The sequence below is a fragment of the Salarias fasciatus genome, chromosome 14 (assembly GCF_902148845.1).
Source record: "Salarias fasciatus chromosome 14, fSalaFa1.1, whole genome shotgun sequence".
NCBI classification, from domain to species: domain Eukaryota; kingdom Metazoa; phylum Chordata; class Actinopteri; order Blenniiformes; family Blenniidae; genus Salarias; species Salarias fasciatus.
The window spans coordinates 13,608,920-13,717,844 of NC_043758.1; the positions used below are offsets into that span (position 1 = coordinate 13,608,920).

Consider the following 108,925-nt stretch of genomic DNA (forward strand, 5'->3'; position numbering starts at 1 on the left):
AGGTTTTTTTTTTTCCTTTTTTATTTAACTGTCATTCAACCAGAAAAGTCCCATTGAGATTAAGAACCTCTTTTTCAAGGGAATCCTGGGATTTCTCCAATTCCAGGTTGTACATCATCTTCAGCGGTCTTCAGTCTTTTACACATGTTTTGGTTTGGTCCCGGACTAAACAGTTTCTGGCAATCGTATTTAAAACATTTTCAAATAGTGTAAGATTACCCATGAAACGTTGTGGTCTTATTGCAGTATTCAGAATGGTTTCACAGGACATGAACATCAATCACTGAGAAAAAAGGATATGATAGCTTTTGCATCTCCTTCAGACTGGTGACTTGACGCTGCTTAAATGGAAGGAAGAACTTCCACCAATGGGTCGAAGACCCTTTGAAGAAAAACCCTTACACTACAAAAGGGTGTGCTTAGAAATGTTATGTTACATGGCAACCTTTTTTAACTTATAAAGAATTAACATTCTGTGACCCTAAGTTGCTTGGACCTGCTTCGTTGCAGCTCTATTGCTTTTTTGTGTTGTCTGTCTGACTATTTGCCTGTTCTCTCATGTGAATGACCCAAGATTTCTCGCTCTTTCTTTTAATAAAATCAAGTTTATTTATATGTACTTTCTGTAACTCTTTTAAAATGTTAGATCAATAAATGGTAAAGTAACACTGTTGCAGTGATTAGACTCCGTTGGAGCAAACATAGGGGGCTACAATATATGTATCTAATATGTTTGGAAGCATTCAATTTTGTATGTTTTTCAAAAGTTCATTTAAGAAAAAAACTTTGGATAAAATGTAGTCAATCAATATCCAGTTGATATGTTCATATTTATCAAGTGTATCATTTGTTTGTGTATATGTGTGAAATTTCCATGTTCAAAACACATTTCTCAAACAACATATATTTAAAAAATACACTATTGACAACAAATGTACATATAAAGCAAGCTTTCTCTGTTAAAAGATGTTCATGTCAAAAGGCTTGAATGATTATTTTAAACTGTGAGCGTATTAAACAGCAGAGCCAGCATGAGTACAGACGTGCTGTTTGTACGCAAACAGCTCCAGGAGAAGTATTGGGAGCAGAACAAGGGGCTCAATGTCACGACAGCTGACCTGTCCAAAGTGTTCGATACTGCGAATAGGAAGGGACTTTGTCGGTTCCCAACAGATCCTCGACATGATTACCCTGCCAAATGACGACCAGCATGATCAGGACAGACTGAGAGGCCGCTTTCCAGAGCTAGTCTCCATCACTAACGGAGTGACTGTCGTCACCATCTTCATCAGCGTGACACCCAAGCAGGCCCGTGAACAACCTTGATGATGAAGATGGTCCTGACATGAGGTGCAGTCTAGATGCCATCCAGTTAGTTCAACCACAGTATGAACTCTGCACTGGCCTCCATGACAGAAGAACACCAAAGAAATGTCACAAAGACTGCTGGTGTAAGTTGCAGGAGACATGGCTGTGTGGGCTCGGTGGGAAAAGAAGACAAACTGGAATCCTTCCAATATAGGAAATCTTCACTTGCAGATGAACTAAAGCAGTCTATTTTTTTTTCAAGTATTATTGGTCTTTGTATCTTTTTCTTCAGAATTAACATCCTGAATTAGTGTTTTGTGTATCTTTGTTCTACATTTGCATTCATTCAGTTTGTTTTGTCTTGTTAACGTTTGTTTCTCTATTTCTAGTCAAACGATCAGCTTTGTTATCTTATGTTTCAGTGTCACATTACATATACTTTGGCATGAGACTATTACTCCTGACTCATTTAGTGCCATCGTTTTGTGTTGTGCATGATTCTTTATTAGCACAGCTGAAATACTATGAAATATAAATATGTTGCCAGTAGTTAAGCACACCAGTCATGGGACGAATGTGAGTCAATGGGCCCCTTGAGCCTGTTCATCCTCTCAGAGGACACGCAGTGTTGCCCTCATGTCTGTGTGGTTGTTGTGCATCTCAATGGTAATTTTATGAAACAGTGTTTTTTCTGTTTCTCTGTGCTCGTATTCCATTACTGTATCGTCATTTATGCTGTAGTTTATATATCAAGTATGATAGTTTTAACTTCTCTTTGCCATTATTTTGCATCGTGATCGTGATGCCGTCTTTTTCTTCTTCCTAGAGCAGGTTTTCTGGACTTTTGTTTGTGAACATTCATGCTGTATTCATTTGACTTTTATCATTTATCATTTTTATATTGTGGGTCTTTGCATCATGGTGCCTTTATATATTTGTTTATTTTTGTCTGCGGTAGTGTCATATGTCTTTGGGTACATTTTACATCCCTGTAAGGTCATTTTTAATGGCTATATTACAACTACATGAAGTCCTCTGTGCATCTTTTTAATGTTTTGCTTTCTTTGTAGTGATTTTGCACTTATAAAAAAAAAAACCAAAGTGTTGCTTTGTGCTGATCTTATGTTACTGTTGTCACTCATCTTGCATCACTTTGCTTAACTTTGTGCCAACATGTGACCACATTTATGTCTCTCTTCTTCCCAGTATTATGTCTGTTTGTGCTCATTTTGAGCCATTCACTTCAAAATCATTGTAAGTTTTGTAAGTTATGTTATTTTTGCCTCTGCAGCTTCATAAATTGTCTCTCTTCGTTGTAATTTTTACATATTTTTGTCTATTTATGATTAACTCCTTGTTGACAGTTATGGCCATTTGAATCTCTGTTTGAAAATTACATCTTTACTATTCTTTGTGTAGGTTTTGCTTTTTTGGCTCAGTTGTATTACTTTGTGAATATTTTGTATATTTATTGAGCAATTTATTGTGAGACTGCTTTTTAGGGTCATTTTTAATTTTTCTGAGGACATTTAACATTACTTTTTGTAGCATTTTCTCTCTTTATAGTTACTCTGCCTCCCTTTGTTGTGGATTTGTGTAACTCTGTAGTTGATGGCATCTCACCATGGCAGTTCTGCCTGTTTTGTGTGGCAGTACAGTTGATCACTGGGAGCCCACTAGAGAAGTGACCGCTTGTCCTGTGATGGTCTGGTGAGCGGTCCAGAACGTACCCTGCCCTCAGCTGTAGTTTGCTGGGTTGTTGCCATTTAGATGTTTATTTATTTATTTTAAATAAGGTTCAATTTTTGCATATTTTAGAGGTACTTTGATGCCTCTTTGTTGTGTTTTTGTATCTCTTCAATGTTTTTGGGGATCCCTGATCCTTTGGGGCCTTTGGGGTCCCACTCAGTCATTTCTCTGTTAAAACACACAGATTCAATCAGTGTGACTGATCGATGCCTTTGGCGATAAATCCGGTGTAAATGGTTGAATATGAGTGAGCGCGTGAAGTGTGGCGCACCCTGCGGACAGACGTGAAGCGATGGACCAATGAGAGTGAGGGGGATTTCCCCACCCTTCCTCTACGCCACAGCGAGGCTGCCCTCCCTCCACCACCGGCATTCCCAGTATGCACCGCGGACAGAGCAGCAGAAAATAGTCCGCTAACGAAAGCCTGAGAAAAGGGAACCAGAGAATATATATATAAAAAAAGAATAGCGGCAGCTCACCAGCGAAATCCAGCAGTTTAACAGTACTCCGCGCCGCCGACAACCGCGAACATGGCTGACAACGAGAAACTGGACAACCAGCGGCTGAAGAATTTCAAGAATAAAGGCAGAGATTTGGAGGTAAAACTTGGTGTCGAGGATCTCCTCTTTTCCTCGCCGCCGCCGCTACGCTCGCGGCCAGCTTCGCGTCCCTGCTTCTCCTGTGACGTCGTTTCTAATTTTCACCGACGGGGTCTCTGTTCCCGGGGCCCCCCGGCCGGGGCCTCCCGCTCACCGCCCGGTGCGAGGAGGCCGGGCTCGTCGGGGCGGTTTCCCGGTGGTTCGTTGCATCGTGGTAGGAAAGCTGATCAAGGTTCACCTCCTCCCGCTGGAGGTGCTCTGTGCTAGCCCGCTGCTAGCAAGGCCCCGCCGGGAACCTGCTAGCTTAGCCGAAGCGTTTCACCCACCACATCGGTTTAGCTCGGCGTGTCGGCAGGTGAAAATACCCCGTAACAAACCCCAGTCAACACTATTTTGTTTTTTTTGTGTTTTATTTAGGATGCCGTAACGTCATTACCAGGCGAACCCCGCGGCCGATGAGCGGTATTTTGGTACCGCGGAGAGCTAACCTGTATGCTAACAGGCTAACTAGCGTTGAGCTCGGTGCTGGTGGCTGCAGTTCCACCCATCCCCCGTCTTTACTATCAAAAACAATGGCGGAAACCGTTTACCCTCCTAGCTGACCAGTCACCTGGCTGGTTAATCGAGAGCCGGGGGGTGAATTTTGAATGTATTTGCTTGACTAACCCGCACGCACGCACGCTTTTCGCAGCGCAAGTGATAAACGCGGTAACATGAGTGATAGATGAAAGCTACACGCTAACGTGGGATCCACGAGTCACCAGGTGATCCGCACTCGGCGTGTCACTCTCGCATTCATGCTGATCTCAGGCGGGCTCTCTGCAGAAACATCTGAACAGGATTTAGTCATACATCCGGTTTGATAAGTCGCAAACAAGGCCTCCGCACACCGGCGAGCTCCTTCTACTAACCTGTTAATAACTTAAACTAGTTAGTGTGAGCATGGAGGGGGTCTGTCATGATGCACACACACTGCATACATGGGATCCATCTAACCTATATGGTTAATAATTCAGCAGAACAGTGTAAGTAACCAACAGCTAATGTAAGTACAATGTGCACTGCAGTTCTCCAACTACAAGTTAATCTTATTGAACTCATGCATAAAGAAGCTAAAATGTCCTCTACAGATGAGCGGGCTTAACCAGCAAAGAAACTGTGGGGGAAATAAATGTAATCATCAGTGTGAACACCTCACATTTTCATTAAGAATCAATGTATTTATGGCATGTAAATAATATATTTAACTCATACAGTTTTGCACAACCCTAAACTAGCCTTTTATGTATTAAATGTTATTTACGTTTTATTGAACATTTTTCAGAGGTACAATCATTTTCTGAGCTGTCTTCCTCTTTATTTCCTCATTAACAGCAACACAGATGGGGTCAACACATTTTACTAACAGGCACCTAACTTGAAAAGCCAAGCCCAAGGGAAAGACAAGAAAATACAAAATCTAGTACTTGTTGACCAGAAATGGGCACGTGTCTGTTCTGAGAACGACAAATCTTTCACCTTCAGTGGCATGAGACAAATTGCATTTGATCAATTTGGCTTCAATAGAATAGAAAATTGCTCGTTCATCGCCTTTGGGGAGGTTAAGACTTTTAGGCAGGTCACATAAGAATCTCATCAATTAAAATCCACAGATATCCATTCTTACATTGTAACACGGGCATGCAAATTACAAGAATGAACTAACGTCACATAATAGCACATAATACTATCAGTAATATTTAAGATAACTCTGAAGACAAGTGTCACTTTAAGCACAGGTGAGATTATCTGAAAGGCTTGTGATCGACCATTTGTTGTTTCCATTTGTAGTTTGCACTGGTGTTAAGCTGGGCTGCATTATACTGTAATAATTCCTTGTTTCTTGCTCTGTCGGTTAATGGTGTGACCAAGAGATCACCAACATTTTAAAAAATCACACAGCGTTAAATTAACACTCTTTAGATGATCCAGAGCAAACCAGAACCTTTTTCATGGTAGAACTGTTGGACTGGATCATGTCAAGTTTGTGTAATTAAAAGGCCATGAACATATATTTTTTGAAATTGATATATGACTCAGCTTTTCTGCACTGTCGCCCTGGCAGCTGCTACTTGCTGAAAGTGTTGCTATCTAACAATTTAATGAGAAGAAATTACAAAAAAAAAGAATTGTATGCATGAACAACCATGAGCTGTTGTTTTGCAGTAACTTACAGAGTCATATCAGGCCAGCGTCGTATTTAGTGTTTTTATGCCGTCACATTCAGCATTGAGGCTGCTGACTTTGTTTTGACTATGGTGGACCGCCATGGTCACATGATCAAGATCGGAGGTCCACTTTGAGATTGTTTGAATATACATATATGTATATAAAGATGTATATTTTTTTCATTTATTTATTTTCTTACCCAGTCTGTTTAAATGTAGGCCAGGGTGAAAGGTTCATGTTGTGCAACAGTAATGCGTTATCTCTCCCACAGACTATGAGAAGACAGAGGACTGAGGTGGTGGTGGAACTCAGAAAGGTAACCATGTGGCGTTTTTAATGTTCTGTCCACTACAGATCTACATCATTCTGGTCTGTTACTACAAACATGTCTTTGAATGTGGAGTTTTCTTTCTGCAGGTGCGTGTGTGAACTAATATTTTTCTCCTCCTGTAACAGAACAAAAGAGATGAGCACCTGCTGAAGAGGCGAAACGTGCCCCACGAGGACATCTGCGAGGACTCTGATGTGGACGGAGATTTCAGATCGGTATGGTTGTCTCCTGACTAATGACTTGACATATTTTTAGATCTTGCACGTAAAAGGGTATTGTAGATTTTCTGTAAAAGGATTGGGACTGACAGCCTGACAGAAATGCTTTGCTGTGACTGGTGGGTTGTGCATGAAATTCATCTCACTGGTCAAACACTCCAGAGGTCCCAGACCTGCTGACACTAGAGTTCAAGTGATGGCGCCTCATAAACTCTCTGCTTTCTCTGCTGGTGGTGTTACAAAGGGACGGGAAGATGCATGCAGTCTGGTTTGCTGTGTTTTGGTTTGTGTCCAGATTCATTAATGGAGTAGGTAGAGTGCATTAAAATCAAAATTTCTCCCAAAAGACAGGGGTCTGCAACCCACAGACCCCTGTCATCAAATGCGTCTGGGATGGCAAAGACATGAGTTTTCTTGTTTTGTAATTATTATTATTTTATTTTTTTATAATTGATTTCCTTCACTCAGTATATGCTAAACTTTCAGGGGAAGTGTCCCTCTGACTGGATGTTAATAGTTTCTTTTGGAAACGTGCGAAAAAATAGAAATATAATGAAAAATAACAATATTAATACTTCAGTAAAAGCTTAAATGCCAAACAAATCAATTTATTGATATGAAAGAGTGATAGAAGACTCATTCTTGAAGCTGCAACATTTTTTTTTCTTTTAAAACAAGGGTGTTGTTATGTCTTCAGTTCATCCACTTGTTGTTGCAGCTTCATACTGCCCTGCCATGATGTGAACTTTACCAGTTCCTATGTAATGTCAACGGAAGACGTATCATTTCTACTTTCTAGCACTGAATCTAAAATTAGTGGCGTTTCACTTCGTTAATAAATTGTTTTGCCTCGAAGGTGTCAGAAGTTGGTAATAGTCAACTACAGTTTCCTGAATCAATACGATGCAGTTTGAATGTTTGTCACGATAAACATTAAGTTTCCTTGAGAAACTAAATAACGTCAAAGGGGGAAGTGTTCAAATCGGTGCTGCAGGAGCTCAAATAAGATTTGCTTTATTGATCCAGCACCAGGTCAATTTGCATGTCACAGCTGCACTGTTATGCACAGGATCATAAATGAACAAATTAAATGAAAAAGATCATGAAATGTAGTTTAGTGCATTTGTTAGATCCTCTGTATGTTTTAACCTACACCAACACGATCCATATAAATCCAGCATTATGTCGAGCTCAGCTCAGTGACTGTATTAATGAAGTCTGACAGCTGCGGGAATGAAGAATCTGCCGTAGCGCTCCCCGGTTAAGACTCATTTATGCTCTTAACTACTTAGGCAGCAGATATATGTGCATCACCAACTTTGCACGTCCATGATTGTCCATCGCATTGTAATGAGCATTTGGCAATTAATCCCTCAGAAGAAGTTGATCTGAATTAACATACTTGCCAAATAGCAGGAGGAAGAGTTCTTTTTCAGAGGGAGGAAGAGGAAAGTCAATAAGCATTGGCAGAGGAGGCAGTATTGATGTTCATATTGAGGAGGATTGTGATCGGAGGCAGCTGTTGTGGTTGTCTTTGAAGCTGTTAAACACCTTGATTGTTGTCGCACAGTCACTCTTTGAACGCCCCGGCGCTCGTTTCTGCCGTTGGTTTCGATTCTCAACACGGCCCCCCCACGTCTCGTCTCCTGGTGGTTTGCCACGCTTGGTCCGTGTCTGCAAGCTTCCAGGAGACGGACGGAAATACGCACGTTGTGAACGTGCGACTCCGTGCATTTGTATCGGCATAACTACTGTAAGCTTTCCAGGAGGGTCAGACTGTGGTCCCAGAACAAGTAGCTAAAAGCTAGTAACAAAACAGCAGACAGTGAGTTTGTTTACGGGGATCTGATGTCAGAACTCGTGGGCTTTTTTCTTTCTTTTTTTCCAGTGTGGCTACTTGAGAAGGTACCACAGAAACTTTATTTCCTTTTTTCATGGTGCTGGCACACGCCACGTGGGTTTTGAAGCGAGCGACGTCACAGGAAGGAGATCAATCACCATTTCCACCATCACTAAGAAGTCTGTGGGTTTGGTAGCGTTGCTGCATTAAAACGGCCACTCAGCAGTTCAGTAAATTCAATCACTGTAACAAGCCGGTGTTGTTGAGAGGGCCGACTCGAAATGAGCTGCTTAGCAATATATCAACAATGACATGCTGCTCTGAGTCACTGCAAGACGTTAGAGGGGCTTTTGTGGAGAGTGTGCTGGCTAGTGTACTTTAAATACTTAGTAAACCAGCGACCGCTGTGCTGGTCTGAAATAACACATCAATTCTGTTGCCTGGAGGATATTCTTTTTTTTTTTCCTGCTTTTCGACCTTTTTTTGTGGTTACTCCTTTCAAAATGAATAATTCCAGCCTTGTGAGCGTGTTAGAGTTGACGGGCCTGTTTCTTATATATGATGCCCGCACTTTCTCTCAGCTTTGCTCGTCGTCCGTCTTGCCACCAGTGTTTTGTTTATTGTCTTATTTAAATATTGCTGGGATACAGTTGTCTCTTTAATCACTCTCCACCGAAGAAAGCAAATGCACCAACATTAATCTGCTTGAATTGCGTTTTGAATTTTTTTATTTTGAGTTTTGACTTCAGTTCGCTGTGTCCCGCTTTTCCTGCCAGAGTCCACGGGCAATCGGCAGGAGAAACTGCTGGCTTAGCAGAGGCACGGGCGAGCTTTATTTAATAAGGCCCACGCTGGTGGTCAGTTGATTGAAAGTGATATTCAGGGTCCCTGTCGGGGGGCCGGCCCACGCTGGACTGTGAACTCTCTGTGGAGGGCGTCAGGAGAGGCTGCCAGTTGGCAAATCGTCACGTTCAGCGTCGGCCGACTGGTCCAACCTGCTGACCGTTATGCCCCCGTGTCGGGGTCAGGCTACAGATCCGTTGTCCCGGTTGCATGTTTGAGTCTTCATGCACGCTGAGAACGTCTAGTTGTGATGGACGGACCTCAAATTAACAGCACAAACACAAACTCAAGATGTGTATAATATGGTGTTGGTTTTTTTTTGTTTGTTTTTTTTTTGGAGTATTTTCAATATTAAACTTATTTGAATGGACCAGTGAAATGATAGCATATCAACCCATATCAACCGTTTTCTTTATACATAGGAACTGTACTTTTAAAACTACAATTTTTAATTAATTTATTTATTTTGTTTTGTGGGCCTGATTGAACTGTCTTGTGGCTGTTTGTTTCAAACTTTCAGTTTTGTTTGAGCTTTTTTTGAAACAATGTGTAGTAAAATAATCCTGCATGCTCTCATAAAACTCTGTTTTCTTTTCCAGCAAAAAACCTGCCTTGCAGCAATAGTAAAAGTAAGTCGACTCTTTTGATTTAACACGTCATTTCTCTCTCTCTCTCTCTCTCGCTCTCTCCCGCTCTCTCCCTTTGATAGTAGGTTTGAAGTTCCTTGATTGACTTAATGATTTATCTAAATGGACTCACGTCCACTCAGCCAGAGTCCACATTGTTTTGTAATGTGATGAGACAATTGACTTTGCTCCTCTTCAAGTATTTCTTCAGAGAAATTCTAGAATGGCCTCAATCCGTTTCAAGCAGGAGTTTCCCCCTGAAAATTTTGAAAACGTCTTCAGAATCGTTCCGAATGGTTCGCGATGCTTCTGAAAATGCCGCCGCTGAAGCTGCTGTTGTGCTCAGTATTTCTGAGTAGAAATAAAACATTTGGACAAACTCGACTCACACGAAAGCTCAGATGTCCTCAGAGCTGCGTGGATGAGTTACTGAGATGGTCAAAAATAGTCAAAGTGTTGCCACTGCTTATGCTAACATGTCGCGTAGCGCACAGCTATGTTTAGGTCTCAGCTCTCGAGCTTTGTCAAATTAAACGCTGGGCTTCTACACGTTTCTGACAGCCTCCAATTATGTTGAAACTGAATTGTGCATCATGTTTTATTGGATTATTGCAGTTCTTACTTAAGAAGATAATAGTTTTACACTTCAAAACATGAAAACTGATAGGTTACTGGTGATTTTTTTTCTTGTTTGTGCATGAATGTGACTCTGTTGTTGCTTTGCAGAACGCCACCAGTGATAACCAGGGTGTCCAGCTGAGCGCTGTCCAGGCTGCCAGGTAAGAAACCACACAGACAGGGCTCAACCACTAAATAGATCCATTTATATAACACATTGTCCTTTAAAACTTCACAACAAAGCCCATTATCTAAAATTTAACTTGCATAAAATATGCAGTTACCTATTTAAAGCCTGTTTGTGTATATGTGGTTTGCTGGGGTGTTATTATTAACAGTGGCAGCTTGAATTATAATCACGGTGCACATGTGGTGCACAGGTTTAAATGTGAGCCGCCGATCCCGGAGACCGTACGACCAATAGTCATCAGAGGCTTTCTGCTTTAAATTGATGGCCTCTTGTGAAATACAGTTTCACTGTTGCAATTTCGGGGGCTGATTGTTTCTCCAGCTTTGTTCGACAGCCTTGATTTAGGAGTCAGTCAGCCCCGTCTAATTAATGGAGGCTGTAAATGGCACTGCGGCTCGGCGCTGCAGCGCTCGCGTCAGGTGCTGCGCGATGCGGCTGAACACACCACACTTTGTTCGGCCGTGCTGTGGAGCTTTGTTGCTTTATCCTCACCTGACGTGCGCATGCCATGACAGTCACCGGGACTGAGACGGGCTCGCGGTGTAGATGGTTCAGATTCTTCTGATGCTTCTCTGCATGTATGTAATTCTTGCTATGGGTGGAAGTTGAGTGAGTGATGGTGTTTTCTTTTCTTTTTTTTAAAGGAAATTGTTGTCCAGTGACCGTAATCCTCCCATAGATGACCTGATCGAGTCTGGGATCCTTCCTATACTGGTCCACTGCCTGGACAGAGATGACAAGTAAGCAGACTGTATTTCTCTTTGTGGTGGTGAATCCTGCTTTTTTGTAAGCATTTTAATTATAGCGCCGGTTATCCTTTTCTTTTTTCTTTTTCTTTTTTTTTTTCATCCTTGTAAGTTTATGTACACTTCAAAGTTATGCTAATGATCTAGCGGGGTTTGAGCCCAGCCCACAACATCCGAATCGCGTTGGAAGTTATGTAAATGCGCTCCAGTTTTCACCTTCCAGGAATGGCAGCACATAAATGACTCATCAGTGTGCTCTCGGTGCTGAACACCCCTGCCTGATCAAACTCTCCTCTCTGCCTCCGCCCGCCTCTCGCCGCCCCGCAGCCCGTCTCTCCAGTTCGAAGCGGCCTGGGCTCTCACCAACATAGCGTCGGGGACCTCGGAGCAAACCCAAGCTGTGGTCCAGTCCCGTAAGTCTCACACCATCTGAAGGCCGATTTCATTACTTCACCTCGTTTCTCAGCTTGATTTCAGTGTTTGTTTTTCTATTTCTTTATGATTAATCCGGTTTTTGTTCTCAAGAGGAACCGTTTCATGTTACAGCATAAACACTTCACCGTTTTTATGAGTCCATAAAAATCACACATTTATAAGGCTCTGATTGTTTTTGTTCACATTTTTTACGGCCTTAATGTTCATTTTTTTACTACGTAGTAAACCATATATATTTTCACATTTCACTTTTGTGGTCACTGACATAAGTTTCTGCACATTTTCACACACAAGAAAAAAATCGAGACTTGCTCTGTAGATTAGATTAGTTTTTATGCTGGATGCCCTTTTCTGCTACCATCAGGATTTAAAGCGGGCGCCACACACTGCAGGTTGAGGCTTAACCCAAGATTTTTTTTTAGTTTTTGCATAGCTGTTCTCAACTTTTTTCTTTGTGGTTTGATTCGTTACCAATATTCAGTGTTTGATTGATCACAATAAAACTGCAGCACTTAAAAAAAACATTACACAGCTGGAACGCTCCAAACAAATGAACTTATTAATCTTTAAGAGGTATAACACGATAACGTGGGGTTAACTGTGTAGGGTTAACCACACAATCTGGATATTTTAAATGTCTGATTAAGACGAGTCGTTCACGTCCATCTTCCTCTTTGTGTTTGTTGTGTAGATGCTGTGCCGCTCTTCTTGAGGCTGCTTCAATCTCCACACCAGAATGTGTGTGAACAGGCCGTCTGGGCGCTGGGGAACATCATTGGTGAGTAGGGCTGCACGATACTGGAAAAAACTGACATTGCGATTTTTTGGGGGCTTGCGATATATTGCGATATATATTGCGATATTAAAAATGGAAGAATTTTCACCAGATGACCTGAATAGCTCTATTTGGGGAGATGGCCACTTGAGAGAAATATGTGGTGTTTCATACCGCTTGTCGAGCATGCGGATCATTTTTTTAAATCCCTCTTTAACGATCGACGGAGTTCAATGGCACCATGTCTTTCGCTAGGTAAAAAGTTATTGCATCCGTGATTTGTCGATGCTGTTTGGAGTTCCTATCATACGGTGTTATGCCGGCAAAGGCTTCTGTAATTGTTTTTTGAGAAGATGAAGTTTCACCTGGGGTCTTTGGTTTTGCACTGGAAGTACAGGAGCTTGTGATGGCGTTTCAAATGGTCCAACAGATTTGACGTATTACCTCGTGTTAAGGCAACCACGACAAGGCACTGTCGGCAGAGAACGTTTTTTTGTTCCGTATCGTCTTTTTTTATAGCCGAAATACATCCAAATTTCACATGTTGGCCTTTTTTTGGGGACTAAATCCTCCGTCACTTCCTCCTGCATTTCACCTGTGTTCAGAGTGTAACCTGAAACCCCCCCCCCCCCGCTGTGGAGGAGGGAGGGGGGCGGTGAGTACCGAGCAGGAGGGAGGGAGTGGGGGTGCGGAGCATGGAGCACCTTGCTGCTTTTACGAAGCAAAACAAAAGTTTAAAATAATAATAAAAAAAATAAAATATTGCACATCCTGCGATGTGACTATTGCACATGCACACATTGCGATGGCGATGTTCAAACGATATATTGTGCAGGCCTATTGGTGAGTTCACAGTAGCAGCTGTAAAAAGAAAAAAAAAAAAGAGTTTTGATAAATGAAAAAGTTTTAAACATTTTTTAAATCTGTGATGACATTCTGATTTAAAAGAAAAAAAATACTGCTTTCATGAAGTATTTTAATATTTTATTCACTATATTCCTCCCCTTCATGACAAACAAGCTAAAATTATGATGTTTAAACCAAGTTTCACGATCCTCTGAGGTTAACGATGCATTCTGATTTTCTGAAATGCACCTGCATTCCGGTTTGAGCCGCGTGTTTTCTAAGTACCACCAGCAATCACACTGACATTCGCACTGCGTTGTTGTGCACCTGAGAACACTTACGCCCACAGCACAGTTCAAAACGGAGCAAGCACATGCAACTGAAGCCTTTGATACAGCTTCATAGAGCAGTTTGCGCGAGCTGCTTGTTGCTGCTGCTGCTGCTGCTTTTGTTTTGGGCGCACAGATGACGAGGACGCTCCCGTCTGCCTCCGTACCTCATCTGTCATGCAAGGAGGCAGATGCGCTCCTTGAGATCTGCAGCAGTACGGAGATTTCTGAGGAGACGGGCGATGCGGAAGGCTGCCTTTTTATATTTGAAAAAGTGACAGTTACTCAGTAACGTTGTCAGTATATCTTCCACAGCAGTGAACAACATGGTTTTAGCACAGCTGTCTTTCACACTCGATGGCTACAGCAGCCGTGTTTGCCTGTGCCGCGTAAAAAGGTGCAGACTCCCTTAAATGCTGCAGGCTGTTGGCTCAATTGTACATGAATCCAAAAAAAAAAAAAAAAAAAAACCTTTTTGAAAACGCGACTAAAAACGAATTCACTCTCCGTCCATTGACAACGTGCTCGCCTTCCTCCAGGTGACGGCCCTCAGTGCAGAGACTACGTGATCGGCTTGGGAGTGGTGAAGCCCCTGCTGTCTTTCATCAGTCCCTCCATTCCCATCACCTTCCTCCGGAACGTCACCTGGGTCATGGTCAACCTGTGCCGCCACAAGGATCCTCCGCCCCCCATGGAGACAATCCAGGAGGTCAGTATACACACAGAGAGAGGGGAGTTTAGGAAAGGTGTGTTTGGAGCCAGAACTTCAGATCTGCCTTCATATCAGATCCTGTAGAATCCGTCTGATTAAAATGCAGACCGCTGGATTTCAGATTTGTCTCTTGCCAATTTGTGCAGAGTGAAACAAGTATTGATATTGATCATTTTGCAGACATGTGATAAGATGGCTAATGACAAAGCTACTAATCTTGATTCCACATCAGTTTTACCTTGAGAAATGTTGTTTTCTTCTGCATCTTGCTGTGAAATGCTTCATGATGTTTATCTTTTATCTTGTCTTTGCAGTATTTGCAAAAAGCAGTTTTTCTCCGATTCCTGCTATAACAAACTTTTTGATGGATATGTTCTGCTCCCTCAGATCCTTCCAGCTCTCTGCGTGCTGATCCACCACACTGATGTCAGTGTAAGTACCCAGACTGAGCAGACTGTGTCGCCTTCGTCCTGCTGATCTGTGATCAACACTGTAAATCTCTTGATGAGTGTTCCTGCTAAAACTTCTGTCGACATGAGCAGGAAGCAGAATTTGTTCGTGAGAATTTATTTGTCTTTGTGGTTTTGCTGCCTCCAGATTTTGGTAGACACCGTTTGGGCTCTGTCCTACTTGACGGACGCTGGAAACGAGCAGATCCAAATGGTCATCGACTCAGGCATCGTCCCACATCTGGTACCTCTGCTCAGCCACCAGGAGGTCAAAGTCCAGGTATGGATTTGGTCTCGTCTTAAGAACAAGCTGCAAGTTGCCCACCGGGTTATGGGAGGACAGACTCACCTTTGGTCTTCTGGTTTATTAGTGATAGTTTAGGAATCAAAGCAAAATTGATCTCTGTTACTGTAAATTCACATGGATTACCTTACAGTAAATTATATTCAACACTTGAATGCTGAATTTTGTGTATTTTCACATTTAAAGGTGCGGTTTTGTAATGGCTGAGTGACGACAGTAAATAAAAATTGTTGATGTTATGACCAGAAAGGTTGATGGTTCAAATCCCGTCCTGGCAGAGATCTCCACCATGAGTTTCACAGCGCTCAGAGTTAAGAATGCATTTAATATGAAATCAGTCCGATTAAACATGCGCCTCACGGAAAAAGATGCATTAATCAAAGCCTTTGTAAGTGTATGTATACATGCACCCACTATAATAATAGCATTGCATCATAGCTTGTTTTTCTGACTTGAGCTTCCCTTATTTTCTTTGCTCTCAACATGTTTTCTATGTAACTACTGCTAATTTCTCTCGGCCCCCATTAAAAACATCCGGTTTCACCGCAGAAAGCAACAGTAAGAAGCATCAGCACATTGAAATTACAGTTTATACATCTGTATTAATATAAGCACTGCTGTCCCTTTAGATCTCTGATGTATTCTGGTAGTGGAGAAATTAGCAGACGACAAAGAGCATTGGAAGGGTTTTCAGTTTAAAAACAGTTCCTCAGTGACTGGCTTTGCCTCCTTGCAGACTGCTGCCCTGAGGGCCGTGGGAAACATAGTGACCGGCACAGATGAGCAGACCCAGGTGGTTCTCAACTGTGAAGCCCTCAACCACTTCCCCGCTCTGCTCACTCACCCCAAGGAGAAAATCAACAAGGTAACGTCCTCCCCCTCCTCCTCGACACACACCCCTTTCGCTGAGTCGGCTGTCTGGAAGTGATGAAGCCGGAGACCGGGTGCAGGTGTGAGTGCTGCGTGAAAGACAGTAGGTGGGACAGGTAGCTTCACAAGGCGGAGAATCCTGAAGAGGAAGAAGATGAAGACGTCTGCGGTGGATTAGTGTAGTCAGTGTCGGGGGTGGGGGTGGGGACACGGTGTTAGTCTGCGTGTGTGTGTGTGTGTGTGAGACTGTGTGAGATCCTCTGGGTTGGTGGAAAAGGGGCGCTGAAGACCAAGTGTCTCTGCTGATATCGGAGTGCATCTGAGTCCAGTCACTTTACAAAGAGGCCTCCTTGTTGTGGCTGGATGATGATTAGAGCCTCAGAGTCGCCCCGTCCCCGCCCGCAGCACGCCGCCTCCACCAGGGGTCAGACCTCGGAGCGGACCTCTGAATTCTGATCCAGCTCAGACACTAGACTGCTTTGAAATAAGCTGGGAGGAAAAAAAACAAACTGAAAATCTCACCTAAAACGATCCTCCTGTTCACCTGTAGGAGGCAGTGTGGTTCCTGTCCAACATCACAGCAGGCAACCAGCAACAGGTGCAGGCCGTCATCGATGCCAAGCTCGTGCCCATGATCATTCACCTGCTCGATAAGGTCTGTGTCCACATCGTGTGCAGCATCAGCGAATGCTTGTGAAGAGAAACTGTTGTTTACTCTGGAACTGGGTGTTTCAGGGTGACTTTGGCACTCAGAAGGAAGCAGCCTGGGCCATCAGTAACCTGACAATAAGTGGAAGGAAAGACCAGGTGAGAGACTCCTTTCTTTCTGCGTGACTGCAGGCTCGGCCTTTCCTCTCTTTTCCTCATCAAACACTTGGCAAATGTCTGTAGACAGGAGCTGATACCATGCTTTGTGAAATCAGTAAATGTTCCTGACTGATAAAATTCTTATATTCAACTTTATGAGGCACTTAGTGAACAATAGTGGATAAAAGAAACAATGTGATGCACCTTAAAAGTCTAATTTGCGCTCATTTCCTGAGGACTCTGTGTGCTGCTTCCAGGTGGCGCATCTCATCGAGAAGCACGTGATTCCTCCTTTCTGCAACCTGCTCACAGTGAAGGACGCTCAAGTCGTGCAGGTTGTTCTCGACGGCCTCAGCAATATCCTGAAGATGGCCGACGACAAGGCCGAAACTATCGCTAACCTCATTGAGGAATGTGGCGGTAAGTTCCACGTCTCGCCTCGGGATTCCGACGCTCTCGGATACTGTAAAACCTCCAACCGGCGGCCAAGTCTGAATTGATTGAGTTTATTTTTGATTGCAGTCAACACTTCCTCCTCTTTGTCCCCACAGGTTTGGAAAAGGTGGAGCAACTGCAAAATCATGAAAATGAAGATATCTACAAATTGGCATACGAAATTATTGATCAGTTTTTCTCATCTGATGACGTAAGTTACACTCTTTGCCACGTTTACCTACCGTGATGATCACGTAATCAAATGTGGAGTATTTTCATTGTTTTAGATGTCTTAAATGTAAAGGTATTGACATGTGACACTGACGTGTGAATGGACGGAGCTGAGGAAGAACAGTTCTGATCGACCGGCCCGTCCGCCGCTCCTCGTTAATGACCCGTTGTGTCGTCTTTTTCTCAGATTGATGAAGACACCAACCTGGGGGGGACTTACGGCTTTAACTCCGCCAACGTGCCAGCCGAGGGATTCCAGTTCTAGACGGCATCCGGGGGTATTCTGGAGTTTTGTTCACGATGCAGCACTCTGTTCAACATAAAAAAAAATTAGGAGAGAAAGAGCGAGAGAGAGCGAGTGTGAGAAATTTGATCCATTGTGCTTGGCTCGTGGGATCCATGGCTGCATCTTATCTGAGAGAAAAATATGTGGACTTCATTTGGCATTCCAGGGGAACCAGCCCAAATGAAGTTTGAGATGGCGAGTGGGTGCGAGTGAGAATGAGTGGCTACATGTTGCAAAAAAAAACAGCAAAACATCTACATCGAATGCGTTGAGAGACATGCCGACATAACTTCTGCGTTATCGGAGCTGTCGTCTTCGGAAAACTACTTCAAATGACAACACACACAAAAAAAAAAGAAACTTTGATGTCTGCCCAGGGACAACCAAGGACATCCAAAAACAAGAAATCAAGAGTTCTTGACACATTACAACTCAACAAAATGCAGAAACGAGTGCAACTATGATTATAAACTGAGATGAACCACGAACCATCACAATTCTGCGGTCCTCCGACCCGACGGGGCGCCGTCTTCGACGCGCCCCTCCCCCAATCGGCCCACGCTATCAGACATGTGAGTGAATGGACCCATTGTGTATGAATGTCTGGACTCAATGCTGAGGAGCCAGGTTCATCTCCTCCAACGAGACGCTCCCCCCCTCCGACGGGGGCACCATCCTCTCCTCCCTGGTGGGCGGGGCCAGGAGTCCGACTGCGCGTGCCGCATGTGCGAGAGAGAATGGGGACGGATGAGTTGTGTGTTTGCTTGGCTGCGTGCGTGACTGGGAGTGTGCGAGACTGGGTGAGAACGCATGCCGGGACGGGATAAAAGATACAAATACAACATCTGAAGAGAAACAAAAATGTGCGAATGTGCAACGGCGAGAGGTGCAACAGCGAGGCTAGCAAAGGTTTCAGGAAAAGAAATTCTGCCTTTGAAAGAGGCCAATTCCTCAAATCTCTGAAAGGAAGAATTTTGGATATGAGAAGAAGAAGAAGAAAAAAGAATCATCGTCACATGGATAATTTTTTGTTTTGAATTGTTAAGTTAGTATTAATTGACACTGGACATTGTTAATGATAGGCGTGGAGCAGCGGTGCGTTGTATGAAGATGCATTTGGTGGCTTTTGGGATTTTCTTTTTGCCTCCAGTGTGTTCCTTTTTTGTATGGTTTTTTTTTTCTTTTTTAATTTTCAGCTTTTAGTTTCACTGCTTCTGTAAAGGTGACTGATGATCGTACTCCATCTACACACCTCCACCCTAACCTTCACACCACACACACACGGGCTTGATGCTGTGAAATTATGACACCATCACTATAATCAACCAAATGACCCGCTCCCTTTGTAACTCCTCCTCATTATTTTATTTTTTTGTTTGTTCCTTCAGCAAAAATCACTGCTTTGCAGTATTGTTGCCATAGCTTTGATTATCACCAAGGGAGAGGAGAATGATGGCCATTTCACGTAGGATTGTGAATCATAACCTTTGCATGTACTAAACTATAGCACAGTTATTTTTAGGGTATTTTAGTTTCCTTAGACTGTGGATACAGTGTAATTTTTATTTTGAGTAAAACTGTGCTTAAATGTTACATGTTCCCCCTTCCCTTACTCCTCAGTAGTATCTGATTTGCTAAATAATCTGTATGGTTTTGCACATGTGCTGCAAAGTGAGGCCTGAAGTCTTTCTGGTGGGCGTGTCGGCGGGTTTCATAGGTTTCGACCGGCCGGCAGCCTCGACGATATGCATCACTCAACCACGAACTTTGTTGTCTTTCTAGAGTAATCCAATGATGCTTTTTAGTGATACTTGAGAAAATAACGACTTTATTTCAGGAACAACGGCAGTAAATGAATCTGCTAATGTATCTCAGCCAGACTACAGGGGCGGGGGTTCAACCTCCCTTTTCTCTCAAGGTAAAAGCACGTCCCACATGTCGGACTGGAGTTGTTTAAATGGGTTTTTCTGAAATAATTAATGAACCCACGAACAAGTTTGCTGTAACTTTTAGTATCTTGCAGAACCCCCGGTCTCACACCCCCCCATGCGAGCAGCTTAGGTGTACAAGCTTACCCTCTTTCATTTTTTGTGTTGACTTCAAACACTGTAGTAATGATTACACATTGTGCTCATAAACCTTCTGTTGAACATAGGGGTATATATATTATAATTTTTTTTTTCTTTTTGGTTTTTTTTTCTTTTCGTTTTTTTTTTTTTTTTTTTTTTTTGCAGCATTCCTTGTTAGCAAATGTGGTTTCTAATCTAAATTTATGACCTGGAAGGAAAGAAAATGGTTTGCCCCTCCAAAAAAAAAATTTTTTTGAGGGGTCGGGGGATAGGTTAAAGTATAGGTTGACTTCAAGAAAATAAATAGTGAAACCCAAATCGAGAGACTGTGTGTACGTGTGTGCTCTGTTGTGTGGAAAGGTGTTGCCATTAATGACTGTTCTAAAAGCATTTTGTTTTGGTCTGAGCCTGTTTTCAAACAGGGAAGCTGAAGAATGATTGGCCACGCAGACCGTTTACACGCATGCGCATTAGGGAACAGATGTGACGCATTCACATACCGTCGGACAAATGGGCTACCGTGGAAGTTTTGAAAATGAGTAAGAAAAATTTGGGTTTTGTTGAGTTGACATCCTTGGTAGACAAAGTTATCGATACAGAAGAAAAGCTGGGGTTTGTTTTCTTTGATATAGATATAGAATAATCACAACATTTTAGCACAACTATAGAGTAAAATGAGACGGAGACCGGTGAGAAATGAATACGTTTACAGAGGCGCACAAAAATAGAATACATGCAGAGATTAAGAAGACTGAAATGACTAGAGAAATGCAATATAAAAAAATAACGATGTACAAACCCATGTTTTTCTGGGGCCTGGAGACAGGAGAGGGAGTTTACAGAGTGTCCGTGAAGGCAGCACGGCAGTGGACAGGAAACGGGAGCCGCTTCAGTCTGAGGACTTTTCCTGCGAGCGGACGGTGAGTCTCTGTAGCGTATTTCTCACTGAAAACATTTTCACATCGTTCATTTTTTTTTGTGTGGCTAACATTTAGAGTCATAAAAGAAACGGCAGTGTGGAAAAAAGGTTGTGAAATAATTTTTTTTTTTGCTTTGGCCGGAGCTCGCGGGGAGTGCCAGGTGCGCTGACGAGTTAAAAAAAGAAAACTTAATGTGGAAAAAGTGAAGTAAACTTCAAACTTTTGTCCACTCTGTGTTCATCGTTATACCACGTGGGAGGAAAAGTTAGTGAGACCTAATGTTTTAATGCTGAAAGTTATCTGCAGTTTAGCTCAACGTGGTTAATACAGATAATGCATTTAAATAAAGTGTGTGTGTGTGTGATGTACACCTGGTGGACACCTGCCACCTGTTTGAATCTGGGCGCCAGTGGAGCTGCAGTTTGATCGGGATCAGGGGTCTGTTTGTGTGTTGGGACTGGGTGGGAGCTGAGCTGGCACAGGGCCTCCTATTGTCACTGTGGTGCTGCCTGTAACTGGAGGAGAGGACACACACACACACACACCCCATAACTGATCCTGTAACAGGAGCCGAGCTGCTTTTTGGTTGTTTTTCAGTAGGTCTGCATCAAACACACACGTCTCAATTATGCAGTCTTAGTCCAGTTTTAAGTTCTGTATTAAGGTATAAAGCATTCATTCATTCAATAATTGTTAAAACATGAAAACAATCACTAGCAGAAACACCTCTCACACAGACAGTAAATACAGTCAAATGGTGCATTTAATGAATTTATTCTTCCTCATACTTAGAGGTTGTAAGACTGAATGAGATTCTACAAGATGTTTATGGTTCTGGAAGTGTGAGCGTGTGTTGAATTGAGGTCTACGGATTCTGGACTGGAGAGTTTAAAAGCAGCCAAATCCCAACAATGCAGTTCATCCTGGGAGCAGACAGGCGTGGCAGCAGGAGACAACACCAACAATGCGTGACCAGGGCACGGACATTCTCTGGACGGGTGACAGTAAAAGGCCCCGGTGTCTCTCCACCGTACCAACACTAGCCGATCCACGTCTTGACCCCCAATCCAGGAATAAAACTTGAACTTTGAACCGAAGCCTATCTTTCATGATTGAATCTGGTGTAAGTTAAATTAATTAGAAAACGAGCTTTACTGTGACAGCCTCAGTGTTGAAGCTTGACGTGTTTTTTTTTAGCTGAACAGGTGTGGCTCGTCGCTTTCCGTCCGTCCGTCCGTCCGTCAGTCAGTCCCGGCCTCCGCCATGGACAGCCTGGAGGAGGACCTGACCTGCTCGGTGTGCTACTCCCTGTTCGCCGACCCGCGAGTGCTGCCCTGTTCTCACAGCTTCTGTAAGGCCTGCCTGGACAGCCTGCTGCAGGCGTCGAGCAACTACTCCATCTGGCGTCCGCTGCGCCTGCCGCTCAAGTGCCCCAACTGCCGCAGCGTGGTGGAGCTGCCCCCGGCAGGCGTGGACGCTCTGCCCACCAACGTGTCTCTGCGGGCCATCGTGGAGAAAGTAAGATCTGCGTGATCTGCGGTCGGTCCGACGACCTCCAACGGTTCTCATTTGCTTGCTGTGTGCGCCGCCGTCCCAGTACCAGAGCGACAGCGAGCCGCGGCCGCCGTCCTGCGAGGAGCACCACAGGCAGCCCCTCAACATGTATTGCATCCAGGACCGGCAGCTGATCTGCGGCCTGTGTCTGACCGTCGGGCGGCACCAGGGCCACCCCATCGACGACCCGCACGCCGCCTTCGTCAGAGAGAAACAGACGCCGTCCCGGCTGCTGGCCACGCTCTCCGAGAGATGGGCGCAGGTACAGATGAGTCAGGGAAGCACAAAACGCAGCATCTGTGTTACTTTCTGAATGCGCTGTGGCTGCTGAATGCAGACAGCAGCAAACGGCTCTCTGAGATGGAAGCTAAGACTAATATTTGTAGCGACTTGTGAAAGAAACTGCTCGAGCTGTTCGTAACTTCGCCGTCCCCCCCCCTGTGTGTGTGAGGTGTGTGAGCTGGCCGAGCAGCTGGAGCAGGACAAAGCCCGCTGCGAGGCTCTGCTGAGGCAGGACCGGCAGGACGTGCTCCAGTTCTTTCAGACCGTGGAGGCGCTGCTGGCCAGGAAGAGGCAGGCCTACCTGGGCGCTCTGGAGAAAGCCGGCGCCGAGGTGCTGCAGGCCTACGACCCCCTCATCCACCACGTCAAGGAGCTGCAGGTGTGTGGACGGTTTTTCTTCTACATGGACAAAAAACTGTGCCTTCGAGATTTTTCCCTCCCTGAGGACGGACAGTTTGTGGTCACTTTCAAGTGTGCCGGCTGGTCTGCGGTGGATGTATTGACGTGGTTTCCGCGTCACCCTGACGGTGAGGTTTAGCGCTTGGAGGCTGAATACGATCTGCAGAGGTCAGCAAGAGACGGAAAAAACAATTACCAGTGCAATTTCAGAAAGTCAGAATGGAAAACTTCGTTTTTCCTAATAATTTATTTACAATGTCAAGCTTGTTTTATATTTTAGACATAATCTGAAATATTTAATCTGAGGAGTAGAGCTGTAAAAAAAATTTCTTTATTTCATTCATAACAAAGTGTCAGCATATTTTGGACATTTTTTTTTTTTTTTTTTTTTTATAATTTCCTTTTTTTTTTTACTCTTCAACCTTTTAACTTGAAGTGAAACTCCTGACGCAGACTGAGCACAAAAACATGACCTGAAAGATTGCAGCTGCTGACAGGAGACGAGGTTTTTAGATTAAGTGTGATTAAAAAAAAAAACATTAAATAAAGCCTTGTGATGGACTGGTGAAAATAATTTAAATTAAACAAATTTGAGAAAAGTTGCAATTGTACTTTTTTTTTTTTTTTATCTGAGTGCAGACATAACACTTATCAATATGGAGATGCGGGTTTTTCTGATTGAAGTCGTTTTAAAATCCATATTAATTTCCCTTCAATAATCATTCTTTATGTATCAATTGGGCTTTTCCCCTTACATTCAGTTTTTTCTTCTTACTTATTTTGTCTCACCTAATCAATAGTCTGAACTGGTGATGGCCTCCATCAGAAGGTGCTACAGGAGTGAAGTTTGAGCGTGTCCTCTTGGCGGATAAAGGATGTGTTTGTTTTGTGCGAGCAGGAGCAGCAGCTGGACCTGGTGTCTCTGGGATCGTCCGTGGAGGAGGAGGATTCTCCGCTGGTCTTCCTGGAGCAGGTGCACTCCTTCAGAGAGCGAGTGGAGCAGTTCATTAAGCAGCCTCTGCCCTCGGCGGTCAACCTCTCGGTGGCGCCGCGCGCCGCCGACCACCTCCTGCAGTACTGGCCCGCCGTGACCATCGGGAGCCTGGAGGAGGCCCCGGTGCCCAAAGTGTGCTGCTGCGCCAGATGTGGCAGCGTGGAGCTGGAGGCGGACGCCGGGAGGCGGCGGGACGACCGAGACGTGCGGCACCTGCGGCCCAGCACCCCCGTGGCGGCAGCGGTGCTGCTGCTGCTGCTGCTGCTGCTGGCGGCGGCGGCGCTGTGGAACAACCCGGTGGGAGGGGCGTATCAGCTCAGTCAGGTGATCTGCAGCCTGAGCGGCGGCCTCACGGCGGCCGTCCGGGACACGGCAGGGTGGGCGTACACAGCCGCTCAGGGGTGGAGCTCCCTGCTCTGGTCAGCGGGGGGCAGAGCCTCCCAGCAGCTGGCCGCTTTATTCAGGCTCTGAAGTCTGGTCAACACGAGCCGGACTGCAAATAAAAGCCCCGAACGTTTCATTCAGTAGATCAGAAATTTGCACTTTACACTTTTCTGCAGCAAAAAGTTAGTAAAACATGGACAAGAAGCAGAAGCTGTTAGGTCAAAATCACAAAAATATCCAAAAGCTTCTATAATCATAGTTGTTGGCAAAGAAGTTTATTTTCAATTTTGAAGTGATTATAACACTATACAGAAGCATCTGAAGACATAATGTAAAAGTTCAAAATTCATCTTCCCTCATAATTTAACTGAAATTGTGAAACTTCCATTGTCTTTATGTTCAAATTAGTTTTTCTGCTTCTCTGTAAAAATATCCTGTTTTGTTGCTGTTGTACTGCTCTACTAATTAGTATTTATTAGTTTTAACACTCAGCGTGGGCCTTGTTTCATGTGGTTGGATGTAATGGGAGCTTTTCTTGTGTCAGAGCTCAGGAGCTGGAAGTTTGAAGATCTGAAGCCTCCGCAGGTCTTTTCAGCGACATCATCATCTCCCTCAGTGCCTTCAGCCTTGACTTTATTCACCTTTTTGATCCTCCAGTGGAGACCGTTACTGCTGTGTCCCTAAAACCGTTTCCAAGGACATTCAACAAAACCCGCACCGATATGTGGACCTGTTGTAGTGGTTGTGTGTGTCTTTACTTTTTTTTACAAGTTTTTTAAGAATGTAATAAAAGTTTTTTTTAACCCTTTACCAGCATGTGTTAACTCCTGCAGTTCTTCCCCTTTCTGTGTGTAGTTTATACAGCATTTCAGTGACCATAGGTGTGCGTGGCAGTGAGCTGTCGCTCGCTACAGTCTGCGGTGTGAAATCAAAACTGTCTCATGACTTCTGAGAACATGACGGGCGAGGAGCCGCCAGGCGCCTCGCGTCTGCTGCCGCTGTTACATTTGTTGGTGCTCAGCACTTTGCTCACTCTGATATCTTGATGTGTTACATGCAATCAGAAGTAACGAGCCTGAACAATCTTGTCACTGGAAAATGTTTATTGGTTAGATTAAAAAAAAAAAACAAAAAAAGGAATAGCAGCATTTCAGAGAAAGACAGTAAAATATTTACAGGGTTTCATGTTCAAGCAGTGATGGCGTCGTGCTCTTTGAAGACGATGGTCTTGGGGTTGATTCCCACGCTCTTGGTGGTGTTGTGCGTCTTGTAGATGCCGATGAGCCGGTCGGCGATCTCGAACATGTTGTTCCTCAGAGAGATGATGATGAACTGAGCGTTCTTTGTTTGCTCCTGCAGAAGATGAAGGATAAGGAGGAGAGTGAGGCGTGTGAAGAGGGTTCGACTCCCAGGTGTGCTGTCAAGCTAACCTTCAGAGCAAAACAGACTAAACGCTTTGCTTTAAGTTGGATCCTTAAAACCGCTCATCTTCTTTAGGTAAATTGGACGCAGGCGTTCTTCATTCGACGCCGTGGGGACAACGGCAGCTCTACTCACGTAGATGTAACAGGCCACGATGGAGACGTTCTTGAAGTCGAGGGCGGCGTCGATCTCGTCCATGAAGTAGAGCGGCGTGGGTTTATAGTGGTGCAGAGCGAACACCAGGGCCAGGGAGCTCAGCGTCTTCTCCCCGCCCGACAGGTTGAAGATCTTCTTCCAGCTCTTCTTGGGCGGCCGGACGCTACAGACGGATTAAGAGTTACGACGAGCCGGACGGTGTTTCTTGGCCCCCCGTCACGCTGACGGCATACGGCCCTACCTGAACATGATGCCCTCGGAGAAGGGGTCCAGGCTGTCCACCAGCTCCAGCTCCGCATCGCCGCCCAGCGTGAGCATCTGGTAGTTCTCCTTCAGCTTGTTGGTGATCATGTTGAAGCCGGTCATGAACTCGTTGAGGCGCTGCTTGCGGAGGTCCTCGTAGCCGCGCTTGAAGTTGTCCCTCTCCGTGGTGATCTCGTCCAGCTGGGCCACGCGCTGCAGGTACAGCTCCTCCTGCGAGCGCGCCACATTTCATCACACGATCAATCAGTCAATCTACCCAGTTACATTTTGTCAGGAAGCAAAGCAGTTGTGATAATGACAATGTTTGCAGATCTGTGCCGTTTTACGTGTGGACTGACCTTCTTCTTGTACTCGGCGATGGCTCCCAGGTTGGGCTTCATCTGCGAGCAGCGAGTCTCTAAGGTCATCATCTGGTTGACGAGGACGTTGGGGTCGGAGATCTTTTCCAGTTCGTCGGGAGTCAGGATGGGGAGCGGCTCCGCTTGCTTGTCCTCGATGGTGTGAAGGGACAGTTTGGTGGCCTGTGCACACATTTACAGGAAACAAGACATCAAACTTAGCCATTGAGCAAAACATACAAGTTTAAATAAACAAAATAAATTCCTTTGAGGATAAATAATCTGATTTATACATCAAAATCTGATCATAAGTGGAATGGCTGGTTTCTCCCAGCGTGTCCTCGTCGCCCACCTCCTTCTGCCAGTGTTTGATCTTGTTGTTGTGTTCGCTGATGGTGCTCTCGATCTGCTCAACGCGGAGCCGGACGCTGAGGGACTGCTCCTGCAGGGCGTGCTCCTCCTGCTGCAGCGCCTTGATCTCCTTCAGCACCTCCTCGTGCTGCTCCTGCACCTCGGGCAGGGCGGCCTGCAGCGGGGTTGGCCAGCGCACCATTAAATACTTCAACTAAAACTATATTTGGACAATTTATTTGAATTCCAGACTCAGGATTTATATCTTTTTTTTATATATCAGGTGAGATGAAGTGAGGGAGAAAGCGCTGACCTCCGCCTCGTGGCAGGACTTCATGACCTCCCCGGCTTCGTCCTCCAGCTTCTTCAGCTGTTCGGTGAGCTCCACCATGGCCTTCTCGTTCTCCTCCATCTCCGCCTGCACTCGGGCCACGCTCTCCTCACACTTCTTCAGGTTTCTGCAGAGAAAACCACAACACACACGCTCGCCGTCAGAGCGACGCCTTCTGACTAATGCGTGATCGGTGGAGATCAAGTCAGCATCGGCGACGGAGCATCTGCTCGCCCCGGGGGAACCCGGCCGTAACGCGAGGCGCCTTCGGAGCGCCGTCTGCCGGCCCGGGATGCGTTCAGGAGCGCCGCGGTGCGCAGGACACTGCAGCGCTCTCGGTCGGGGTTGATGTGCAATACTCTAAAGCAGCAGTCTGCAACTTCTCACACTGACGGTGGTTAAAGTGCTCCACTCAAAAGCGAGAAAGTTGTGGGTTCAAAGACAGGCTGGGGATTTCTGCGCAGAGCTTGTGTGTGTGTGTGTGTGTGTGTGTGTGTGGGTTTTCTCCCACAGTCCAAAAACAGGTATTTGAGGATAATCGGTGACTCTGAATTGCCTGCTGATGTGATGGCGAGGTGTGTTGTCGTGTGCATCATGTGACCACAGGTCAGCTCGGAGCTGCTTCAGAAGATGGAGGAGTTCATTTTTTTTTCGGATTAATCAGCAGTTGGAGACTAAACTTATATTTAGTTGAAGTGTAACACTTATCCCTTTGGAGCCTCCACAGAAAAGCTGAGGTGTTGCTGGAGACACGGGCTGTGTGTTGTAGCACATACACACAAGGTCAGGCTCCGGTGTGTACACTGACAACACAAGCAGCCTATTTCCTTATTTACCCACAATGAAACAATGTTTCACTGCTTTCTGTTTGGAAAATCAAACCATTTATACATTTTAATCTTTCAGTATTTTTGTTTTAGATTATATGACTCTCCTGGAAATAGTGTTTTTCTTAACTTAATGGATAAAAAAAAAATAATCAAATGAACGACCTTGAGTAGCTTTAGAGCTGGAGAATGTGTATCTATATGTCAGCTTGTTCCATGTATTCATGAAATAAACGAGACAAATTACAGCTTCAGTTACAATAGTTGCGATGCCTTTCTAGATACTTCAGTGGAAACTTTGCTTTACTAAAAAAGATATACGACTTTAACCAATCAGAGTGAGGGATTAATAGCAGATATGAAAGACTATCTTGTATACAGACATCTTGTAACCGTGATGTTTTTGTACATTTATTTGTTCAGGGAAAAACTTGCATGTGATTCCTATAAAAAGAAAAAAATGCAGGAATATTGTGAGACTTGTGTCCAGCATGAAAATAAATCTGTCCGCTCCTGTTGTTGGAGGGTTCTATGAGGGTGAGGCTGTGATTTAAAGGAGCTCATAAATACTACTTGTTTAACAAGCCTAACAGCGGTCCCAGAGCTGCGGCGCTCAGGCCGTCACTCACACCGATGTGGCACGACTCGGGTCACTCAGCATGAAATACCGAAGCAGGACGGGACCTTTGAGATCAGGCATGTCGACGCGCAGATCCCCAGTCTCGCGCATTTTGCAGCTCATGCTCGACTCTGACCGTCTTCGGACGTGAGACATTTCTTTGCCCCGCGGTGTCTCCGGCTGACGGCGTCACTGTGCCGTTAATTAGATGAGCGGTTCTTAAAGCCGAACCGTCAACACGGCGTGCAGCCAGCGGCTCCGTTTGGTGACAGCGGCTTGCTGAGCTGTGCAGCCGACTTGATGAATCCTAATGCAACAGACGCAGCTGTCACAGCTTAGTGTAACTGAAAGCCACCATCCTGAAGGTTCATTAAACATGGAAATGAGGGGTCATCGACCTTGAAAAACACTGAGGGACTGAACAGCTCAGCAGTCGTTCTGGAGTTAAACATGAATCACTTCCTCACCGATCGGCCGTCTTTATGGCCACTTGAGCCTTGGTGATGGTGGAGGAGCAGTTGTCCAGCTCCTTGTTGACCTTGTCCAGCTTGTCCTGCTGAGCCTTCAGCTTGTGACTGTTTATGTCCACGATCAGGTTGTGGAGCCTCTTCACCTCGTTCTCCACTTTCCCGGCCTTACTGGAAGCAGCCTCGAAGTCTGGGAGATGAGCAGAAAGACATCTCAATATTTATTAATGTATAACTCAAGAGATCAAAGATTTAAAGAAAAAAATAACAGCAATTTACACAATTATCACATAACTGAGAACAAGTCAGAACAACATGAATTAAAAAAAACAATCATTTTTCTATTGTACCTTTTTTGAAAGCCTCCAGGCTCTTCTCCATCTGTTTCTGTTTGGCCTTGTCTGGGGCAGCTGCCAGCACGTTGGCTTCAAGTTCCTTCATCTGAACTTTCAAGTGAGTCTCCTGGTCAGCCATACTCTGACAAAACAAAAACAAAACGGGATCTCACAGCGCACAGAGCTCCTGGCCAGCAGGAAGAGCCACATTTCAGGTGAAGCTCTCAACTGAAAGGCCGGTGACACAGGAAAGCCGTGCGTGAGAAGAACGTACAGTCATGCTCTTGGTGTATTTTTCCAAGGTGTTCTTCATGTCTCGGAGCTGAGGGCGCAGGCGCTGGACGCTCTCCTCCAGCTGCAGCTTTTTCTCTTGGCAGTCCTGCAGCTTCGACACTTTTTCGTTCAGCTTGCTCTCCATCTGGTCGAGCTGAAAGAAACAAAAAAAAAAAAAACACGCTGAACCAATCATGTTTAATATCGTAACGGTTTGCTGTGATGACGGTCTGATAGCAGGGTGTACATTCAGCAAGCTGCTCAGAGCCACTTCCTACAGAATGACCACAGATCAAAAATTCATCTTTATGAATTCCACGTCACCCACATGGAGAAGAGGAAAGCATGTCTTCTTTATTCAGGTGAGGACTGGCTGTCTATGTGCGTTGGCTTTGAGTGTGTTAATGTAATGCACAAGCACTAATGTTCCTGAAAAATATGTCTGGAACAAAACTAAAACAAGTATAATATTATGTTCCAGTTGCATCTGTGCATTTCGTTGAAATATCATGTTTACAGGGCGTTTGGCTATTTTCTGAGATTATATGAAATGATAAAGGACCTGGTGAGTCTGCAGTGGATTTGTAGCACATGGAACATTATTTAAAAGGCGTTCTTTCCAATACAATGACTGCTGTTGCTGTGTTTATGACTAAGGCTTCCTACCGACCGTAATATTTTATGTTTATTACATGCTACACTGCAATATGACTCATACATTCGGGCATGCAAAGCTTATCTATATTTTTTTTCTGCGTTCCTATTTATGAAAAGTGTCATTTGAATAATGTTTAAAGTTTGAGGTTAGTTCAGGCTACGTGTTGTGTGTGATGAACGCACCTCGGCCTGGGAGAACTCGGTACCGATTGATGAGCCCATTCGGCCCTTCATTACTTTTCCTCCTCCGGTCATGGTTCCTGCAGAACAGATACATTGTGGAGATTTTTTAAAAGATGTCTTAACAGACATCGAAAGAAATATTCCCCACAGAGAGGACAGTCTGTTCGGAGGATCGCAGCGGGCGCTTTACTCACCGGCCATCTCGATGATCTGCCCCTTCAGGGTGACCACTCTCCAGCGCCGGTCCTTCTGAAACGCCATCCTGGTGGCCTGCTCCATGTCTTGAGCCACCAGCGTGTCCCTGAGGGCGAAGTAGAAAGCGGGTCGCACGCTTTCGTCCTGCACTCGCACCATGTCAAAGAGGCGGGGGCTGTTCTCTGGAGTGCGGATAGGAGCCATGTTTTTCTCCCACACTTTCATCTGCAAAGCAGTAGGGAAAAAAAAAAAAAAAAAAAAGATGAGCAAGATTTTGGAGAATAAGAGACACAATAAAGATGACTAAAGATGTTTAAATATATTTGTCATTTCACCTTGTCAAGACCAATGAAGGTGGCCACGCCGATGTTCTGCTCTTTGAGGAATGTGACACATCTTTGAGCCGTGTCGATCGTATCCACCACGATGTTGTCCAGAGCGCCACAGCTGGAGGAAATGGCCACGTCAAACTTCTCATCGATGGCTCCGAGGTCTCCCTGCAAGCACAACCCATTGATAATGACAGAATGCTCCAATTTCTGCCTGTCATCAGCTAAAGAAAATGTCCGATTTAAAAAAAAAAAAAAAAAAAAAAATACAACAGCTTTGGAAGTCTGTTAATCTTAGCAGCAGTGAGAGTAGAGCTCAGGTACAGACGCAGAGATGAAAGCGTCAAATTGAAATGCTGCCGTCACCCCTGCTGTGCTATAACAGCTGCTTACCAATCGTCCAAAGATGCCAGGAATTTTGCCGCTCCTTTTCTGCTGCATGAGCGCATCCAGGACTTTCCCCCGACTGCGGTTGGAGGACATGGAGCTCTTGGCTTCGTCCACCTTCTGCCTCAAGTTCCTCACCACATCTCTGGTGTCATTATCCATTTTCACCAGCTGCTCCAGCTCCACCTCGTCCTGCAGGAGACAGAGAGGCAAGTTGAAGCCAGAGATGCCCGACCAGCAGAATGTGGAGCAGTTTGAATTGGATTGACAATACGCTGACGTCTGGTCTTACCTTTTTCAGCTCCTTCTCTTTTTGGGGTATTTTGACCTCCAGGTCTTTGATGGCGGCGCGGCGGTCTCGCAGCGTGTCCGTGGTCGTCTGAAGAGTCTGCTTGGCCGTGTTCAGCGCCGTCAGGGCTGTGTTGTGACGGCTGAGGTAGATGTCCAGCTCCGACTGGGCGAGGTCCATACGAGAGCGGGTCTCATTCACAGACTTGCTGAGCTCTAACAGCTCCTTCTCTTTTTTCTGGAGGGAAAAATGAACAAACGTGAGGTGGATAAAGTAGAAGACAGAGTTTTTCTGCCCAGTTTCCTCCCCTCTGCACGACCAAGATGTCTCCAGAGCACATCTAAACTTCAATCCAATGTGCATAAAAAATAAAAAAAAATAACACCGAGATGCAAACACACACCTCTTTGTCTTGCTGCAAGCCACTGGTTTCTTCCTTCAGACTCTCCATCACTTCTTTAAGCTTCTCTTCTTCTTTCACCTTCACCTTCTCCAGCTCCTCTTTGCGAGCCGTTGCCTCAGAGATGGCCTTTTCACTGTTGGCTGGTACCCGCCGCACTTCCTCCAGCTAGAAATAAAAACATACCACACAGGAGAATGTGTGAAAAGGGATGAAACTGGATTCTCGGCAACGGTGGCTACATGAAATTAAGAACTACTTCAGACACAATTCATTATCAAACTCCGGGGGGGTTAGATTAAAAGATCAGTGACAATGCTATGAAACAACATGTGTCAGCTTTTAGACTAAGATCCATCAATCCCGTCGGTGACAATTACTAAAAAAGCTGCACTGGAGGCTGAAGCAGACCAAAGCACACAATTATAATTAACTAGAAACATGCAACAATCTGTTTCTGGGCACGGCTGAAGCAAGGCGAGGAGTGCTCCGTGTGTGTATATAATCTATGTTTTGTAGGGTTAACTGTGGGTGAAATGTGAATGTGGCTGCTGGGAGTGTTACACAAGCCAGGCCATAGTTGACTAGCACACAGCAGAACACTGCTCCCCAGAGGTCTCCCTGCCTCTGCCCAGATCCCCCCGGCCAAGATGTTTCCAGAGCCCGGCCATTGTGGTGTTTGAGAACAGAGAGGTAAATTAAAAAGATATTCCTGCAGTTAGGAGAGTGTTTAAAAAAAAAAAAAAAAAAACGTTTCCCAATAACTGACTGCAGAAACTGGTCAGACAGGAGGGTCATCAGTATAAAAGAGGCACGTTTAACCGTCCAGTTGTGTTACTTCACAGCCCCCTAGTGGATAATTTAGGACAAAGACAACTTCTAGACATGAAACTGACTTCACAGTTTTGCAGAGGATAAAATCTTTTAACATTTTTTTCTGAAAAATTTCTCGTCTCAGTTCATCAGGAAACAAATACAGGAACTTAATTTTATCGACCATAAAAATATTGGAAAAATATTTAAAACAAAGTCTCTACAAATTGTGATGCAGCTTGACGATTCGGTCATAAATTACAGAATGTCTGATTCAGATATGAATAATCACAAAACACACTCGGCCTAAATTTAGCTTTCTGTAGTTACTCTATAAAAAAATATTGGGCCTGGGAAATGATTCGTTTTCTGACAGACTTCAATAAAATTTATATCATTTTTACAAAATAAAAAATATACTGCATGTATTGGTTGGTTTTTTTAATTTCTAGAAATTCCTGTCTTTTGAATCAAGGCTCACTAAAGCAAATCAACAGTGCAAAACCACAGACAGACGAACCACAATCACTGTATATAAAATAACTGAATCCACCTTTAACATATAAAACAATAAAATGGTGGACACACTGAACAAGTGACTCCAGTCACACGTAATTTAATATTAAATATCTATGTAAGAGACATCACTTCTTGGGTTTTCTGTAAAGCCATGACAAGAGTCTTTCTCTTCCTGAGCTTTTTTTTTTTTTTTTTTTTTTTTTAAGAGCAGCCCTTGTGTTTTCCATAAGCAAAAGAAATGCAACTTTAATGCCCATGCTTCTTTGTTGGCCGCGAGACAAAATAAACATGAGCTAATGCCTCTGGTGAATTAATGCATCCTTGTATTCGTAAACAGACAAAAAGTGTAAATTTATTTTGTGAAGGCGCACTGTTGTGTTGTACCAACACGTCATGTGGCCGTGAGGCCACAGACTTTCTGACGGCGCCTGCAGTGATACTCTCAGAGTGACACAATCAAACTATTTGCGGAATATCGGACCGCGCGCAACGGTGGACAACACACCTTCTCTTTGTCCTTCTCCAGCTGCTTCTGCTGCTTCTTGTTCTTGCTCTTGCAGTGTTTAATCTTCTCACGCACTTCTACATCCTGCAGGTCCAGCTGGGTGAACTTCTCCTTCTGGGTCTCAATGTACTTGTTGATTTTGTTTTCTTTCCTGGTGGACGAATGGCAAATTTACCGGGCACATTCAAGTCAGGAATACAATATTTATTCAAAAAAACAAAAAACAAACAAAAAAAAAAACACTGGTTAAATCAAGCTAAATACATTAAAGATTAAAAATAAGGCAAATCTTAAAAAAACCATTATGAACAAAAGATAAAGAATATTACAAAGACAGGACACTTTTAACTAAAGCTAGAGAAGCTTACTGTCATATTTAAAGAGAAGACAACGATGAAGAAGCAATGGACAAAGTGGTTAAACTATGAGATTTGTAACAACGCCAAGTTATCAGGCTATGTTAACTCGTCAGAGTAAATATTAGTTATTGTCCTTTAAGTAAAGTTTAATTGAGATAACAAGGGTTTCAAAGTTAGTAAGTTACATTGGATAACAGTGGGGAAGAACTGAGGGGAAAAAAGTAAAGAAATAATAATAATAAAAAAAAAAAAACAAATTGTCTTACTTTTCCACATTTTTGAGCTCTTGGTTTTTTTTCTCCATCTCCTGTGATATCTTTGCATTTTTCTCAGACAGTTCTTTGTTGTCCTCCAAGATCTTTTGCTTTTCTTGCTCTCTGTCCACCACACGCTTCTGCAGGTCGTGACTAATGGTGGAAATAATGGAAGGAAACAAATCAGAAATTAACTGGACGAATCACACAATAACACTTAAAAACGAAATTAAGAAAAAGCACTGAGATCTGACACTGCATGTCATGCAGCTCTCGAGAAGTTCCGAAAATAGACTTTTTTTTTTCCTCCCAGGCCGCTACAGTCTTTGTTTTTATTGTTTAATTTTTGACGTGCTGAACAGATGACACTGTACTTACACATAATACTGGCAGAGCTGGCTCTTGTGTTTGAAGATGTCGTTCTCCAGGGTAAGAAACTCCACAGCTTTGTTCTTTTCACCCTCCAAAGCATTTTTTTCCTTTTCCACGAGCTTCACTCTGTTTAGCTAGGGCAATTAAAATATCACAGAACTCAATATCAATGGCTACATTAAAAAAATGGCATTATTTGAAAAATATATATATATCAGAAAGGAGAGCTTTTTCGTGAAAGTAAAAGTGTCGTTTACCTTCTCCCCCCTTTGCTCATTGAGGAGCTCAATTCGACGAGACAGGGTGTGTATGGGTTCCTTGAGGCGACAGGAGCCAATGATGTCCTCGAGGTACTCCAGCATGCCCTCATCGTGTTCGGTCTGACCTTTAGGCTTCATCATGGCGATCTGCTCCACCTCGCCCTGAGTTCGGCCCAGAACAACATGTTAGCGGCAAACACAGGCGTGCGGCTCATTAACCGAGAACTAAACATACAGTAGCAAATACTGCGGCTGTTACACTTAAAAATAAATCTCTACAAACCGGAACAATTTTTCTTAAGTTCTTCATACTTTTCAATGTAGATAAAACTATAAATGACAAAAAGTGTATTAACAATTAAATTAAAATAAAATATACACATGTAGATGCAATGTGTTTGATTCAATCTAGAAATGAAAAGCATGTCTCATGATACTCAAAATATTAATGCTTGAAGTTTTGCAGCCTCTTAAACTTCCTTCAAATGATGTCTCTCTAATCCACTGGTTTTAAAACATATACTGTATCAACAGTGCAAAGTATGACTTTATGTCACAACACTGCAGTTACATTACACAAGTACACTCCATGGTCCTTCAGCCAAATTATGCAGTGTAATTATTTCTGTTTGAACATGTATTCATTTTTAAATACTTTAAATAAACTAACTAACAATAATGTCACACAAGCAATGTTTAGGTGAATAAAAAACGTTAATGTGAAAAAAAAACAAAAAAAAAAAAACAGTAACTGATGACTGAATTCACTTTAAACTCTGTGACAGCAAAAAAGGAGTGCCCATGTGTTTCTTCTGCACTTGAAAGAAAGGAGAAGGCCGCAGAGAATGGAAGGGGGGAAATAATCCCTCGTCATCCACTCCTTTGACCAGTGCACAAAATAGACAGCTTCCCCTTTGCCAGAGGCCTGGAAAAGTGACCTTGGAGAACAAGCTCAAGCCTCTTCCCATAGCCATGCAGCCATGTCACAGGCAGAGGCATCCACACACACAGTGAAAATGGACATGCTCATACATGAGTCAAGATATGAAGGAAAAGACAAACTGCAAAATCTAACTGCATGTAACCCCCCCACCCCAAAAAAAAAAAAAAAAAAAAAAAAAAAAAAATCTAACTTAGGGTAAAGATCCAATCAGATATGTTGCTCCACACTGACATGAGGTATCACAACCATATGCTTTGAGTTAATCAGTAATAATGGAACATGTGTAATACAATCAGAATTGAGAGGGGTAACTGGTGAACTGGTCTGAACTCAAAGCTAAATAAAGACACGATCTGTGGGAAAATAGAAGAAGAAATAAAAAGCTGAAATATATATTCCAGAATGGGCATCATCACAATGGAGGCAAAAAAAAAATAATAAAAAAAATAATAATTAAAACTGCTGAACCAATAAAAAGCCATGGTAATGGAGGGTGTTTGATCCTGTCACACTGAAGCAGCACTGCTAATATTGGGGTTGGGGTCTGTTCTCACACGCCAATATTTACGTGCTGCTAAAGCGTGGCAGGCACATAGGAAAGGAGGGGGAAGTGAAAGTCCAACCTGTCCCCACTGGTGGGCCTGTCTCATCAAAGATCCTCCCACTGCAAAATCTGAGTGGGCTGTTCGACTGCATGAAGTTCCAAGTGTGGATTAAAAAAAAGAATCCACCCCTCCAAAAAAAAAAAAAAAAATGTCTGAAAATTGTCCTTAAAATTCTAAAGCAGCAAATAATGGTTCGCACCTTTTCCACATTGTTTCAAACCATGATGCGCTGCTATAGCAGTCTAAGGGTTGGCAGAGGGCACATCCTCTCCTTTCCAGTTCCAGTGCAACAGGTTATTCCCACAGACAGGCATGACTCGAAGCTTTTCATGAAATATTTGACTGAGAAATGAGCAAAAAGGGCAGGAAATCTCTAACAGAATGGGGTGGTCATAGCAAGGAGAAGGGAAAAAAAGAGAGAGGTGGGAAAGGAAATTACATTATGAAAATTACAATTACCTGTAAGATCAGGAATCTGTTGTGGTCTAGGTCAATGCCATGGCTTCGGAGTAAAGCTCCCACTTCTTTGAACGTAGCTTTCTTGCCATTGATATGGTAAGCGGAGGAATTGTCTTTGTTGGCAGTCCTGGAAACGTAGAACTTGCTGTTGAGGATGACTTCGTAGTCATCTCCTTCCTGGCTCAGAGAGGGGGAGGGGCAGAAGACAGCGCAGCTCAGCTCAGCTCAGAGGAGAGGCTCAAACAGCCCCACAAATCAAACTATCACACTTTAGGTACTGACAAATCAGTTCAGGTGGTTAGAAAGAAAAGAGATAAACAAAAGAAAAAACAAAACACAAACCACAATTAAGAAGATTGGCTAAAAAATAAATTACAGATCTACACCAGGCTCAGTGCCTTGTTAAAAACCTGATACACACTACATTTATTTTTTTCTACATTGGTAGAATTTAGGTAATGTGTCAAATATGATTTGAATTTATCCTAAAGGTGCTAATGAAAGCAAATCAAATGACTTTCGCTCTGTACACCAGTCATTTCTATTTTATTTTATTTTATTTTCCACAAATGACATACTGTGTAGCTGACAAATGTTTGAGTTTCAGCATTGTTTTTAACAACCTGATTTTAAATAACTTATGAATTGTGTGACTTAACAACTAGGCTTTGACTTGTTTTACAGCAGACAGTAAAAAACTTATTCACACCCCCTGCAGTCGATGAAATAAATAAACATGAACCATTTTTAAAATAAAGCTGAAACAGTTTTCAAAGTAAGTAAGGTGAAATTCAATCGATTGTAATTGTCATCTACAATTATAAAAAAGTTTTTACTATACAGGCTAATAAGTTAAGGCTCATCACCAAATCCACATTTAAAAATGTTAAAAAACTGAAGAATCACATTGAGCTCAGGATGAATAGACTATGGCAAGTGTGGGTGTCAGTAGTAAGTTTCATGACTGATTTCAGTTTGCATTTAGTCACTGAAGCAATAATATGTCCAGATTTGTTTTAATTATTTTCTAAAATTCAAATTTGTCTTTCCACCAAAAACAAACAAAAAAATTCAAGATATCTCTTGTTCATTTGGACTGTATACACATTATTGGAGCATGAATGTAAAGTATGTCTGTGTGAAGAAAAAGACAGATATATATACCTTATCAATAATCTTTTGAAAGTGCACCTCCACAGTACAGCTTTGCACATCTTTGTGCTTATCAGAGCTGTGAATCAGCACCGAGAGCTTTTTCGATCTGATCTTTTGAGCTCTGTATCCAAAAACAAAGAGCATTGAATCTATCACATTGGACTTCCCACTTCCATTTGGACCAATGATGCAGGAAAAGCGCTGGGAGAAAGGCAAAACAAGAGAAAAATGTATAAGTGAATCTCGTAAAAATAAGCAGCACCCATGTACAAGTACTTCAATAATGTATAAGATTTTTTTTAAATGTGTTTCACAGCAAAGGAGGCTGGGAAAGAGGTAAAAAGATGAAGTAAAAAAAAAAGTCCCAAGCACACCACTGGATTACACTTAACACACACTCACTACATCAAAACAGGAATAATGTGACTTTTTAATTCATTAAAAAATCTAAAAATATAGCATCAATAATAAATTGTCCTGAATGCATCAGGGACATATGCATACAGTTACATAACATAAAAAAAGACAAGAAAAAAAATATGATTGAGATGTATTCCAAATGATGATCTTATTACAGCATATAAACCAAGTATTTCCCCAGCAGGGATTTAGATTTGTAAGCAGGTTTGGTCGTACCTTGTGAAAAGGCCCCAGAATCTGCTCGCCTGCGTACGACTTGAAGTTGCGATTAACTAAATGCGTTATCATGAGGCGAGGAGCGCCCGGTTCATTGGTCATTGCTGGGGGCGGGGGTGGAGGGATGCTACCGAGAATCTCCTCCAAACTTCGATTATCAGCCGCCTCGGCAACTTCCCCCTGAGACGGATCTGTGGCACACAAAAAAAAGTACAACTTTCTTTTTTTCTTCTTCTTCTTTTTTTTTTTTTTATTCCTCTGTGCGAGTCGTTTCAGGTGGGGGACAGTGGTGCATGGGGGAGGGGTGGAGGAGCCCAAAAAAACAAACAAAACACAAGCAGCAAGTTACAACAGCAGTCAAACCACGACTCCCAAGAAAGTTGACAGGCGTTATTTTCCTTTGTCCTGAAAACAAGAGCCAAACTTTAACAGAGAAAGAAGAAAGAGAGCATGGCCGCTCATGAACAACATTATTATCCAAACGCGCTGATACGCCAAAGTAGATGCGCCACATTCATTTCGACGATCAGTAATAACTAAAGTGCACATTTCGATCACCAACTGCACATTTCTACTCATTCTCCACTGTAGCACAACCACAAACGGAGATTAGCGCGTTTAGCTTGAATAATACAGAGCGTAAAAAGCGGTGATATTGCCATCACACCAAGACACAACGACCTGTCCAAAATCTATTGTGCTCACATAAGCATAAACAAGCAACGGACTCGATGTTTGTGAATTAAACTCATAGATCCACAAACACAATGAAGCATTTCAGCACAATATAAACGCTCCAAACATCCCCCACTGCCCGGGTCCACCTTAAGCTTCGCGTTAAAATTATTCAATATCAAGTTATAAGAAACACGTTGTAATCAATAACACAAAACAATTCGGAATCAGAAATAAATTACCTCGTTTCCTAGGAAAAACCCGTGGAAGAAGTAGATCCGACATCCAAAAATCATCTCAGAAATCATTTTATTGATGACTGGCACTTTAGAAAAAAATATATCAACCATTCTACCTACGCCTTAGGATTTAAGGGCGAGAGAAGAAAAAAAAGCTACTCAGCTGTGCCAATTGGCCACTACCAATACAGCAATACGCAAAGCTATTGAGACGAGAACTTATTTAGATTCACAGACACCAAAACAGCCTTTGTTACTTGCCAGTTGTCGGCGGTGCCTCCTCTTGGCTGTTGGAGTTGGTTTCTTGAGGGGGTACATCCAGCTCGTCTCCGGAGTCATCCCGAGGCTGCGACCCCTTCCCTCTTGGCTTGGCGGAGGCTGTTGAGCTCTTCGCAGTTTTAGGTGGCATGATTTGAAATCTGAGGGGGTCATTGGTGAAAAAAAAAAGAAAAAAAATGGAATATCCATGAGTGGTTTTAATGCCTGTCAATCTCTCAACTCCACTTTTGGTCGGTCACACGCAGCTACTCTGTCAGGCTTTAATCATTACCACAGTCAGATCCACTGCCGCCCATCTAATTGTTTATCGCTATTATTTCACTTCAACTATATAGCAACATGTAAGAGTGTGCAATCGAAACATCGTGATTTCCGAATAAAAAGTTGCCAATATGCACGATAACTGTAAATAACCAGGTGTTGTTTTTAAATTACGTCCAAAAAAATAAATTAAAAAAATAAAATAAAATAAAAATGAATGGATTCGTCCATTGACTGAATGGTTTCAGTAACTATTCTGATTGAAAGGCTTTTTTCTACAAATAGTGGGACGGGTAATAACGAATGTAATAAGTTAAGTCGACTGGAAAAGGCAAAACAGTTAATATGCAAATAGTTTGAAGTCTCCCCATAGCGTGTGGGCTAGCCCATGTTACATGAACAGTGTTTGAATAAACGCAGGCTACAGTCGGTGGTAAAGACGCAGCGTCCCGCATCGACCGAGCTCTCTCAAACTGACACTAATATTAACTTTCATCTCAACTTCTGTGTTGGGGGCGGTGGTGTAGACGTAACTCGGTAACTAGTGAACACGTTCAGTGATCCGATTAAACTTAACTTTATAATTACACGCGTTTGCCAGGAGAGCAACCTGAGAACGGGGGGCTTAGTGACTGGATAACAGCACAGAACGCTGACTTTTCTGCCACATGTACACCGAGCTAATGTTACCGTTAGGTTAGCTGATGTGGCTAACTATCAGATGCCAAATCACACAGCTCTGCTAAAGCTAACGTAATGGCTAACTTCGCCTTGTGATGTGGACCAGCGACGTACCGCAACTTCGACTCGACTCGGAAATAACGCCGATGTTAAACGAGAGATGTTTGACTTTGTGTGGTTAAAATTAATAAAGATAAATTTAAGTGTAACGACCGGTGCAATGGTGGTTAAGAAAGTTGAGTCGGTTTACTGTACGGCGATATTCCTGTAAAATGTAAACTTTTCAAAACTGGTTCGCATTCATTGCATTCCGTTGCCCTCCTCATTTTTTTAGGGATATGTAACGTTAAAAGTTTAGTTAAGACGAATTCTCCCCTGAAAACCAACGTTATACCCTCAGCAAATAGACGGAACCCCGTCATTACTCTGTGTTAAAATGTTTCTAATGTACCTTCCGCGGTTTGCAAACGGGCTGTTAAAAGTCTTCCTTTTCTGACCCGAGTCGCGACTGCGTTAAAAGAAGAATTCTTCGATCCAAAACCAGGCGACTATATTCCATAAAACGTTATTCCCGTGTCATTCCGAGTCGCTGTCCTGCTCGAAAACTCGATCTTGTAAATGGCGCCTAAACTGTGCCGTCGAACCAAATTCGTTACAAACTGACGCAAGGCACCATGGACCGTTCAAAGGGCAGGAGGAAAAAAAAAACAGCAAATTCAAAAAAGGGGACGAAGCCAACTCCGCCTCACTTGATTCAAACGATATTCACAGGACAAAAACCAGCGTGCGAGACATTAAAAAATGCAACAAGATTCATACTTTACTGTGTCGTATTTATTTGAAAGTTTTATTCTCGGATTCAAAGTCTTATGTTGGTTCTACATGTTCAAACGGTTGCTTGGTTACGGAAGACTGTAGTCACGCCCCGAGAATTTATCCATACCGACAAAATACACAGATGAGTCGTTGTTAACAGTGTTGCATACGTTTTACAACAAGTCTAATCACGTAGATTTGTTTATTTTCATTTTATATTTGTAAATATTTCGAAACGTTCGTCGTCAAGGTAGCGAGATTTGCAACTTCTCGCGAGAGCTCAGCTTCCAACAGCCCGATGACCCAGTTTAGCGGCTACCGAAAGTTAGCATGTACATCTTTGTAGAGTTGTATTTCTCTTTAGTGGTCTATGAGGGGTTTCCAGCACCGCGCCGACTGACTACTGAAGCGAGTGCCTCGCGTGCATTCCTTGCCGTCCCACAGCAGAGTCGGAAACGGCAAGGCGACATCCGTTTAGTATATTAAAGAAGAAGTTAGCATTGAAATCACAGGCAGGTCTCGGGACAACTGAGGATCGGCGTTAGCAACAGCATCAGGTACCGTAGCAACAGAACGCTCGTGCTCTCAACCGTTACTGCTCACAGAGCGGGTCAACAGCTGACTGGTATGTGTGATACTTTTATGGGATTTCCTTTTCTGTGGTGCTTATCCAAATATGCTGTCGTGTGAAATGTGTCAGTAGTTATTCGCCATCGGTTTCTAACAGTTGTTTGTTTGTGAATCAACAGTGTGAACCATGAGACTGAAAACATCGCTGCTGAAGGAACCCAAACATATCCTCCACATGATGTCATTCTCTCTTTCTCGATGCATTTGTTTTGATAATGATAAAATATAAGTTTTTAATAATCCTCTGCATTAATGCCGTTTTTTGTTAGAAATCAATTTCATCGTGTTGTGTGTTGTGTTATTTGGTGTGATATGAGCAGTATTAAATAGAATGTTTTAATTTTCTCAGGCAATATTATTTTTTTACAGATTGAGTAGCATCTCACAGAATAATTTGATTATTTGCCTTAACAGCTGATCACATAAGGAACTTGTAAGTTGTGTTGGCTGGACCACAGCAGATGAGTTGTACTCGTGCAGTGAGGATCATCAGGTCCTCAGGTGGAACCTGCTGACCAGTGAGACCAGTCTGGTTGTCAAATTTCCTGAGGACATTTATCCTGTTGACCTACACTGGTTTCCCAAAGCTGTTGGTGGCAAGAAACAGATGCAGCCTGAGATCTTTGTCCTCACCAGCACTGATGGTAAGTAGCTTATGTATCATTTTGAAGTCTTTGAGATATAAAGTTATGATGTAGTTTTTGATTGATGGTGAGTAAAATGACTATTTTTAGTGAAATATTTCACATTTAAAAATGATTTCAACAAAATGTATTGTAATAGCTGAACTAAATACACATAATAAGGGAACCAATTTAGTATTTTTGTTTTATATTTGTAATTCTAGCACAGCTTTGCAACCCACATCTGTGTCTTTTATTCTGCCTACATTAGATCCCAACACTCAGAATATGGATGTACTGTTATGGCAGGCAGCGTGTGGTCACAATACTAATGGCAGTGTAGGGTTGCATAAACACACCCACAAACTGAAGCAGCAATTTTCTCTGGCAGACCAGAAAGTGGTAAAGACTGCTTTACAATTCACTTTTTGTAACTTTTTTTCAGCATTTTCTATCGTTCCTTTCAAGCATTCTATATTATGTTTCAACTTAATCACTTGAAAGACAATAATGGAAACCCTGTCATGACTCATTACAGTTTTATTCTTTTGATTTGTGGTGTGTACTGAATAATGTCAAATTCATAACTGGGTTTTCTACAAGATAAATAATTTTTTTCTCTGGATTATTATAATGTAGTTGAAAATAAAGCAGTCCAACAGTGTTTTATTAGCTTGGGGGATTTTATATTGACGTTGTGGCTTTTTTTCTGCCCTCATTTGATTACTCAGCCTTTCTTTTGATCACAAATGTTTGAAGTGTTTGCTTTGTTAATGCAATTTGTGCCTTTCCAGAGTAATATATTCTAAAGAAAAGAAACTGTAATATTTTATAATGCCAGTTTCTGTTAAAGTTTAGAAATTAGATATAGAATATTTAGTTAATAAGTATAATTAATTACTTTAACATCCTTACTACTTTCCCACAACAAAGAAGCACAATTGAGGGTTAAATTTTTTTTGCGTGTTTGTGTCAGAAAGCCAAATTATCAATTTACTTTTAAAAGTTTTCTCATACAAAGTTTAGCCACACAGACTAAGGCTGTTAATTTCAGTGTATAAGCAATAAAAACATCAATGACAAAGCTTACTGCTTATTTATCACATTACTTCAGTAGAGAACATGCCAGTTATACCGAGTACCTGTGGGATCAGCAACGTCCACTTTCGCAGGGATGTCCAAATTTAGAGATGGGAGAGGAGAACAGCAGCTTGCTGATTTGCAGTTTTAGTCCACCAGAAATTACATAGAATTCTCAGAATTTTTAATACATGTCACCACAAAGTATATTTCAAGCCTGCTTCTTTAACAACGGACTTTTTGCCCAATCTCCCTTTCGTGTTGAAAAAATAGAAACTTGCACTAATTCCACCAAAAGTAACCCTTTAGTTTCTTCCTCTCCATTCATGCTTTTATATTGTAGTTTGAATCATTTGACTTTTTTGTATATTCATTTTCAGGGATAGGCATTATTTTATCATCACCTGTTGTTAGTATGTCATAAAGTGTTTTTGTTTGACCCAAAGTCACAGTGTTTTGTATTCAAGAGTTGATCCACTTAGAAAACAACTTCTGTATTACCCGGTCCGAAACTGTGAAATTGCAGTGAAGTAAGAGTGTTTGATTTTTTTTTTTTTTTTTAAATCTCTGTCATTCCAGGGAAGTTTCATCTGGTGTCCAAGATGGGACGAATTGAGAAGAGTGTTGAAGCACACAAAGGAGCGGTGCTGGCTGGGAAATGGACTTATGATGGTACTGCTCTCATCACAGGTGAGGTTGACAGAAGGACAGTTTCATTGCCATTTCACAAAAATGTAGTTTTAGTGATGATGGAAATTTGTCGCGTTTGTTTGAATGTTTTATTTTGTCATTATTCAGCTGGAGAAGATGGGCAGATCAAAATATGGTCCAAAAGTGGGATGCTGCGCTCAACACTGGTCAGCCAAGGTAAAGTGAAAAATATGTGGTTTACCTAAATAAGGAGAAAATACATTTGTATATCAGGTGTATGTGTGTAATGAAAAATGTGTAAAAGAAAGCAATTGTTATTGTGAAACATAAGAGAATGAAAAGCCTTTTACTCATAGTTTTTTGGTATGCCAGGTATGACTTCAAAGTGTGCAAGCAAGTCAGCAACACACAACTAATAAACAGATTATCAACATTTCATTGTACTGCTTTAAAATCTTAAAGGCACTATGTGGAGACTTAAAAAAAACAAAACTGCATTTTATCATATTTCTGAATTTACAGAGCTGCTGTTACATTTACCAAGAAGCCGACATGTGTCCCCCGAGATAGAAATCTTGATTCATTTGATTTGATGGAGTTAGAAAGAGCCCAGCTGAGTTTTATACAAGCTCTTGCAATGCAGGAGTCATTTGAATTCAGTCACTGATCAACAAGTTTGGGGAATTTAATGAACACAACTCACCAGCTTCTCTCTCTGACTTGTGTAAGCTGTGGCTCCCGTTTGGCACCAGAATATACAGCGCTGATGTCAATTAGCTTCCTAATTCTTCTCCTTGTATTTTCCCAGAATGCAAATAAATGATCTGGATTTCAGATTGATTCATGCTGCCGTTCCTAATGTCACAATTTATACGGATAGAGTGTCTGCACTGTAAAAGTGTTGTTTATTCATAGCAATATACATTGTTTGTACTTCTGTCTACAGACACAAACACTTCCAATGGACAATGAAGTATTGCTTTTCTATCTTTAGTGTGCATGTACACTCAGCCTGTTAGGATGCAACTCTGCTCAGTACAACCAAAAACACAGTCGATCTTCTAGTCTTGTTTTTTTTTCTTCTTTTTCTTTTTTGAATTAAAAGCTCCATAAAGTTTCAAAGCTTTATAGGAGTGAAGTTTTATTAAAAGCTGTGTAAAAGACTTCTAATGATACATGTCTCTATCCAGCGTTCCCATTACAGATCGCTTACTTATTAATTGATTCATTGTGTAGTTTTACTTCTTAGATGTTTCTCCTCGGTTGTGAGACAGGGAAAAGACGGAGGGGGTTAAAAACTGGCTTCCGAGGAAACGGATGGTATACCCCTGCTGAATGACGGGTGCTGTGGAAAACCTGGCAGGCGAACAGCGATTCAGCCTGAGTGTGTAGTAACGTTTTTTCCTTAGCTCAGTGTTTGGCGAATGAATCGCTGCGTGGTGGTCGGCTCAACAGACCTATATATTTGCAGTACACCTGGTTTTAGCAGCAATGCCGCGGATACACACCACGCTCCACATGGCAGCCAGATCACTGCAGGTGTTGCTTCTCTGCAGGACGTACGACTACACACACACACACACACACATGCTACAGAAGCAGACTGTTCTTTTAAGGTACCGTGACCCATTTTTAGAGGGAGCTCTAGGAAGAGGTTGGAACTCAGAGCAAGCAGGAGGAAAGAGGAACTCGTCTCAGCCCCTCTCACTGCCTCCGTCAGATTTAGATCATGTGATCGGCTGGCATTTGTGAGAAACCGCATGCACCTGGAGTGGGGTTAAATGTCAGGCCCCCTCCCCTCCACACACGCGCAGCCACAACTCAACACACACATTTGTGCTTATCCTGTAGAAGTTAGACTGATTTTCTCAGCTGGTTTTCCTGTAGGCACAGTGCTGCTACATAGGCTGAATGAGGTGAGATCTCTCAGGGAATTTGATACCCTGCCAGAGGACACATTAGCTCCGTTATATTCTGTAGCCGTTGTTCACAGCAGGCTGAAGTTTGCTAGGGAGCGAGACACATTCTTTCATGAGTAAGATTCCAATCACTATATCAAAAAAAAAAAAAAAATCCTAATTTTCCACAGCAATTTGCACATATTTGTTTTTTTTATTTCTAGGGTCCCCAGTTTATTCTGTGGCCTGGGGTCCCAACTCAGACAGGATCCTCTACACCTCCGGAAGACAGCTGATCATCAAACCTCTGCAGCCCAGTGCCAAAGTTGTACAGGTATCCATCTGCTTTTAAGATTAAACCAATAAAATAAGTCTGGGAACAAAATGTGTTATGTCAACAAAGTCTTTCTTTGATACACGTCTCCCAAAATAAAATCAAAACACAACAAAACAACCATAGGTCAAATGTTTCACTTTTTTTTTTTTTTTTTACAAATCATGTGACCCTTAAGATAATTACGTGTCTCTTGCTGGCTATCGCTGTGCATATTAATTTGGATATTTATTCGAGATAAAGTTTTATAGAACCCCAAATTATGGGTTTTGCATGTGGTTCTTATTATCATCATACTTCCTTTTTTCCATCAGTAAAGAGTTGAAGGAGGTGACATGTTCAATCCTGTGACCACTAGTATTGGCAGGAAAAGCGTCCAGGCAGACCCTCAGATTAACCACCGACTTCAGATGGTTTCATGTGCTGCATCACTCTGACTTCACTGCACGATGTCTGTTTCGCTTGAGGTTGTAATTTAGCTTTATGGCTTTGAAGACAGAGCCTTTCCTGCTGTGTGACATCTGTCAGAACCAACACTTCAAATACTCTTCAAATGTGGACGTTGGAGCCGAACAGCTTCAGAATCGGAAACTTCACACGCAGTTTTTAAACCTCTATAGTCACTGCTTCAAGTCAAGTGTCACTTTGAGTATAATTCAGTAAAATTATGTGTTGATTCACAACAGTATTATGGCATTGTTCAGTTACTTTCACTTTTTAAATATAAAATTTGTTCCGTTAAACGATGACCGTGATTGTCTTTTGCCTGCTCTCCTCTGGGCTTGCCAGAGTGAATAGTGATCTGCATGTGTAACTTGGCACAAAATGTATGCTGGATGCCCTTCCCGAGCCAACCCTCAGTGGGGTTTGAACCCCCAACTTTCTGTCACTGGCTCACAGCACTAAACCCAAGGCCCCTGCTACCACCTTGAAATTCGCTTCATCAGACATTTGTGCTGAAATTTTTCCACAATTAGTCGATTTTTGAGCCGCGGTCACAAATGTGTTCTGTGGAGCCTCTGTGAACTTGGTATCAAATTCACTGAATGTTTTCTTTGTATGTCACAATTATATGAACACGACAAAGAGACAACCTAAGAAAATAAGGTCTCCAGCCGCGAAATACAAGGTTTCATCTGCCTACTGGATTTCCTAATGAATTTCAATGCGCTTTCATGACAAAATCATTTGTTCTCCAGTTGCATTTTGTACACCAATGAGTGTTTCTAGTTATCTATGCTCCGTTTGTCCAGCTTGGGGTCAGTTCGTTTCGGTAATTCATTTACACATTTGTTATTTGCAGACAGTGTGAGGCTGAGTCTGTGCCATCTGCCGTCTGTTTTTATTGTTTATCATGGCTCTCATTGTTTTTCTATGCTTTCGACTCTAAAAATCAAAGAGTGTATTACTTTTTCTTCTGTTAAGCAACACTGAAAGTTATATCTTGATTATGATCTGATTGCGTTGTTAAATTGTTTGTGTTGCTCTCTTGTTGTTTTCTTTGGATGCTCTAGTGGAAGGCTCACGATGGGGTGGTTTTAAAAGTGGACTGGAACTCAGTCAATGACCTCATCCTTTCAGGTGGAGAGGACTGCAAATATAAGGTTTGTGGCTTTGTTTTTTGCAAACTTGTTGAAGTCAGAAAATGTTGCGTTGTGCTTTCATCTGCGCTCTTCTCCACCAGGTATGGGACAGCTTTGGCCGCCTGCTTCACTCCTCCTCGTCTCACGACTACCCCGTCACCTCTTTGTCCTGGTCTCCTGATGGAGAGGTGTTTGCCATGGGCTCCTTCAACACCCTGCGGCTCTGTGACAAGACAGGAGTAAGTGACACCCTGATATTATCTATCACTTCCTTATTTTTAAACTGAGGGTCTCCTCTACCATCATATCAACTCAAACATTGTGACCTCCACAATTAGCTACATGCATAAAGTCAGATTCACTGCTTGATTCATCGTCTTTCTGTCTTCTGTGCCACTTTATCCAACTCTTGATTCACAGGGGAATAGATCCCAATTGACAGTGGGCATCCTGGTAATCAGTCCAATCAGTGAGAACCACACACAGGGATAACAGACAAACTCCACACAGAAAAGCCCCCAAGACTGAAACCAGGGCTCACCACCACACCAACACACAGCCCTTAATCCAACTGTCATTACATGGAAAGAACACACCTCAGTGACTGAGGAATCAAATTGTTGAGGTGATTTTTTTAGTGGCTGTGCCAAAGATATAGGAAGCTTTTTGACATCGGTGAGCACCACTTCACTGAAACATATCACTTCCTGGTGTAAAGGCGGTACACAAGTTTGCACTGTTGCCTGAATGAGAATGGTTCAAACCTGCTGACTGACACTGACAAGGCCTTTTCTGCATGGAGTTTTCATGTTCTCTCTCTCTCTCTCTCTCTCTCTCTCTCTCTCTCTCTCTCTCTCTCTCTCTCTCTCTCTCTCTCTCTTTCTTCTCTCTCTCTCTCTCTCTCTCTCTCTCTCTCTCTCTCGTTCTCCCACCTGCAATCCAAAGACATGCTCGCTCGATGGGCAATGGCCTTGATGCTAACTTGTCTCAAGATGCAGATGTGTTTGTAGGTGATTGTATGCCTCGTTGTAGACTGGTGACTTATCCAGGATGGCCCCATCTGTTGGTGACTACAGGTTTCAGAGTGGCGTGATCCCCTTTGGAATAAAGCAGACAGAAAATAAAGCTCAAATATGTCCATTTAGATGAATAGATTCCAAATATTTACTGTGTTTTAAGTAGATGAAATAAAATATACATTTTAAGACCCGAGCATTGTTTGTCTCATATTAAGACAGTTGAGTAGAAACTTTTGCCCTTTTAGAGACAGAAACTAGAAACTAGACATTAGTCTGTCCCTGAAATACTGAAGTAGCACTTCAGAAAATCAACCTGACCTCAGTTATAAGCAGCTGTTGCTGACAGCCCTGGCAGGAGCAGTGCGACTGCAGAGCACTGAGGCCCAGCACTTTCCACATTCTGCGAGCTCCTGTTTTGTGTAATGTCTTTGTTATGTGTACCTACCAATATAACCTCTATATTTTGGAATCATTCAAGTACCTTAATCCATACTTAATAACATCCAATGTGCTACACTTCTTCTTTTTTTTTTTTTTTTCAGTGCAGCTTGGTTTATATGCTGTGGCTCATCTCTGTGAATCACATTAAGCCACATGCCTCGTGTTTTTGTTACCTGGTGCTGATGGTTACAGCAGTAATGAGAGGGGAAATGAGAGAATGATGAACTGAATGATGGTAATTGTTGTTTTATTACTGCTGAGTGTTTGGCAAGAAATAATTTTACTAGTTCCCTCGCGGGACCTTCGGGACTCATTTGAGTTTACGTAGAAATGTCAGTGTTTGCCCTAATCAAAACAAACATGCTGGGCCGGGTTTTTTTTTTTCTTGTGTCCTGATCACCAGACATTTCATGCTCCATTTTGATTCAATTAGGATCAAATGTCTTTTTTGCTGGTGCAGTACAACAAATGGGCTGAGAAGAGGTCACAGCCAACACATATCCACAGAGGGGTAAGGTGTGTGTTTTATATGTGTGTTTCAAAAGGGTGTTGTTGCAATTTGCAAGTAGAAATTTGTCCCTTATTATTTTGTGTATTTGTAAGCACAGATTTAAGGAGTTTTTAGAGAATGGCCTGTTGACCGCTGTAAAGATTATGAAATCGTTCACATGAACCCAGCCTGTATCAATTTTCTTCGAGTAAACAAAAATGCAAAATATTGTGCGATTAAAGCTGCAACAGTCAGAACTGAGCACAACTTGCGCCTTTATTTTTTGGAATGACCCGATTCACCTTACGTCCTCCCATTATGGGTTTGTTTATGTGGTCGCTTTGTTCCATTGTTTCATCGTTGCACCACTTGCTTTGCTGTGGCGTGTCTTGGTTAAGGCAGCGTGATGATGATGATAATTATGATGATTATGGTTCTGCCCTGCTGCGATGGGAGGAAGGGTATGCTCGCCTTCTCCTCCCTAAGCCCCTCTGAGACAGTGTGTACTGTAGCGTGGTGTGGGAGGCTTGCTCAAGAGGTGGAGGGGAGAAGGAGAAACAGAGAAAACGAGAGTTCAGAAAGTGAAAATCTTCCTCAAAGGTCACTCCATCTGAGTTGCTTTCAGACGCAGTCATTATGTTCATTTAGGGAGGGGGTCACTTTGAGCACATGTCCACACTTGTTCCCTTCAATATATATTTTTTAAAAAAGATAATTGGGCATGTTAATTTGCAAACACACACAGAAATCATTTAGAAAGTGCTTCACCTGTGCCGGGGCTGTGGTTTGTTTGTGGTGCAGTAAGGGTTAAGCAGTGTGAAGAGTCTTTTCAGTTACTAGCGTGACTAATGGGAAGGAGTTTCATTCTGTATCTGCTACAATGAAACCTTGCACTTTAACATATTGCTGCTGGCTCAGCAGGATCAGTCCCGCGTGTTTAACCCCTTCACCCCCAGTCCAACTGGGCTCTCTTCTCATCCTAAACTTTCAACTCCCTCCTACCCTTTTTCTTCCTTCCCTCCACGCTTTATCATTATGTCATTTTATCGCACACATTTGGAAATCGTCCATCTACACAAAATTAATGGTAAAACTACTCTAGGAGTTTTGGCAATTGACACTGCTCGCAAAGTTTTTTACTGTTTTTTTTTTCTCTATCAATCGGCAACATTTAGCTTTTTAATTAACTGCATTACTGAATTTTGATACATCATCGAGTGTGATAGTTACACTTCTGTTGAGTTTGCCGTTTTGTGTGTGCAGCACGTTTTCTTTTTTACACGAGGTTTAACCTCACACACAAGACACAAAGAGGTTCACTGTCCCTTTTACAAGATTTGGGAGACACAATAAGTCAGTGTCTGTCTGTGTGCCTACCATAGTACGTGCATGTGCCCACATGCCTCAGAGAGAGAGTGTGTGTGTGTGTGTGTGTGTGTGTGTGTGTGTGTCTGTGTGCGTGTGCGCAGCCATTGCCGTGCAAATGTGCCTGCGAGACAGCAGTCTATTTACGAGGCGCTGCAGCTGGTGTCTAGCGTCTGGACCCTGTCACGATCCCTGACACTGTCACTGGCTAACAAGTAGGACTCATTGTGCCAGGCAAGCACCCTCTCGCTTCTTTCTCCCCGCCCACTCTCCCCCTTCTCTCCTGTACACTTTTTTTTTCCTTTCTCCACTGGATAGCCATGCCCCCATACATAACTATAATAGCTGCTTAGTTTTGTCACTCAAGTCCCTGCATATTATATTGCTATGCTTTTTTTTTTACTTTCATATTTTTCAAAAAACACACGTATCCTAATGTATTTTTAGTATTTATTTTATTTATATTTATGCAATATATCTTTTGAGCATCGCTATCACAATGTACGTGTGTGCGCGGGTCCTTGCCATGTTGGAAGCAAATGAATTCAACGTTCCTGACAAGAGCAGCTGACAAACACACAGCTATCCAGCAATCGCAGTCGTTCTTGATCAGCTGACCGACTGAAAAATGAGCTACGAACAGGTTAATTGTCAAGAAGATGGTAGGAGTTTGAGTTACCACTTCCAAATAAAGTATTCAACTATAGTAGAAACACGAAATGTCAAAATCTTGAAATTACTGACTCCCATTTGGTGATGATCAAATTAAATCTTCAAGCCTACTTCGACGTCGTCAGGATTATATTTTCCAAAATATTGTGGTTTAATTGCATGATTTAATATAATTTTTACAGTGGTAAAGACAGAATTATTAAAGTTTCAGCAGTATTTTCATCAAAGAAACCTTGGAAAGATTGCCACAGGTCTTGAACTCCCTGTTTCAACCAATTTGTAAAGTTATCAAGTTGTTTCAACTTGATGAAATTGCTCAGATGCCTCCTGGAGACACTGCTATCAAGAAACTTGATGAATCATCTTTGTGAAAGTTGTTGTGAATCCTTGAATGAGCACCACACAGGACATCTAAAGACTTCAAGCCCTGTGCTGCATCAGCCTGAAGTGTTTTTTTTTTTTTTTTTTTTTATCTGTATCACACAGTAAGGGCCCTATGACACCGAAAGAAACACATAGAAATGCAGACATTAATGTTTCCACGGATTTTTACATCAGTATGCCACTGTCTTTTTGAAATAGCATTATGTGACAAGAGGAAACTCCACAGTCTTTCTTCGGGTCAATCACAGGGAGAGATGAACTGGGGAAGACAGGCTGGAGACTTTGTAAAACATGGTGATTGGACTCTCAGGACGTTGCCATTTTTTCGCCTTTTGTACTTCTGGCGAAATGTTTCAGAATGGTGATGTAACCTGAAGATTATTCATTCATTTTTGAAAGAAATGTTTTTCCACTTGTTCAAAACTAGGTGCAAGGTAAAGTTGTTAAGCCTTTCAGTCTCCAACGCAATCACACATCCGCCAGCACAAAGGAACGCTTAAAAAAAAAAAAGAAAGAAACGGTGTGTTTGAAACTGACCAGCAACAAGAGCTGACCTAAATCTAACCGAAAGCCTTTTGGAGAGAGCGGAAATCTGTCTCATCAGGATGGATGTCCACAATGAGAGATTATCATGAACTGCAGGCAGAGAGGTGATTAAAGTTTTAGATGATTTTTAGGTGCTTAGAAGCTTCAAATGTCTTCAACCACAGTGACAGCTTCCAGTACACTGAGATGGGTACCTTTTTGTTTCAATAATTGATGGAAATTTGTTTTGTTGTTCAGTGACACGCCTACATTTTATTAAGTATTGTATTTTGACAAGTTTGTGTATATCTGAGGAGAAATTGTAACTTCTGTCATCATCAAGAGACATTAGCGGAGGAAAACAAGCTTTTTTACTTTATATGTCCACTTGGCGGAGATTAGGCCACATAATATTTTTCATATTGCCTTTGACATAGAAGCATGTTTGCTTTTTAATGAAGGCGATCTCCTATGTGGAGAATAAATTAGAATCCCTCCCTATCTTTCTTTCGTCTGCTGCTGGGTTCTTTGGACTACCTTGTGCTTATCAGCGCTCCCCCTCTTGGCTCTCTTCCCCGTGTGCCTTCCCCAAGGCCCTCTTTGCTTCCTTTTTTTCTCAGTGAGTCCAGGAGTCCCTTTAGGGCCTTGCTCAGCATTGCCACTTTTGGATCGGGTCCATGTTTAGCTGGAATCACCGTCGCTCTCGTCTGCCTCTGCTACTTTCTCATCCATTCCCTCTTTAACTGCAGGCTCAGTCTCTATAGGATCTTTGTCTGACATCCTTAAAGCTGCCAGCCATTATTTTTCTCTCAGAGAGTGTATTGCTCTTCACTGTCCGTTGGTCCTCCACTCTTATTGCTGTCTTTATTCTTTCTTTGGCATTAGACCTTCATCCACTGTGACACATTACCGTCTTCCTAAATGCCAGACTGAGAGTTTCCTCATCTTATTATTTTGTATTGGAGCTGTGGTCCTCTTTCTGGCTGCTAACGAACTTGGAAATTACCAGTGGAGAAAAGAATTCAAAGGCTGAACGTTCTGATCGCAAAGCATGAAATAGCCATAGAAACCGCTGTGCATTTATTGGAGCGCAAGCCGCTTTTATCCGTTTTCGTCACATGAGAGAAGGGGTTGCTCGGTACAGAATCATTTACACAGCAGAGGTGGCAGAGACAGGCACCCACACAGAGGACAGGGGGTCGACAAACACATGATACAACTTTTGGCACAGGTCTGACAAAGAAAGAGCATGTGCACATTCAAAAAGACGGTGACTGAGTGTTTAAAAAAAGACAAGTAAGTTTGAGAATGTGAGTGTGTCAGAGAGAGAGCGAGAGAGAGAGAGAGAGAGAGCGAGGGAGCATTGTCAAACAAAGAGAGTCCTGAGTCAGCAGCAGAGCAGTTTTCTCCCCAGGCAACTGGGTAGGGCTGTTTCACTCTAACTCTCTTTCTTTCTCCCTCCCTCACTCCCTCCCTCTGCTTGCTTTACCCCTACTGCCCTCCCTCCCCTTACAAATCTGTGCTTTTGCATGCTATTTCTTGCTCCCCACACTCTTCCTCTCTGTTCTCCTGCTGTAGTAAGAACAGAAAGCTCCCTCCGAACATTGTGAACTGGCGAAAAAGAGAGCAGCTCTGAAAAAGGGCAGCTGGATCTGTCCCACTCTTCTTGCACCATTTATTGTTGTTTTCACCGGAGTCATTTCACCTCGTCCATTTTAATGCATTTTTGACCTGGTTGCCCATCCCGATGAAAGACATTGTGCCAAAAGCGCAAGGCTGTTAGACTTGCATGTGGACTTAATCGTCATCCCAAGGAGCTCATTAGTTGCCCCAGCAGATTGAGAGAATAAATGTTTCTCCTTTGTGTTCGGGCTCCTTTGTGCGGATCGGGCTTTGGTTTTTTTGTGTTGCTGAACTCATTCTGGCACACTCTCTGGAACAGTGTATACTGAGGTCCATCTTGCAGATGATTGACCCCAATCTTTCTGTGTGTGTGTGCCCGCGTGCACGTGTGTGTGTGCGCGCGCGCGTGTGTGTGTGTGAAGTGGGTGAGAGTAGAAGGCACTTGTTGACATGGTATTACTTTTACACCTCTCTAGAGTTCGGCTAAAGGCTTGCCTTGTTGGAAACCAAAAAGGAGGGGAGTATGAAAAAGAGCTGAGAAAAGAGAGCAGTTGGAGGGATGGGGGTGGGGTAGTGTGGAACTGTCCAATATATCCCTTAAAGTTGGCCTAGGCAGTGAGGCTTGGAGGATTGGTCTCCATAAAAGATGGTGGTTTCTCTTTCCCTCAAGTCTTGCACTCTCTCTCTCTCTCTCTCGCTCTCTTTTTCTTTTTCTTTTTTTTTTTTCTTTATTTCTCAGCTTCTTCCCTTCCCTTCCCTCCCCTCCCTCCCCCCACAGCTGGAGTACGAGTATGACAGTGAGACAGTGCCCTGCCAGCCCCTCTGGCAGAGTCATCATTCTTCGCAGCACTAAATCACTACCTCCACAAGCTAGACAAACATGTCACACTCCGAGAGAGAAAGAAGAAGAAAGAGCGCAAAGAGGGATAAGCTCGTCGAAGGAGCGGAGGGTGATTCTTGGTGACGAAGGCAGGGAGCAAATAAAGGGCCCGGGTTGTTCACACAAATAAGAGAACGCCGAGCATGTGTGGAACTGGGGTATCACTCTGAGCTTTACTGCCAGCCCAGAGTTCATTACGGGCTGTTATTGAGAACTTGGGCTGGGCTGGAGGCAGCGGACCTCGGTCCAAAAGAGGATGATTTGAAAGGGTTTCATTTTGGCAGAAACCCAGGTTTCCTCCTCCTTTCTGCTGGCTTGCACTGAGATCAGAATGGTTCTATGCTTTGACACGGACTAACTTATTGACTGGATCCGTTATTTGTTGGAGTTTCTTATCTAGGTTTACCTCCACAGGAATCTGATGTTCTTGTTACTTTATAGCTAATTTTGTGTTTGAACTGTTCTGGAGAAACATCTCTGTGCTCATGTGTATTCCTTATATAGGAAATTATTCAAAGTAGCCAAACTGTGGGGATGACATTTTAATGGACTTATTGTTATTACCATGGTGCATCAAGTTGGAATTGATTTTTGATGTGTATGACTCACATATTGCCTTTTAAATGTGGATGCGGTGTTTTTCTTAATGTCAGTAGTAATCGAAATTACATTACAAAAAAATAAACAGTTTTGAATAAGATTTCAATCAAAGCTTTCAGTAAATAAAAGTTAATCCTTAAATTAGTCATAACTACACTTCAGCAACTTCTTTTTCTGCACATGAATTGCTCCGTTTTACATTATTAATATCTAATTCACGTATCCTGCTGAATGCTTAGTTAATATTTGATGCAGCTTCTGCAGAAGGATATATACATACACAGTACCTAATACAGTTTGTTTAAAATACCCCGATCTTAGACTGCTGAGAGTGCAAAGGTTTGCAAGTCCATCAAAGACATAGTGTTGATTTTTGAAACAAAAATGCTCTTTAAATTTAAATGATAATTTAATGTAGTTTTAAAGCCTCTTTAAATGTTTTATGTTTTTGTTTTTCTTTATTTGTTGATGTGAAACATGACCCATCTTAAGACCTCGATGGATGTAAATCACAGGTTTACGGTCTTTTGTAGCCCAAGTTCTTATCAACAGTTTATTCAGAAGCACGTGAATTGGATTTCAGGCTCGACGAAACAGTTTCTGTGGGGACTAGAATAGTTGTTTCCTCTCTTTTGATGCTTTTTCCAAATCCTTCATCGCTTCAGATGAATGAAGTAATCCAGTATACTCGTGACTCGCAATCAGTCCTGTTGTAGTTTTACGTGCTATGCTATTTGTAGCATGCCAAAATACATTGAAGTCCCAAATTACCTGTGTAAGTGTGTGTATGTGTGGGTGTGTGTGCACGTTTGCAAGTGCATATGTGCATAGTTGGTGCTAATAGAATTCTGCTGTCCAGCTCACAGCTGTGTCCTGCTGATGAGTCCCAGGAGGCCCCAGCATGTGTCTATGGTTACTATGTTGAGGCTCCAGTATGAAACCATGTGTAGATCATTACTCTCTCTCTCTCTCTCTCTCTCTCTCTCTCTCTCTCCCCCTCTCTCTCCATTTCCCCGTGCGCTGCCAAAGCTTCAACTTATACCACTCCGGTCTCATCTCAAGCCCAGCCTCTGTATCACTGTGGCTGTGCCAAATGAGTATTTCAATGCAGAGATTTGTAGAGCCTTTTACACCAGCCTGTGTTTACAGATGGGATTATACAATAGCTGTATAGCAGAGTCAGGAAATCTAAATGGGGTTATAATGCAAGGCACCGCACAGTATATTTTGGCAAATGTGCCGAGCGTATGTTGATACTGTGTTCTATTACAAGCTGTAGCTGTGCAATTCTAATAAGAAGTGTGATTGATTTTTCTTAAATTATACAATGTTCGGTGGAAAAAGAAAGCGAAAATGAAAGCACAACTTTGAGCAAAAGAAAACTCTGCATAATAGGCTCCAGTTATGAATTAGACTTATTAACTAATGTGTGGTTTCACATGAAAGAAATTTGCTTTTAAAATATGGATTTGTGAGATAATGAAGTACAGATTGAAATAGCTTCGAGTTACACGGACAGTTGATGCTGCATTTAGATTGTGACTTCACAGTCAAACCTGAGGATCCATTTTCAGGTTCTCCTGTTCACAATGACAGCATTTTCTCAAGGGAAGGGCCGATGATGACTTAGTTTTTTTTCTTTTTAAATTCATTTTTGAAATGAACCGAGCCAGTTCTCACACATTGGGACCTGGACGTAGTCCCAGCTTGTCCTTATCCTAACAGTAAACCCCCCCTCCACCCCCAGAAGGGTCACTGCAAACAGACATTTACAAGGTCTCCTAATCTGCTCAGAGATTGATGAGCTCTCATCCAAAACGACCTTCTTGATTCCTCTCTTAGTGAACGGCTTTATTTTTCATTTCACTTTTGAATGTTTTTCCATGTTTCACACTTTGCGACTAAAGAGTTAATTCTGTTATTGTTGTCACACACGTGGACACACGCTCTGTGTTTGTTTGTAGGTAGAGCCGTGTGCATACATGTGCAGTGTCCATTACACTAAGATGTGTTGTGTTTTATGCAGGGAGTTCCTCTCTGTACCTGCAGTGCCAGGTCCTGTCCTGAACATAGACGCACAGGCTAACTAAAGCCAGCTGGCTTTACCGAGAGTCTGCCATCTGTTCTGATTTATGTAAGACTGTTAACCCTGGACTAGGTCGGCTCCCACTCGCTCACTAGCACAGTGTTAAACTGACGGAGGAGATAGTCCTCTTTTCAGCTGTGCGCAAACTGTACAGAAAGTTCTTGGAACAACTTGGGGTTTTGTGGTAATATCTCTTATGTATTGAAGAGGTAAATCATTAATTTTACCACTGATGGCAAGATTTAAATGTCACATTTAGAAATGTTTATCAAACTGTCTCTTTCTACTGCAGTTGTCTTTTGTTCATTGGTCCAGCTTCATGCTTTTCCATGTTTTTGTTCAGTTAGGGAAGTTTATTCCACATTCCTGGTCGCTGTCATGTTACCATTAAAAGTAGAATCATGTTGCTCCAAAACTAGTGTTTCAGATGACGCACAGCACATCATAGTTTCTCCAGATTGTAGTTTCATGTAACAGTATGTAGCAGCTTTACTGCTTTATTAAAGATATCTTTACCAATAATCATTTCAGTGTAAGAAATCTTACGAACAGTATACAATACATTACGTGTTTAAATTAAAAGTAAAAATTGATGACACTCCATAAAATACTAGTATTAGTACAGTCACAGGTTTAGTTGGATCCATTAACACTAATGTCTGCTATAAAATGTTTGGAGATGTTTATCTTAGTGTGTTCAGAGTGTCCAGAAAAGCACAGAAAGTCTGGAAACCTCATGCCCCCCCCCCCCCTTCTGATTAGCATGTTGTTGACTTGCATTAGGACTGGGGGAGAGCAGAGCGCGGTCATGGCAGACATATTTAATGCTTGTGAAGTAATGGGGCTGAATCAGCAGATAGCTCCACTGGGAGCCATTAGTCCAGACATGTGTCATTAACCCTTTCCCTGGACCAAGCTCCACCCCCTCCCACCCCCACTCTCACTCCCCATAGCCATGGAGACCAGGGCAGTTTTTCAGGTCATACAGATAAGATAGAGAAGGATAAGAGGTAAATCAGTGTAACAAATTTTTTTTTTCATTATCTCAGTTTAAGCTGGGTTTTTTTTACCTTTGTCATGTTCATGATTTACCCTGTGCGCCGTGTGCTTTTTAGTTGTCTTCAGTTTCCACTTATTTCCTCCACCATGCAAGTGTTACCTTGTCCAGATCCAACTAATCAAGAATATTTAATATCACTGAAATGATGGACTACTAGTAGTCTTAAATTTCTCTATAAAATACTCCTATTTTGGCAACACATCTAAATACTCAATTTTCACATGCAATTGTGAATCCCTTTTGTTACTTTGGTATTATCATATGGTGTCTTTTTTCGAAACATTGTCCCTATTTGAAAACATTGTAAATTTGCTTAATTTTAAGCAAAATTAACTGCTTCCACCACTATTTTTTCAACCATACAGGATAGAGGTATTTGACCCTGAACAAGTACAGTAGATCATCATCACTTTGTGAGGCATTAAGAAAAAGAAGTAATAGAATAAAATAAGTGGAAAAAAAAAGTAAAGGCTAGCATTCAGAAAGGAGTATTTACAGGAAAACAGGCAGAGGATAACAAGTTTGTATTTTAATTTGAGCATTTCTTGAGTACAATTGCTTTTGCCGTCAAACTGTTTTTTTACCTTAACTTTTGCAGGCGTCCCCATGTTGGCTGCAGCGGTAGGGTAACAATAGAGAGAAGGGGCAGGCTTACAACACCTGCCAGTCTTAATGGTAAACATATGTCGAGAAATGTAGAGCGAGTGGGGAGAAGGAGGAGTGGAGGAGGAGTGTGAGCACACTCCTTAGAGAGGCTGCACGTCGGTAGATTAACTGACTGCTTTTTCTTTCAGTGTGTGCATACGTATGTGTGGGCTACTGTCCGTTTTATTTTTTGGGGCCCAAAGGTTGCCTGCTGTCTTCATTAAGGTCTGCCAACTTGAAGAGTTAAACCAATGTGGCATGTCTGATAGACAGCACTGTTCCAGTGTGGTCGTTAAACTAAACACACTAGATGTGTAGGTGCTTTGTTGGTGTGCAAAATTATCATCACAAGTGCTAAGACTGCTGTTTTTGTTGTTCTTTCATGCATCTAAGTCATATAAATACACATATAAGTCGCACTGTTAGGTGAGTACATGTGTGGGCATGTGTTTTTGCATGCACTGCAGTGTATACTGAATCGTACATGTACAGTCATGCATTGCTGTGACATGCATTTGGTGTGTTTGTTTAAGCTCATTCGAAGTCTGAGGGGGTATCCACACACCCCCCCCCCCCCCCCCCCCAGACATCAACTCAGAGCTACACGTCATGTCTGCCACCTTCTCACTGACCACAAAGCTGCCCATTATGGACAGGCAGGATGCAATGGCCACAGTGGACTCCAGCTTGATGAAGGCTGAGTCTCGCCTCCCACATGTAAATCTACATTTAGGTCTTTTTTTTTTTTTAATGTGTGTATCTCATACACGCATGTGTATGTCTTTATATTTTTTCTTCTAAGTCTATAGTGACTCTAATATTAAATCTCTTTCCAGCCCTTCCAGCCTTGTTCGGTACTATTCTCAAGTATCCAGCAGAGTTCCACCCCTTTGGGCTGCAGTAAAACCAGTTGCCAAATCCACTGCCACTGACTGATTCACCTCCCCCTGCTGCTCTCCCTTTCTCTGTCTTTCCCATCTCTCCTCTTCTTGTAATAATCAGTTCTCACCCCCTCCTCTCTTTATTACTACTCTCCCAGCCTTTTAAAATCTGACAACACCAGCGTGGCTTTATGTTGTGAAACTGAAGAGAAGTAATGTACTCAGAATGTTGACATGCCTCTTCTTACAATCTTAAACAGATGAATCTAAACTTAGTAAGATAATCACAACATCGAGCAAATTGCCTCTTTTTGTGAATATACTGCACTTTGACTGTTTGCCTACATTATTATGAAACACGCTATTTTCTCTGCTCTTGCTTTAGTGTTACCACAGCTTGAAACTACAGAAAAAGTGGGTAAACTATGAGAAAACCCTAGCTTAAACTTTGTGAGATCAGTTCTGTAAGAAAGAATCAATGAAGTGGGGTTGTAAAAGGCTTTTCTTTATTTCATATTTAATTTAGGGTGAACCTATCTTCATTCATTGTTTTCCTTTCTAGTTTGTGGGCATAGTGCTCAGTTTCAAGTTTTTTTTATTCCCTTATTACCTTGTAGTGCTATGCTCACACTTTGCTCGCCCCAAAGCACCAAGTTCTGTTGACGGGACAGCCTCTGCAGCGGTTAGATTTCAATACCTGTAATCCTGTGGGTATTGAGCATTAATGCTTGGAATTTGATGCCTGCCTCATTATCATAGTAGCTACAGATATATTTGAATCAGATAGACACATAAAGACGTCTATGTGAGGTTCACATCAACTTGTGCAAACTTGGTCCAAAGCAACAATTCAGAGAAGTCTGAACCTTGAGGCAATGCATGTTAATGTCATCATACGACGGCTTGATCTGGTGTTTATGTACTCCATATTTTCATGTTATATTTAATTGAGTATAGAAAGGAGCACATTAGTTCACTCATTAGAACCCCGATGCAGTTGTTTTCTTTACATACTGTGTGTGAATTTCATGTCTGAAATATTTAAAAAACAAAACACAAAACAAGTTGACAAAGAAAAGAGGGAAATGCAGAAAACTTTGCAAACTGCCAAGTTTTTCCTGGATCAGTGCGTTCATCACATGAGAGCAAGAGCAACCCCCACCCCCACCCACCCCAGGGTGTCCCCTAATCAGACGCCGGCTGACAGATCTGACAACTCAGAGGATTTTCACCTCTTTGACCCACATGTACATTCAGATATGTACAGTTACAGAAGGGAAATGTTCATTTTCCCCTAAACGCTTACAGTTCTCCTAGTTTTTTAATGTTTCTTTTTCTTTGTCAAGGCTAGACTGCATTTGCACTTTATTCATTTGGTCAACACTTTCCCCACAACACACTCAGCAATATACAAGTTGATGTACTGAAGTACCCCACCCCCCACCCCCCGGCCTTTCTTTTTTTTTCTTTTTCTACACACAAACACCTCCTTGCTTGCTGTTGGGCCAGTTGGCTCACAGACGAGTCAAATGGCTCAATGTGTTAAAAGCATTAGGTAAGCATGGATCCAGCAGTGCTCCTCAGGCCGATATCATATGTCCTCCTTCATTACAGTCTGGTGTGTACATTCAGCTGCATCTCTGACCCTACATCTATCCATCCCACCCCAACCCCTTCTTTTTTACCCCTGGGGTGCTTTAACACAGCCTGGGCCATCTCAAGATATTAATACAGTAATACATGAGCTTGCTCATTGTAAACCGGCCCAGGTTATGCAAGCGCACAACAATCGATTTCTAAAAAGAGAAGCAAGACTCTATATAAACCATATGGTAATAGAAATAGCTATTACCTGATGCAATTTGTACACAAGGAACATTTAAACTACAGAAATCAAAAGGACAGGCACCAGGAGGAAAGCTTGAATTGAAATATTAATAAACTATGCTTCGTCCAGATGGGAAAGGTCTTTTTTCCACTGCTATTTTGGGTCCTGATATGACATTAACTGCTGAGAGGCTGCTGACCGAAACCAGCTGAGCAGTGTGTGTATGAGGCAGACAGAAGCAGAAGAGGGGAAGAGATCAAAGCAGTGGGCCTGTAACCTGCAGCCTGCCGACGGTTGCCTCCAGTCCTGTGCGAAAAATCAGGAAAATAACGACGAGCCTCACATCCCGCAGCCGCACGCGTATGAAGCAAGCGAGCGCACTGAGGCTTTTGCTCCAAGGTTCACCGCAGCACTTGGCCTCCTCCACCACACTTGTCTGTCCATCACAGGCAAGCAGGCATAGCTAGGTTAACGTTAGCACTTTCCCCCCTTTTTTTATAAGCAGTTCACTGTGTGAATGCCTGTATTTGTGTGAAAGAGAAACTCCCAACTCGAGACACATCAGTCAGCCACTTGCACCAAAGACGGGTGGGAGGTCAGGCTGGGCTCCAGAGGAGAAGAAAGGTTAAAGATATTAGGTTTGCACAGTGTGTAAATGCAGATAAAGAAAATTGTTCTGGTAGGACAGTCCGGAAGATGATTAGATAAAGGAAAATGTTATCGAAGCAGAAGAATAAAAGCTATAAAGATTGAAGATGATAAAGGTGTTCTCTGTTCTGACAATTGTCATCAAGCTGAAATGGTGTGGTTGACAAGTTGTTGTTGTACTTTATACGTTAGTCTTTTTTGTGCTTTGTCCTGTTTATGCTCCATGCGCCATCTTTTTTTCTTTTCTGATCTTCTCTCATGCAAAGAATGAAAAAGTAAAAAAAAATGCTGTAGTGAAGCTGCTCATGCACTCGACACACAATACATTTTCACCCCCATCCCCTCTAACAGTTGTGATAGATGAGTACAGCAGGGCGTATGTAAATGCTCCACACTGTTCCTCCTCAGTCTGATGATTGACTATCTGTTGATGTCTGTATTCGAGTACACCAGTCTATAGTTTTCAGGGGAGGCTAAGAAATGTGATTCTCCAATTGTTAGAGAATTGAAACGACCCCAGGGTGCCTCTCATCCTCCCCTGGAGCTTTGATACCAAGGAGTTTGACTACCATGATGCCGTACGCCAGGGAAATAAACAAAGATGCCCGACAAGCCTACAGCCCTGCCTCCTGTGAGGGATTCATTTCCCCTGGGTTCAGGATGGCCTCAGGGCGCCCCTTCCACCTCCAGAAAATATCCTCATTCAAGGTCAAACAAGGTTTTTTTTTTCTTCCTGAGCTGCTCGCTGGTGCTCCAGAACCTCTTTGAAGATGACCAAAGGTCCTCTCCTTGGCCTACCCCATACTTCTCCCATGCCACAGATAATTCTTTTTCCAAATACTACAGCCGTGGCCATTTCAGGCAAGCCGTTCCTCTCAATGCCCCCCATTCCAGGGTGCCCAGTCATTGGCAACATGAACGTTGAAGTCCCCGTTGGTGGTGCCCTTTCCAGGACCCCGCCCAGTTGCTTCAAGAAGGCCAAATACTCTGAGCTGCTGTCAGTGCATAAGCACAAACAACAGAGTTTTGTCTCTCTTGTCCACTGGGACAAACTCCAGTTGTGTGTCTGCCAGTTGGACTCTTGTGCGTATCCCTACACCAGGCCGGTCGCTCTCACCCTGTGCAGTGTCTGAATAGGAAGGAGACCATCCCTTATCAAGTCGTTTGGTTCCAGAGCCAAAGCTGTGTGTGGATGTGAGCACCTGTAGCCTGGAAGTTACATTTTAACGATCGTGAAGATTCTGGGCAGTGACCAATCAGAAGACTAGATCAGCTCATGGAGTGGAGAAGTAGGAGACTGAACACGTCTGAGTGAAGCGGTACCTTTTTTATATAAATGCAACACCACAGACAACAACAAACATAAGTGAAAAAACAAAAAAAACAATGAAGCCTTAACCAATGAAGTGATCTTCGTACAACAAATCAGTGTCGACAGCGGACACCAACGCTGTTTTCTTGATTGTTGATCACCCAGCCGGGGATCAATGAGGTTCCCGTCAGAGACGGAGCAACACAGTTCTTGAGTCCACCTTGAAACGTCCAGAGGAAAGTCCAAGGGTTTAGGAGGGGAAATGAAATGATAGAAAGGTGGCCCAGAGATAGGTTGCAGAAAGGACAAGGAGATCAAGCTGCAGGGTAGAAGCCGTCCTACCAACCCAACCTGAGCAGATTGGGTTCCACTTAGACTTGCTTCTCAGGTGCAGCTTTCAGCTCGGGCCTAGCGGCTCGCCATCGACCTGGCCTGCGTCAAAACAGGTCCAATCAATATTGTGCACATTGAATCAAGACTAGTCATAAATACAAAAATATAATTCCATGTTGTACAACACATCGTCTTATTAAAACTGGATTTGAATAAATACAGACTAAGATCTTCAGTGCATAGTATCACAGACAAGACACCAACAGCTCCAGCGATTGGCTGGGGCTGCAGGAACAACACCAGCATCATAAGCTGGTGTTAAAGTGCATAATTTCATTTCATGATTACCAGACTAGTAATCAATTGTCCGATAAATAAATAACATGTTTCACATCTTGATTGACATAGACATATTCGGAATACAATGATGAAAAGGAATGAATGGAGGATAAGTGCTAAACGCTAACGCGACTCCACCAACTCCTCAGATTGATCGCGCACAGCTGGGCTTCCACAACACTAGCAACCGGCGGCTTCCGGTAAACTGGCTCCTACACGCCCAACACTTCAATGATGTTTAGTTGCGAGAGATGGGTTAGATTCAGTTTGGTGTCTAGCAATGCTCCAACCTACCGGAAGCGTCCCTGTCCGTCGTGCGCCCCTCTCATTCTTCCGGGTGCCAGCTGGCCACCGGTGTTTATAGATCGTGATTGGACGCACGGCGTCACGTGACCGCGTGACGTAATGACGCGCGGAGAACGAGGAGGATTTTGAATAATTATTTAGGGAAATTAATAAGGGATATTCTGAGGCAAAAACCCATTTCCCACCTGGGTTACACACCACTACATCATTCTGGTACTCCCTCAACCTTCTGCACCGGCTCAGACTCCTTCCCCCCCAGTGAGGTAACATTCTTCATCCCAAGAGCCAGATTCTGCTGGACGATCCCATGATGCTACGTGGCTCTTGAGCAAATTTCTAGTTGTTTTTTTTTTTTTTTTTTTTTTGGTATGATTCATAGATACATTTGTGGCCATTGCTTGCTTTTGTCATACCAGAGTTGTCTTTTTTGCTTAGTTCCCAAGCTCACTTACAGGTACCAGTTACCATTTAGTGTTCTAAATGAATTTCTTGTTGTACATATTGTTAATTTTGCCTTCCAACTGTTTTGTGCCTTTTTCTCCAGTGGTCCTATGCATTGGAAAAACCCAACACAGGCAGTGTGTTCAACTTGGCCTGGTCTGCAGACGGCACCCAGCTGGCCGGGGCCTGCGGAAATGGACATGTCGTCTTCGCCCATGTAGTTGAACAACATTGGGAATGGAAGAACTATGTGATCACCCTTACAAAGAGGAGGACCATGCAGGTAGAACGAGTTCTTCTCTGCAGTTTCATCATTAATAGATTTTGTTTTCATTTTTTTGCAGACTAATCCTGTTGCCTAATTTCAGTTTACTAAATTCAACAGTCTGACACATCAGTGGCAGAAAAATATATAAACTTGACATTTTACCCAAACACAGTTCTGTGGAGTTGCAAATAAATGATTAAAAACGGCAGAGTGAGTTTGTCAGGACAGTTTTATGTTTGAAATGCTCAAGCTGTCTGTAAACATTTGTGAAACAAAGATCACTCGAAAGAAGCCCATCTGTGAGGAAAGATAACGTACAGACAAAATCAGTTATATTGACACAACCATAAAGAGTAAAGGAGTGAGTGAATGTGCTATGTAAAGAAGCAAATGCTTGGCTACTTGTGGCCATATATTATAGTAGGACCCTCCCACTGTGCCAGTGTGCAGCCCTGCAATGACAATGACCAGCCTGTCTAGCTGCCTCCCTCGCTCCACCATTCTCTACTGTTTAAACTCGCACTAACCACAAGGTAGCGTTTACATGCGGTTAACACACCCAAGTGTACAAATACACATGCACACACACACACACACACACACACACACACACACACACACACACTCACTGACAGACTTGTATACTTTCGGGCACGCACGCACACCAAGAGAAACAAGGTCATACACATGTGTGCCAACACATGTGTGCACTCATTTGCCATAGACATCTCGACCAAGGGAAGTTTGTGTAAACCAAACAAAGTCGGGTCATCAGCCATTTATTTTCAGTCTCGCAGGCACTTTTTCTGCCTCGCTCCTCCCCCTCGCCTTCACGCAGTCCCTTTTAAAACTGCACATCTGCCAGTGGTTTGTGAATCAGCCAGCTAAATTTACCACCTTGTGGTCGAATGTTTTTTATTCCTGGTTGTGTTGCATGTAAATTTGGCCTGATGGAGCGAGCTGAGGAGGAAGATTTGTAAAGCTGTAAAAATAACCCCACCTTTCACCTGGTGCTGGGAAAAGACCTTTTCATTCATTCAGTCACAGCGAGGGCTAAAGGGAAGTATTTATCTATGCAGGTGAAAAAAACGAGTGCCCGCCACTGCATGAACACATTTAAACACATTAAAAACGGCTTTAGCTGACCACAGCTGATCTATGCACGCTTGGACCTGCTGTGTGTTTCGCGTGCATTAAAGATATTCGCCTGTAACTGTGCTCAGCCCCTTTTTAATGAATCAAGTCTCTGCTCTTTTATTGTTTCTATATTAGTTGCAATTACTTTTCTGTAAGGTAGAATTATCTGAACTTTGATTGATTCCAATAATGTCATGTCTGTTTTCATGTATTCCTTTACTTTCCTCGCAGGTGAGGAATGTGATGGATGACGCCGTGGATGTGTTGGAGTTTAGAGATCGAGTCATCAAAGCCTCTCTGGCACATGGTCACCTCGTGGTTGCCACTTCCCTCCAATGCTATGTCTACAAGTCAGTATTCGCGCGCCTTTGTTTGTCTCTCATCATCCCTCAGACACACTGTATTTATTTTTTCTATTTGATTTTCAGAGGCTTTGTAGAAGTCTTTTCACCAGCTTTTACACTCTCTGACCAAACCTGGAGGATTTAAAAAAAAATTAAATTCAGAAACTCCAAAACATATCAGAATCTGTGTATGGAGTTACCTTGATGAGAAGTGTATCGTATCAGATTTTATCCTGAGAGTGCTTCTCATTAAACTGGCACTTAAACTCGTAGACAGCCTGAGAAAATGGTTCTGATGTTTGTGGAAAAATCAAACACTGGGAAGGGCGAAGTCCACATTCTGTCAACATCATCTGTCATGTATGCACAATATGTCATAAACATGACTTAATTGACTTCATGGTAACAATAGCTGCACCCACAACATCGACTGTCCATGTAATGAATCTATAAGAAGTCGCTGTTTTGGCACTTTTCATCCTAAATTATTTTTCTCCATCTTTATTTTGTTGTGTTTCAAATATCATTTCCATATATTTGTTGTAACACAGAGGTCTGCTTACTGTAGCTCTGAAGCCACATGTGGCTCTTCAGCCTCCGTGTAGTGTAAATAAGTAGTTTTTAATTTTTTTTGGTCTGTTTCACAGCTGAAAATCTTTCTAAGAAACCCTTATCTTGCAGTTTCAAGTGATACATGAATAAAAAATGGGCAGACCCCTTTTCTAGCTTTTCAGTCATATTTGCACATTTTTCTGTCTTCTGCACTTGTGCCAAATTTGGCCTTTTTTTTTTTTTCTTTGATAAATCTCTGTTTTCTGTCTCATGCTGCCGTGAGTGACTCTACGGCTTTTTTTTTCTTTTTTTGTGCCAGCTCCAGAAACTGGAATACTCCCCTCATCTTTGACCTGAAGGAGGGAACAGTCAGCCTCATCCTGCAAGCAGAGAAGTGAGTCTTTCTATTCCAGGAGCAGTGCAACAAGAGAGCGAACAGGCTGCTGGATCGTCTATCAGCTCCTCTAATGCTTCATTACTCTGCACTAGCCACTCATCAAGCAGCAGCCAACACAGCACTCACACACACACATACACACACACACACACACACACACACACACACACACACACACACACACACACACACGAGCTGTGTTCTAGCTTAGCCAGCCCTGTCATATAATAAGGCTGAGAGTGAAACCACTGGGGGAAATTAGATTAATATGGAGTAGCTCTTGTGCAATACTCCACTGCAGTGTTCTTAACACTTAGCTTAGAGCTAAATAGATTACTGGTCATTTTGTAATCACAGCTGAGTTCGATGACTCTTGCCGAGTAAATTAGCACTGTGTTGATGTTCAATAAATGATGACATTATCTGCTTGTTCCAGTTAATTAAATGTTATAGTTTTGTTTTTCTTTTTTTTTTTAAATTAACATTTCATTTATTTTCTTTTCATCGTTGTTCTGCATTTATCCCCATTCAATCATATCTTTAAAAAAATCTCTGAATGCACACTCATCCATGCTGGCCACTGTCTCCCACTCTCAGGCATTTTCTCCTCGTGGACGGAGCAGGGTTGTATATATTCTCTTACGAAGGTCGACCGATATCGTCCCCAAACTTTCCGGGAATGAGAGCTGACATCCTGAATGCCCAGGGCGTCTCACTCAGTAACGACACCGTTGCCATCCGAGACAAGAGCGACGAAAAAGGTAGGGGGGGCTTCTCTGTCCACCATAATCTGATGATTCAAATGGATTGTGTTTTTAACAAACTCCGTTTTTACATCAGTCATCTTGCTCTTTGACGCCTTGACTGGAAAAGTCCTTGGTGATGGAAAGCACTTGACTCACAAGGTGGGTACGGTAGTCCTTTCACATCGTTTTAACCACGTGTTTTAAGTTCTCAAGCTCTTTGTATGCAGTGGATGGCGGGGGGGGGGGGCTGTCCTGTCGAGTGGGATGCTGTATATGCTGAAGAATATGACAGTCCTCTGCATTTCAGACAATATTTGATGTTTTGTAGTATAATTTAATGCATGAGCAACTGAAAGAGCCAGGGGAAAATGACATGGAAGTTAATCCAAATGTTTACATTACCGTATTAATTGTTGAGAATAAAGTCCCTTATGAGAGTGAAACTATTTTTCTGGAATATATGTGACGTGGTGTCTCTCAACAGCCAGTGACAGTCAGTGCTGTCAAAACACTTAGCTGAAGGGTTGATGGTGTATAAGGTCATTAGCATAACTCTAGTTCCCTTGACAAATAGCCAGTATGGTGGCTTCTGTGTTTTTGGATTTTTTTCTTAAATGACAATCATAATAAAGAAATCCAGGAGTCAAACAAATAGGGAGAGAACAGGAGAAGAAGCAGCAGCAGTTGGTTTTGTCCGCCTGTGTGCGTCAGCTCCAAGATACTGCGCCAAATTCAACCAGCTCTGGTCGAAAACTCACACAGCTTCACGCACACACACACACACCCTCTCTGTGTCTCTAATATGCGCATACACTTGACAGACAATAGTTCCATCAGAAACAGACCCCTCTCTCTTGTGTGTGTGTGTGTGTGTGTGTGTGTGTGTGTGTGTGTGTAGCTGGACGTGGTGGAGATCGCTCTGGATCAGAGTGGCCCGTCTGCTGACAGGAAAATCGCTCTGATAGACAAGAACCGTGACCTCTACTTGACCTCTGTGCGTCATCTTGGGCGAGAACCCAAAATTTGCAAAATTGGTGAGACGAATTGGGGGGTGGGGGGGGCTCTCTTGGCCAAGTGCATTACTGGGCTTTGTTTTTAGAAACAAGTCTGACTGAGATGAGATGAATGAAATGCTTGTGTGTGCACTCTGCCCTGTAGGCAGCATGGTCCACAGCATGGCGTGGAACGACGCCGCTAACGTCCTGTGTGGAATCCAAGACACCCAGCTCACAGTGTGGTACTACCCGAGTGTCGTCTTCACCGACAAGGAACTGCTGCCAAAAACGCTGTTCCTGAAGGACGGCAGGTAAACACATGCACATCGCTCCGCTTTCACTGCAGCTTATTATCGAAGCAAGTACCGGTCACCAGGACGGAGAGAAAACATTCAGGATCTTCATCTGAAAGGTTGCATGAAAAGATGTAAAATAAGAGCAATGAAAGAAAAAAAAAGATTTTTTTGCACCTTCCAGCTTATTCCACAAGGTACAACACTTAGTTACTGGCAGGAACATGCGCTTGAAGCGCAATGCTTCCTGCCCAAACGTCTGCAGCTGCAGCCAACACGGGAGGTGCTTCGGCAGTGTGCCTGCACTGTCCACTAGACGGTCTGAAGCCTCTTCGTCATGTCTGCTACACTAATCTGCGCTCTTGGTTGTACTGCTTTGTTTTATATTGTCCTCCTTATACTTTAGTGCGTGTCCCGTAGCAGTTTACATGTTTTTTTTTTTTAAAGAAGCATTTATCAAATTGTAAGACAAGGGGTTTTTTTTAACGTCGATGGTAGGAGACAGACTGGATTTGGCAAAGTGAAAGTTAAAAGTTGTTCTAAGTTGAGGTAGATCTGAAAATTGGTTTATGAGTTTACCTGCCACTACATTGTCCTTGCATTCAAACTATAATTTTAGCTCAAATGTTGTGAAAACCAAAAATAAGAAAAATCAGTAAGATCGCTATTTAATGCATTTTTTACCTGAACTTTGATTATCCCAATATTTTTTAATCTCATCATTTTTTCATTATTCAGTCGTAAGTATAAAAATTACTGATAAAACAATTAACTTTTAAATGATATCCATTTTTTCGATGCCCTCATGCTTGGCAGTCAATAGTTTGCTTTGTTCATGTCAGTAAACACACATTTATGCCCACCGACCAAAGCAAAGCAGATTCTCTGTTGACTGTGACTCTGATATGTGTGTGTGTGTGTGTGTGTGTGTGTGTGTGTGTGTGTGTGTGTGTTTGTTGCAAAGCGAGTTCAGCCGTGCCCCCCACATTTTAAGCTACGTTGGCACCAAGGTGACGTTACGCCAAGGAGACGGCTCCCTGGTTTACAGCAGCGTTCTGCCGTACCCCGCTCTCCTGCACGAATACAGCAGCTCTGCACGCTGGGAAGACGCACTCCGCCTCTGCCGCTTCGCGAAAGTAAGCTGCCATCGAGTCTCTGTTGAAGTATGATAACTCTGTCATTGAAGAAATGTTGACCTTCACCTCAGCTTTAATTACAGCGACATCTTTTTTTTTTTTTTTTTTTTTTTATCTGTCTCCACCTCGTCATGTTTTTTGTAAGCGCGTTTCTTTTAAATACCTGAATACAATCCCATTGTGCTCTTTTGAGCACTTTTACATTGCATTTGTGTGTAGTTAACCTCAGGAAAGTGTGAAATATCCTGCAGTCTGTTGCACCAGTACAGTTCAGGCTCCTGTGGCGTGTGTCACATGCATGCATCGATGTTATGTATGAAAGGAAGGGAGGCTGGGGGTGAAATGAGAAGGTAGTAGACAGTTTTATGGGACCAGACCAGCAGGCTTTAATTAGCCGTCAATTAGCCTGGTGACACCACTTACCGGATTAACCCCCCACCCCCCCAGACCCCACTCATAAATGCACATTGTTCTGTTTGCGAACCTTCTGCACTCACGCACACCCGACGCAGTGTGAGACCCAGCCTTCGCTTGGGCAACGATACAGTAACCGCAGCGCTGGAGAAATGGACAAGTCGTCGCGAGAGACGGGCTGAACAAAAGGGATGGAAAGAGGCACTGGTTTTAAGAGCTTTTTTTCCTTAACCCCTCCCCCCTCTGCTTCTGGTAAAAGTTTGGCGGTTGTGTGTGTGTGTTTTTTTCCCCCCCAGAATCACCACTGATTTCTGTCAGTGAGATCTTACCTGATATTAGAGATTACATGACATAGTCAACAGTTCTATGTCCAGACACTGCAAAAATCGAATAATATCTATGATTTAATTATTATACAACACCCCAAAAGCAGATTGCAACCAGAACGGAGCTGGTTCTGTCATCTCTGTGCCTTCAGGCAGCGCCCGTCAGTGTTATTTCTGTGTTTCCAGGAATTGTTTCCAATTAGAGCTGTTTGTCTATGTGATGACACTGATTAAAGTGGGAATTACAGAGCGGTGACTCTGATGTGCATTTTCCTCCGCTGTCGGCCAATTGGTGGTCAGGCCTTAAATCTGATTATTGCAGCTGTCCAAAAAACAAGTGGTGACACATCTGTTTACATTGATGAACATGTTGGTCTCTTTTTTTCTGTTTCTGTGTCATGCGTCTTGACTCAGTGTGAGAACATGCACGCGATCTGTCCAGCTGTCCATTATCCCTCTTTATCCACCAAAAAAAATCTCTACATTCAAACTTTATTAAACATAAACTGGAACATTTTAATTAATTAATAGGCGTGTAAGTCAGAAAATCACAAATGTCATTTCTCTAAAATATTGAACTTTATCAGAGGATTTTTATTATTATCCAGAGGCTATAATTATTATAGTTAAAATTTTTAAAAAAAAGAAACCTGCTTTGCATACTCTCAGTGCACTTTGTGGTTGAAGTGAGGTTCAAGTGAAGAGTTCCTGCTCCTGGTTCCTCCCTGTCGAGCCAGTGGGGCATCAGGTACCTGCAGCTCCTTTGCAGTCTTGTCACACTTCTGCTTTTCCACAGAACGCAGCTGACGGCGTGAAACTTCACCTCCAGGTTTTGTCTTCACTTTGCAGTTCTGTTTGTTTGCAGTGTCTGACTGCTGTTTTTGAATGCTACTCGATTTCAGGTGTTATCGTGAGACTTTTTTACACACAAGCAGATTTTTGGAGGCGACTACACAGCAAATGTCATCTGAAAGGTTACTTTATGGAGAGGAAAGTTGTCATTGAAAAATGATCCGTCCTCTTCCGTCTGTAGGACCAGTCTCTGTGGGCGTGTCTTGCTGGGATGGCGATGGCCAGCCGGGAGCTCAACACAGCGGAGATGGCCTACGCTGCCATTGGAGAGGTAGGAGCATCAGTACAGGATGAAACCAGCTGGGCAGACTGTACCAGTCTGCTTTGCACAGACACACGTTTTAATGATTTCAGACACTGATAATCCCCTTCATCTTGCTCTTTCTCTCTTTTAGTTACCCAGAGTGCAGTACATCAACTTTATAAGGGAACAGCCGTCGAAGGAGTCGTCTTTGGCCCACACGCTGCTGTTCAGCGGTCACATTCAGGAGGCTGAGGCCAGCCTCTTACAAGCCGGGCTCGTGTACCAGGCCATACAAGTCAACATTGACCTTTTCAACTGGGAGAGGTACAATTCTGTTTGTTTGCAGTCAGTAGGGCCACGCTTTTTTCCTTCAACCTCCTACGTTTTATCCTTTAAGAGTTGAACTACATTTAGGAGTGAGAGAGTCAAGGTGAGGTAGGTCTCTAATCTGCATCTTGTCATTTTGCTGTCCAGGGCACTGGAGCTGGCAGTTAAGCACAAAACCCACGTGGACACCGTACTGGCCTATAGAGAGAAGTTCCTACAAAGATTTGGCAGGAAAGAGACCAATCAGAGATTCCTGCAGTATTCTGAAGGGGTGAGTTGCTGCAGGCCGCCTCAGCGCATTATATAAAGTGATTCAGACAGCGATCACACTGGACACTGGGTGGGTGGTGTCTATTTCTAATTTCTTCCCATAGGATATTAGTTCTTTATACACTGCATGCACACTCTTCAGTGCCTCCTTTTGGGGAAAAAGAGCATAAGCTCTGTGAAATGGTTGCTTTAAAACAAGAAATAACAAGGGAGCATTAAAGACTGTCATAATTTAAGGGGGGTAGTCATTTAGTCTTATTGTCTCATGCCACTTTTTTTGTATCGTTTTTCTCAGGTTGAAGTAGATTGGGAAAAAATCCAGGCGAAGATTGAGATGGAGTTGTCCAAAGAGAGAGAAAAAGCTGCGAATGCCTCTGTGAGGAGCAGTGTGGCCTCACGGCGCTGACTTCCAGAGGGGCTTAACTTCGAACTTTAGTTTGAGAAAAACTATCGAACATTCTCAATCACAGCTGAAATGCTTCCATCGTTGGACTACAGGAGTAACATGGAAACTCCAAACCCAGAGATCTTCTTCTTCCTGGACTCTTCTTCAGGCCTCTCTGACAGGGGGACTTATTTCACTGGAACCGGATTCCTATCTTTCTTGATCTTATTTGTCCAAATGAGCGCTTTCTTTCTTTTCATTTTTGTTTGTGTTTTCATGAAATATATTTTTGCACTTTATACATTCAACCTGTTACCTCCTGTAAATACCAGAAAGGTTCTCTGTTAATAAAACACGTTGCTGCACCATATACATTCATCCCTTCTTTGCTTTCTCTCTTTTTCATCATCCTTTGATGCCTCGATGATTCACTGCTTTTTGGGATATTTTTTCAGCTATGCATATACACCCAGAAGATATTTCTGGGTGTGTGAGAGTTTTATAGTCCAATATGTCTACAGTAGGGCTTTTCTTTGAATTATTCTTGTATTTCCTTTTCTGCTGAGGTGTGAAACCGACCGCTTGCAGTGGAGCTCCACCCCCTGGCTGGCAGAAGGCCAGTGCATCAGCGGACCGTTATAGCCTATCCATCTCCTTTAGCGGCCTGGCCGGGAGAACTTCAGTCTCGGGGCGCTCCAGAAACGGCTTCTAGACCATATCAACAAGATGCTGATAAATACGGTAGAAGTGATCAACATAATCCAGCAAACTGAGTGCTGCTGAAACATCAGAGAAGACGGCCGATCAATGAAAATCTTTGTGGATTCTGTATTTGTTGTGCCTTTATTTTTCTTTTCCGCGCCTTGCAGTTTTGCTGTTTAAAGCATATAGAAGTCCCTCTGGAGAAAAAAAAAGATGAAGAAAAAGCTTATCTCTCATCCTGCTATTCTGTCTGCAAGCTTTCCGAGCCTACTTACTGCCTCCCAGACCAAACAATATTAGTCTATGAAAAGACTTATCAGCAAGGAGTCAGGTTTCACATGCATTACCGCTAAAGAGTGGCCCCTCATGCTAAACCAGTGGACTATTTTTAAGCTATAGAGTAAACAGGATTTGAAATATTGCTAATGTTACCAAAACATTTGCAGTAATTACAAATTTTCAACCTATATTCCTATAAAAGAGTGCAATTGATCTGCAATTTTCAAAAACCAAGATTTTATTCACAATAAGATGTAAACACTATTTGAGGTCTAAAACTTAAAAAGAATATTAGCTATTGTCACCTTTTCTGACTTGGGCTTGTATTTATTTAAACCTGTTTTGCATATTCGTTCTCAATTCAGCATCTTATGTAACATTTTGAGTCTGGTGTATTTAGTTCAACTACGTCAAACGAAGACGATACTCTTTCGACTTGGCTCGGCCTGTGTAAGAATTTCACACTTTTTGAAACTAAATACTCTCGAAAAAAAAAACATTATGTTCTTTATTAAACCAGAAAGCTGCAGACCCACATTCGATGATGAGCACGCTCTTGTATAATGAATTAATCGCCCAGCGATGCAGCTCCCTCCAAAATACACTTCCTGGATATGATGTACAATTAATGAGGATAATGCTTATTGATTTGACCTTTGTAGTTTATCTCCTCTTTGGTCTGGAGAGCAACAGAATAACAAGATCAGTAGATGAACTGGATCAAAATCAATAAGCTCAGTCAGTGCAAACTGCAGCTTTGTTTGTCTTCTGCTCTCGCTCTACATGTTAAATGCGTACAATGAATCATAGTGACCAGGAAAGAGGCGACGGAGCACAACATTCGCGCGTCATAGTTTTTGCAGTATTTATCCGTGACATTTTGCATGTTGGGGTCACATTCTCATCGTCATATACCCATCAGTGGGTTTCAGCCATGGGCTAAATGCTTTTAAGTGCTAACTGCACCCACCCACAATTTCTCCTGTGGAAAAGAAAGCCATCAGTGATCAGTATTGGCTCTGCCATCACAGGATGCCGGTGTTGGATTACACAAGCCACCACAATCACATTCAGGCTCTTGAGTCCGGAGCAGAAGAGGAGCTCCTGGCCTCTTCTTGTGTTTTGCAGATAATTGAGAGTTCTTGTGTCATATTCGGACGGCTTATTGTCCATCATGAAAATTAGTGTAATGTGAATGTTCTGTCTTATGTCCTCCTCGTAAAAGTTTATTAGACTTCCTTTTTGGAGGCAAGTAACCACGCCGAGGGTGATTTCATGAATAACGCCAGCGTATTCACAACTGTTCGTCTGTAGTTCCTTCAAAGCAGCATTGTTGATTACAGAATACTTATTCCCCTCAAGAAAGAAGAATAAATAATCCTCTTTGTTTAAGTCAGTTGACCAAAGAGTTATCGGTGATAATTTTCTAAGATTGCTTGATCACTTAGCTAATTTATTTTTTTCAAAAAGATGAAACATGGCTACTCAAACTGAATATGTGTAATTTTGGGGTTTGAGCGGCAGGTTGGTGTATCGGCGTGTTTCATGGGTAGTTATTCAAAACATTGCATTAAAATGAATGTACAGATTATGTACAGCTTTCACGGAGACTGTCTCTGTATTTATTGTGTTTTTGTGTTGTGAACTTGAAGGTAAAGTAATGTCGGGTGGGATTTTCTTTATCAGCAACCGACTCTGCTTCAGTTTATGTTAAAAAGAAGAAAGAAAAGTCTGATTTGCATGCTCAATTTTCATGTTGTTGCAGTTAAAAAGACAACTGTTCTTTTATTTGCACAGTTTCATTATTACAGTTACGGTCAACAAATATGTGAAATTGTAGTTGGAAGATGTTTTCCAGTCTGTGTCTTCAGACTCTGCCGGGGCGGATACCTTATTGCCCTCTTTCTTGTGTCCTTTAGTCCTTTGTTTGGTCAGAGCGCTGCTCTGCTTGGGGCAGGAGTTGTGATCTTTTTCTGATATGCTATCACTGAAATCCAACTTTGCTTCTTGGCAGCTTGACCCACACCAGCATGCCAGCTCTAATCTCCACCTTTGTTTTTCTTTTCCTTTGTTCAAAACTTGGGAAAATCCACAGACAGAGAGGCAGGAAGGCTCCCAGGATCTGAGCACTGGCACACAAGTTACTGCTCTGCCCTTGCAGGAGACACACCATGTGCATCTGAATATAATATTGCTCTTATGCCATTAGGATATACATTAGCAGGAACCAGCCTCACAAAGTATTAAAACTGCTGTTTTATCCCTTCATCCAAGCTCCTCTCTGCACTTTGGATTTGCTGCGAGAAACACTTTTCCTTTTGGATGCAAATCCAATGAAGAATACATAAAATATTAGGAGATTGTTCAGGTTCGGCAGAATATTCAGCAGTGGGACAGGACAGAAAATTTGACAGGGCAACTGTTTCACGGTGCCACTTGAAATTGAGGAGCTGAAGTAAAACTTAATGCGATTGTGCCGGAGCCAATTTGGCTGCGTCCCGGCACAATGCGCGTCAATGGCAGCCGCCCCCGCTTATTTTATAATCTCCTTTACTTAACCCAAGCGGTCATTTGCATACAAAAGGCGAGTGATGATCCTCTATGACCCTAAAAAGAAGAAAGAAAGGGGAAAAAAAAAGAAGACAGCCTCCTCCTTTCCCCTTTACATTCAGGACTGTAATTGCACTTGAGTTTGTATCTCTGCAGATATTACCCTGGTGTTCTGAACTTGGGGGAAACGCGTCCCTGTTTTCTGTCCGTTTCCCGTCAAACTGAGTTCCGAGATGTCCTTGGGCTCTGCTGCGCCGCCGGTACTTCCAGGACATCCCGCCTCTGGTCCCCGCGCCTCGGCCCCGCCGCCCGCGCCCTGCCCGCGCCGCCCCGCTCGCTCTCCGACAGCAAGTTCTCCTCGGACCGGTCCCGGTCTCGGTCCCGGTGCGTCTCCTGCATGCTCTCCTCGTACGTGGGCAGATACTTGACCTCGTCGTACGCCGGCAGGCTGGGCGATGCCATGTCGCTGAGGCTGTACTCGGGGTACCGGTCCAGCAGGGAGTCCTGGGACGCGGACGCGTGTCCGTGGAAGAGGGAGGGCTCCTCGCCGCGGTCGTGGTGCGGGTGCCGGCGGGGCCGCGGGCAGATGATCCGCTGGATGAAGTAGCCCATGGCGAAGAGCAGCAGCAGGATCAGGATGCCGGACAGCTTCCGCGTGAACCAGCCGACGTTGTCGAAGAAGATGTGGATGGGGAGCTTGCAGCAGCGCACGGCGGAGCTGGCGCTGCCGTTCCCGGTGAGGACGGGGGGGCAGCACTGCTGGCCGTCGCCGCACTGGACCCCCCCGCAGCTCCGGGCGGCTTGGCAGGCGGAGATCAGGCACGCCGACAGGAAGGTGCCGGTGTAGGTTGTCCTGCCGCCGCCGCCGCCGCCGCCGCCCCGCAGACGGGGCATCATCTCTGGATCTCCCGGGAAAAAGAAGAAGAAGAAGAAGAAGAAGTAGCGCGACGCGCGTGCTGCGTCTCCCCGTGCGTCCCGGTGTTGTCACGTTAAAAGTCCGCACAGGTGTTGCGGGAGGGCTGCCTGTTTCCCTCCAGATGTGCTCTGACGGTGCGCTGTCACAGCCGTCCGCAGACCGAGCGGGACAGCAGGTGCGCCCCCCCCAGACCCCCCCGCCCTGATGAGGACGACCTGTCTGCTCCGGCAGCGGCGATCGGACTGGAGAGGATCACTGTCTGGAGGCAGCAGGGATGAGAATCATGAATAATCTTACATCATAAATCCGTGAAGACGGTTTAATTAGGTCTCTGGCATTATGGCCGCGAGCCCCCCTGTGATCACCCCCCCCCCCCCCCCGTGATCAGCCTCACCTGAATCTTCATGCCCGGGAGATTTGTGTTGTCACCCATTTCAATTCAACCTTCCCCTCGTGTCAGTGCAATGTTTGGTGCAGAGCCTCATGATCTGTGTACATTTCTATTACAAGATTCCATTAAGAATCATGTAGGATTAAAAAAAAAAAAAGCTGTGGAAAATTGCTGATAACATAAATACTCCTCTGTAAAACCTTGCAAAATGAAACTAATCCTGATGAGCTGTAAAGTCAAGACAAGCACTGCAAGACTTAATAGCAGATCTGCACAAAAATACAAAGGAAAGTACACCTAAATGCATCGTGGTCATTTAAAAATACAGATTCCCATGTAAACTCAGCAACATCAGGGAGCAATGATGAGAATCACAAATGATCTGACTCCATTGCTATGTGAGGACATTACCTCTTAACCTCTTGCACGCCCCCAATACAAGTGAAACCCATCTGAGTGCCAGTCTCAAGTGATATAGTTCAAACTTTGGTCTAAAAATTAGACCAGTTTTCCTTTGGTGGAATGTCACTGGTTCAACATGTAGATCCCCATAAAAAAAGGCTTCATTGATACACTCCTGCAGTGCAGAGGCTCAGCTTAAAGGTCAAGGGTTTTCTCATGCAGCTACAACGGTAGCATGCCATCAGTGGGATTCAAACTCCCCAACATCCAAGCACAAGCTTGCTTCTCCACACTGAGGGGCACCGCTCCATGATCAGACCATCAGGACACAAAGTCAATGGCATTAGGACGCCAAAATACGTTGAGCCGAAAATGTGATACTTCCAATATAGAACGGAGTTATCGGGAGAAAAAAAATGCATCAAGATTAATTCACTGGCTTCCAGTCCATTTTTATGATTGTCTCCAAAGCATGCTTACAAGTCCCCAGACCTCACTTCATGATCCATTGCCCCCTAAGGGCAGAACCAGGCTTTAGACCTATATCTTCACTAAATCCTCTAAGTGCCAAATATATAACCAGTATCAGTGAATGCCCCCCTGATATAAGACGCCAACGGATCCACCCCTCTCATAAAAAATGAATAGTTCTTGCAATGTGGACTGTAATGGGCCCCCATTAGGAGAGTGTCTGGATTCACATTAGTCCTGCATCACCCTAAAGGACCGTGTGTCTTCAGCTTTGAAGAGGGCAGCCATAAAACTAAATCATCACTTGAAACAACAGTTTTCTCACTTACCGCGTTAATTTAGGCCAAAGATGTCTCTTGGATCACACCCAAGAATGACAGACAGCTCTCTCAGCTGTTCTACAAGTACAGAATATTAACTGATTAACTGAGTCCACTTGTGATAAATTCACTTTCAGTGTAATCTTATAATAGAGAAAAGGCTTCTTCCATGGTTTTGACCTTGCAAACTGCCTTTTTTGAAAGATTTTGTCCTTTTTGAATTTGAAATGATTCAGTGACAATGTTGTCCCCATTTCTGTTTACACATCTGAGATATTCTAATTGTTCCTGTTTGATTTTAAAGAGCACATCTTGGGCTTTCCAGTAGCACATTCCATTGGAAAATTTAACTGCTGGATCCTTATAACTAGCTTTGTTTGGGGCATCAATGTGATCCAAAGGAACCATGCTGAATGAGTATATATGGGTAGCTATTGTTTACTTGCAATATTAATGTAAACTATTTTTATAAAACAAATTTTGCTATGAATATGAACAAAGAGTTTAATCTTCCACTTCATTTGAAGAGTTGTGCATTGATGTCATCCTAACTACAGCATTTATAAATGTGGTACTTTAAATGACTTTTGAATACTTTATTTTTCTTCTGCTGGGGTCCCGGGTGTATATTTTCAACAAATGAGATTGTACTGATGACAGGCGTAGACGGTCAAGTCTTTGTTGTAATAAATCAAATCTTTCTGAATTAGACAAACACTTCACCCCATCTCATCTTCATGATGCTGTTTGTCACTAATAGTCCATTCCTGTTCCTTTCTTTCCTAAACAAGGCCTAATGCACAGTTCACCAAATCTAATTACTGGAGCATTATGATGTGAAATTCAGTAGAAGGGCAGCATCATACGGCCTAATTTATGCAGCATCGTATTTCTTTCTGTAATCCGCCTCGATTAGGGAAATGTGATCGTTGGGCAACCTTCTAACTAAATAAACAATCAATAGCCTGCGGTGTGCGGCTCTGAGAGTCCAGAAAACCTTTTCAGTCCATTGTTTTGAGGACTTTCCCAGCAACTCTGCTTCTCAGTGTGCTCGTATTGACAAGTACAGGGAACGACTGCTATTTTTGATCGCAGCTTTTTGCTGTCTAAAGTATCTGGGAAAAAAAATCCAGCTCTGCAGTACAGAGTAAAACTCGAGGGTGTTTGGCTTTTTAGTCTCTCGAATCAATCCCAAGGAAGCATTTCAGAAGACGATTGACGGATAACATTATAGAGATCTTCTTGTTCTCACTGAAATTAAAATTGTGGATGCAAGAATTTGGTTTGCATTTTTCTGATCACAGGTTTGATTACTTGACATGATAAAATTCAGTTAATTCCTTTTACTGTTGAGTTAATTATATCTTTATTTTCCTGATTTCTCCTCCTCAGCTCTGTTTGTAACCCACAACATCCTGCACGTATTTCCCTCTTTCCCTGAAAATACACCACAAAGTGCTGCTCTGGTGTGAGTAGATTGATTGAATAATGAATAAATTTTCTCTTTACCTCTCTTTCCTTTCCTTTTCCATTATCAGTCTGTGCTGGAGCAGCTTTCAGCAGACACATCATATTAATAGGAGACCACTGACGTGACATAAGAATCAGAAAAGAGAGCTTCCTCTTTCTTCATGCACAGCATATTTACATGAAGCAGGTTGGGATTCCAGTCAGCGTTTGTTGTGCACAGAGGCAGAAACCTCGCAGACAGATGCACAACACGACGGGGAGAGGGGATGTGTGGAGACTGTAAGAAGTTTACACACAACAAATCTGTTAACACCAACCGCACAAAGGCAGCTTTGCTCCTGTTGCTTTAACTTACGCAATAATTTGAAGTTTCAACCTCCTGTATGGCCAACAATTGACGCGATAACACACTGACTACAGTGTGTCTCTGTAATAAATGTGTTGTGCTGCATGCTTCCATTAATCCAGCACAAAGATCTCTTGTGTTGTGCTTAATAATTCAGTCTTATGGGGTCCATTAGCCTTCTGTAATGATGAATGGTAGCGTTCATTTTCATGTGTCGGAGATGTTGATGTACAGCCCGCCCAACAGTCAATGTCACGGTTATCACGTTTGCATTAATTATGAAACAAAGAAAGCCTTGTCAGGCCTCTGGCTTTGTTAATGGACCCTCTGATGGTTCTGGGTTTTTGCTTTGTTTGCTCCGGTGCAGAAGTCACAACCTCAGGGTTACTGCCCTGGGTCCAGCTTCAGCTCCGCAGCCTGTTTTCTTGGGGTATTTAAGGAAACAGGGTGATTTCTGCATATGGTGCACTGTTGTTCATTCTTGTATGTGACTGCATCAGCGGTGAGGCTTTCCAGACGGGCATTACATGAAAAAAAAAAAAGAAAGAAAAAAATTCCCTTTTTGTAAAAGCGTGTATAAAAATAGTTGTGTCTGAGTTCGCAGACAATTGTGGATTGATGCATAAGGTTGACATGTTTAATGTGTGGGTGTGTAAATACTGTATCTGTGCAGGATACATGTGTGGGTGTCATCAGCGTCTGTGTATTCCCATCAGTCTGAACTCTTAATAAAAAGCAGGGCCTGCAGTCCGGGTAGATTGCGTGAATCTAGAAAGTCCCACACCACAGCTATTTCACACCCACATACTTCCTCTAATCTTATCGCTCCGCTGGCTCGGAGGTCTTAAAGTGTACGGACTGTGTATGCGTGGAGCGCTTGGGGCAACTGTATTTATGTTTTAGTTTGTTTGTGTGGGTGTCTTTGTAAAGTTTCAAGGATTTTTTTTTGTTTTGTTTCACAGGATAAAATGTGATCAAGACAAATGAAAGTGAGTACGGGTTTGCTCAAAGGAACCGGACAGACACTGCATACACTGCATTGTGAAAATTATATGCTCTCTGAACAAGCATAGATGTGGTAACCCCTGCAAGCAAAAGTGTTTCAGAGAAAGTGTGCGCCTGTTACCGTGATGTGGCTTATTTTCCAAGTTCTCTGTAGCTTTTGGCGTGGAGATGAATCAGAATCCAGGCTTGCTTTGAGCAGAAAGACTTACAAAAAAAAAAAAAAAAACCTCCTCTAAGAGGCCAGAAAATCCTCGACCGAAGAGAGAGGGGTAAAATCCCTTTTCAGTCCACTGGGAATGACACTCAGCACTCTTAATAAATCAGATGATTGGAAAGGTTGTGCTGAGCTGGACTTCTGGACTTTATATGAATAACTGTATGAGGTTGCTCTTGTGATGGTCGTCAGCCATAATCGACTGCTATCATTTAGACAGGTTTGAGGGGAAACGGCAGTAAGTGATTTGACTCAGCGATGTTGCTTTCTGCTCAAACAAAGACGACACGGCTTTACTGCAATTCTGTGTTTCAAGCATTGCCTTTTACCTTTTCGAAACCCTGCTCCTCCACTCAGCCAGACGCAGCGATCATCAGGAGACTAACAGACTGTGCATTAATCAAGGAGGTTATTTAGGAAAGCTCCTTTATTCCCCCAAAATGCTGAAGCTGTTTACCCTTCTCTTGACATTTCTAGTCGTCTGGCTCTTTTCTCTTGTTACGTTTCACTTAAATCTAAATCACACATGTTCAGCCTCAGATTGATGAAGTTCTCATCGGAGGGAGATGACTGTGAAGCATTAGGTGGCTGACACACAGCTTTTCCAGCTCCGCTAATCCCACAGGAACAAGGTCCTGTCTGATTTTTCCCTATAAGATAAGCCGTCTGCCACCCAGCTGCAGATGACTCACTTGCTGCTCCTCGCATGTATGCACACAGCAGACAGACACCTGGAGGTTAAATATAGGATGGAGTTTTCCCATTCCCACGTGTTTTGAGCCAGGGGTGGAGGGCCGGGGATTTTCAACCCTCCCTGCCTCCGCTCCACAGCACTGAGTCACACCGAGAGGGGGTGGCGTGTGGGGGGGCTCAGAAGGTGACTAGACTGTGGCTTTCAGCTCCGTCCCTCTCACCAAACGCCCACGTCACATCCCAGCGCTCGTCCTTCCGTGGCCCCGGAATACTCTGAGTTCCCAGAGGAAATGCTGAAAATACCGTATGAACAACATGAAAATGACAGCTGTACGGACGTAAGCAAGGCCTGCAAACAACGCATGTTCTACATTGTGGTGAGAAATGTTTTACAGTATAAAGCAGGGAGGATGTTGCTGGGTGTCAAGTGAAAAACTCAGAACCAGGTTCCCTGGAGACTCTGCCGGCTAACGTCTTCTCCTCCATGTTCCCTAAATGATTGCCTCTGCGCCTCAGTTCCTTCCCACCATCCAGTTTTATGGATGCCCAGAGACAGGAAATCTGTTAATATTTGAAAATACACAACAATTTAAGCCGTTCCCCTCTGATGAAAGCAGGAACAAGATTCTCAAGACTCTCCCAGCAAAAGTGTGTAGGTGTCAAATCCAAACACTAACAAGATGAAGGACAGATGTACCTCACATCTCGGAAAACACACAGTCTGCATGATGTTAGACAAGGCCTCTATTTGGATTATGAAGCCTCTGAGGAAAAAAAAAAAAATACTCGGATGAATTTGGCTGGAGCCGTTTGCTGGTGAGACATTACATGAACCCGTCTCAGTGGAACTTTCTTGAACGTGTCACGTTAAGCAGCGGACTAGTTAGTTAACTGACTGACTCACTGACTGGCTGCATTAAGGTCATATGGTACGGTGGGACACCACTATGAAATGTCTTATCCATGAACAGATTGAATTTCGTTAATATTTTGTCGAGTCCAGAAGATTCATCACACTGACTTCTATCAAAATGAACTTTATTTCTGTGATTTTGCTCAGAACGCTGCGACTGGCCTTGAATTGTCATGAACCTATTTTAGGATGGCAACCATGTTCAATAACTTTCACGGTGAACTAATCTATGTTTTTCTTAATTCGTTTAAAAAATAAAATCCATCTTATCAATAAATAATTGCCCCATCCATCCCAGCTTGAGCTTTTATCTAGTGTTTACATGATCACTGTCAATATGTCTAGATTACATTATCCTTAAGTTTGCTGTTAAGTCAGCCGAAAGCAGAGATTAACCATATTGCTGGAGTTCTGTTATCACAGCCATCTTTCCCTCCTTTACTACAGCATCGATAAAGCTGTGCTGCATGTCTATGTGTCTGAAATACGTCCCCCGTGTCTGCAGCGGTAATAAAGAGACATTAAGTCAAACAGCTCTTCAGATACCAGGGACAACTGGGTTGTTGCAGTCAGTGTCGTACATTTGGGTAAATGTGACAGAAACGGTAATTTCAGTGGGACCTGGGTTTATTTTCTCATCTAAATCACTGCACACTGAAAATAGAGAACAAAGAAGTGTAAACTGTGTGGGTGAGATGAAAATACTCCAGGGAACTCATAAAACATCCCTCACCCAAAGACGAGGAAGGAGAAAAAAAAAACTGTGATGATGGTAATGGCGAAATGAGGTGATAGCGAAAAACAACAAAGCTCCATATAAAACACGTATGAATCAAGGTCTCAGGTAATTAAAGTGATATCAGGAGGAGAAGCTGGGTTATGTCACCGCGAGTGAGTCACACACTCTGCCTCAAGCATTTGTTCTGGAGTTCAGGAGTTCTCCTTTTAAATGAAGTTTCACTCTGTGAAGCATTTCGTCTTGTTTTTTTCCAGAACTCCGTCTCTCTGCGGCAGCGCTGCGCTCCTTTTTGTTTTTAATGCTTTCACATACAGAGGTTATCCTATATTGATCGGCTCATGAAAAACCATGAGAGAACTGCCCGTCCATTACACGGGGTGGACTGAGGATACTCCTGAAATCTGCGATGCTCCGCTGAGCCTCGCTCTCCCACTTTCTCAATGCAAAGGTGTTGCTCTTTGTACCTGCTCACCTCAGCAGGCACGGTTCCTTTGTCACGGCGGATCTCTCCACTGATAACTCGGCCCTGATGGCAAAATGGCCCATTGAAACTGAGAGGATATGGCGTTCCTCATCTCCAGAGTAAGAGGACACCTCTTTGTGTGTGTTTGTGTGTGAGTGTGTGTTGAATACATGTATGTTCTAAAGGGGAGGTCTGAGCGCCGGGGTATGGGTTTCCTTCCTCCCTGATGTACTATCTTTATGTGCTGTGCATGTGTGTTATTCCGCATGTGCATGTGTGTGTGATGGATAATGAGTGTGCTCAATGAGGGCTCATATTAAACCTCGAGGGTGTGTGACTTCATCGTTTCCAAACAGGTTGGTGATCTATAAAAAATAAAAAAAAAGACTTGTCATAATACACACATACTACACACACACACACACACACACACACACACACACACACACACACACACACACACACACACACACACACACACACATATGCACAATGAAACAGTGTTTTAGCAGAACTGCAGAGGCACGGGGAAGGCAGACATTTCTCAATACCTGTTTTAAAAATATATCTCTGCTCAGCCTTTTATGATTACAACACGTTAGAGATTTATAAGCGTATCATTTACAGTGGGTTTTAAGTCTTCTGGGTTAAGTTCAGGTCAAGGTTTCAAAACATTGGAATGTAGCTTTAAACACACACACACATTGTGCTAAACATCAAGCTTCAATAACTTGGATTTAATTGAACCAAAAAATGTGCCAGCTTGTTTTTTTTTTTTTTTTTTTTTTTTTTTTTCAGAATAAGAACTAAACATGGTCAAATGAATGATTTTGAGCCATGTTGCCCTGATGTTCACTCCCTGTAGATGAACTTGGCCACACTGCTCTTCTAGCGCCACCAGCAGGTCAGTGCTAAAGAAATCTCTCACCTTCCCCCTCACAGAGATTTAGTGCAGACATCTCATGGTGATGATGTTTCCTACTGACTTTGATGACCTCCTAATGTTTCCCTAAATTTTAAGACGTCCCTGTGGGGGAGGGGCCGGTCCAGCCCCAGCTCTCTCTTTAGCGCCATCCTCAGGTCAAAGCGATGCAGTGCTTCTCACTTTTTAGCTTCTCTAAACAGGTTTACAACAGTGCCTTCATTTTCACTTTGCATTTGAGAACAAACTTTCTCTTTTATATTTTTGCATTGTTGTGTGCAAACATCAAGGCTGATTTCGACTCAAACGAACATGACAGAAACATTAAAAAATAGAAAAGAAAGAAAGCATTCATGCAGTTCATGCATGACTAAACATAAATACATGAAGCAGACAATACACAGACTTGAGGGCTCGTCTCTCTCTCTCTCTCTCTCTCTCTCTCTCTTTCTCTCTCTCTCTCTCTCTCTGCAGGATCTCTGACAGTGGAACTTGAAGTTTGTGATCTGAGCCTGCTGCCCCCCACCAGCTCTGCAGAGTGGATTAGCTTGCTGTCTGATGTTAACTTGCTTGATAGCTCAGCGCTCTCAGTCTCCGTCTCTCCGTCCCGTCCTTTACTTTCTTTCTGGAAAACAGCAGAAAGCCGCTGCCACCTCTGAGTTTCTGCAGGTTCTTCTTTGCCAACATCACCTATGCTTGCTTGCTCAAGTGGAATATTTGGGTTTTTTCACTGTAAACACTTGATATGGCTTACTTGTTTGTTGCACTTTTTTTTTAAATAGTACAAAGAATTAAAATATCCAATTACAGTTAAGATTCACCAGCAAGCCACATATTTGCAACATGTGCTCCCATCAGGCCTGCAGGAAGTGGATGAGCTGTCTGCTGTAAATGTGTTTATTAGTTTTTTATTTAATGTTTTTTGTTCTTCTGTCTTTGAATCCCCTCGCCCACAGGTCTGCAACCTCAAAAGAGCCACTGTGGCCACTTTCCATTAAATAAAATTTGTCTGGAGCCACAAAACATAAATTCTAAAACTATGTGTGTAATTGTCAACTTGCATATGGTTGATATTTTATTACATGTTTCAATATTAGATCCTTTTTGAAGCCATTTAACAGTTTTGGTATTGTTATTCATTTTCTAGATGTCATTAGTTTTAACCATTTTACTGGTTTTAGTCATTTCATCAGCTTTGCACAGTTTTAACAGATTGTTGCTTGTTTGTTTTAGCTGTTTCTCGTCATTTTAATTATCTAGGCTATTTTCTTTTTACTTTTTTCTGATGGTTTTAGACATGTTAGCAATTTTAGCTGTTTTTCCCATTCCAGTTGTTTTAACTTTTCAGGACATTTGCAGCAGTTTTAACTACTTAAAAAAATGTGTCTGCTCTGCAAGCAAAAAAATAAAAAGTGTTTTCATGTAACTTTGTGAAAGCTTCAGGAAGCCACTACAGAAGGGCTCCAGAGCCGCTGGTTGCAGACCTCTGCAGAAAACAAGCTGCCACCGCCGAGTCTGGTTCTGCAGAGGTTTCTTCCAAGGCAGAGTTTTCTTTCCATTGTCATGGCTTCCTCATGTGGGATTGTTGAATTTTTCTGTTCAAAAGTGCCATGAAAGGATATGTCGCAATTGGCGCTATGTAAATAAAACCGAAGTGATTTGAATTGGTTTTCTGAAGAATATATAAAACTTTCTTCATTCCCCACGGAGAAATTAAGGCATCGTGGCAGCTCTGTGCACATACACATGTTTATTGTATTTCAGATGGATTACAGATACAGTTTCTTGGACCAGTGGTGCGAAAATGACCTGTAGTAGCAGTCGCTCTTGGATGGAGGCCACTGAAGGAGCCGGTTAAGACTCTCACAGTGCAGCCAATGGTGTGAAATGTTGTCCTGACAGCTTTGCTCCATTCCTCCGTTCACATTTTGTCCTAAAAATTACTACTTTTCCCAATATTTCAAGTCCTGTACTATTTTTCTTTTCATTTTACTTGAGTAAATTAAAAATAAAAAAATTAACCTACTGGTAATTATACTAACATTAGAATTGAAAGTAATTTTGCCTCATTTTTGATCATCTTCTCAGTCTAACAGTAAGACAGGATATTTTCAAGTTCAGACAATCACTGCATTAGCATAACTGTAGACTCGTCATCTTATTAAATATTAATCTGTCTCAAGTTAAGTCTTTGGCTTTTGGTCTCCAGTCAAGTTGAGTCAAATCTCAAAGGAGAATAGCTGATACCCGAGGTTTTCTAAGTGTAGGGGGATAAGCTTCCTCTCACAGAGCTCCAAACCCTCGGATCTGCCCAGACTCTCTCCACAACGCTTCTTCTCATCACAGATACACTTTCTATCGTTTTTCACATCATAAAGTATTATTGTTCATATCTGTTGGGATCCATAGACGGTAAAATGCATAATTCTTCTTGTGTTACAGAGATGATTTTAATTAGAAATGTTTGAGAAGTCTTTGCATATGAAATGGTTTTTATATGCCATTAACTAATGCACTTTCTTGTTTTTGTTGTTGACAATGTATACATGAATGTGTACTATTGACTGCACAAAAGTAACATAAAATGTAATATAGGCCAAGAAAATGGTCAAATGTCTTCACACCAGCTTATTTCATCATTTTTGACTCATCATGACACAATAAATTCAATTTTAAATGTCTATTTTTGTGAGAAGATTAATCATTTATGTATTTCTTTTAATAGTTTAAATAAATAATTAAAAATGAAAACTAACTGATCATGCTTTGAAAGGTATCCTCTTGGCCAGCAGAGTTTCTTCCTGAAGTTAAGGTTTGCTACACATTTTGAAAACCACGTCTTTAGTTCTGAGGCTCAAAAGAATCTGTGATCTAAATACTAAAATACCAGCATCCTCCTAATTTTACATTTCATATGAATATTCGTCTCCTTTTTCAATATTTCCCATCATCTGACTGACCTTCCCTGTCCTGCTCTCCCCAGACTCTCCTCCTCCTCCTCCTCCTCCTCTCTTTATCTCCTCTGATTTCCTGAGGTATTGGGGATATCGTCTCACCACAGAGTCTGTCTCTTCTGGCTCGGAGGAGCTGATCTCTCCCTTTAGACCCTGACACTTGGATAATGTCCCTGCTAGTCTGTGCTATCGCTCTCTTCTCTCTGCTGCTGGATATCTATTCGCCAAGTTGGGGGAATGGAGGGAGGAGAACGAGAAAAGATCAGTGAGTTGAAGATCAATAGGAAAGCCTTTGATCCTCCACTCATTCCTCCCACTGGACTTCTTGAACACTCAGAGATAGCTCTCCTCCCTTCATCTGCTGCACGGCGAGTGAGCGTGTGCCACATCCCGACTCATTAAACATTTCACACTGGGCATATGGTATGTTGACACTGCGCTCTGTTCTGGCATTATGTACATATATCAAACCTGGATATGCCTTTTGGCCTCAGTGGTTGCTGAGACTGAGGTGATTTTTGGTGCTGGCTCGAGCTTGTTTCGTTGTCTGATGAGACCTCTGGTGGTATCTTTGCTGTAGTGCAGCTTGGTGGTCTGGATCCTTTTCCCGCTCAAAGTGACCTAGTTGTACTCTGGGGTTTTGTCTCCTGTGCAGAGGAATAACTGTTCAATAACACACATGTTTCGGGTTGACGGATACTTGTTGTCTAAAGGGAAAATAAAGGACGTTAGAGCTGATTTTTGTTGTTGTTGTTTTCCATTTGGTCCTTTTCGCTCCCTGAATATTACACTTCAGATAAAGAGTTTAGACTGCACACAATGAGGCAAATAGGAAATAAAGACGGCAACACTGTAAAGTTCTCCGTGAACGTACATCACAGCAGGTGGTTTCAGATTTCACCGTCTGACTCCAGACCTGTGGACCAAGTTACAGGAAACCCGTCTTTATCGCCGCTTCCCCTCTTCCATGTTAATGTTCACAAAGTTTCAGCTCGTCTTCTTTTGCTGTTCTCTGTGAAAGAAATGATGAAGGCGGGATGCGATACCCCGCCCTGCGCGCTGCTCAACGAGGCGCGTCCTCGCGCTGCGCAACAACTGCGCAGCACCGCCGATTCTTAAAGAGTCTACTCTGTTTGTGCAACTGCGCCAAGCGGAGTTAGCATGTTTTTAAGATCTGCGATCAGGACGCAAACGCTGTGTTTGTAAGAAAAAAAAAAAAAGGGAAACAAATGAGACATTCATAGCTACCCTGCAACAAAGCCTGGGCTGGATGTGTGCCTTTATGGATTTTAAAGACTTGGAAGCGTAAAAATCGTTGATTGCTTTCTTTTTAGTGTGCGTAATAAAGTGGATGCTGCTCGCGCTGTGAAGAAGTATCCGCTGCAGCCACGAGGGCTCCGATGAGCAGCGCGGTAACAGGACACCCGCACCGCGAGAGCATCACCTTCCCCTTCAGGTGCTTCACCCATGATCTGATCGCAGCGGGAGGAGGATGGTGGCGGACATGGCGAGCTGGGGGGCGGCTGGTCACCTGGAGGACGGGTAAGAAGACGTCTCCGTCTCTCTCTGTAACAGTGTGACCGTTGAGGAGACAGTCTTCATGCGCCTGTTTGTGCGCAGTGGATGCGTCGCTGAAACTGAGAGAGAGAAAAAAATGCAGCACAGGAAGTCTTGTCTTTTGTTACGGTCGTTTATAGGACTAATGCGTCTGTCCTAAATCTAAATAAATAAATACATTTTCTTGCTTCTTCTATTGAAAGAGCGTCGATCCAGAAGAGAAAGTGAGGCGGTGTGTTTGTTGTCGCCTCCACGCTGCCGTGTTGTTAAAATGTGATGATTCACCGCGCCGCGTGCAGAGAAAGGACCGGATCTGCTGTGGAGCAATTCATTAAAAAACGCAATCAGCATTGCTTCAATGATATTACAACAAGGAAACAGTGATTATCTCAAATACTGAGCTTGTAGTCTCAACTTTGGGACCGAATTGAAAGTGACCAAGTGGGAATCAGCTTTATAAATAATTTAGTTTCTATCATCGGTTTTTGTTTTGAGAATGAAAAAAAAAAGGAAACAAAAAACAGAAACGTCTTTAATGTAAAATATCCCATGAGTCTAACGTGGAGCCCATCCCAGCTGGTTGCAGCCTTGACAGGAAGTCATCAGGTGTAAAACACCTCCACATCGCTCACACTCACACCTGCAGACCAACACATTTAAGAAAAGTCCCATGTGCACAGGCAGAATATGAAGACTGCACAGAGGAGTCCAGGATGACCTTCACTCCATGAAACCAGACCTCTAAACACTCCACTGGTTTGCTGTTAATGACTTTCACTGTGAAGTTAGTTTTGTGTTTATAACAGAATGAAAACGGGTTAATGTGTAACTCGGTATCAGTCGGGTCAACACTTGTATCAAGATGGATACTCCAGATCTGATGATCACGATTCATCTTAAATGTGATGTTAGGGAGCCCTGAGTGTCCTCAGTGTTTTTTCATTATGATTGATGATCCAATAAAACTGGAGTGCCTTACATCTCATACGTGCATTAGGCATCAGGCGTGCTGCATTAGGCTGCAGTCATCAAAACACTGCAAATTCTATTTTAGGAACTGGATAGCCCTCTTTAAAAATAATTTTCTGTGACTGCTGCACAGCAGTGGATGTTGTTTGTAATGCAAACAGCAGGGGATGAGTCACTCAGGCTGCAGGCTGCAGGGTTGTCGTGGGGTTTTGGTTGCATGTCGAGCCGGTTCACAAAGTCCCCAAGCGAGCAGAGATGGAAAGAGTCATGACGATCTGCACTGCTATGCTGCTGAAATTATGCTCAGTTACAAGTTAAAGTGCTGTGAGGTTCTCTTCTCAAAATACAACTTTCAGTATTATTTAATCATCTGTGGTTTTGTAGTATTTGATTCAGTGTGTAAACTTTCACTTTTTAGACAAAAGTCTGTGAAAATCACACAGTGCTAATCAAATATAAAGCATTTTCTCTGCTGGAATAAATTCATTGGGTTCAAAAATGCAGATCGAAAACAGTGAAACTGTGGTCATACTCGGCAGTCATGACAAACTCATCTCAGCACTTAATGGTCTGAACCGACAGTCTGAAGGTTTGATTAATGAATACCAGTTCAAAGGTCAGCTTGACTTGGTTCCTCTGTTTGTGGTTACAGGCTAACTTTCAAATGTTTAATAAAAACTGGGACCACTTTTTAAGAGGAACTTGAGGACGAGGGAGGTTATTGACCGTCTGACAACATTTTACAGCCAAATGAGCCCAGCTTTGCACAAAACATGGTTGCCGTGGCGACTAATGAGTCCCAGTGTTGTTGTGGCGAGGCTGCGTTGGCTGAAAGCGTGAACGCCGTGACCTTGAGGAGAAGAAAACTGAGTTTCCTGGACAGATGTTTTAAAACAAAGGAAACCACAGCCTTATCAGGATCAGCAGAAAACAAAGACAGAGTTAGTCTTTGGGTTGGTTTAAAAACCCTAATTTCCTGATTCACCACTTTGCTTTTGATTAAAAAAAAAGTACAATAAAAAAAAATCATCAGTATGACAGTTGAAGGAGGGAAACAGGAAGAGACACAAGTTGACCTACTTTTCCTTCACGTGCGGGTGGTGAACCCGTTCCTCCTGTGGAGTTGGCACTCTGGAGTTTACCTCTGCCGGACGTACGAGGCGTGTTGCCTCTTGTTGAAGTGCGAAATGGATCAATAATTAACCCCGGTCTGACACAAACATCCAGGACGCGCAGCAGCCTGGTGGATTCACTCCACTCATGGAGAGAGTCTGGAGATGCTGACATTGTCACGAAAATACCGTCTCACACACAGGAAGAACGTTAAAACTCCACAAGCCCACAATCAAACCATCTGTCTGAACCTCCATTCAATAATCAATAAGACAGGATTCTAACTCTATTTTTATTTACTACAATGTGTTTCAGATCATTATGTGCTTTTAACAAAACCTTTTTTGTATAAAACATATGAAATAAAAGTGACATCTTGCAATCTGAATTAATATTAATTAGTGTCGTAGGTGATCCAAAACATTATTCCAATTTATTACAGGATTTGTAATCAATTAATCAAATTAATTGCATTTTCATCTCATATCTGCTTTTGGTCACCAAATAAAGCATTAGAATTCTAGGGCGTTAAAGAATTTCAGAGCAGAAAGGGTTAAGGTTAAACACATCACAGCAAAACAATTAGGCCTGGTGCATTATTCAAAAATGCAGTACAAATATAGATAAAAATAAAAATTCTGAAATAAAATAAAGCTGAGTCTCAAACAGACACTTAAGCAAACTGTAAATTCGAAATGAATGCTAAATCTAAGTCAATACAGCAATTCAAAATTAATACTACAAGTATAGCACGCCTCTAAATACGGCAACTCGCAGTTCAGTTCACATTGAATTGCTACTCAAGTGTGCTAGAAATAATCTGACGGTAATTTTTATGACGCGTTGATCTGTGATGTAATTAATCTGATTAACGTGTTAAACTGACAGCTCTAATATTAAATTGTGCGGACGCTGTGTTATAGAGTAATGATGAGCACTGTCACGTTACAGTAGATCCTGGTGTGATTTTCAGTTTTCTGTTTGTTTTCAAGTTATTTTAATTAGATAGTTGTAGATAGAGTTATATGTGTCTGTGGTCGTCTGTCTCTGTGATGGACTGGTCCTGTGATAGAAGCAGCATTCATCTAAACGCAAACCGGTTTTGTTTATTAATAAAACCTCCAGGCCAGTATTTTTCCTTCCTCGGTGTCTGGTGTCATCACCCGGCTCGGAAGGTGTGTCACAATGGAAATTTGGGAGGGGCGGTAAATGTACCGTGGCACGGGATGGCGTGGAGCCAGAGTGGTGAAGAAGCCAGGAGCAGACCAATCGCACCTACACACACACACACACACTTCCTGTTTTTCTAATTCTCTTGTTTCTGTTCAATAAGCAGACGTGGCCTCCTGGAGGAGTGTGCCGCTGCACGGTGTTCAACCCCCCGGTCTGTTGGATTTATGGCTGTCTGAATGTTGTTATCTTTTCTGCCCTGCAGAGACGGAGATATCCCCACAGCTGAAAACAAAGGTAAACACCGACCCACTTTCATTCCCTCCCTCCGCCTCTCTGTCAGCTTCCTGCTTTCACTTCCCCAGAGCTCACACACTCTGACTGTGCAGTTTTTTTTGTACAGTAATTACACTACGCTCTCTGTCTGACTCCTCTTTTATTATGTAAAAAGTGTTCATCCCCGTGTAATCATTGTCGCCGCTCAGTTTTTCTTTCTCTTTTTTTCCATAGATTCCCATTCGTCCCTGCTTTTGCATATCATTTGCATGAACGGGCGCAGAGATGCAGGCGCAGTCATATAATCACTTGCCTTTCCGAGAGTAGTTGAAGTTGTTCATCTTTGGTTTCATCTTGCGGACCAATTAGATGGCCGTTCTTCATTTTCCATTTATAGAATTCTTAAAAAAATTCAACACACTGTCAGAAAAAGGCTTTGTTGTCTGACTTTCTTTCTCCTTCAGCTGGAAATAGTGTTTATATACTGTAATAACGCTAATCTTTGCTTTTTTTCTGAAAATATTTGCATACAAAAGTTCACACCTGTAGTTGCGTTGTGGATTTCTGTGGCGTTGGCCCTCCTGGGCCACTGTAGAAATCCAGTTGCCTTCATGATGCATGGAAACCCACAAAGCACCCGTTGACCTTATTGGCCAGTTGTTCTGCTAGTTTTAGGCCAGCAGATGGCAGGCAAAGCTCATGCATACCAAACAAAACTTCAGTATGACTGTGTGTGTCTGTGTGTGTGTGTATGTGTGTGTGTGTGTGTGTGGGGGCTCATATGCCTTTGGGAATCTCCTGGTCTCCACCTTGTTTGTCAGCCTGATGGAGGGAAGCGGCGATGAGGAAGAGGGACGCCTGCTGGCTCGGCTGAGTGTGGCAGAGAGGCGGTTTGGCCCGGCGGAGGCATCTGAGGACAGCGAGAGAGGAAGTGGGCGGAGAGGGTGCAGGGAGAGGTGAAACAGGCAGGCTGAGCGAAGTGGGGGAGCGAGATGGATGAGGGAGGTGCGGTGAGCGGAGCAGCGATGGCAGCATCTGCTTGTTAGTCTGAGATAAAAGCCCCGAGACGCCGGGCTCCTTCCATTAGCCGGCCAGGCGCTCGGCCAGAACAGAGGCGCAGCAGCTCCTCCGGACCCGACTGTATCGATCTCCCAAAATGTTAATGAGTTGCACTCATCGCAGGCGTCCTCACAGGGTCCCTCTGTTCAGTGATTCGTAGATATTAAAGCTTTTTTTAATGGCAGATGTGTATTATTTTAATGCTTGTACATAACAACCTTAAAAGTGTGCCAAGACTCCTGTGATGAACCCATACTCTTTTCAAGACACTTAATTCTTATTATAAGATATTATTTTTCATATATAAATAACAGTTTTGACTGTCAATAGGAAAGGTGTTCTCTGTTTGTATCTGAAACAAGTAGAGTCCAAGGAGACAGGAAAGAATTTGGGTAGCAGATCATCCGTTATGATTGAAAAGACCTAATAAATGTGACATTTAGGTTGGTGAACTGACTTTAAAGTCCGTCCAGCTTTGAGATGTTACCTCATATAAATATTGATACTCATGAAGAGCTGGTGGAGGAACGGCGTTACTGGATATTTTTCAGTTTTTCTGAGGAAGTGACCTCACCTTAAGGACGCTTTTACACTTTTACGTTAACGGCTGAGTGTTGGGACTGCGTGCGATGCGGCGGTGGAAGTGTGAACCTGTTACACTGAGGGAGAAACCTCCACAGTGACGAGATAAACTATGTGAGTCATGTTTATGACCTCCTTGTTCGTCTGTCTGGGAGTCTCAGGCTCAGAGGAAAGTGGAAGGCATGAGTTTTTTTTTTTTTTATGAACCTCACCTTTTGACTCATACCCTGGTCGTTCGCTCCTCCACTCCACTACAGCTTGGAGTTAGAAGCTCTGATCGCAACACATTGGTGGTGAATGTGTGTGTGTGTGAAAGTGACTAACAATGTGAAAAAAACACTAAAGTAGGAAAAAGTAGACGTCTAAGCGAATTCCATTTATTAATAATGGAGGGGTGAAAGTGAGGAAGTTAAGTTTCCATGCAATCATGCATTAATATCAGTGGTTAATAAAGTACAAGGATCTTGTTGCCATGTCCCTCCATCAAGTGTTTACACAACAAGCAGCATATTTTCATAAAAACTATAATTAATTTGTTACAGATGACGTGACTGAGAGCGACAGCAGCGGCTCAGGTACGCACAGAAACCCCCCCTGTTTTTAAAGGCTTTAGATCAACTACAAACCTAAAAATTCACATGTTTCTAACATAATAATAATAATGTACTGAACAGAAAATGCAGAGACGTCCACAGAGGAGAGTTCAGCGGAGGATGACGATGACGAAGAGGAGGATACAAATCCCGGTGAGTGAGAGAGAGAGAGAGAGAGAGAGAGAGAGAGATGGCTCGATCTACGAGTAATTTTAGAGTGCAGTGAGAGGATTGGTCTCGCTCTCCTGTTCTGTGTGAACAAGCTGCTAATGTTTTGCTTTTATAAAAAATAGAAGTCAGAAAAACTCATCCAGTAACTCTGGAGCTCAGTAATTAGTGAAGTGTTTGTTAATGGTAACACACTCAAAGTGAAAAAAGACCCCCAGAAGCAGCGAGTTTAGTCATTATTGTGGGAATAAATGAGACAAAACTTTTTAATTAGTGAGCTTTAGTGATGCTGGAAGGCAGATTTCTGTTTGACCTTTTTGATCCAGGTTGCTGTTTCCTTCTGCGGCTGCTCTTTGAGCAAAGCCAACCGGCCGCAGGCGGTGCTTTCATATTTAAAAATGTGGTATCAATCTTTTCATCTGATTCTCAGTGGGAAAATAACCCTGAAGTCAAAACAGAGTTGAAGCGGTCCTTTGATTATCCTGTTTCTTATTGTCTCCTTCTTCCTTGTATTTTAAATTTCATCAGGGGGCTGTGCAGAGAAGGACAGAGACGAGCAAGGTCAGGAAAGCAAAGCTCAAACTGCTGAAATGGAAAACTGTGAATTGTCTTAACTGCATTCATTTCATTTTCTTTCTAGACAAAGAAGAAGCAGGTGCAGAAAAACATAAAAACGGTGAGACATGCCATAAAACAAAATACTGTTTAGAACATCTGTTTGTTTAACCCCTTAAAATATCTGCAGTAATTCAGTTTTACAGCAGGTTTCTGACTGTGCATGTTACAAACATTATCTGTGACTGATTGATCATGCTATAGAAATCCCATCACTGTCATGACTTATATATCAGCGGAAAACTTCTTCTACTCTGTTTAGTTTGGAACTTTATTTACTCAAATGATGTTTATATTTTTGTGGTTTACTGAGCACACACAAAGACAACAAACAGCTCAGCAGAAACACTGGCAAGATTAGGATTATTAATAAATAAAGAAGAAAGGTATAATAATAAATATAACACGTTTAAAACGTGTATGTCATACACTGGTGCTTTTCAGACAAAGACACCATCAGAAACTAGATACTGCCTGAGGTCTGGAATACTTATCTGTAACCCTGGAACCTGACTTTTGTCCGCCCTCTAGAGGCAGCTGCTGGACCTGGAGCCGAGGTTTTAAATGGGAAAGGTGAGCAGATCTTAACGGATTCTCCTGGATGTCCTGCAGATAACGTCACCGATGTTGGGAGGTTCATCTTGTTTTGTTGTTGCATCCTAACAGATGAGAACCTCTTCAAGATATGCTGTGAAAAATGCAAAGCCGCCCAACAGGTGAGCTGACATTGAATATTTCAGGGGTTTTTTGTGTGTGTTTTTACTATATTTATGCAATAATTGTGCACGTGAATAATCAGTCCATGTGTGTTTTTATCAGAGCCACAGCTATGAGGTTGTGACTCCCAGGAGGATCTCCAAGGATCGACTGCAGTGAGTGGGACCTTCTGGATCTGCTGCAGATTGTTTGTATCGATAAAGCTCGCCCATTTCATCCACGTTGTGTTGATGGCTTCAGGGTGCAGCTGGAGGCGGAGGGCACGTACGAGTGCAGCGCCACCGGCCTGGTTTTCGAGGCGTCCGAGCGGGTTCTGGTGCGGTACTCCGTCCTGTCCTGGTCCAAGTTCGGCTCCTTCCTGCGAGACTCCTGGAAGTTCGCCGGCCCCATTTTCAATGTGGACACGGTCAACAAGGACGCGTCCGTCCTCAAGTCCATCCAGTTCCCTCACTCCCTCTGCCTGTCTGGTGAGCACCGGGACGCTAACCAGACCAGCTCCATTATTATTTATCAGGTCTGATTTTATTTTTTAACCGTTATTTCCTCTCAGATCCAGACAGCGAGATGACGTTCGGCGTCCTGCACATAAAGAACAACCGGCCCCTCATCGAGCCCACGGCGGACCACTCGGGCAGCCACGTCAAGTGGAACGTCTCGTCCCTGTCGCCCGTGGGCCCCATCGTTCAGACCAGCCGGGCGGTCGGGCAGCACGGGGTGGTTCTGGTCTACAAGCAGCGCTGCAGCGACGCCCACAGCTACAGCTTCCACGTCTACCTGGCCCCCAACAACTCCTCTGACATTAAGGTGGGACATACGGCGCGATCGTACGGTTCACCAGCACGAGGCGCGTCAGTGAGACGAACCGCTCAAAATTTCTGTCACAATCCTACAGTCATGAAATGTAATTAAATCCAGTCAGTCTAGACAAAACCGTTTGCGGTCAGATTTCTTAAAACTTCCTTTAGTTTCAGGATCCTGTTTTATTTTACATTCACAACACTTTTTTTTTTTTTTTTTGGTAGAAACTCGTGTCGAACTTACTTGTTTGACTAGTAAAGGTTTCACAGATCCCTGCAGAGACTGAAAATAAAACTAAGGTTTTTCCTTAGAGTGGGCCTCCCTCATCCAGAAGCGTGTCAGTGTCTGTTCCTGTGCTGTGTTGGTCCAGAAGAGCTGCTGCTGTACTCTGGCCGAGCTTCAGTTCCCTCACGTGCGCTCTAAAGACGTTTTTCCTCTTAAAATGAGCCCATTTTGTGTTTTCGGGTGAGGAATTTTTCTTTTTGAGATGTGAGAATGTCCTTTCTTACGTGAGCCGCACAGAAATATTCCGTTCATGGGACTCTTGATTTGAGTCTAAATCTTAAGGTCACGTCAGCTGCAGCCGACCAAAAGTCCAGCAAAACACCACACCTGAGAAACTGTGTGGAAAATAAGAGTCACGAGCGCCGCTTTCACTTTTTGTTTATTTTTATCCTCATTCAGACTTTGATCCTGGATTTTATATGAGCTTGATCATAACAAACCACCTCTGACCGACATGTTTAGTGGGAGAGAGTTTTTTTTTTTTTTTCCAGAGATGAACACGCGCGTGATGAACACGATGATTGAACCCCCTCAGATTCTCATCTTTTGACACACTTTCAGTGGAGTAACCTTCTGATTTCATCACTCCTGTGTCGTTTCGTCTCGTCGTTCTTGTGTAAATCAGGATGTGGCCAAACAGGTGCGGAGCTACAAGAACCGATACTTTCAGATCACCAAGCCTCCCACGTGCAACCTGGACGAGGGGACGTATCGCCTCCTGAGCGAGCCCGAGGGGGAGATCAAGCCTCAGGTCTGTGCGTTTTCCCACATGCGCGTAGATGTTCTGACGATGTCCTCCTCTCAGCAAATTAAACTTTTTTTTTTTTTCTGTGCAGGACTTGAAATTCACCCTGGCTGTAACAAAGATGAAAGGCTACTTTGAAGCTTTCTTTGAGCAGCCTCCTCCGTTCAAACTGTCTCTGATAGAAGTCACCACCGAGGAGACGGTCTGGTCTGCGACCATCAGAGAAGGTACCGCCGCATCTGCACCAATATTAAGGACTTTATAGGGGTTACAGCTCGTGTACGACATGCATGTTGTTTGAGCAGCGAAAAAAAAAAAAAAAAAAAAAATCAGAATTTGGAAGAAATTGAGAAAATATCTGTAAAAGTTTTTCAAATAAAACCAATGGGGATCATCTGAGAAATCACCTCTCGGGCATCTCTGCAGTGATTTGTACTTTTATTTCAATTTTATTGATTAAATACTCAATCGTGGAAATCACAGTTGCTTTCAGACGTCGCAGATCACATTTCGGGTGATAAAGGAATATGAACCACGCTTCATGTTGCATGTTGATTAAAGCACGCACATGAAATGCTAATTGTTTTGTGCGTTTATTAGAGATGCACTTCTCAGTTTGTCCAGGTTGTAGATCATCTTCCACAAGCTCGCACAATTTTTCTAAACGCACAAAGAAAAACTTCAGTAATTTAAATCAAAAGTGTTCAGTGAGCTTTCCGTCGGGTCTTGGTTCCTGCTGGAATCTGATTGGCTCACGTCATTTGCTCTTCCCTCAGGTGACTGCGTGGATAACTCTGAAATGAAGCCCAGGAAACGGACTCACAGTGAGCGTATTTCTAGTCTTCACCCATTCATTTTTATTGATGGCGTGTTTTCAGACGGTTCAGATTGACTTACTTCCCGTCTTCCTGTCTGACAGGCAGACAGCGGAGCAGCAGCCCCTCGGAAGAAGAGACGAACTGTAAAAAACCTCGATGGCAGGACGAGTCAGGTCACTGCCTTTCTCCAAACTACTGATTTAAAATCAGCGTCACCTAAACGCATGTCTTACCAATACGCGTGCGTCTGTGTTTGTGTCTCAAGATGGGGGTAAAGCGGGGAGGACTCTGGACCAGGACCTGTCGGAGAAGCAGCTGCTGCAGGTGGCCAGGCGCCTCGGGAAGGAGTGGAAGCAGGTGGCCATCTTCCTGGACCTGAAGGCCCAGGAGCTGGACGACATCCAGGCGGCGGAGAAGGACGTGGCCATGCAGAAGCTGAAGATGCTGGTGGAATGGAAGAGCAGGCGGCGGCCGGGCGAAGCCACGGCGTGGCACCTGTGGAAGAGCCTGGAGGAGATGGACGACCTGCCCAACGAGGTTCATCAGATGCTGCGAGGTGAGTCTGCAAGGCAGCAGGGAGAGCGCTTTCTTTCCTGGCCTCTCTGAGGGGAGTGTGTGTGTTCAGCACTCTGCCTTCCTCCCTGCCTGCTGCCGCTCCTTCCTGTTTTTCTTGAAAACGCAGCAGCTGGTAGATATTTATCTGCAGGAAATGATCGAGGCTTCCTTTAGCCCCGTGTGCCAGTTCGTCTATTAATGATCACATTGCCGTCTGTCCATCCTTCTTCTATTTGCTTTATTCAACTTTTGATCGAATTGCGGCTGGACATGATGTCGATCGGAGGTCGTGAACCTGGTCAGGTCAGGAGTCCGTCACAGTGGAAACGCAGAGAGACAGAAAACCCCACACTCCCACATTCACGCCGATGGCGAAGTGAGATTCGCCAGCTGACCTCACACACCGGTGTGTGGAGTGAGGGAGGAAGCCTGAGTAATGGAAGAAAACTCAGACGCACAGGGAGAACGTGGAAACTCCACTAACAAACGTCTTGAGCATCATCACGATCAGGATCCGGGTTGTCTCACACCGATCATTATCAGCCCTTATTTAGAGTAATGGAGTGTGTCAGTCAGCTGGTTCAGCTGGTTACCTGCATAACGTACATAGCTTCATTCTTTACGGCTGCAGTGACTCTGAACAGTGATTATTTTGTTTTTTGTGGTTTTTTTTTCCCAGATATGATGAACAATCAAGGCGCTAAGTGAAAGAATCAAACGGACCTCTGGATGCCTGTTGCACTATAATCGAGGGAAAACAAAAAAAAATGAAGATCTCAGGAATTCAAAGTGGATTCAACCTGTGGACCAAACATCAGCTTTTTACTTCTTTTGTATTTCTGAGTCTGAAACTTTTTTTTTTAATTATTATTCTGCATTTCATAAAAAAGGGCCATTTAACGTGGGCATTTTCCTCATTGGAAAGTAAAAAAATGGTCCTCAGGTCAAGTAGAGAAGAGGACGACTGTACATAAAGGTACATAAAGGTAGTTGAAATGACCAGTAGAGTTGTAGCGTTGTTGATGTGAGCAGCTGTCGTGTTAACAGGTGAGTGTCGGTGCTGCAGTGTTTCAGCTGCAAAAATTACAAACAGGGAAAAATCCAACCTGTTTATATTGTTTCTCTTTTTAAATGTTCTCTCACTCAGTCGTTTTTTTTGTCTTTAATGTTATGAAACGATCAGGCGAATTTCCACATGCAGGTGTATGTGACTGCAAAAGAAACTAAAAGAAAAACTGAATTATGGAATCTTACTACTATCTTGCTCTTATTTTTATACGTGCACTAATGCTTTTTGTACACTTTTTCCGTACATTTTTTTTTTGTATTTTTTTAAAACGTGTATTGTATGTCTGTCTTTTTTTTTTATGACGTTTTTTCAAAACTTGAACCATGAGTCTCTTCCAGTGAGACGGGATTGTTTGTCTTCCCTCTGCTAGATGTGAATCTGTCAGGATACGCTGCGGAGAAATCAATCTAAACATTCAGGGCTGATTTATGTGTGCAAGTGCAGCTAAAAAAAAAAAGAAAAAAAAGAGGACATTATTCATATCTTCTTTGAGTAAGCTTAGGACAGTTAATGGACTTTAAAAGACGTTATACCAGATTTGAATTGGATCAAGTTCTCCATCAGGGGTGGGCTCCGCTAAACTGCGTGTTTTCAGTTTGAACCCTGGACTGTGGGACGAGGAGGGTCCACCTCTGATGTATGCAGTGGTTACCACGTTTAAAATGAAACATGTACTGAAAGGCTGCAGAACCATCACCGGGATCATATATTTTTTTTCCATCATCATGCCGTAATGTTTACATTTAGCTCACTGAAAGAATTTACCACTACCTGTCCAGTCCGTCCTGTGTTTTTTTTTTATTTTGTTTCTATCACAACATTCCAAAGACTTTTGAAATAAAACAAATAACTGAGTCGTTTCTGTTTCCTTCCTTTCTTTTATTGTTTTTATAAGGTGTAATAGTTTTTTTTTTCCCCTACCTGAGGACTGAGCGCAATGAGAGACAAGATATTAAATAATAAACCATCCAGAGTCGGCAGGGTGGAGCGGGTGGAGAGGAGTGTCTGGGTACAACATGACAAAAGGACAGATGGGAGGTTTATAACAGTATAATCAGGCTCAGTGATGTACGGTTCAGAGAGGGTTGTGTCGTTGGGCAGAGCTGGAGGAGATGCAGAGATTTTCACTGCGGAATCTTAGAGGAGCTGAGAGATGGAAGGAAAAGAGACGATTCAAGACGGTATTTGATGGAGAAGTTTTGTGTGACAGACGATAACATACTGACGACAACATGGAATCCCGTGTTGACCCTGAAGGAAACTGCTAAACAGTGAAGAAGTGTGAATATCAACTGATGTTCTAATTGAGGATGGAAGAATGGAAAAATCAGAAATCACTTCAGCTTTTGCACATGATACCAAAAATACTTTATTATAAATAGTAAAAAATAACATTACAGGGCATCGAATAAATAAATAGTTTTTAATAAATAAATAATATAATAATAGTAGATAGATAGATAATAATAAATAGATTAAATAAATAAGGCAAATTTCCCCAGTTATTAACATACATTCATATCGACCCGCCCGGCCTCTTCCAGTCGAGCCCGGTAGCTTATGTCTGATCGGGAAGAATCCGGCGTCATCCAGCACTACTTGGTTTTGGTTTTTAGAGGGTGACAATCAGGGCGATTTGGAGGGTAGTGACAAATGAAGAAAGTAGAGATGTTTTCATGTGGATGATGACAGGAGGCGGGGGGGGGGGGGGGGGGGGGGGGGGGGGGGGGGGGGCGGGAGGGTTTCACTTTCTGTGGTCTCCCGAGGAGATGTAGCCCATCGCTCGGTTGATGGTGATCATCCGGATGTGGAAGCCTCTCATCATCTTGCACATGTTGTAGCGGTTACTGTAGGCGCTCTCCTCCCACCTCGGAGCAGGGTTCCTCTGATGGGGCGACAAGGAAGGAGGCCAAGTGAGCACAAAAAACAAACAGAACAGAATTGCTGCTTACCAAATATTAAAGAGCAGAAAAACCAGCGGTGGTGAAAATGAAGAGAAAAGAAACATACCTCAGGAGACGATGAAGAGTCAGTCTCTTCACTCGGCTTCAGGGAAAAGCTCTGGAGAGAGCAAAGAAGTTTTCATCAAGCAGTTTCCAAAATGTTATTTCCCTAGAGATTCTCTAAATTCTGTCCTTAAATCAGAGCTGGCTTTCCCCTCTCTCTCTCTCTTCGGCTCTGTGTTTACCCACCCCTCCCACCTGTGTGTGATAAACATACCTTCCTCAGGCTGGTTATCTTTTCCAGAATTGGGCTCAGAAGTGCAATTTGTTTCTCATGATCTAAGTCCAGGTAGGACTGGATGACGGATTGGTAGTGAGCCAGGTCTTTCCCGATGTTCCCCAGACATTCACTCTGTCACAGCAAAACGCGAGCAACAGAATGTATTCAACATAATCGTAAAACACAAATAAGCAGAATACAAAATAGAGACGTGCAGAGCTTGATCAAAACTGTACCTCACTGAAAGACGAGTTTCTTTGCAACATGCAGCCTGAAGTCTGTGGAAAACACACAAACAAAAGAAGTTAGTTCATGTGTGTGTTTTTCTGGTGAAGTCAGGAAACCATCACTGCAGCTGACACCCCACCTTTAGAAGCTTGATGCAGGTAAAGTTAGAGACAAGTGAGAGTTTTTTTTTTTCTTTTTTCTATAGGGTGTGATTTGTGAGGCAGGAATGGATGGGTTAATTTACAAATTTTGAAACACTTTTTTAAAAGCTGAATGTAACATTTAAATGTCAAAATAAGCTAAAATGCAAGCTTTCAAAAATTCACTGAAAGCTAAAAACTAAGCTTTCAATGAGAGTTTCTCTAACTGGGATGACTTTAGCCTCTCTGGGTCACCACGGATCCTCGTGCTAGACTTTTTCCTCTGACATCCTGTTTATCATCTACGAAATGAAAATGTACAGAAAGGTTTCGGTGCAGAGCTGAAGTGTCTGGTCTCACCTGGGTGGGAGCGCAGCTCAGGACCGTTTCGTTGTTGCCGCTCGGCGTCACTTTATCGGCTGAGACGGTTCGACACAAATCCTCCTGGAACAAACAGCGAGCTGCTTCACTACTGTCGGGACGGAGCGAAAAAGAAACGAGAAAACAGGTCTGCCGTGTACTCACCGCGCCGATCAGCGCCGCCACATCCAGCAGGAGGCTCCTGAACACTGCGCACTGCGCCTGGCTCTCCGCGCTCAGCGCGCGCACGGGGTGTCCGGAGGAGCGCGAGCTGCAGACCAGCAGCAGCGCACAGCTCAGCAGGTCTGCGAGGAAAAACAAAAACAAAACAAACAAACAAAAATCAAATGCAGTTTTATCAGTCTGCACACGACTCCCACCTGGCAGGTCTAAAACACACAGTATTTTTCGTTTCTTTCTTTTTTTTTTTTTTCTTTTTTCAAAATAAAGTGACACAGACGCGTGTCAAACTTTGCAGGACTTCTGACTTACAGAAGTTAAAGTTTGCCATGATTCCGAGCGGATGGAGATGTCTGATGGAGGCAGGCTAGACAACGCAGAGTGCTGAAGCCTCCGTTTCTGCTGGATTTATTGGTCGTTCAGGGGAATTCCCTGTCTCGGCCTGCAGGAGCGCCAACAAAAAGAAAACTAAACGTCATGTGTAAATTCCTGTCATCGCAGGGCGCGTTGTCTTATTGAAATGAGGGAAATGTTGACTTTTGTCTTTGTTTCATGGTGTGAAAGCGCTGGGAAAAAAAGTGAACTCAAAGTTATGCCATGCGCTAATCATTTGCACGGAATGTGTATTAGTCAGTCAGTCCTGGGGTCTGTATGTTATCCTAGGGGTTTCCAAAGTGTGGGGTGCGCCCCACCTGGGGGCCGCTGGGGACGGCAGGGGGGGGCAACATCATGAACAGGCTTACCATCATTCTGGAAGTAAATCTTGAAGAGAGAAAAGAAAAAGTTTGTTTCTATCAGAATTTAATTAATCAAACGACATTTTACATATAATAATAATCATAACATATGAGTCAGATTTCATGATAATTCCTCCTCCTACAGGACGGTCACAGGATGATCAAGTTGATGATTTTGATGATGAGTTGTTGTTGTTGATGTTGATGATAATAACTTATGTGGATGGCGACGATGATGATGATGATGATGATGATGATGATGATGATGATGATGATGCCATCATAGTTCACAATTGTTACAATGTTTTTTTTTTCCTCACTAACCGAATAAATCTACTACTACTACTACTACATAGTGATAAACACTGACTGAGGTCATCTTTTTGTCTTCTTCTAAGAAATAAATAAGCCATGTTCGCAGTCATCATTGATTCAGATTTGGTCTGCTGAGCTGGAAAACACCTGTTGCTAATTTATGCCCTTAGATCACGACTGACCACTGCAGACCGAGAACACCTAACAAAAGCAGCAGTGTTGCCGGTGTCTACAGTCACCAGTTTTGTTTTCTTTCAACCTCATTATCATGTGCTTCTTTAGACTGACATCATCTAGTTCATAAAAAATTGAACTCAAGACTTTACCATGACTTTTATGAGCATCATAATAATCCTCGCAGCATCTGTCATTCATGTAAGGATTTTTTTCCTTTCCTTTTCTGTTTTTTTGTGGGGAAGAATTATTGCAATAACTGTTTGTAATAAGGTTGAAAAAAAGTCCTTTTCAATAATTTTGAAAGATAAATAAGATGTCTTAACTCTGTGTGTAGTTTGAAAGATTTCTAAAT

General features: G+C 42.9%; 7 protein-coding genes across 12 annotated transcripts; 4 read left to right on the plus strand and 3 right to left on the minus strand.

The window, feature by feature from the left end:
• Positions 1-3,379: 3,379 nt before the first annotated feature.
• kpna4 (karyopherin alpha 4 (importin alpha 3)) lies at positions 3,380-18,758 on the plus strand. The gene is made up of 17 exons (XM_030107890.1): positions 3,380-3,656; positions 6,136-6,180; positions 6,321-6,410; positions 9,696-9,725; positions 10,449-10,501; positions 11,175-11,270; positions 11,604-11,689; positions 12,403-12,489; positions 14,201-14,370; positions 14,761-14,805; positions 14,971-15,102; positions 15,863-15,991; positions 16,547-16,651; positions 16,732-16,803; positions 17,061-17,223; positions 17,355-17,449; positions 17,657-18,758. Exons 1-17 carry the CDS (start codon positions 3,588-3,590, stop codon positions 17,732-17,734), a joined length of 1,545 nt encoding a protein of 514 aa, XP_029963750.1. The 5' UTR covers positions 3,380-3,587; the 3' UTR covers positions 17,735-18,758.
• A 1,475-nt stretch (positions 18,759-20,233) lies between these two features.
• trim59 (tripartite motif containing 59) lies at positions 20,234-25,161 on the plus strand. 2 transcript variants are annotated; one of them, XM_030107891.1, is made up of 6 exons: positions 20,234-20,363; positions 20,647-20,744; positions 21,942-22,262; positions 22,342-22,560; positions 22,750-22,959; positions 23,878-25,161. In XM_030107891.1, exons 1-6 carry the CDS (start codon positions 20,360-20,362, stop codon positions 24,442-24,444), a joined length of 1,419 nt encoding a protein of 472 aa, XP_029963751.1. In that variant the 5' UTR covers positions 20,234-20,359; the 3' UTR covers positions 24,445-25,161. The 2 variants fall into 2 exon arrangements, with proteins under 2 accessions (XP_029963751.1, XP_029963752.1); XM_030107892.1 differs by lacking the exons at positions 20,234-20,363; positions 20,647-20,744 and adding an exon at positions 21,587-21,867.
• A 301-nt stretch (positions 25,162-25,462) lies between these two features.
• On the minus strand, positions 25,463-41,859 carry smc4 (structural maintenance of chromosomes 4). Of its 3 annotated transcripts, XM_030107887.1 has the most exons (24): positions 41,647-41,859; positions 40,236-40,393; positions 39,061-39,251; positions 38,434-38,625; positions 37,270-37,446; positions 35,260-35,424; positions 35,009-35,136; positions 34,643-34,783; positions 34,018-34,168; positions 32,184-32,348; positions 31,784-32,017; positions 31,498-31,683; positions 31,111-31,272; positions 30,775-31,000; positions 30,581-30,657; positions 29,742-29,894; positions 29,483-29,609; positions 29,133-29,322; positions 27,202-27,346; positions 26,890-27,063; positions 26,538-26,720; positions 26,177-26,409; positions 25,915-26,098; positions 25,546-25,710 (listed from the first exon to the last, which is right to left on the minus strand). In XM_030107887.1, the coding sequence occupies exons 2-24, from the start codon at positions 40,381-40,383 to the stop codon at positions 25,546-25,548; spliced, it is 3,897 nt and encodes a 1,298-aa protein (XP_029963747.1). In that variant the 5' UTR covers positions 40,384-40,393; positions 41,647-41,859. The 3 variants fall into 3 exon arrangements, with proteins under 3 accessions (XP_029963748.1, XP_029963749.1, XP_029963747.1); XM_030107888.1 differs by lacking the exon at positions 41,647-41,859 and having other exon boundaries at positions 25,463-25,710; positions 40,236-40,383; XM_030107889.1 differs by lacking the exons at positions 40,236-40,393; positions 41,647-41,859 and adding an exon at positions 39,978-40,187 and having other exon boundaries at positions 25,463-25,710.
• Positions 41,860-42,329: 470 nt separating this feature from the next.
• On the plus strand, positions 42,330-75,731 carry ift80 (intraflagellar transport 80 homolog (Chlamydomonas)). 2 transcript variants are annotated; one of them, XM_030108989.1, is made up of 20 exons: positions 42,330-42,636; positions 42,761-42,805; positions 43,064-43,285; positions 44,924-45,034; positions 45,143-45,211; positions 47,118-47,227; positions 48,742-48,831; positions 48,912-49,049; positions 66,792-66,971; positions 68,325-68,443; positions 69,309-69,383; positions 69,984-70,147; positions 70,227-70,291; positions 71,031-71,166; positions 71,291-71,438; positions 72,385-72,556; positions 74,330-74,419; positions 74,544-74,716; positions 74,867-74,990; positions 75,285-75,731. In XM_030108989.1, the coding sequence occupies exons 2-20, from the start codon at positions 42,769-42,771 to the stop codon at positions 75,393-75,395; spliced, it is 2,334 nt and encodes a 777-aa protein (XP_029964849.1). In that variant the 5' UTR covers positions 42,330-42,636; positions 42,761-42,768; the 3' UTR covers positions 75,396-75,731. The 2 variants fall into 2 exon arrangements, with proteins under 2 accessions (XP_029964849.1, XP_029964850.1); XM_030108990.1 differs by having other exon boundaries at positions 42,330-42,568.
• Positions 75,732-79,099: 3,368 nt separating this feature from the next.
• Positions 79,100-79,942, minus strand: c15h3orf80 (chromosome 15 C3orf80 homolog). The gene has a single exon (XM_030108971.1). The coding sequence runs from the start codon at positions 79,800-79,802 to the stop codon at positions 79,122-79,124; it is 681 nt and encodes a 226-aa protein (XP_029964831.1). The 5' UTR covers positions 79,803-79,942; the 3' UTR covers positions 79,100-79,121.
• A 12,345-nt stretch (positions 79,943-92,287) lies between these two features.
• On the plus strand, positions 92,288-104,738 carry LOC115401103 (uncharacterized). Of its 2 annotated transcripts, none has more exons than XM_030109273.1 (17): positions 92,288-92,666; positions 96,199-96,230; positions 98,393-98,425; positions 98,525-98,596; positions 99,140-99,172; positions 99,252-99,287; positions 99,758-99,799; positions 99,893-99,942; positions 100,046-100,098; positions 100,184-100,410; positions 100,494-100,747; positions 101,652-101,777; positions 101,863-101,998; positions 102,548-102,595; positions 102,691-102,762; positions 102,855-103,145; positions 103,824-104,738. In XM_030109273.1, exons 1-17 carry the CDS (start codon positions 92,617-92,619, stop codon positions 103,850-103,852), a joined length of 1,584 nt encoding a protein of 527 aa, XP_029965133.1. In that variant the 5' UTR covers positions 92,288-92,616; the 3' UTR covers positions 103,853-104,738. The 2 variants fall into 2 exon arrangements, with proteins under 2 accessions (XP_029965133.1, XP_029965132.1); XM_030109272.1 differs by having other exon boundaries at positions 98,525-98,594; positions 99,129-99,172.
• Positions 104,739-105,910: 1,172 nt separating this feature from the next.
• il12a (interleukin 12a) lies at positions 105,911-107,675 on the minus strand. Its single transcript, XM_030108762.1, has 7 exons — positions 107,657-107,675; positions 107,330-107,469; positions 107,165-107,248; positions 106,673-106,714; positions 106,434-106,568; positions 106,224-106,274; positions 105,911-106,098 (listed from the first exon to the last, which is right to left on the minus strand). The coding sequence occupies exons 1-7, from the start codon at positions 107,673-107,675 to the stop codon at positions 105,958-105,960; spliced, it is 612 nt and encodes a 203-aa protein (XP_029964622.1). The 3' UTR covers positions 105,911-105,957.
• Between the last annotated feature and the right edge of the window lie 1,250 nt (positions 107,676-108,925).

Bases quoted from the DNA above. Each gene is read 5' to 3' on its own strand.
- c15h3orf80 (XM_030108971.1), bottom strand. From the start codon at position 79,802: ATGATGCCCCGTCTGCGGGGCGGCGGCGGCGGCGGCGGCGGCAGGACA.
- smc4 (XM_030107888.1), bottom strand. From the start codon at position 40,383: ATGCCACCTAAAACTGCGAAGAGCTCAACAGCCTCCGCCAAGCCAAGA. The intron at 31,684-31,783 runs GTAAGACCAGAC...TGTCTCCTGCAG, and splicing joins AAGAGAAGGAGCTGAAAAAG to GACGAGGTGGAGCTGGAGCA. The intron at 29,323-29,482 runs GTACAATAGAAA...CTCATCTCCCAG, and splicing joins CCTGGAGGCTTTCAAAAAAG to ACTTCGAGGCTGCTTCCAGT.
- kpna4 (XM_030107890.1), top strand. From the start codon at position 3,588: ATGGCTGACAACGAGAAACTGGACAACCAGCGGCTGAAGAATTTCAAG. The intron at 10,502-11,174 runs GTAAGAAACCAC...TTTTTTTTAAAG, and splicing joins AGCGCTGTCCAGGCTGCCAG to GAAATTGTTGTCCAGTGACC. The intron at 11,271-11,603 runs GTAAGCAGACTG...GCCGCCCCGCAG, and splicing joins TGCCTGGACAGAGATGACAA to CCCGTCTCTCCAGTTCGAAG.
- trim59 (XM_030107891.1), top strand. The intron at 20,745-21,941 runs GTGAGTCTCTGT...GTTTTTTTTTAG, and splicing joins ACTTTTCCTGCGAGCGGACG to CTGAACAGGTGTGGCTCGTC. The intron at 22,960-23,877 runs GTGTGTGGACGG...TTGTGCGAGCAG, and splicing joins ACCACGTCAAGGAGCTGCAG to GAGCAGCAGCTGGACCTGGT.
- LOC115401103 (XM_030109272.1), top strand. From the start codon at position 92,617: ATGGTGGCGGACATGGCGAGCTGGGGGGCGGCTGGTCACCTGGAGGAC. The intron at 99,173-99,251 runs GTCAGGAAAGCA...TTTTCTTTCTAG, and splicing joins GAAGGACAGAGACGAGCAAG to ACAAAGAAGAAGCAGGTGCA. The intron at 102,763-102,854 runs GTCACTGCCTTT...TTGTGTCTCAAG, and splicing joins TCGATGGCAGGACGAGTCAG to ATGGGGGTAAAGCGGGGAGG.
- ift80 (XM_030108989.1), top strand. From the start codon at position 42,769: ATGAGACTGAAAACATCGCTGCTGAAGGAACCCAAAC. The intron at 43,286-44,923 runs GTAAGTAGCTTA...CTGTCATTCCAG, and splicing joins TGTCCTCACCAGCACTGATG to GGAAGTTTCATCTGGTGTCC. The intron at 70,292-71,030 runs GTGGGTACGGTA...GTGTGTGTGTAG, and splicing joins GAAAGCACTTGACTCACAAG to CTGGACGTGGTGGAGATCGC.
- il12a (XM_030108762.1), bottom strand. The intron at 106,715-107,164 runs GTGAGACCAGAC...TGTTTTCCACAG, and splicing joins TGAGCTGCGCTCCCACCCAG to ACTTCAGGCTGCATGTTGCA. The intron at 106,099-106,223 runs GTATGTTTCTTT...TCGCCCCATCAG, and splicing joins ACTCTTCATCGTCTCCTGAG to AGGAACCCTGCTCCGAGGTG.